The sequence below is a fragment of the Tachysurus fulvidraco genome, chromosome 19, assembly GCF_022655615.1.
Source record: "Tachysurus fulvidraco isolate hzauxx_2018 chromosome 19, HZAU_PFXX_2.0, whole genome shotgun sequence".
In the NCBI taxonomy this organism is placed as follows: Eukaryota; Metazoa; Chordata; class Actinopteri; order Siluriformes; family Bagridae; genus Tachysurus; species Tachysurus fulvidraco.
Genome location: NC_062536.1, coordinates 19,172,688 through 19,316,866, shown reverse-complemented (window position 1 = coordinate 19,316,866; position 144,179 = coordinate 19,172,688). Strand labels below are relative to the sequence as shown.

General features: G+C 39.9%; 2 protein-coding genes, 11 long non-coding RNA genes and 13 gene segments (V, D, J or C); 11 read left to right on the top strand and 15 right to left on the bottom strand.

The window, feature by feature from the left end:
• Positions 1-10,745: 10,745 nt before the first annotated feature.
• Positions 10,746-17,253, top strand: slc35e3 (solute carrier family 35 member E3). Of its 2 annotated transcripts, XM_027165168.2 has the most exons (5): positions 10,746-11,306; positions 12,137-12,247; positions 12,751-12,909; positions 16,157-16,239; positions 16,891-17,253. In XM_027165168.2, the coding sequence occupies exons 1-5, from the start codon at positions 10,905-10,907 to the stop codon at positions 17,075-17,077; spliced, it is 942 nt and encodes a 313-aa protein (XP_027020969.2). In that variant the 5' UTR covers positions 10,746-10,904; the 3' UTR covers positions 17,078-17,253. The 2 variants fall into 2 exon arrangements, with proteins under 2 accessions (XP_027020969.2, XP_047660355.1); XM_047804399.1 differs by lacking the exon at positions 12,751-12,909.
• A 5,437-nt stretch (positions 17,254-22,690) lies between these two features.
• Positions 22,691-33,119, top strand: mdm2 (MDM2 proto-oncogene). 3 transcript variants are annotated; one of them, XM_027166050.2, is made up of 11 exons: positions 22,691-22,782; positions 24,246-24,314; positions 24,402-24,476; positions 26,076-26,209; positions 26,543-26,592; positions 26,720-26,778; positions 27,217-27,292; positions 28,153-28,310; positions 29,506-29,649; positions 29,972-30,040; positions 30,528-33,119. In XM_027166050.2, the coding sequence occupies exons 2-11, from the start codon at positions 24,255-24,257 to the stop codon at positions 31,107-31,109; spliced, it is 1,407 nt and encodes a 468-aa protein (XP_027021851.1). In that variant the 5' UTR covers positions 22,691-22,782; positions 24,246-24,254; the 3' UTR covers positions 31,110-33,119. The 3 variants fall into 3 exon arrangements, with proteins under 3 accessions (XP_027021851.1, XP_027021857.1, XP_027021865.1); XM_027166056.2 differs by lacking the exon at positions 22,691-22,782 and adding an exon at positions 23,700-23,835; XM_027166064.2 differs by lacking the exon at positions 22,691-22,782 and adding an exon at positions 24,037-24,122.
• Positions 33,120-35,656: 2,537 nt separating this feature from the next.
• Positions 35,657-36,375, bottom strand: LOC113655567. The segment is given in 2 exon segments: positions 35,657-36,088; positions 36,187-36,375. Coding segments are annotated over 2 exon segments (417 nt in total).
• Positions 36,376-36,393: 18 nt separating this feature from the next.
• LOC113655616 lies at positions 36,394-38,452 on the top strand. 2 transcript variants are annotated; one of them, XR_007138610.1, is made up of 3 exons: positions 36,412-36,545; positions 37,323-38,405; positions 38,438-38,452. It is a non-coding gene; the product is annotated as an uncharacterized LOC113655616 (long non-coding RNA). The 2 variants fall into 2 exon arrangements; XR_003443755.2 differs by lacking the exon at positions 38,438-38,452 and having other exon boundaries at positions 36,394-36,545; positions 37,323-37,793.
• Positions 38,453-41,250: 2,798 nt separating this feature from the next.
• On the top strand, positions 41,251-43,937 carry LOC125139575. Its single transcript, XR_007138613.1, has 6 exons — positions 41,251-42,277; positions 42,447-42,763; positions 42,985-43,043; positions 43,138-43,206; positions 43,274-43,574; positions 43,834-43,937. It is a non-coding gene; the product is annotated as an uncharacterized LOC125139575 (long non-coding RNA).
• Positions 43,938-47,750: 3,813 nt separating this feature from the next.
• Positions 47,751-48,598, bottom strand: LOC125139571 (the record flags this gene model as incomplete). The annotated part of the segment is given in 2 exon segments: positions 47,751-48,445; positions 48,544-48,598. Coding segments are annotated over 2 exon segments (396 nt in total), but the record flags the coding sequence as incomplete, so codon positions are not given.
• A 7,149-nt stretch (positions 48,599-55,747) lies between these two features.
• On the bottom strand, positions 55,748-56,420 carry LOC125139570. The segment is given in 2 exon segments: positions 55,748-56,235; positions 56,334-56,420. Coding segments are annotated over 2 exon segments (378 nt in total).
• Positions 56,421-65,389: 8,969 nt separating this feature from the next.
• Positions 65,390-67,727, bottom strand: LOC125139574. Its single transcript, XR_007138612.1, has 3 exons — positions 67,335-67,727; positions 66,474-66,767; positions 65,390-66,124 (listed from the first exon to the last, which is right to left on the bottom strand). It is a non-coding gene; the product is annotated as an uncharacterized LOC125139574 (long non-coding RNA).
• A 76-nt stretch (positions 67,728-67,803) lies between these two features.
• On the bottom strand, positions 67,804-68,445 carry LOC113655504. The segment is given in 2 exon segments: positions 67,804-68,189; positions 68,288-68,445. Coding segments are annotated over 2 exon segments (420 nt in total).
• An 11-nt stretch (positions 68,446-68,456) lies between these two features.
• On the top strand, positions 68,457-69,828 carry LOC125139573. The gene is made up of 2 exons (XR_007138611.1): positions 68,457-68,610; positions 69,361-69,828. It is a non-coding gene; the product is annotated as an uncharacterized LOC125139573 (long non-coding RNA).
• A 3,338-nt stretch (positions 69,829-73,166) lies between these two features.
• On the bottom strand, positions 73,167-73,800 carry LOC113658682. The segment is given in 2 exon segments: positions 73,167-73,596; positions 73,695-73,800. Coding segments are annotated over 2 exon segments (420 nt in total).
• Positions 73,801-73,868: 68 nt separating this feature from the next.
• On the top strand, positions 73,869-75,214 carry LOC125139572. Its single transcript, XR_007138608.1, has 2 exons — positions 73,869-74,015; positions 74,744-75,214. It is a non-coding gene; the product is annotated as an uncharacterized LOC125139572 (long non-coding RNA).
• Positions 75,215-78,891: 3,677 nt separating this feature from the next.
• LOC125139632 lies at positions 78,892-81,553 on the bottom strand. Its single transcript, XR_007138688.1, has 2 exons — positions 80,262-81,553; positions 78,892-79,141 (listed from the first exon to the last, which is right to left on the bottom strand). It is a non-coding gene; the product is annotated as an uncharacterized LOC125139632 (long non-coding RNA).
• Positions 81,554-81,739: 186 nt separating this feature from the next.
• On the bottom strand, positions 81,740-82,336 carry LOC113658683. The segment is given in 2 exon segments: positions 81,740-82,176; positions 82,275-82,336. Coding segments are annotated over 2 exon segments (378 nt in total).
• LOC113655607 lies at positions 81,919-93,271 on the top strand. Its single transcript, XR_007138546.1, has 3 exons — positions 81,919-82,051; positions 91,549-92,080; positions 92,804-93,271. It is a non-coding gene; the product is annotated as an uncharacterized LOC113655607 (long non-coding RNA).
• LOC113658686 lies at positions 82,218-83,729 on the top strand. Its single transcript, XR_007138554.1, has 2 exons — positions 82,218-82,583; positions 83,262-83,729. It is a non-coding gene; the product is annotated as an uncharacterized LOC113658686 (long non-coding RNA).
• Positions 91,257-91,827, bottom strand: LOC113655530. The segment is given in 2 exon segments: positions 91,257-91,673; positions 91,772-91,827. Coding segments are annotated over 2 exon segments (378 nt in total).
• A 9,641-nt stretch (positions 93,272-102,912) lies between the features above and the next one.
• LOC125139522 lies at positions 102,913-103,501 on the bottom strand. The segment is given in 2 exon segments: positions 102,913-103,341; positions 103,440-103,501. Coding segments are annotated over 2 exon segments (378 nt in total).
• Positions 103,502-108,563: 5,062 nt separating this feature from the next.
• LOC125139534 lies at positions 108,564-109,922 on the top strand. Its single transcript, XR_007138559.1, has 2 exons — positions 108,564-108,739; positions 109,074-109,922. It is a non-coding gene; the product is annotated as an uncharacterized LOC125139534 (long non-coding RNA).
• A 766-nt stretch (positions 109,923-110,688) lies between these two features.
• LOC125139523 lies at positions 110,689-111,198 on the bottom strand. The segment is given in 2 exon segments: positions 110,689-111,038; positions 111,137-111,198. Coding segments are annotated over 2 exon segments (378 nt in total).
• LOC125139525 lies at positions 111,034-112,677 on the top strand. Its single transcript, XR_007138547.1, has 2 exons — positions 111,034-111,477; positions 112,207-112,677. It is a non-coding gene; the product is annotated as an uncharacterized LOC125139525 (long non-coding RNA).
• A 4,956-nt stretch (positions 112,678-117,633) lies between these two features.
• On the bottom strand, positions 117,634-118,266 carry LOC113655536. The segment is given in 2 exon segments: positions 117,634-118,062; positions 118,161-118,266. Coding segments are annotated over 2 exon segments (420 nt in total).
• Positions 118,267-118,325: 59 nt separating this feature from the next.
• Positions 118,326-121,561, top strand: LOC113655646. 2 transcript variants are annotated; one of them, XR_007138558.1, is made up of 6 exons: positions 118,326-119,411; positions 119,581-120,177; positions 120,273-120,341; positions 120,409-120,471; positions 120,558-120,709; positions 120,999-121,561. It is a non-coding gene; the product is annotated as an uncharacterized LOC113655646 (long non-coding RNA). The 2 variants fall into 2 exon arrangements; XR_003443767.2 differs by having other exon boundaries at positions 118,326-120,177.
• A 2,488-nt stretch (positions 121,562-124,049) lies between these two features.
• Positions 124,050-124,657, bottom strand: LOC125139504. The segment is given in 3 exon segments: positions 124,050-124,419; positions 124,518-124,579; positions 124,650-124,657. Coding segments are annotated over 3 exon segments (411 nt in total).
• Positions 124,658-130,627: 5,970 nt separating this feature from the next.
• Positions 130,628-131,242, bottom strand: LOC125139518. The segment is given in 2 exon segments: positions 130,628-131,057; positions 131,156-131,242. Coding segments are annotated over 2 exon segments (372 nt in total).
• Positions 131,243-142,667: 11,425 nt separating this feature from the next.
• On the bottom strand, positions 142,668-143,196 carry LOC125139521. The segment is given in 2 exon segments: positions 142,668-143,011; positions 143,110-143,196. Coding segments are annotated over 2 exon segments (378 nt in total).
• Positions 143,197-144,179: the final 983 nt, after the last annotated feature.

Sequence of the window (144,179 nt, the reverse complement as noted above, 5' to 3'; positions counted from 1 at the left end):
GACCTCGACCACGAAGGGCCTCCGGGGGTCTGGGTGACGCAAAACAGGAGCGCTCCAGAAGCGTTGGCGAAGCTCATGGAAGGCCTCCTGAGCCTCCCTGGTCCACCTCAGGGATCGGGCTTTACCCCTGAGGAGTGAAGTGAGGGGGGCGGTGATCTGGCTATAGCCCTGGATGAACCGGCGATGGAAATTCGCGAAACCCAGGAAACGCTGGAGCTCCTTGATCGACTCAGGAACGGGCCATTCTCTCATTGCTTTTACCTTTCCTTCGTCCATCTGGATCCCCTCTGCACTGATGATGTAGCTCAGGAAGGGGATAGTATGGCGGTGGAACTCGCACTTCGAGAGGTTCAGGTAGAGCCGGTGTGAGGGCAGAACCTCCAGGACGGCACGCACGTGTCTCAGGTGTTCCTCCCGATTCCGGAAGTAGATCAGGATGTCGTCTATATAGACCATGACGAACCTCTGGAGATAGGGCTGAAGTACCTCGTTCATGAACCCCTGGAAGACGGCTGGAGCGATGGATAAGCCATACGGCATGACCCGGTATTCATAGTGCCCCGAGGGTGTGATGAAGGCAGTCTTCCACTCGTCTCCCTTCCTTATGCGGATTAGGTTGTACGTGCTCTGGAGATCGAGCTTGCAAACCCTTGCATCCCGCAGGTCCTCCAGAGCAGCGGGCACGTGTCGGAGGGGGTACGGAAGAGAAGCGATTTGGGAGTTCAGCTGCCAGTAATCAATACAGGGGCGAAGACCTCCATCCTTCTTTCCCACGAAGAAGAAGCTGGATGCTGCTGGAGAGGATGAGTGCGTGATAAACCCCTGACGGAGAGCCTGCTGGACGTATTCCTCCATTGCTTTGTGTTCAGGAGTGGACAGCGGGTACACACGGCCCTTGGGTAGCTTAGCACCAGGGAGCAGGTCAATGCAGCAGTCCCAGGGTCAATGAGGGGGGAGATAGGTGGCGGCCTGGGCACTGAACACGTCCTCGAAGTCCCGGGATTCCTCGGGGATGTTCGGCTGAGTTGTAGTCGTAGCTTCCTCCACCCGGGTGGCGCCGATCATAGCCCCCTGAACTCGTGTCAGAAGCTGGGAGAGACAGTGCTCCTTACAGTGGAGACTCCACTCCAGGAAGTCACAGGGATCCCAGGAGCACCTCGGCGCGTGCTTTTGTAACCATGGTCTCCCCAGGATCACGCTGACGGTGGAACACTCCAGGACCAGAAACCTGATCTCCTCTCGATGGAATAGTCCCACTTGGAGTGTCACTACCGGTGTGCAGTACTTCACCCACCCCTTTCCCAGCGGGCGTCCCTGGATGGTTTGTACCTCTAAGTCCTGGGAGCCCCACTCTCGGGGGAGGCGTAAGCGGTCGAAGCAGGCCTGGGAGATGAAGTTCCCCACTGAGCCAGAGTCAACTAGGGCATGTACAGAGATAGATAGAGCGGGGCTTAGATGAGAAGAGGGTTGCAGCGCTCCTGGTTGAGTAGGAGTGGGAACAGGATGACAGGCTGCCAGGCGCTGAGAGAGCCCGATGGATTTCTGGAGTAAGCTCTCCAGCCCCACTGTATCCTCATGCACTGCCATGGCCTGCTTGATCTCAGGATTACTCGTTCCAGCCACTAGATGCCGCCAGGGTGCGGAAACGGAGGCTGTAATCCGAAATGCTGTCGTTCACCTGACGTAAGCTGAGCAGCCGCGGTGAGGACGCCGGAGGAGGCGCAAAACACTTCCAGGAAGTGCGCGGTGAACCCAGCATAAGACTGCGTAGCCGGGCTAGCCGCGTCCCACAGTAATTGTGCCCAAGCCAGCGCTCTCCCGGAGAGGAGGGAAATGAAGAACGCTACCTTGGATCGTTCGGTGGGGAATCGCTGTGGTTGCATCTCAATATATAGATTCACCTGGAGCTGGAAACCATGGCATTCGGAAGCTTCTCCGGAAAAGGCATCCGGAAGCGCCATGGGGCTGCCGGTGGAAGCGGGGGGTTTTGTTGAGCAGCGGAGGAAGGGAAAGTGGCTCGGAGCGTGGCAATGAGGTCCCGAACCGAATCGGAAGCTGTGCTGGGTTGTTGATCCATCGCGAGGTAAGAGCCTGGCGGATCATGTCCTTTGTCTTTCAGTCCGTTATTCTGTTAGGCAAAGTGAGGGAGGCGGAAGCCGAGGCACCAGCAAAACAGGGTTTAATGAAAAGAGCTTGCAGAGAAAACAGACTGGAAACAGTAAACAATAACGGACGCTGGAATGGAGCAAATGTGGTGCTTATATAGGCCAGTGTAATGAGGAGCAGGTGTGGTAATCAGTACGCTGGCGATGAGCTCCGAGCAGGAGGGGTGAGCACAGGAGAAGAAGCAGGGTGCTCGCTGACACAGAGAAAGCAGACACGTTAATTTTTCTTAAACCGTTATTAATATTATAAACCTTCCTATTATTAACCTTCCTATTGTCTCCTTGGGTCTTTTTGACCCGGACGGAAGATTTTAATGTGTCATAACTTGGGTTTTCTTCCACATATTTGCCTAAAATTTACCAGGATTGTTCCAAATTATGAACTTTGCAAGCAAAATTAATTTTGTCTATTTTTGTTGATCTATATATTCAGAACAATATATACTTTGCGTTTTGGAGCAGCTTGGGTCATTTTGACCCGGCCACATTTAGTGGGGCAATAGGTAACACTTTTGCCCTTTTGAACATGAACATACATACAGACATAAAAATGCACACATAAAATGTCCACTAACACACGCACCCAAAACACACACTTGCATTGGGCATTGCAATTCAGTTGGCATCCAGACAAAACAAAAGCTACACATTTGTAAACATTTCACACACACACACACACACACACACACACACACACACACACACACACACACACACACACACACACATATTGGGCATTGCATTTCACTAGGCCTCCAGGAAAAAAAAAGCTACACATTTGTAAATATTTCTCACTTTTGATATACCTTTGCCTAGCAGAGGGCAAAATATGATCTACCGAAATGATGCTACACACACACACACACACACACACACACACACACACACACACACACACACACACACACACACACACAAGCACTGGGCATAGCAATTCATTAGGCTTCCAGAAAAAACAAAAACAATCATTTGTAAATATTTCACACTTATTATATGCATTTGTCCAGCTGGGGACAATATCTTCACTTATCTTCTACCAACAATCTTTACACACACATACACACACACACACACACACACACACACACACACACACACACACACACACACACACACACGTTGTGTTTTCTTATTCAAATCATATTTGTTTCCTCTCTCTTATTTGTGAATTTAGTTGCATCAGTCAGCTTTGGCCTTGTCAGCGCACTCCTCCGAAGCTCACCTTCGCGGTGCACTCTTGTGACGTCATTCCCTGTCGCATGACTTTTATACTCAGCAGCACTATTTAAGCACGCTGTTCATGCTCGATTGTCGCCAGATGATCTCTCGTCACTACGTCGCTTTTGTGAGTCACTCCTGCCAGCCTCCGGTCCGAGTGTTATCTGTGCCTCGCTGTTTGTATTCCGTGTGGATTTTCCCGTCCTGGATTACCTTTTTTCCCCGGGATTACTTACGTGAGTTTTTTTTTTTATTCTCTGCTGCCGGGTTTTTTTTTCCGTTTTTTTGCGCTCCGGTTATTGACTGTTAGGATTACCCTTTTCCTGTGTGGATTACTTCCGTTTTCTGTTTGGATTATTTTTTGCCCATGCTTGGATTTCTTCCTTTTTTTCCCCTGTGTGGATTACTTTATTTCTCGTGCGATCTGTAGGATGTTCAGCCCAAGACTTTGCCCGGCTATATCCTCTGTGCATTTATGTGTTTATATATAGACATTTATTACTATCATTTATTTTAATAAATTCTCTTTTTTTGGACCCTGGCCTGCATTTGGGTTCTCCTTCCCAGCACCCTCATCTGTTTGCTGATAGTATCATCTGGCCAATAATGAACCCAGCAGGATCTCAGGAGATGCAGTCCCAGCTCGACTCCTTGTCCAAATCCTCTGCTGCGCATGAGCGCCAACTCAAGGAGATAGCCGCATCCACCAATGAGCTCATTCGGCGCATGAGCATGCTCACCACAACACAGGCCTCCTTGCCTTTTACGAGGCCACCTGCCCAGCCTCCCCAACCCGTGGTTGAGCAGAACATAAACCCCATTCGGGAGCCACATCTGCCCCATCCCGAGCGTTTTTCTGGTGAGGCGGGACTTTGCCGTGCATTTTTGATGCAGTGCTCAGTGATCACCGAGCTCCAACCCTCCTCCTTCCCTTCGGATCGGTCCAAGGTAGCATACGTTATCTCTTTGTTATCTGGGAACGGCAAGATCTGGGCAACAGCAGAGTGGGAACGTCAGTCAGTCATCTGCTTCTCGTTCGATGCCTTTTCGGCTGAGCTGCACAAGGTTTTCGACTCCACTCTGCCTAAGATGTACGCCACTCGAGCCTTGTTCGAATCATCTCAGGGGTCCAGCTCAGTGGCTGAGTGCGCTGTGGATTTCCGCATGGCAGCTGGGGACATTGGCTGGAACCCCACGGCGCTCTACGATGCATTCTACCGCGGCTTGTCCCCCCAGGTGAAGGATGAACTCGCGGCCCGAGAACTCCCTCACGAGCGTGACGACCTGGTTTGTCTGGCAACCAGGATCGATCGCAGTATCCAGGAACGAAGAGAGGAGGGACGCCCAACCCGTTCCTGGCCTCCCAGAACCCTGTATGCCAAGACCCCTGTCGAACCAGACAGGTCATATGGGCCTCCCAGAAACCCATATGTCAAGCCCCACTCAGAGTCTAACTGATCGCACTCGCCTCCACCTCCCCAGCCCATGGAGATAGGACGGTGTCTCCTGTCCTCAGCAGAGAAGGAGTGGTGCCGGGCCCATAACCTCTGTCTTTACTGTGGCAAGGCAGGACACTTTGCTTTCGCATGCCCAGCAAAAGACAGGGCTCACCGTTGAAGGAGGAGCCCGCAGCAAGCCTCTGGTGTCTAGCCTCCCCCAAGCCACTTCTCCGAGCCGGTTTCCAGATCAAGAGCCAAGAACATGATCTAGCGGTCTTCGTTGACTCTGGAGCTGACGCGGAGTTCCTTGATTAGGAGTTAGTGTGTCAGCTGGAGATCGAGACTGAACCTCTACTCACCAGTCTCCAGGTACGGGCCCTGAATGGCCATATCCTTCACCAAGCTCACTACCACTCCAAGCCCCTGCTGGTGTCCGTCACCAATGAACACACAGAGTGGATCTCCTTCCTCATTATCCCTTCGCCCCACGCACCAGTCATGTTTGGATTACCTTGGCTGCAGAAACATAACCCTCACCTGGATTGGTCCAGCGGCCGGGTCCTTGGTTGGGGGATCTACTGCCAGGCTCATTGCCTGACCACCTTGGCACCCCACTCGTTATCAGTCAAGGAGGACCTGTCCTCCGATCTCTCTCTGGTGCCTGCTGAATACCATGATCTGGGACAAGTATTCAGTAGAGCTCGTGCCACTTCCCTACCACCGCACAGACCTTATGACTGTGCTATCGACCTCCTGCCAGGCACTGCCCCTGTACCACCTATCCAAGCCTGAAAGGGAAGCCATGACCCAGTATATACAGGAGTCCTTGGAGTCAGGCATTATTCGCCCGTCTTCATCCCCAGCCGGTGCAGGTTTCTTCATTGTGGAGAAGAAGGATGGGACTCTACAACCCTGTATCGACTATCGGGGTCTTAATGCCATCACCATTAAGAATCGCTACCCGTTGTTTCTCATGGCCTCCGCTTTTGAGCTCCTCCAGTTGGCCACCATTTTCTCCAAGCTGGACCTTCGGAACACCTATAACCTAGTCCGCATCCGCGAGGGCTATGAATGGAAGAACGCATTCAACACTCCCACTGAGTACCGGGTGATGCCGTTCGGCCTCACTAATGCCTCAGCAGTTAACGACGTTTTACGGGACATGTTAAACCTATTTGTGTTTGTTTACCTGGACGACATCCTCTTTTTTTCTCCCGCACACATGAGGAACACACCCGTCTTTTTCAAGCTGCCCAGAGTGTTGTGCATCCACCCCACCTTTCACGTTTCCAGGCTGAAACCTGTCCAGGCCTGTGCACTGGTTCATGCTAGATTGACGCCAGATGATCTCTCGTCACTACGTCGCTTTTGTGAGTCACTCCTGCCAGCCTCCGGTCCGATTGTTATCTGTGCCTCGCTGTTTGTATTCCGTGTGGATTTTCCCGTCCCGGATTACCTTTTTTTACCCGGGATTCCTTACGTGAGTTTTTTTTTCATTCTCTGCTGCCGTTTTTTTTTCCGTTTTTTGCGCTCCGGTTATTGACTATTAGGATTACCCTTTTCCTGTGTGGATTACTTCCGTTTTCTGTTTGGATTATTTTTTGCCCATGCTTGGATTTCTTCCTTTTTTCCCCTGTGTGGATTACTTTATTTTTCGTCAATCGAACTTCCAGTTTCGAGACTGTTACGCCTGTGGCGTCAGACTAGTCCCTCTGCCGCTGCGATCTGTAGGAGGTTCAGCCCAAGACTTTGCCCGGCTACATCCTCTGTGCGTTTATGCGTTTATATATAGACATTTATTACTATCATTTATTTTAATAAATTCTCTTTTTTTGGACCCTGGCCTGCGTTTGGGTTCTCCTTCCCAGCACCCTCATCTGTTTGCTGATAGGCCTGGAGATATGCTGAGTAATTTTTGACATTTATCAGTCAGTGGTTATCCAAAATAATATTTAATAATTTCTGCTTATTTTACTCAAAACATGGCAAAGTTTCATAAGGTTTGTTGTTCATAAATTAAGTATAATAAATAAAAAAACAAAGAGGTAAACAAAGTTTTATTCACATGAAATTATGGCATGTTGAGTGTGTGTGTGTGTGTGTGTAGCCTGTTGTTGGTTGATCAGATGACATCAGGTGGGCAAAATACATATTACACACAGAATGGTGATAATTGTAGAATTTTTGATTTATAAGCATTCAAGTCAATTTGACCTGGAAAAAAACAGGTTTTATTATTTACTGACATTAAAAATGGTCAAAATGGTTTCAAATCAATCTTCTGGCTTTGAAATATTCCAGCCTGTAATTGTGCATCAATTTTTGTGCCTCTATAAAATAATTCAAAATTTCTGTTTTGTTTTGTTTTTTACTAAAAAATGAGGCATTTTTGTATATAAATAAGGTTTATTATACCAAATATATATATATATATATATATATATATATATATATATATATATATATATATATATATATATATATTGCAAAATATATGCTAATATGTTGGAAACAAGTTAGACTAAAAAAAAGGCTCTCATATTATACTTAATTTTTTATAAGCAGTCAAAACAGACATGGTCAAATTGGCTCAGCGATCCTAATTTGTATAGGAGGACAATAGGAGGGTTAATGGTTATAAACCGTTATTAAGTTATAAACCGTTATTAATGTGTCAATCCACTCATGACTGTAGCTCCATCATAGGTGTTATGAATGAAGCACCTGTCTCGCCTCCCGACCACCACCAGAGGGAACCTTCGCCCGAGTTCTAGTGACTTCGGAACTACATCTCCCACAATCCACCGCTCCTGTCATAATTACTCTACCAGCTGCTTTCAATCACCTGCTTCCTATATAAGCTGAACTTGAACCCCATTTCTGTACGAAGTCTCAATTTGCCTTTTGCTATTGGTCTTAGCATTTTCCTGTCTGTGTATTCCTGGTTTTTGACGATGTTTTGATTTAAAACCGTTCTATGATTGTTTGCCGCCTGCCCCGACCTCCTGCCTGTATTACTGTTTCTGGTTTTTGCTTCTTCTTCGATATTGTGTTTGCTTATTCTGACCTACATCTGTTGTACCCTGAGCTTGAATTAAAGAGCGTGCAAATGGATCCTCCGTCCCACGATCTGTCATTACAATAGGTTTGTTCCACACATCTTAAATGGCCTATTCATTTTTCTTGTAGTTCCTTCTCTATTGCAGCACTTATTGACACAGCATCAAAACTAGTCAGTTCTCTTAAGGCCAGGAGCCTTTCTTTTACAGTACCCTCAGTTGTCACATATCTGACACATATTGCCAATTGTTCAGATTTCCCTGTTACCTTTATTATCACTGTCTTCTTTTTCATCCATCCATCCATCCATCTTCTACCGCTTATACGGGCCGGGTCACGGGGGCAGCAGTCTAAGCAGGGATGCCCAAACTTCTTTCTCCCCAGACACTTCCTCCAGCTCTTCCGGGGGAATACCGAGGCGTTCCCAGGCCAGCCGAGAGACATGGTCCCTCCAGCTTGTCCTAGGTCTTCCCAGGGCCTCGTCCCAGTTGGACATGCCCGGAACACCTCCCCAGGGAGGCGTCCAGGAGGCATCCGAAACAGATGCCCGGGCCACCTCAGCTGACTCCTCTCGATGTGGAGGAGCAGCGGCTCTACTCTGAGCTCCTCCCGAGTGACCAAGTTCCTCATCCTATTCATTATCAGCCTAGGCAATTTAATATCCATTAAAAGTAAAAGCAAGAGTAGACACACACTTTCACGTACCCTGGGATGAGGGGATAAGTTTTGACACCCTAACACCTTTTATTATTTTGATTGATTATTTTATACATCAATCAAATGATAAAATAGCACAGATCAGTCAACCTGATTTCTCCAAATGTTACATAAATCATGCATAATCCCTTTAATTACTGTTCTATAAAATAATTTTGGGGTTAATTATGCTCTTAAATAAAATACCATGTCTATTAAATTGCCATATTTTCCCATTAAACAGAATAAAGAAAATATAACTAAATTAATGAAGACTACAGAATTGTGGGCACTTGGCAATGCACAACTAATAAGTGTTTTTGGCTGTAAGATGACTAGAAAATATTCAGTTTATTATTTCTTACCTGGATCTAACACTCTGCCTCCCTCAGTGTCTTTATCACTTTCTCCACCTTTCTTTCCTCCCTGTTCTTCAGCTTATATACATCTATAACAACAAGCATGTCTTTGAATGTCATTTGACTGATTTGTGTGTGTGCTATAATAAATTTGTAAGTGTGAGCACTAGTCGGAATTTTCCAAATGTAAACATTACAATCTTGAGTTAGAAATGTTTCATTTGTGAGTAAATACTCAATCGCTTCAGTTTGCAAAGAATAAGCAAACTAGCCAATGGAATTATGAACTATTGTATATGATGAACAAGAATTAATTTTGGTAGACTTTGATAATACTGAAAGCACTGCGACAGGGCAGGCTAACAAGGTAAAAATATTATAACCGTCTTTGCGGCTTTCCGTCGATTAACGTTATAGATAAACGCCTCCAGCTCTGACTGACTCGGGGTCAAATAAAGCAGACAGCTGAAGACACACTTTAGTAAGACTACAATGCACAGGCATAAAAGCAAAGTAAAACTATTCGCTCTTGGATCAAATTGATAAATAGTTTTCTTTCCCTTCAATGACATGCAGTTTAAAGTAATTTTTATTTTTTATTTTTGAAAGTAAAAATTATACTTATGGTTTTAAGGTGGCTGAGATCACAGACAGGGGGCTGGAGCCACCCTATCTGTATATTGTACACTGTATAATCACATTATTTAGTGTATAATCACTTTATTTAGTGTATAATCATGTTATGTAGTGTATAATGACTTTATTTAGTGTATAATCACATTATTTAGTGTATAATCACATTATTTAGTGTATAATCACTTTATTTAGTGTATTATTTAGTGTATAATCACGTTGTTTAGTGTATAATCACTTTATTTAGTGTATTATTTAGTGTATAATCACTTTATGTAGTGTACAATCATGTTATTTAGTGTATAATCACGTTATTTATTGTATAATCACGTTATATAGTGTATAATCAATTTATTTAGTATAATCACGTTATTTAGTGTATAATCACGTTATTTAGTGTATTATTTAGTGTATAATCACTTTATGTAGTGTATAATCACTTTATGTAGTGTGTAATTACTTTATTTAGTGTATAATCACGTTATTTAGTGTATAACCATGTTATTTAGTGTATAATCACTTTATTTAGTGTATTATTTAGTGTATAATCACTTTATGTAGTGTATAATCACTTTATGTAGTGTATAATCACGTTATTTAGTGTATAATCACTTTATTTAGTGTATTATTTAGTGTATAATCACTTTATATAGTGTATAATCACTTTATGTAGTGTATAATCACTTTATGTAGTGCATAATCACTTTATTTAGTGTATAATCGCTTTATGTAGTGTATATATACACACTATAATAATCAATTATAATCATGTTATGTAGTGTATAATCACTTTATGTAGTGCACAATCACTTTATTTATTGTATAATCACTTTATTTATTGTATAATCACTTTATTTATTGTATAATCACTTTATGTAGTGCACAATCACTTTATTTATTGTATAATCACTTTATTTAGTGTATAATCACTTTATTTAGTGTATAATCACTTTATGTAGTCTATAATCACTTTATTTAGTGTATAAGCACGTTATTTGGTGTATAATCACTTTATGTAGTGTATAATCACTTTATGTAGTGTATAATCACTTTATGTAGTGTATAATCACTTTATGTACTGTATAATCCCCCCTTAGTGCGCCAGGTTTGCTAGTTTGTTGTAGTTCACTTCGTGTGGATTGACACACAGCCATTGTTTACTCGGCGTCGCATTACAGTGACGTCACAGGCAGGCGTCCAGGAGGAGCAGAAGAAGCGTGAGAAAGGTTGGAGCAGTGAATGAGCTCCATTCCGTGTAGACATGCGTGTTGTCTCGGCTCTGTGTGTCCTCGGTGAGTTCGGGCAGCTTGAGTAGACCTTCACACACCTGCAGGATGTCTCCGGTTGTGTGGAAGCTGTTGTCTAACAGCAGGATCGTGTCAGGGCTGATGGTCAACCTGCTCTCCTCCATATGCATCGTCTTCATCAACAAATGGATCTACGTGCATTACGGCTTCCCCAACATGACCCTGACCCTGGTGCACTTCGTGGTCACATGGCTGGGGCTCTTCGTGTGCCAGAAGATGGACATTTTCTCCCCGAAGAGTCTGCGAGCTTCCAGCATCCTGCTCCTGGCGCTGAGCTTCTGCGGCTTCGTGGCTCTGACCAACTTGTCTCTGCAGAACAACAGCATCGGGACGTACCAGCTGGCCAAAGCCATGACCACCCCGGTCATCATCCTCATCCAGACCACCTACTACAGGAAGAGCTTCTCCACAAACATCAAACTCACGCTGGTGAGTCGCCACGTCGCGTGACGTCACAACACGGCAGGTCACGTGACGTCACAACACGGCATCATGACATAAAATGCCACATCCAACAAAAGGAAAAGTTTGTTGAGGGATGAATTGAAGCTCGTGTCCTCTCTCACATACAGTATATTCACTCAGCTGAGACACATTCACGCTTTTATACGCACTTCTTTAGTTTTATTGTCAATCCCCAAAGCTAATGTAGCTAACGTTATGGGATGTCTGTGGCGTCTGGTTTAGCATTACACATCACATCATGCATCACACTCACACATTACACATCACATCATGCATCACACTCACGCATCACATTACACATCACGCATCACACATCACATCATGCATCACACTCACGCATCACACTCACGCATCACACTCACGCATCACATTACACATCACACATCACATCATGCATCACACTCATGCATCACACTCATGCATCACACTCACGCATCACACTCACGCATCACATTACACATCACACATCACACTCATGCATCACACTCGCGCATCACACTCGCATCACACTCACGCATCACACACACATTACGCATCACACATCTTGCATCACACACATTACACATCACACTCACACATCACACACACATTACGCATCACACTCATGCATCACACTCATGCATCACACTCATGCATCACACTCGCGCATCACACACACTTACTCACTTACACTTACTGGGATTTTTAGACAATAAAACACACACTTGTTAATGCAGTATGTAAAAAAATGATTAATCGATCAGATGAGTTGTTGTTTTTTGTGTTAATGACGAAACAAATGTTTTATTTTAAAGGTGCCGATCACGTTAGGCGTGATCCTGAACTCTTACTACGATGTGAAGTTTAACTTGCTGGGGATCGTCTTCGCCACGCTGGGGGTCCTGGTCACCTCTCTGTACCAAGTGGTAAGAAGTTTCTTCTAAAGTCCTGGAGAGATTCAGAGCTTCTCATCCACGTGGACGAGCTTCAGGTTTATGTCTTTGATGACATCGTGTTTACTGACTTCGAAAGCTTTCCTATTATTAATGACGCATCATAAATATGCGCTGCTGAAGTCTGGATTCTGATTGGTCAGACAATGTTAATTCATTTTCTATCAATAAGTGCACGGCGCTCGTTCTAATACGAAATTATCGTTTCTATAGCAACAGCTCGTTCACAGGGACTCGTACAGCAAACGAAACAAACACATAAACACGTTGGCCTGATATTTAATGTTTAAGGAAGGAGTCTCCAGTGACAGCAGACAGGAAGTTGTTTATAAATGGATTAAAATCCCAACATTATTTATTTTGTAAATGTTTTTTAATCTTATAGAATGTAACTTTCTGTCTTACAATAAATCAGTAAGGGATGTGCATGGGTGTGTGTGTGTGTGTGTGTGTATTTGTGTGTGTGTGTTTTTCAGTGGGTTGGAGCGAAGCAGCATGAGCTGCAGGTGAACTCCATGCAGTTGTTGTACTACCAGGCCCCCATGTCCTCCGCTTTCCTCCTCACAATCGTCCCCTTCTTCGAGCCCCTCACCGGAGAGGGGGGCATTTTCGGCCCCTGGTCTCCACAGGCCCTGGTGAGTGTGTGTGTGTGTGTGTGAGAGAGAGAAGCTTCTGTTTCATTAGTCAGACACACCTCTCCCACAGAGCCACAGGAATTTCCTACACACACACACACACACACACTCTCTTTTTTTTTTTTACAGTGTATGCTAGAAAGTTTCACAAAGGGCAGTTTTGTTCAGGTGGTGTGTGTGTGCGTGTGTGTGTTTGTGTAACTAATTCCTCACCCTGTGAAATAAAACTACACAATTTCACACTAACAGAAGCTCTACAGAAAAGAAAACGTTGTTTGTTAATAATCCGAATTCAGGATGTTTAATAAAGATTACAGCAGACGTGACAGGTTTGTGTTACTGTGTCTTATACACTGTGGGACCTTTCTGTGTTTAACTCCTGGTACACATTAGAAACACTCACACTAACTCACACACTTACACACACACTAACTCACACTAACACACACACACTAACTCACACACACTAACACACACACTCACACTAACAATAACTCTCACACACACTAACTCTCACACACACTAACTCTCACACACTAACTCACACACTCACACTAACACACACACACACACTAACTCACACACACTAACTCACACACACTAACTCACACACACTAACTCACACACACTCACACTAACACACACTCACACTAACTCTCACACACACACAAACACACACTAACTCTCACACTAACTCTCACACTAACTCTCACACTAACTCTCACACTAACTCTCACACTAACTCACACTAACTCACACTAACTCACACTAACTCACACTAACTCACACTAACTCACACTAACTCACACACACTCACACACACTCACACACACTCGCACACACTCACACTAACTCACACTAACTCACACTAACTCACACACACTCACACTAACTCACACACACTCACACACACTCACACTAACTCACACTCACACTAACTCACACACACACTCACACTAACTCACACACACACTCACACTAACTCACACACACACTCACTAACTCACACACACACTCACACTAACTCACACACACTCACACTAACTCACACACACTCACACTAACTCACACTAACTCACACACACTCACACACTAACTCACACTAACTCACACACACTCACACTAACTCTCACACTCACACACACTAACTCTCACACTCACACTAACTCACACACTCACACTAACTCACACACTCACACTAACACACACTCACACTAACTCACACACACTCGCACTAACTCACACACACTAACTCACACGCACTAACTCACACACACACTCACACTAACTCACACACTCACACTAACTCTCACACACACACAAACACACACTCTCACACTCACACACACACACTAACTCACACACACTAACTCTCACACTCACACTAACTCACACACTCACACTAACACACACTCACACTAACTCACACTCACACTAACTCACACTAACTCACACTAACTCACACACTCACACTAACTCACACACTCACACTAACTCACACACTCACACTAACTCACACACTCACACTAACTCACACACTCACACTAACTCACACACTCACACTAACTCACACACACTCACACTAACTCACACTCATCTCACACTAACTCACACACACTCACACTAACTCACACACTCACACTAACTCACACACTCACACTAACTCACACAAACTCACACTCATCTCACACTCATCTCACACTCATCTCACACTCATCTCACACTCATCTCACTCACACTAACTCACACACTCACACTAACTCACACACTCACACTAACTCACACACTCACACTAACTCACACACACTCATCTCACAATTTAATTTTTCTAGACATTTTTCTTTCCTCCTTGTTCTCTTTTCTTTATTCTACACTTTCTTACATTTTTTCTATCCATTTTATTCTGGTATTTTTTTGCCTTCAATGTCTCTGCTTTACGTTTTATATTTAATGTTCTTGTCCCTTTTCTTTTATCAACTTTACTTGTTTTTCTTTATTTTCTTTCCTTGTCATCTTTTGCTTTTCTTACTATATTCTGTCCCTTGTTTTCTCTTCCCTTCTCTTTCTTATTCTTCTCCTATATTTTTCTCTTAAAATGTTTTTATTTCTTCTCCTTTTTTTCTTTTTTTCCCTGTCAGCTTTAAATGGAATTTTCTTACGTTCCTTTTTTGTTTGATCTTTCTTTCTTTCTTTCTTTCTTTCTTTCTTTCTGAATAATTTTATTTGTCTTCAGATTTCAAATTCCAGTTTAAGATGAAATTCCTTCGAAACCTTCGAACTTAGATGACTGTGGGCTTCGTCTCAGAGTTTTCTGAACGTCCCAAATTCAGACCTTTTTTTTTTTATTCAGTCAAAACGTCTTTGTGAGAATGAATGAATTTATTTCTAAAGATCTGGTGAACCTGTAGTACATGTCATTTCTGTAGTACATGTCATTTCTGTAGTACATGTCATTTCTGTACTACATGTCATTTCTGTACTACATGTCATTTCTGTACTACATGTCATTTCTGTAGTACATGTCATTTCTGTAGTACATGTCATTTCTGTACTACATGTCATTTCTGTACTACATGTCATTTCTGTAGTACATGTCATTTCTGTAGTACATGTCATTTCTGTACTACATGTCATTTCTGTACTACATGTCATTTCGTGTCGTGACTCCTTGGCTACCGGACCGTGTGCTCTGGTGTGGACGCTCTTCATCATTACTTATCTAACTGTGTCCTTTTGTCCTGTGGAGTCACTCAGGGTTCGATCCTGAGCCCGACACCAAACCCAACAGCTCAAAGGTCTCTCTGCTCTTTATCTGACTGCTTAAACGACGTCAGGTCCCAGGCGTGGCTTCCTTTCCTGCAGATAATAAAATGATGAAACAGAAATGTTTGTTATCGTTAACGGAGCGGAGAGAAAAGACGTGTCTCCACAGGCCACCTGTCCACTTTATTAGGAACACCTGTACTCCTTCATGCAGGTGTCTGATCAGCCAATCAGGTTGCAGTGTGTAAAATCGTCAGATGCAGAACTTCGAGAACTTCAGTTAATGTTCAGATCAAACTTCAGAATAAAGTCTGATGTCTGTGACTTTTACTGTGGCGTGGTTGGTGGAACACGTATAAAGAAATTATACTTATACAATTATAAAGAAATGAGAAATAACCAGAAATTCCATCTTATTGATTATCATAGAGTGAGTAATTAATTAATTTGTTTGTTTGTTTGTTTATTTATTTACTATTTGCAGGCGATGGTGTTCCTGTCCGGAATTATTGCCTTCCTGGTGAATCTGTCCATCTACTGGATCATCGGGAACACGTCTCCCGTCACGTATCCTTTCTCTCTGAGTCACGTGTGTAGAGTCTCTGAGCTTCAGCACTAGGTGGCGCTGTGACTTGAACATGAGCTCTGTGTGATGAATTTTATTCTTTTACTTCCTCTGGAATTCTTGGTTGCTTCTTTCTTGCCTCTGATCTATTCTATCTATTTTTTATTTTCTGTCTGTCTTTCTTTATTTATTTATTTCTCTTTTATTCCCCTTCTTTATTATTACTTTATTCCTTCCTTTTATTTTCCTCTCATTCTTTTATTTTTTTACACCTTTCTTCACTTATCACTTTTTCTTTTCTTCTCATTCTCTTTTCTTTATTCTACACTTTCCTTACATTTTTTTTCCTCTCTTTTCTTTCTTTATTATTTATTCCTCTTCATTTTATTCTTTTTTTTTAAATATTATTTTTCCTTTTCAAACTTTTTTCCCAAAATTTTTTTAACCCTTTATTTTTCTCTTAAAAAAAAAAATATCTCCCCTCTTTTTTCTTTTTCCTTCTTCCTTCTTTTCCCTACTGAGGTTTTTCTTTTGGTGTCTTTTATTTATTTATTTATTTTTTTCTGTCAGCTTTAAATGTAATTTTCTTACATTCTACTTTTATCTGATTTTAAGTGTGTGTGTTGTTGACCTTTAACCCCTGGGCCTTACAGCTACAACATGTTTGGTCACTTTAAGTTCTGCATCACGCTGCTCGGAGGTTACGTGCTGTTCCAGGAGCCGCTGTCTCTGCACCAGGGTCTGGGCATCGCCTGCACACTCGGCGGCATCCTGAGCTACACACACTTCAAACTGAGCGAGCAGGAGGAGGGGAAGGGCCGGCTCGCTCAGAGACCCTGAACACACACACACACACACACGCTGGAGCACAGACTCACTGACGCCACACAACACTGTACATGTCGGCGACTCAACACCGTCTGCCTCAGAACACATTCAGCTCCTCGTCCGTGTGGAATGAACTGTTTTTACACCATTTAGTGTTTTATTCAGAATTAATAAAGTACTGAAAATCAGCACTGCTCAGTTTTTACCCACAGGGTTACAGCTTCAGATGAAGTACAACATTCTGCAGTGTTCATGCTTCAGCTGCCAGATAAATCCATCTCTCTCTCTCTCTCTCTCTCTTTCTTTCTTTCCTTATTGATACATTTTCTTAATGACGTATTCAGCTTGTGTTTCTTTTTTTATTTCTTTTGTTTTCTCTTTCAGACTTTGTTTATTTTGTGGTTTACTGAAGCATCAGCTTACACTTCAACTGACTGCTCAATAAATCCCTTTCTTTCTTTTTCTTTTTATTCTTTTTCTTTCTTTCTCTTTCTTTCTTTCTTTTTATTTTTTCTTTCTGTTTTTCTTGTTTTCTTTCTTCTGTCTTTCTTTCATTCATTCTTTGTCTTTCTTTCATTCTTTCTGTCTGTCTGTCTTTCTTTCTTTCATTATTTATTTTTCTTTCATTCTTGTGCACATCTTGTGTTGAATATAAAAATGTAGGTTGGATTTTGTCGACTCTAATCTAATGTCAGAATAACACGTGTGTGTTTATACACACACACACACACACACACACACACACTATTATATTCAGTAAAATGTTTGCAGTCAGTTAAATATAAGAAACAGTTGGAGTTTAAAACACTGCACCGGATCGATGTGTTGTGTCGAGACAGACGTCTGTTTCATCACCGCTTCGTCTGAAGTCCCTCAGCTGCGTCTGCTCTCCTGCAGGAATTCGCTGTTTCCTGCCAAGTGGGCTGTGAACTTTAGCCCAGATTGTGCTTGCTCTTTGTCATTTAACCAGTCGGAGCATAAGCTCGCCGAGGCCGGTGTACGGTACAGAGATGAGAGAAGCAGAGCGTAATCCTGGCTGAGAGATTTCATACTGACACGTGAAATCTCACCTGAACACACACCTTTACAAACAGCCTGAAATAACAAAGATGTGGGGAATAATATCATATAAAACACAGGAGCCGAGAGAAAACAGCAAATAATCATCACTGTAGCAGCAATAAATGCTTTAACACCGGACACAAAAACACCATTAAAGAGTAAACCTGTGTGGTGATGATGCCCAGACATGACTGGAAGAAGGAACCCACACTGACACATGCCTGAGTCCTGACTACTCAGTCCTGAGTACTGACTACTGACTCCTGCTACTGAGTCCTGACTACTGACTCCTGACTACTGAGTCCTGACTACTGAGTCCTGAGTACTGACTCCTGCTACTGACTCCTGCTACTGAGTCCTGACTACTGACTCCTGACTACTGAGTCCTGACTACTGACTCCTGACTACTGAGTCCTGACTACTGACTCCTGAGTACTAAATACTGAGTACTGAGTCCTGAGTAGCTACTTAATCTATCAACACTTTGTGCAGTATAGAAAATAACGAGGAAAAAGGATTATGGACACACATGTTTACTTTAATATTTTAAAAGTAATCACATAAAAAACTGTAAGGAAGCAGTAAGTCCTCTTAGCCAATCTGTACAGAGACGGGATATTTTACTCAGCTACTATTAAACCTTAATGAATCTAAACAACCCCCAATAGCTGTCATAGGAACTGGAAGGAAAAATAGGAAATGTCTGAAAATGTCTGACTTTAATCTCTAAATTTGTGACGTATCTCTGATGTGCTGAAGTCTATCTTCTCTTTTGAGAGAGAGAGAGAGAGGAGATAGACAAAGAGAGAGAGAGAAAGAGAAGAAGGACAGACAAAGTGAGAAAAAAATAGACAGAGAGAGAAGAAAGATAGACAAGGAGATAGAGAGAGAGGAAAGATAGAGAGAGAGGAGAGAGAGAGAGAGAAGAAAGATACAGAGAGAGAAGAAAGACAGACAAAGAGATAGAGAGGAAAGTTAGACAGAGAGAGACAAGAAAGATAGACAGAGAGAAGAAAGGTAGATAAAGAGAAAGAGCAGAAGGACAGAGAGAGAGAGACTAAGAGAGAAAATAATAGACACAGAGAGAGAAGATAGACAAAGAGATAGAGACAAAGAGAGAGAGAGAAGAAAGATATAGACAAAGAGAGAAGAGAGATAGACAAAGAGAGAGAGAGAAGAAAGATAGAAAGAGAGAGGGAGAGAGAGCGAGATGTCATTTCATTTTCATGTCATTTTTACTAATAAATAACGCACTGTGGGTAAGTTACTGTAGTTTATGAGGCTTAGAACATGTTGGGACACGTCGTTAAAGGAAGTCATGAACTTCAGTGTGTCAAAGTGACTCCGCTGTTCATCATACTGTAAATATTAAACCAAACCTCATCATAAAGGAGCAGAAATTCATGGATTTAAAACACATTACATTACATACTTTTTTTATACCTTTCAAATCTGGTAAATAGAGCAGAAATTATATAAAGTATATAAATATAAAGTAAATGTGTCAAAATAAATCTAGAAATATTCCACACAGTTCTGCAGTAGAGCTCAAAACTGGAGTTCCATGTTTTTTTAGGACATTTTTAATCGTCTAGGAATTTTAGTCATTTCATTACTACAAGTCTGAACATGTTGAGTGTAAAGGAACATGTTGTTCTAAAATAAACTCTGAGTCGTTAGTAGACTTTTCAGGACAGGACATGGCAGTAGTGAGCTGCTCACGTGCCTCACGTCAATGAGCTGGATTACACAACGTAATCAGCCTTCTTTTTAGATGACTCAGTTTTCCTGAGGATTGTTTATACCGTTCCATGGACTTCTACACAAAGCTGAGAGTCTGAACTTTCAATGACAGAGTAAAGTCTTTTCATGTGACCACCAGGGTGTGTAGTTTACACAACAGTGACAACCTGTCTATAGACTATAGACCAGTGGTCCCCAACCTTTTTTTCGCCGCGGACCAGTCAATGTTTGATCATTTTACCGCGGCCCGCTCGGGGTGGGGGCTATACAATTAAATTAAAATTAATAATTTGAATTTATTTGTATTTAAACAAGGGGGGCACGGTGGCTTAGTGATTAGCACGTTCGCCTCACACCTCCAGGGTCGGGGTTTGATTCCCGCCTCCACCTTGTGTGTGCAGAGTTTGCATGTTCTCCCCGTGCCTCGGGGGTTTTCTCCGGGTACTCCGGTTTCCTCCCCCGGTCCAAAGACATGCATTGTAGGTTGATTGGCATCTCTGGAAAAATTGTCCATAGTGTGTGAGTGAATGAGAGTGTGTGTGTGCTTTGTGATGGGTTGGCACTCCGTCCAGGGTGTATCCTGCCATGACACCTGGGATAGGCACAGGCTCCCTGTGACCTGAGGTAGTTTGGATAAGCGGTAGAAAGTGAGTGAGTGAGTGTATTTAAACATGCGTTTTTAACTACAACACTAAATCAATGAGAACCCTGAGCTTGTTTCTTTACAACGAGACGGTTCCTTCTGGGGTAATAGGAGACAATGACACCCGAAGTGTGTCGCTTATGTCCAGTTTATTCCGTTGTTTTGTTTCGATTGCCGTCACTGCAGAAATCCCCGCTTCACACAGATAGCATGTCGGAAATGGCGATAGGGATGTAAGTGCTGTGGTGACAATCTCAGGGTATTCCACCATGACTTTAATCCAGAACACCGGCAGAGTTTCTAACTTTCTAACGACGTCTGTTTCGTGCTCATTTTTGCTAATTTGTGGGTTAAATTTGAGCAAACACGATATACACGTACACCAAGCACTGTTAAACATGACAAAGTACCGGTGAACAGAGAGAAGAGCGATACACACCTTCTCTCCACCAAAGCTACAACACCACTGCCGCTCGCAGCCGCTCAGCTCCAGACGTCACCCAAACCCAGCCCGATATCACGATATTTTGTGCATGCGCGGTATTGGTGCGTCTCTCAGCTCCCGGTTAACCTCTCCTCCATGAAAAGTCGCACAAACCCGAGAAACATACACCACAGTAAATAAAATGGAAATAATTTAATGTTCCTTGGGCGGCCCGGTAAAATTTGGTACTGGTCCGTGGCACGGGGGTTGGGGACCACTGCTGTAGAGTCCAGAACGTCTGGGGATTTATTCCTCATCGTGAGATTCCTTAGAAGTTGTAGACTCATTGAAATGTCCTTATTCTTATCGGCAGACATGTGTTGTCCTAAAACATTTTTGTCGAGCATGTGTTTCTAGATAGTTAAACGATATGTCAGTTGAATACAGACTAAATCTAAATAGAATAGAATGTAGAAAGAGCTTTGTGAGTCATTTATTCATCCTCATTAAACGCTTTATTCTGGTCAGGTTTGCAGAGACAATCTCAGTAAATATTATAATATTCATCCATTCATTCATTTTCTACCACTTAACCGAACTTCTCGGGTCACAGAGAGCCTGTGCTTATCTCAGGCGTCATCGGGCATCGAGGCAGGATACACCCTGGACAGAGTGCCAACCCATCACAGGGCACACACACACACTCTCATTCACTCACACACTCACACACTATGGACAATTTTCCAGAGATGCCAATCAACCTACCATACATGTCTTTGACCCAGGGGAGAAACCGGAGTACCCGGAGGAAACCCCCGAGGCACGGGGAGAACATGCAAACTCCACATACACAAGGCGGAGGTGGGAATCGAACCCCCAACCCTGGAGGTGTGAGGCGAACGTGCTAACCACTAATCCACTAACGTGCCCCCCTATTATAATAATATTATTATTATATTTTGACTCTCTACTGACTTCTGTATCGACTCTCAGATATATTTGACATACGGACTCAGACATACGGACATCTGTGCCTAGCCTTAGCCAAGAGTTTGTAAAACTATTGTAATTGTTAGACATTGTTTTTTTTTCGTGTAAAACTTTGAGATAATCACTGTCGCAATGGACGAATAAAGCCAAACGGTTGCAGTAGAGACATGTAGTGGGGAAGGATTTGGAAATGTGACTCCACCTTGACACCATTAAGACTCATTTTCACTAGTCCTGGTGTCTTGTACTCGACAATGGTGTTGTCTTGACCTGGACTCTACAGTCCCATAGCTCGTACCTGCACCACACGCACTTACATGTCCGTAAACCTACAGGCAGTAAATAGCTTCTCAGCGGTGGTCCATGAGGTGGTGATTAAAGTGTCACATGGGCTTCAGTCAACAGACCTAAAGTGCAGCTTTATGGCCAATTGATGCATGATGAAGGTCATTTTTTAGAGGTAATGAGTGATCTTTCATTTACACTCTCACAGATCTCTATAAAGCCTTTAATCAGTGTATAAACACCCTGCATCGCCTTTCAGATCTAATTAACACACCTTTAGATGATTTGTTTGAACACGATTCGATCAGAATATACGTTATAACCCGTTTAAAAACCTTTGCTTTAGAAACCTGAATGTTTTTATTAGGATTACATTAATAAAAACAACTATAGTATATATATGTATATATATATGCAACAGGGTATATACCTTGCGCGCGCTTTGTTGACAGCGCGCGTGCGAGCGACAAGTGCGCGCGAGCTGATTTCAAACATTCAAATTTTAACCGTCCACCATCAGAGGTCGCGCTCGCGCAGTCTCGCGGCGGAAGTTTGCTACGAAAGCGAAAGGTAGGACAGGTTTAGCTTTCGGCTAACTCTTAATTCGCGTTTTAATACGATTATAAATCATACGTGTTGTCGGAGGACGTGTCTGGGACGTTTAATATAAATGTAAACTATCGGTTTTATGTTCGCTAGCGTTTAAGCTAAAAGCTAAGCTAGTTAACGCGCGCTGACGTGTGGAGGCCCGAAAGCCTCGGGTTTTCCCGTGGAACTTATCCGGCTTTCCTGTGGAGGTTGTCGGCTTTCGTGTGGAACTTATCCGGCTTGTTACGTGTTAGCCGTGTTGAGAGTTTCTAACACTGACTGACTGACTGCTGCTGCTGTTAATAATAATAATAATATTATTATTATTATTATTATTATTATTAACACTTTAACACGCTTCAGATAGTTTATAGTCATCGTAGTTTATAGTTAATGCTTGTGTGATACAAGCATAAACAGCTAGCGAGATAACTGCTGCTATTGCTAACAAGCTTTGTATCACAGTTCATTTTATCGACAGTTATACTGGGACTTTATTTATAGTAGCGTTTGTTGACATACCCGTCAGAAAAGTAAATAAAACGTATTATTCTTCACGCAGAACGTTTTACTGGAAGGTGATAATGCGTTTATGGTGAATTAAAGTGCACATTAATATATAGGAGATAGATTTGTTTACTGAACCCCAAACACATGATGTAATGTATCTGTGGGCAATGCGAAGTGTTAATGTTTGAGCTGTTATGGCTGTGTTGTCATTACTCAACACCGGAGGTTGGCTTTAAACCCGCCCTATAACTGAGACATGTCCGGGCATGTAGCGTGTGACGCCGAGCAGCACCGAGGCTCATACTAGTGTGCTAAGCAGAACAGTGTGCTAAGCAGAACAGTGTGCTAAGCAGAACGCACAAAACTATTATTATTATTATTATTATTATTAGTAGTAGTATTATTAGTAGTAGTATCGATCTGGTTCTTTCATCATGGTCACTTCAACACTCCGTCTGAAACACCAGACTTCCACATGCTGCTCCATCCTGGTCGCTATGGTAATCTCATGATACTAGTTAGTAGGTAAGCTGAACAATCATGCTTGGACATGTTGAGTTTTTCACGACAATCTACAGTCTCCGCCCTCAAACACATCGGAGACTCTGTCATGCTAGTCCTGACATGTCTCTCTCTCTCTCTCTCTCTCTCTCTCTCTCTCTCTCTCTCTCTCTCTCTCTCTCTCTCTCTGCCCATTTAAATCCCTGTGTCCCACACTCAGACCTTCTCACTCAGAAGGCTGAGGCACTTTATGTACAGATGAAGAGTATATATTATATATATATATATAGCAGATTATTTATTTGATCCAGGTAAGGTGCTGTGTTTCGTGCCAGGGGTTTCGTGCTGTATAACAAGCTGTACTTATTTCTGAACTTATTGTTTCTTGTGTGTTTTTTAATAATAATTTTTTTTTCTCTCCTTCTAATCCACAGATACTCACCATGACTACAGAAAATTGTCTGAGCAGCGCACAGATCAACAAGATTGACAATGAAAAGTTGGTGAGTTTAACTAGCCTCCAGGAAGCTGTCTGAATCTTAAGAGCTGTGATGTCAAACTTTTATTAATTTCTGTTTCATTTTCTGCAGGTAAGACCTAAAGTGCAATTACAAACCCTGTTAAAAGATGCAGGGGCAGATAAGGACGTTTTCACCATGAAGGAGGTAGGAGAGTGGCATATGCTGGGAAAATGGTCTTTACCTGTCACTTTGTTAAACCTAATGTTAATTCTGTTCTGGCACAAGATTTTATCATAAGTAGTGTTGTGTGATACGATATCGCTGTTGTTGTAAACACTGCAAAGTGTTTATATATCATTTCCGCCAATAGGTGCTTGTGTGCACACTTTTGTAATAGTGCTTTATAAACATGACTCTTTGTTATGCATAAATATTGTAATGCATGGCATGTGAAGTAAAGTGTTTTAAGTTCAACTATTTTATTTAATATGTACAAAATAAGTCTGAGTTAAACAAGACTGTGTTCTCATACCCTTTAGACCTTATTTATGTTTACAGGTTTAAAACATTTTTAGCATGGTTCTGATCTTTTAGTTTAGAACTTGAATGATAAATTAAGTGCTAATAATATTTAATAATATAATAAACTTTACATAGCACCTTTTAATAAATTGTAGTATATATTACTTCTGGCCCTTCAAGGACAGGTGTTATGGAGTTCTTGTTGTTTATTGAAACACTTTATGCAGCCGGAACTTTACGGTCTGTCCTGGAAGATATAAATAATCAGCACTCTCGGGTTTCCGTTCACCGTCCGTCAGACTAGTTCAGTCAGCACTAACTACATCTTTAACTTCTCTTTTGTTGTTAGAACTGTAGCCTTGCTTTTTGCATTTTTTAGTGCTCGTGGGAACAAAATATTCTTATCAGTCTGTATAATGCAGTGTAATTGTATTATTTAGAAGATATTTTAATGTCTATTCAAATGGAGTGATTTGACTATAACTTTTTTTGCATAAGAAGTATTCTGATTGGCTGGCTCAGTATTTTTTTTAACCACATGCATGGTGTATGTGTCACTTAGTGTGGTCTTGTGGAATGAGTTAGTCATGAAGGTTAGTCACTAATGATTTTCTGTTTGAAACATGAAGGAAACCATATAGATGGGTCGATATACAAGTCTAAATAAAATGACTTGCCCATTTCTAGGAACATCTATTAATGGCTCACTTTAATGTAGACGACTTCTTTTCATGCATTTATTTTGCCATTTCTTTTCACTCTTCATCTGGAAAGGTTTTTTTAGTGCTTAAGAGTAGTCATGAAATGGTTTTCTCTTTTCAAAACAGGAACTAAGGCTGGGACGTTGTCAAATAACTTCCTTTATTTGTATTAAGATTAATTAACGTGCAGTGTATCCACGTATTGTACAAGTAGTGACAAATAATTTTAAGGTGTTTATGTAAACCAAAATACATAAATACTCAGGAAGGGTGATTCCAATCACCACGATAATTGAGGTCATTTCTAAGATGAAGGACACACATGAAGATCCGTTGGTTTTCTAATGATACACGACATGCATCACACAACCAAATATTAAGAAGTGGTGTAAAAAGTTTTCTGTTCTATATAAATGGCAGTGATATCTGAGAAATGTTCTTCCTGTCATAATTTACAACATTATCAATCTCGTAGTGTCGTATCATCCAGCCCTGCTACCCTGCATGGTGATATTACAGTAGTCACTTTAATCATGATGTATCTGTGGATCTCTATTAAAGTTGTGTCTGTGTGATTCAGGTTATGTTCTACCTGGGAAAGTACATCATGAGCAAGGAATTGTACGACAAGCAGCAGCAGCACATTGTGCACTGTGGAAACGACGCTCTCGGTGCTGTGCTCGGAGTGACCAGCTTCTCCGTCAAAGAACCACGGTGTGTATCTCATTAAAAACATCAGCAACTGCTGAACAGCTGAAACAGCCGTAGTGCTCGTGACTTCGGGGAATGTAGGGCAGGGTTAACAAAGTGACAGGTGGTGTGTTTTTTTGTTTGTTTGTTTTTTCTTTTCTTTTCTCGCTCTCTCTTTATCTGAAAACGAAACCTTTTCACAGAGTAACAAACCCACGTGTCTTTTAGTTACTGGTTTAAATTTCTATAAAGTGGCATTTTGCATTCAGAACATTCTCAAATAAATCTTTACAGGATGAGAGAATGTTTATTATTAAGTTGTACAGGATTTTATTTTTGAGTTCTTTGTCTTTCCAGAGCTTTGTTTGCAATGATTTCTAAAAATCTCATAGCAGTGAAAATTCCAGGTACAAACATTTTACCTTTTTATTGCTGACCTCTTTATAAAGATATTTATATGTTTAAACTGAAACCAGTTTTTACTAAAAAGTTTTACTAATTTTTTTAGCTGTCTGTTTTTTTATTCTTTCACAGAGTCTCAGTCAACATTTAGAGAACGTAGAGCTCTAGGCGAAGCTGACCGAGGGCCAGAGGTAAATACGACGAACACATTCTGTCTGACTGCTTAAAGGAATATAGTCTTTCGGAGTGAGAAGAGATTTCCTCTTTAAAATATATACGTTAAACTGCATATACACATTGCTATAGGTCTGCTGTTTTATCCAGATAAACCGGTATAGAGTTTTTTTTCCCAATTTCCTGAAATCCCAATATAGAATATTTGTCATCTTGGTAAATAGCTGGAAGTTGCAGAGATTGTTGCTGTCTCTTATCAGAATACGGTTAGCTCAGTTTGCTCATTTAATTTAAACCCAACGCTGTTCTGAAGCCGAGCACACAACTTTGTAGCTTTGATGATTTAAAGGTTTTACATTTACTTCCGTAGTTGGGAGAAATCGAACTAGACGAATGTGAATGTAAGGTTAGACTTAGCAGTGGGACGGAATCTAAATAATGTTTATGTGCCTTAGGAGACAAACCCGTTATCATCTACTTCCACACCACAGCAGCAACAACAGCGCAGGAGACGACGGAGCAGCGATCCTGGTAAGCACACACACACGAAGCACTAACACAGATAAGATACAGACATAGGACTGGGACGTGTGTGCGTCCTGAAGGTGTATCGAGTCAACGTCGATATCCTCAGGAGTTTGCAGGAATATTAATGTGTCAGCAAAGCAATAAAGTTGACATGTTCATCAGTCATGACATATCAGAGTCTGCTGTTCGGAAGAATGAAGTTTACTTCCATACTTTCACCGTTCACCCAAAAATTCCTTTGTTGCCGGTCTTTGATCATGAGTTGAACTCTGCAGGATTAAGAAAGTGGAGTTTGTCCAATCAATAACATGAAAAAAACAGATTAAGATCTACAGCTGATACAAATGCACAAGAGTGCGTGTGCATTTTTTTTGGACATGCCTGAGGTTGTGACATGTTTCCCAAATACGCTATAAAATGCTGACACTGTAGTTTAGGCGCGTCTAGAACCGAAACATGAGTCAAGCGAGTCGAGCGGACTCGTTAAACCGGACTCTGGACGCTCCTGTTTTCAGTTGTCTTATGAGCCTGCTGCTGTTGTGTGACAACTGTGTGGGCAGCATGTGGCAGTAACTCATGACTGCTGTCTTTATCCCCAAAGTCTGGAGGCAGTACAGAATGTGCTCAGATGACTGTTTTTCTTTTTTATTCAACGTTTTCGAAAGCTGTGAGACCCTCAGACAAAGACGGTCTGTTTCATCAGACTAGTTGAAAAAACATCTCGAGAATAGATCATCGCTCCAAGCGTTTTGCAGTCAAGCAGTTACCTGGATATAACAGATGTACAAGCTGCTCAGAGTAATCATTAATCTGGTAATTAAACTTATAAATTAATGTTGGTTTTTTTTTTGGTCGTCTTTCAGCAAACGTCTCCGCAGAGGAGGAATCCGGCGAACCACGGAAGAGGCACAAGTCAGACAGCATCTCCCTGACGTTTGACGACAGTCTGTCATGGTGTGTGATCGGAGGCCTGCGCAGAGAGAGTGGGAGCAGCGAGTCTTCAGTATCACACAGCAATTCGGTTAGTTCATCACACCCTCATCCTACATAAGCTTATAGAATACACAATGCTGATCAGTATGTAAGGAGTAAAACTCTTCAGCACATGTAGGTACAATTTTAACTGATTAAACAATGACATGTTCTACTTATTTTTCTGTTTATAGTAGCAAAATAAAACACTTGTGAAATAGATGGCTGGTGTTTATTAATTTTAACTCATGGCCAATTTTGGAATCAAAGGTGGGGTATCTGATGTTTGAAAGCCAATGTTGACCTTTGAAATCACCAAAACAAACACGCCCCTAAACCAAACGGGTCCCACCCCTGTATCGATAGCTCCGCCCACACATACATACGTAACCCAGGCAACTACTGGAAAGAAACGTGTCTTTATCATTGCTGAAGGGAAGAACAATACGATTGTAGATAAACAAACAAGCAAAAATGCCACACAAGCATAATCATGTAAAGGACAAAGGCATATATTAGTTCTGTGTAACAAAGCAAAACCAACGTTACTCACCTATCGAGAAGGAAAAAAGCGCCTCGGCGTCTTAAGTAAAGTCGGCCACGTATTCACAGGTCGGAGTTTCCCGAGTCGATAACTCCTGAGCTAAACGCTGTTACTACACAAAACGCGGTTGTAGCTGCCTCTCTACATTACTACGATAGAAAAGAGGTGTTATTTGTGTAGTAACAGCGTTTAGCTCAGGAGTTATTGACTCGGGAAACTCCAACCTGTGAATATGTGGCCGACTTCCTGCTCCTTCAGTTCTCTCCAGCGCTGGAAAGCTGATCCTATATTAACACGTCCTACTTCTTGCCTTATCGTAAGTCTTTCTTCTCTTTCTTTCTTTGTTTTTATCCTCCATATCGATGTTAAAACCACTTTCTGCTAATGTCACACATGCGCACCGAACACTCTCTCCGCCCATATCGACAAGACACGCCCCTTTCTGCTCATTGGCTACACGTTAGTTTTGTTTTTGTTTAGTTTGTCGTCCCGACTCAGTTTTCTGAAGCGTTTCTCAAACAACGGAGACCCCACCTTTTAAATAGCTGCGATCAGTCAGTACTGAGCAGCCTTAGTTCACAACCTCGAGGGTTCCTGATTTCCCTGCACACACTAAACTGGGGATTTAGAACTCGTTCACTTTACAGCATTCCTCCATTTTGGACCCTGTTCCTGACCGACTTGTCTGTCTGTTCCACAGGATGTAAGTAGATCTCTCGGTAGTGGGAGCGAGGAGAGTGACGATTCGGACTCCGATAACTTCAGTGTGGAGTTTGAAGTGGAGTCTATAGATTCAGATGCCTACAGCGAGAACGACGAAGACTCCATACCTGGAGAGGACGAGGTTTTAACTCTTCTCATGCATGTGTTAAAATAATCACCACTTTTAGCTTTATGCAAATAAACTCCTGCTTCTAGAACGTGTCTGAGCAAGGAACAGATAACAAAGCACACAGCTCCATCATGTGGTCGTTGGTTGTAAGTGCAAGCTGGACAGTGGGCTTCTAGTTAGTTATCTGTTTATAACAAGGCACACAGCTCCATCCTGTGGTCGTTGGTTGTAAGTGCAAGCTGGAACTGTGGGCTTCTAGTTAGTTATTTGTTTATTTTGAATATTTAGAAAGTTGATTTTGGCTTTTATTAATTCTTACTTTTTTTTTCAACAGGTCTATGAAGTTACAATCATTGCAGAGGATGAGGATTCATTTGATGAAGATACAGAGATCACTGAGGAGGTGTGATTTTTTTTTTTATTGATCATTTAAAAATTTTTTTAGTTAAACTGCATTTATAACATGTAGCCCCTTTAATCGTATAATATTTGACCGTCTTAAGCCACGCCCACTTCACATTCTCGTGTAATGTTTAGGGCAGCAGCTATTGATTGATTATTTTATCATTTTCCATGGAGTAATTGGATCAGAATTACTTTTTGTTACAGAGGATATGTTGCTATAATAATGTCATTTTTAATCAGCTTTATTAACATTTCTAAAGGAATCTTGTTTATTTCATTTATTAATAAGGTTTTTATTAAATATGCAAATTTACATAATGCAATTAATAAATAGTTTGTTGTTGAAATGTCTTATCTGGCAGAAATGACCAGGACTTTACTGTTGTAAATATAAATGAATGTTTGACTAGTTCCATGTGCATATTGTGTTTGGATGTGAATTTTGTGTGTGATGAAGATATGATCGTGTGTATGCACTGATTCAGGACTACTGGAAATGTGCTGAGTGTGAAGAGCTGAACCCTCCTCTCCCACGCCACTGCAAAAGCTGCTGGAAGGTTCGTCCAGGATGGCTTCCGGAGATTAGCTGTGCGTCTGAGAACCCTGGCAATGACATGCACGATGACGTGCAAACCGTCACCGCCTGTGTCAACACAGACCTTGAAGCCAAAGCACCGTGCGCCGAATCTCCTACTCAGACCATCGAGCCGGACGAAGGTATGGACGTCCCTGACGGCAAGAGCTTGCGTTCACAGAGCACCTCCTGCTCAGACTCACAGGGTTCGTCTGTCTGCTACTCACTACCATCCACCTCCTCCAGCCAGGAGGAAACCCCCGAGCTGGAGCGCACCACCAGTTTGAGCAGCACAGAGTCATGTCTGCCAACATCCTGTCTGGAGCCCTGCGTCATCTGCCAGAGCAGACCCAAGAACGGATGCATTGTCCACGGACGCACCGGACACCTCATGGCCTGCTACACCTGTGCCAAGAAGCTTAAAAAGCGCAACAAGCTTTGCCCCGTGTGCCGGGAGCCCATTCAGTCCGTCGTCCTTACTTACGTCAGCTGAGGGAGAAACTTACACGCACGCTGTTTATTTACCTCACTGACCTTTTAATGCTGCAGCATTCTACGCTTCTCACTAGCAAGAGACAAAGCGGCTGTTCGTTCTCATGCGTACTAGTACGTTCTAGTGTAAACACAGCTAGTATAATTAGTTTGCTTTGCTAAAGTGATCTAAATTTGTAGCTGGTGTGAAACAGAGGAACAGAGCAGATGTTAATCAAACAACAGGGAGCTTTAAAAGCTGGATTTGTTTCCTGCTAGCGTGAATGCTGGGTAACAGATTAAACACACGAGGCGTTAAAACAACTATTTCTTTGTTTACAAATGATCTATTTAAAAGTTGAACCCGAATTATACAGAGGTGCAATATAAATAGTCCTCTTATGATGCCTCATAGGCAAATTAAAGGAGCAGTGTTTAGGCGAGTAATCATAAGGGTGAGAGAGAAAAAAATCCCTCTTGGCTCAATCTGGTCAGCTGATATTAAAGCCGGTCATCTGCGAGAAATTAAAATGTATTAAATCAGCAGAAAAACATACTGCTGTACACCATATAACATTTATATGAAGTTTATTGTGTCCCTTGTTGCCAGGGCACTCGCTCTTTACTCTCCCACAGATTTCTCGCACATAAACCTGCTCTGGATTTGCTCTCAAATCTTCTGCGTTGTGTGTTTTTATTTAATTTTTATGATCAACGCCACGTTGATTTAAAAAGTAGGTTTTTTCAATAACAAATTACAAACACATTTAATCTATATGTAAATAGTATAATGTTCTCTCTCTTTTTTTTTTTTTTTTTAAATCAATATCTATTTATAAACTAAATATATAAATTATTTATGTTCATTTGAGTGAGGTGAGAAATGTTCTTATTTGGGGTGTTTGTTTAGATTAAGTTTGTGATGTAGTTTAATGTTCCACATAAACAGAGCTATATGAAGGCGTCAGTAACGGAGAGTTCACATCAACAAGTTCACGGGTCATGTTTGATCTTACAGACTGGATGTGGTTACTGACATGTTTATGTTTTAATTTATACTAGTTAAATATGGAGCAATGTTGGGTGTGTTATTTTGAACACTGGAATGTTTTGAAGTGTTCTTATTTTCACTAGGTTTGTGTGGAATAAATTTAGCTCTGTGCTGTCTGTTTATTAAGTAAAGGTTTGGTCTCACAGTAGCTTTACGGAGATTTTGAGTGGCTCATGAGACGTGTGGACTCGTCCCTCATGTGATTAACATCAGGAGGAAACCTGAAAAGGAACCAGGTTCAAAAAGGAACCCATTTTGTTCTGGGTCACACAGAGCATGTGATTATAAAGCAACGCTCTTCTACAGCTGTGTGTTAAGAGTTCAGCAGTGCTGTGGGTTTAGAACACAGAGTCTTAATACATACTTTATGATCCTGTTTCAAGACCTCACTCTCTTCTCTCTCTCTCTCTCTCTGATGGAGTCTCTCTCTCTCTTCTCATCTCTCTGATGGAGGGCTTCTCTCTCTCTCTGATGTAGTCTCTCTCTCTTCTCTATCTGTTGGAGTGTTTCGGTCGGTCTCTTTCACTCTCTTCTCTCTGGAGTGTTTCTCCTCTCTCACTGATGGTGTTTCTCTCTCTCTCTCTCTTCTCCTCTCTCTGATGGAGTGTTTGTTGCTCTCTCTTATCTTTCTGATGGAGTGTAGTGATGCAGTCAGTTCAGTTTTTTTTATTACACCAAAGCTCTACGACATGCATATACATATATTTTTCTTTCCAACAACAGGTTCCTTCTTTTTTTATCTAAAACTGATGGAAATAACAGAAGCAAATTCTGTGTTCATGTAAATCTAAAATATAAATATCTGCCACAGGGAAGTTTCATCAACTTGGACAGAAAATGTGCATCTTTAACTTAATAACCGACGTGTTCCCAACATCACTCACCATTCTGTTCTGTCTTTTACTGTATGTGTACTGTATGTTTAGAAGCTACCAGTGTTCTGCATATTATTTCTGCCATTTTTAAAAATGTGTTTGAGCAGTTTGGTGTGTGACTGTTTTGATTGGGTCGTCTGCTTCTCTGGGTTTACTAACTATACAGATAAACCCTTATCTTTTTATATATTGTACTACAATTTTCTCTTCTCCCTGGTGCCTTGACATCTTCACTTTATTGCGTCTACTTGTTAGCGACCTCTAGTGGACACCGCTGGACTAGTTGATAGAAATTCATCACTCTCCAGCAGGAATATTTCCATTGAATATTAAGTTAATCAGGATCGTCTTCACACATGAACACAACTTTTATAGATTCTGAAGCTTAAATACAGTCACCAGAAGTAAAAAGCTAACATTCTGAAGGCATCACAAGCACCAAGCTTGAAGTCTCATTGTTTATTTAAAATCATGTTCTCTGATAAGGAGCCTGTCAGAACACGAGGTGTTTTATGAGATAAGATACAGACCCATATACAGGAATAACATAGAGTTTTTTTTTAGATAAAAAATATAGAGTGGCGTATAACAGATTATTTCTATGTTGTCCAATAATACGTAATTCTGCACAAAGCCACTAGATGTAGCCACTAGAGATGGTTGTTAACTTCAGAAGAGCACAGAGCGACCACTCTCCGCTGAACATCGACAGATCATCCGTAGAGATCGTCAAGAGCACCAAATTTCTTTGTGTTCATCTAGCGGAGAACCTCACCTAGTCACTCAACACCAGCGTCATCACCAAGAAAGCCCAGCAGCGTCTCTACTTCCTACGAAGCCTGAGAAAGGCACATCTCCCTCCCCCCATCCTGACCATGTTCTCCAGAGTCACCATTGAGAGCATTCTGAGCAGCTGCATCACTGTCTGGTTTGGAAACTGTACGATCTCGGATCGCAAAACCCTGCAGCGGATAGTGAGGACAGCTGAGAAGATCGTTGGAGTCTCTCTTCCCTTTATCATGGACACTTACACCACACGCTGCATCCGCAAAGCCAACAGCATTGTGGATGACCCCACACACCCCTCACACACACTCTTCACATCACACACACTGTTTACCCCACACACCCCTCACAAACACTCTTCACCCTCCTGCCATCTGGAAAAAGGTCCCGAAGCATTCAGGCCCTCATGACCAGACTGTGTAATAGTTTCAACCCACAAGCCATCAGACTCCTTCATAACTGAACTGTACTGAGCACAACACACACACGCACATCATCTGTATGGACTGCACAGACCTACACCAAATACACACACTGACACATCAACACACACTGTTTACATGCTGCTTATGTCCATAAAACTCTTTACATGTTGTTTTGCACACGTTTTTGCTCTTTTGCACAAACTGTCCAACATTTCAGTCATTTTGCACATACTGTACAATATTTCAGCAGTTTGCTGTTTTTGCACAATTCTATATATTGTCCCAAGGACCTGCTGCTAAGAAACTGTTCATTCTAGTATCACTGCATGAAATATTGGTTGAACATTCAGTATTCCCACACAGTATTTACACTGGTTGGCGCTGTTTCTGTTTATCTTTTGTGTATTGTATTTTTTGTACATTTTTGTATTGTCTTATAACTTTTTGTCTTAGTCTTTTGTCCTGCACTGTCTTGTCTGTCTTTTTGTCTTGTCCTGCACTGTTTGCACCAGTTTGCACAGATGCACTTTATGTATCTAGGACTACTTACTAAGTCCTTATAGCTCTGTCTTTGTTTTATGTAGCACCATAATCCTGGAAAAACATCTCATTTCCCAGTGTACTGTAACAGCTACTGTATATATGGTTGAAATGACAATAAACGCTTCTTGACTCTTGACGTGACTCTTGACTTGAGATTTCTCACTTGGATCACGTTTCACTGATCGAAAAATATTTTGTATTATTAATAGAGAAAACAAATTAGTCAGTTGGGATTAGTCACACTATATACAAGACCTTTAGGTGTATAATGTTCATGGCTTATTAATAAGAAAATAAATGTTCAGTAAAATCTAAGCCTCGGCTCTATATTATTTAATTTAATACTAAGTTAGAATTAAAAATATGAAATGTTATGTGCCTCAAAACTATAATAAATACATCCTTAAGATAATTAATATACAGTTAATAAGAATAATCAGGAATTGTTTGTATGTTGGGGGGCACGGTGGCTTAGTGGTTAGCACGTTCGCCTCACACCTCCAGGGTTAGGGGTTCAATTCCCGCCTCCGCCTTGTGTATGTGGAGTTTGCATGTTCTCCCCGTGCCTCGCGGTTTCGTCCGGGTACTCCGGTTTCTCCCCCGGTCATGCATGGTAGGTTGATTGGCATCTCTGGAAAATTGTCCGTAGTGTGTGAGTGTGTGAGTGAATGAGAGTGTGTGTGCCCTGTGATGGGTTGGCACTCCGTACAGGGTGTATCCTGCCTTGATGCCCGATGACGCCTGAGATAGGCACAGGCTCCCCGTGACCCGAGAAGTTCAGATAAGCGGTAGAAAACAATGAATGAATGAATAAATATTTGTATGTCCAAAGGTGTATGTGTGTGCATTAGTGAGTTAGTGTGGTGTGTTTTCTCTGGTCCACAGTGTGTGTCATTGTGCTGTATCACATCCTCCCCCTCAGCACCTGCAGTCACTCCCAGCTGCAGCAGTGTTTCTCTGTGCAGTCTCACTGACCGAGGTTTTTGTACGACGCTCTAACACTGTGTGAACACATGGATACTGTTATAATGTTTACTCTGACAGTAGTAATCTCCTGTATCTTCAGTCTGGACTCCACTGATGGTCAGAGTGAAGTCAGTATTAGATCCATTGCCACCGAAACGATCTGGAATCCCTGACTGTCTGCTAGTAGCATAGTAGATCAGGGGTTTAGGAGCTTCTCCAGGTTTCTGCAGGTACCAGGCAAGCTCTTTACCATCATACACACTGCTACTGGTTTTACAGTTGAAGGTGACTGTGTTTCCTGGAGCAACAGTTTGCACTGAAGGAGTCTGAGTCACAGTCACCTGACCTCTGGATCCTGAAGAGAAACATAGATTGTGTTTCTGTGCTCTAAAGTGGTGTAGAATTAGTATGAAATGAAGTGTGTGAGGCTGTGAGTTGATGTTAAACTCTCACCTTGAGTCCAGAGGGCCAGTGTGCAGATGAAGACGCTGATCAAAGTCATGGTTGCTGTGGGTGAAGTTGCTGAGCAGCAGCTCTCAGTCATGAAGTGTTAAAGTCACAGGGCTATAAACACTCACAGAGCACTGAAGCATGGGCCACCAATGCAAAGTGTGTGTGTGTGCGTGTGTGTGTGTGTGTGTGTGTGTGTGTGTGTGTGTGTGTGTGTGTGTGTTTGTGTGTGTGTGTGTGTGTGTGTGTGTGTGTGTGTGTGTGTGTGCACTAGAGTGTGATGGAGGTTTTTGTACGATGGTTTCATTAGAATGTATCACTGTGGTACACTTTTGGTGGAGGCTCCAAACTCATTGTGAACAGTAAGTGTGTTTTCTTCTTTTTAAAACTAAACCAGTTTAGTTCATTACTAATTCCATGAAGAAATAAACTTAAACTAGATGATTTATGTTTAGAATGACATCATTGATGTTATTGTGTATTATTCTGCTGTGTTGAGGAAAACATTTCAGTATCAGAACAGATCCCATATAAATGTTCTTCAACATTCAACAAATACACAATAATTGATGTTAAATATGTAATAATGACACACTTGCTATATATTCAACATGCAATAACTCTGCAGTTACTCTATAATAAACATTTAATAAATATAGTGACTTTGTGCTGATGTCAAATCCAGATGAAAGCTGCTGTGTGTGTTTGTGTTAAACAATGAATATTTCTGTAATCAGCTCCATTTGGATTTGCTGCAGTTAAATATGCTGAAGGTTTGAACTATAAAGTAATAAGACTTGTTATGAGAAATGATTTTTCCAGATAAATGACAGTGTGGAACATGTTTGTTTTGTCTCTGCACTGAAACTGAGGTCCAATAATAATAAAGTACTCAATGAAACTCAGTCATGAAGTCAGACTTTATTAGACTTTATTACTCTGTAAGATCAGTCAGTTCCACAGAGTTACAGAAATATTTCAGAATCCTTTCTAACTGTGTGTGTGTGTGTGTGTGTGTGTGTGTGTGTGTGTGTGTGTGTGTGTGTGTGTGTGTGTGTGTGTGTGTGTGTGTGTGTGTGTGTGTGTGTGTGTGTGTGTGTGTGTGTGTTTGTGTGTGTGTGTGTGTTTCTCCTCTACAGCTGGTCCTGTGGTGAATCCCTCCGTGTCTCTGCTCCCTCCGTCCCTTCTGCAGACGTCTGATGGATCGTCATCGCTGCTCTGCCTGCTGTCTGGCTACTCTCCACAGGGGGCGCTGGTGAGCTGGACAGTGGACGGCTCCGAGGTGAAGAACGGGGTTCTGACCAGCGCAGAAGAAGAGAAGAACGGCCGTTACAGCCGCAGCAGCACCCTGACCCTCAGCAAAGACCTCTGGGAAAAGGGGGAGGAGTTCAGCTGTAAGGTCTCCCATAACAACGCCAATCATCCAGTCACGTTCAGAAAGAGTCAGTGTGAAGGCTAGTGGATCCAAGATAGAGTTTAACATAGAGCTGCTTATCATCCATCCTAAATAGAGTTTCAATTCTACACAATGCTGACATTTCTGTCTTTACTCTGTTCACTGTCCTGTTGCTCTTCCTGTAGTTTTTGCTGAAATAAAGCTGAGTTTTGGACGTTGTTTGTTCTTTTATTCCAGTTAATAGTGATGATCAGTGTGATGAGAGAGTGGGATTAGCTGTAGATTCAGTGCTGTGTGTTGTGCTTCAGTGAGTTTGACTGAAGGAAGTTGAACATCTGGTGAACTTTCTGCTCTATTCTGGGAGAAATGAAACTCTAAATGTAAATCTCACTTCCACCTCACTGCTCTCTCCTTAAGTGAGGTTTAATATGTAAGGTTTTATTTTTTTTTTCTTTCTATTGTTTAAAATTTCATTTTTATTCTCTATGATATCTTACATATTAAATGTTCTAACTGCAGTCTGCTGCATTGTTTATTTCCTGTAGGACTGAATCTGCCTCTCTAATAGCTCCTATAACACACCTCACACCTTCTGAACATCTGAATAAATAAACATTATAATTATTGTGACAGGACGGCTAATAGACACTAGAGAATGAGTGAAGGGGCAAACAGTGTTTATAGAAGTGAATAATAAGGTTGCAGGAACAGTGTGAGTGTTATTAGTGCACTTTCACTAGACAGACCTAAGTAAAGACCAAACCAGAAATCTCTGTGCTTCAAGACATGTGATCTACCTCCACACCACTGGGTGGAACAGATACAGGTGGAGCAGGAACACCTACAAACCAGTGCCAGGAAAAGGCAGGAAACCAAATGAAGGAGACACCAAACTGGATCACAAACAAAGGAATCTTTAATAAACTGGGACAAATTAAATATCAGAAGAGACAATAGACATGAGACACTTGGAACTCTTCAGAAAGGCTTGTTTTCTCCTGATAGCTATGAGATCGTTCTTGTGTTTTTTCTAACATATCTTTTCTTCTGATTTTTACTTTTTTTATTTCTTTTTGTTTATTCCCATTTACTCATGCAATGACTCAATTAGAACAATGCCTTCCAACACATCATGCATGATGTCAGTTGGATCCACATGAAAGTGATTGAGATTCTCAGTTAAAGGACAGGAACCTTTCACACCATAAGTTTGCCTAAATTCTCTGTCCTCTCTCACTACCTGCACGGGAGTCATGGGAGTCTTTGTCTCTGAATTGAAAGAAACCAGAATATACAACAGTGAAGCTCTCCAGGAATCCTGCAAGAGACTGAGCACCCAGATTAGCAGCAGCAACAAATAATACTGTACCTCTAACAGTTTTTACCTAGTTTCTCCTGGGAAACTCTGTTTTGCTCCAAAAGCTGTAGATCACAGATAAGAGGTTGCAGAAATGTTGCATAACCAAACTTTTTGACAGTGGAGGTATTGCATAGAAGAGCAAGCTGGACTGAGTTGAGGGTTGACCTACATTTTGCAGGTATGTTGGTAATGACCCAGTATACAGCACATATTTAGTGTGTCAGCTTTCATGTTCCTAGAGGATTTACAATTTGGAAATCATCAATGTAAAGTCCAAGAACTCATCCCTTGTAAGAAGAGAGTTTTCATTAAAGTACTGGCCATCTACACATGATCTGTATTCATGTAGCACATGGACTTCTTCTGACATAGCATGGTTTAATATGTCAGGTTGGTTAGGCAACTTCTGTATCATGGGAAGAACAGAGACATATTGTTGTAAGAATGGGACCTTTAGTATGATTAGGTAGAATGGATGATGAAGGAAATGAATGGTTAACGTCATGCTCAATAAAACAACCTTACCGATGCTATCCAACCTCAAACCCTTCTCTCATATTCCCATACAAAAAAAAGTACGATTCAGGCTACAAATACCAGGAAACGTAGAGCTAGGAGACAAAGACAAAGAGAAGCAAAAAAGAAGAGAATAGAACAAGCAGCAGCAGAAATAAAACAACTGGCGAACAAAATAAAGAATAAGAAGCTTGAAGAAATCAATGGATAAAACAGAATCTGACTCTGTACCGAGACGGAAATGAAGATTGGATCAAGATCAAGAATATTAAAGTGATTAAGTTTTCTTTCTTTTTTTTTTACTTTTCTTTTAAAATATGTACGAAATAATATTGCTTGTGTTCTTAAAAGATAAGATGTGCTCAGTATGCTATATGAAGGCTCTCTTAAAAAGTCAACCCTCAGTGCTCAGAGGATACCACTGACAATAACCCTTGAAGGAAACCACAACGTGCCTGGGGGAAGGACTTAGTTAGTAAGATGATATTGCAAGCTTGTGCTTTTTGAAAGGAAGTATAGCTCATAAGGAATACAACCGGTCGCTGACCACAGAGTTACCGACTTTGAGAGAAATGGTGGAGGATGTTGGTTTTGTGAGAGAGGAATGGAAAGGAATGTTGGTTTTAAAGTCTATAAGACTGCCGTATTGGTGAAAGGCTTGAAAATGTCTTGTCTTGAAGTACATTGTGTGTACTTTCTATTGTAGACAAGCTCAGTAAATGTAAACTCTGTGTATATCAAAAAACAAATGTGAGCTTACACTTGGAGAGTGTTTCTTGGTTTGTTATAATCTTTGGATTTTAATTACTTTTACTTTTCTAATACTGTTTGATTACGTATTTGAACAAGATTTTATTTGTAATTTTATTTTATTTTACTTTATATATATATTACACACATTTATGTGTATTACATTGCTTTTAATAAAAACAAGGCCTCCCATTGTGAGGACCCTGAAAAGACAAAAAGTTCTAAGTCTGTCTCCTTCATTTAAAGATTCAACAGGTAGAGAAATAGATTAGGTAGGGAAACTTGAAGAGGAACCTTTGTTAGAAGACCGAGGGACTTTGAAGGAAACCTGCGTTCAAGGTGAGACCAACTCTGATAGTCGATCTTGTGATTTCAAAACTAACCCGTGCAAACTAGGACACATTCCTTAGTGGGATTGAGGAAGGGTTTCCTACGCAATCCGAGGATCCATCTTTGGCAAAAAAAAGTCATGATGTTACTTTCTGATACAGCACTTGGAACATCTCTTACTCTGACTCTGACTGTGCAATAGTGGCTGTGATAGCTTATGAATTTGACAAAGTCATTAAGATTATTATTGCTAGGTTCATCACTCAGCTTCTTCTAACTCCTCTAAATCATCAGCATGTGATATTTTCTCTTAATCATCAGGGCTTATGAAATCTTGATCAACTATTTAAATCTCTGAGTTCTGTTCTTTGTGTACTTTACTCTTGTGGGCTCTGAAAGTGGAGTAGACAGCACTTCTCTGTAAGGACACATGACTTTATGATTTACTTTTAAATGTGCATTATGCAGGTGAGTGAAGTAATCAGCCTCAGAACAATACTCAGCAAACGCACATGACAAAAAGCTAAAGTTAACTGGTAAACACTCACAGAGCACTGAAGCATGGGCCACCAACTGCTATTCTGGGAAAAATGTACATGCAAATCTAACTTACACCTCACTGATCTCTCTCACTCTCTCTCTCTCTCTCTCTCTCTCTCTCTCTCTCTCTCTCTCTCTCTCTCTCTCTCTCTCTCTCTCCCGATTGTCTTCTGATTGTCGTCTGACAGTTATTCTGAATTAATAACCTTAATTCTAAAATCGTTCTGAATTAATAATCACACAGCAGGTCTTCAACACTACTCCTGAAAAACTGTCTGTAACTTTATAAGGAATCAGATTTACACTTAATTCATGTCATTTAGTCTGAGACAGAACAGCAGCAGTAGGAGGAGGACAATCCTACAGAGTACAGAGGATTCATAACTTTGTGAGATTTTACCAGAACAGATTAAACAAGTCCTGGATCCAGCTGCAATCATGAATCTGGTCTTTTATGAATTTCCAGCTGTTTAGCAGCTGCCTGATTTCAGCATTGAATGTATTTAAGGTGTCACACTGCACCCTGGTGGTTAAGATTCATGTAAATCTAGACACGTTTTTAACTTAATCTACATCCAACACAACTCCCATGATCCTCAGTGTGTAACTTCATCACATGATCTCCAGTCAAGCTGTTCACATTTACCTGATTACTAATGACACTCAGCTGTTTGTACTCACTCTACTCCCTTTAAATAAACATAGGATGTACCACAAAGCAGGATTTCAGGGTTAAACTCGTAACCCAAAGTGAAACAATACAGCTTTTAGGCTGGGCAGGTCACCATGGCAACATACTGTACACAGCTAACCTGTGGGGTATTCCAGAAAGTTTGGTTAACTTACCATTTGATAAATCATAACCTCTGGGTTGATTTACCCCAAACAGGCACACCATGAGTATGTCGGGTCCAAAACACCTGAGAAGAGTTAGTTTAATCAACCTCCAACTGGTTACCCAGAGTTTATGCGCGTGCACGGTGCATATATAAAGACATTTTCAAAGGATCGCCGATTTCACGAGTCACCATGGAAACTCAAAGCGAAAAAAAGAGAGCGGCGTATTTCACAGAGGCGGAGTTGGAGGTTTTAATGCACGCTTATGAGGAATATAAGCCAATAATATTAAAAAGAAGCGATACAGCTGCATCGGCTAAAGCAAGAGAGTTGGCTTGGCAAAATATAACGGACAGAGTAAATGCGTGAGTGTATTAAATTACAAATTTGGTATTGGCTCCTGTTTTATTATAATGCAAAATAATGAAGTATGACTTATACATCCTTTTGAATATATCACTATGAAAGCATTTACTTTTCCTGCCATTTATTTGTTCAGTTTAAAATAATAATGTATATTTCTTATTTAATAAGGTGTAATCCTTCAGGAGCCACAAGAACTTTAAGCCAAGTCAAAATGAAACAAAAACATTCTGCAAAAAGGTAATATTTGATTACACAATTACCGAACTATTATTATAACAGGATTTAGTATATTCATTGTCATGTAGCTAATGGAAAGAAGACTGAAGCCCGTCTAACTGGCGGGGGCCCACCACCACCTCCCCTCACCCCATCTGAGGATCTGGCTCTGTCCCTTATTAAAGGGCGACCAGTTGTTGCTGGCCTTCCAGGGGGCAGTTCCTCGCACACACCATGCACCACAAGTGATGGTGAAAAAATGGTGAAATGTAAGTTTACCTCTATGATTTGTTTTAATTTTTTTCTCCTAATAAATTACTATCTCTGTCACTTAAAGGCTTTTTAAACAAGATTAATTTTTACGTAGGCTTATTTTATTTAACTGCATATGATGTATAGGCTACTGTGATCTTAGTCTGACATGTTACTCTTTTCATGTATTATTTTCTTTGTTAATATTGAGAATTTAATGGGTTGTGTGTTCTTATAGATACTGATGGACGGATTGTATTATTGGACCCTCCAGAAAGAACACAGTCTGTCACAGTTGTAAGTGATTTGTTGTCAGGTACCTTTAGTTGCTTTTAGGGTTTTTTTTTTTGTTGTTTTTTTTTGCCAGATAATGTATACTTTTCTCCTGTAGGATGAAGATGACGATGAAGAGACTACATCTGCTGTGACAGAAGTGGACAATGCTGGTAGATCCACTGAGGTATGATGCACACCATTATAATGTATGGCCCCTTTTTGCATTACAAACTGTCATTGTCCTTTCACAGTACATACCTAGAGATTTGCCCACAGATGAGGGACCTTCAACCTCAGCACACAATCTAAGCAGGGTAAGAATTTGTGTCCAGGTGTCCATATTTGAATTTTATTGCCTGACCAAACAATCTCATTCATTACATTTTTTCCACCTTCCTAGTTGCCAGCAAAGGAGCTGTATAAAGTCCATCTTCAAAAACAAATAAGAAAAAGTGACATGGAGATGGACCTTATACAGCTTCAAATGGAAGAGAAAAGGCTCCGCATTAAAAAGCAGCACTTGAAATTGAATTACTGGAGCATCGCATTAAGGTGAGAACTTGTCTGAATATTAATCTGTTGCATGTTAAAAGTGTTTCGTGTGTGTGTGTGTGTGTGTGTGTGTGCGTGTGTGTGTGTGTGTGCGTGTGTGTGTGTGTGTGTGTGTGTGTGTGTGTGTGTGTGTGTGTGTGTGTGTGTGTGTATGTATATATTATTATGGCAGACCAGTGCAAAAAAATTAATAAAAGTAATTTTGACAGATCCTGTCTCTCAAAAGTCTTCCGTCTCTGTTGGCCTCTAAAATCTGTAGGTGTTCCTCTGGGCCATCTTCCTCAATACAAGGAGGGTGGCTCTCTCCTCTTGTGAAGCACAACACAAGCCACTAAAATGTCGCATGCCCTCTCTGGACTAACCCGAAGCCCATGCAGACACTGAAACCGAGATTTGAGGATCCCTATAGTCATCTCCACCTTGGCCCGTGTTCGGCTGTGAGCCAGGTTAAACCGTGTCTGTGGTCCAGGCTCAGGTTCAGGGTAGGGTGTCATTAAATAGGTCAGACAAGGGTATCCTCTGTCCCCCAGCAAGTAACCATTGTACTGTCCTGTAATGCAAATATAGTAAAAAGGAAAAAAAAAAACAATTGTATAAAGCAAAACATACCCTGCTGAAATGTCTGGCATAATGATGACTCGCGGAAAATTCTGGCATCATGCACAGATCCTGGCCATTTTGCCTAGACATTGGTAATGATTTGGGTTGCCTCACATATTACCTAGTGTCAGGACTCAATCCGGACTTTTGGCCACGTGCCTTTTTGTTTATCTTCCTCATCACGTGTCTGCCCCGCCTTCGTCTGCCCCTCCCTGTCTTCACACCTGATCCTTATTGTGTCATCGTGTCTTTTCATATTTAAGTGAGCCGCGTTGCCAAGTGCAGCGCAGAATCATTAGTTACGTTTACTCCTCGTCATGTCTAGTCTTTGTTTAGTGTCTTCATTTGTATTGCTTTTGTTATCATCTTATGTCGTTGTCTTTATCATTTATTAAACCCCTTTCATTTGAAGCTATCCTGCTTACGGGTCTGTCTCCTTCCTCTTCCGGTAGTGACACCTAGTTAGTGGAAAAAGTAATGACTTTAATGATTTTAAGAAGGGAAAAAATTAAGTTGTTACCTGCACATTGATACTATGAATAGATTTCCCATTAACATAGTCTCCCTCATTTATTGGTGGAGCTTTAATAGGAATGTGAGTGCCATCAATGCACCCAATTGCATTTGGAAACCCTGAAACAGAAAGTTATGGAAGTATGAAGTGTGTGTGCACATAATGAATACATGTATAGATATAAATAATATGACTAAATATTAAATATGCGTCATAGCTTTTACTACAAAGGACAAACCTGCCACTCTGTGGAATTCGTCTTTAATAAGCAGAGGTTTATGGCCAGGGAACTGCACAAACGTGGGTAAGAACTGTTTAAGTGCCAGACATACTGTACGAACGGCTCTACACACAGTTGCCTTTCCCACATGCTCTGAATCGCCCACACTGTACAAAAAATGGCCAGACGCAAAAAACCTAAGTGCTAAGCGCAGAACCGCGGTTTGTCACATTTGCGATATGCGGTTTTAAAAGACGTGTTAAATAAACTAACAAATCTTTTGAAAAATGATAACGCTCTTTCAAATATTCATTAGGGTATGCAAACACATCAATACGCGGTCTTATAACCCTCTCCCGGTGACAAAAAACTCGTATAATTTGTGCTACTGACGTAACTCCGAGCCGGTCTCCAAGTCGACACATCACAGGGTGAGCTCCACACTTAGACTTTTTGGTTACTAAAGACTGTTTTAGTTAGACTTAACTGTTAACTCTATAATTACTACAAAAATACTGAGAAAACTCCTCAGACCTGGATGAGAATGACTTCTTTATTGTGGTCAATCAGCCAACAAATTATAAGAGAAATTGCCAAATTAAAAGTAACAAATGAAAACCCCCCAAAAGAGCATGTCATGCAAAATCAATCAAGAAAAACAAGAACTCTCGCGACATCCTTGCAAAGATAAAAAACACCCACCTTGTCCCGCGGACACGGGCACGCACCTGGGCCCGTGCCCCCACGCACCCACGCGCACACACACCTTCGCCCCCGAAGAGACTGGAGCCTCAAATATCTTCTCAATATATGCCCTGGCGCTCCTAGGAGCCCAGGTGCCATATCACCTTATTTACCGGAATCATCTCCTATGTTTTCTAAATACACTGACCCAATTTCCCCTTATTTCCCATTACCTTTCACCCATATGCCCATTTATGGATTTTCCTCCCCTTATTTTTCATGACCTCAGACTAAACACCTGGGCCTTCTTCAGTCTGCACAACAAGTTTATGAGCACCACATGCCCATTTATGGATTTTCCTCCCTTTAGTTCTCAGGGCCTAGGTCTGTGAACCATGGTCTTTTTCATTCTACATAACATGTTATCACTATGGGCCAAGGTCTGAGAACCATGGTCTTCTTCATTTTCCATGACAATTTATGAGCTAAGGTCTGGGAACCAAGGTCTTTTCCCTTCTACATAACAAGTTGTTAGAGATTAAAGTAGATTAAAGCACATTTCAACATGACAAAACTACACTGATTATAAATCTGTTCAATTTACAGATTAATTTATTAAATTAAAATGATTAATAATGACTCATTATTTACTGCTAATCATTTCATTTCTTATTACATTAACATCAAGTGTCTTGTGAATTGAAATAAAATAAAGTTCCACATTTATAGTCAGCTGTTTTTTCACACTCACCCTGGCAGCAGTGACAGTACTGATTTTTGTCCTTATTGTTTATCTTGAATTCTTGTTCTTCTGCAGCAAAATGTACAGATTTAACACAATACATCTCCAGTTTGTCCAACAAGTATTAGAAGCAGTGTGAGATGTGTTCTTTTTAAAGTGAATGTACACAGGACCTGATGATGGAAGTCTGGATCACATTAACGAGTTGTTAACACACATCATGATACCAATGAACCCAGTTTATGAGTGTTTGTGAAGTGAAGTCGGCTCTCATACTGAGACCCCAAGTCTGCTGAGCTTGTTCTGTGGAACAGTCCTCAGGTGGGATTGGTCAAACTCTGAACAGGAGCAGGAGGTGATTGGTCAAACTGTCTGTAGAAAAGGCTGGGATTGGTCAAAGTTTCTGTAAGAGTGGGCAGAAGTGTTTAATTATTCTGCAGGAGCAGATGGGATTGGTCAAATGTTCTTCAAGAGAGGATGGGATTGATCAGACTTTATGCAGGAGTTGGTGTGGTGGGGTTTCTCAAAGGTTCTGCTTAAGTGGACAGGATTGGTCAGTTATTCTGTAGGTGACAGTAATATTGGTCAGCTTTCTTCAAGAGTGTGTGTGAAGGGTTAAACTTCATGTGTCAGTGGGTGAGAATGGAGATACTTTGAGCAGGAGAAGTTTGGGACTGGTCAGGAGCAGACAGGACTGGTCAGAGTTTCTGTGTGGTTCTTGTAGTGTTCAGGTTGGTGACTGTGCTGATGATGTTACAGTGTTTTTGTGAAATCTCTACAGAAAACCAGTTTTTTACATTTCACACTGAAATCATGTCAAAAACCTACAAATCACTGATGTTAATAATAATGTAGAAATACAACCCAGTGCCTTACAGAGTTTCTAATGAATGTCATCTAGTTACAGATAAAGAATCATTGTGATGTTTCACACAAACTGCTGTAGAACTCAAGGTCATCAGTGAAGATCTGAAATAAATGAAGAGATTTTAAAAAGATTTGTTTTGTCATGATTTTATATAATTCTCTGGTTTATACTGGTTAAAAATTTTATTTGTAGTTAATTATTGTCTAATAGTTTGTTAATAAACAAGAAATGTTCAGTTAATAAAGTCCTAATGTGGATTTTTAAGGTTAAATAATAAAATATAAAGTCTATATTAATAACACTAGGAACACTCACTCACTCATTTTCTATCGCTTTATTCGAACTACCTCGGGTCACGGTGAGCCTGTGCCTATCTCAGACGTCATCGGGCATCGAGGCAGGATACACCCTGGACAGAGTGCCAACCCATCGCAGGGCACACACACACTCTCATTCACTCACACACACACTACGGACAATTTTCCAGAGATGCCAATCAACCTGCCATGCATGTCTTTGGACAGGGGGAGGAAACCGGAGTACACGGAGGAAACCCCCGAGGCACGGGGAGAACATGCAAACTCCGCACACACAAGGCAGAAGCGGGAATCGAACCCCCAACCCTGGAGGTGTGAGGCGAACGTGCTACCCACTAAGCCACCGTGCCCCCACTAGGAACACTGTTATAATAATGTTGAATAACTTATACATATGGTTTGTGTGTATGTGTATGTGTGTGTGTGTGTGTGTGTGTGTGTGTGTGTGTGTGTGTGTGTGTGTGTGTGTTTTCTTGTTTCTTGTTCTTGCTGTATCACATCCTCCCCCTCAGCACCTGCAGTCACTCCCAGCTGCAGCAGTGTTTCTCTGTGCAGTCTCACTGACCGAGGTTTTTGTACGACGCTCTAACACTGTGTGAACACATAGCTACTACTGAACCAGTGACTGATCTCATGGTAACTCTGACAGTAGTAAACTCCTGTATCTTCAGTCTGGACTCCTCTGATGGTCAGAGTGAAGTCAGTATTAGATCCACTGCCACTGAAACGATCTGGAATCCCTGACTGTCTGCGAGTAGCATAGTAGATCAAGAGTTTAGGAGCTTCTCCAGGTTTCTGAAGGTACCAGTGTAGATTGTCACCATTATACACATCACTACTGGTTTTACAGTTGATGGTGACTGCGTTTCCTGGAGCAACAGTTTGCACTGAAGGAGTCTGAGTCACAGTCACCTGACCTCTGGATCCTGAAGAGAAACATAGATTGTGTTTCTGTGCTCTAAAGTGGTGTAGAATTAGTATGAAATGAAGTGTGTGAGGCTGTGAGTTGATGTTAAACTCTCACCTTGAGTCCAGAGGGCCAGTGTGCAGATGAAGACGCTGATCAAAGTCATGGTTGCTGTGGGTGAAGTTGCTGAGCAGCAGCTCTCAGTCATGAAGTGTTAAAGTCACAGGGCTATAAACACTCACAGAGCACTGAAGCATGGGCCACCAATGCAAAGTGTGTGTGTGTGTGTGTGTGTGTGTGTGTGTGTGTGTGTGTGTGTGTGTGTGTGTGTGTGTGTGTGTGTGTGTGCACTGTAGTGTGATGGAGGTTTTTGTACGATGGTTTCATTAGAATGTATCACTGTGGTACACTTTTGGTGGAGGCTCCAAACTCATTGTGAACAGTAAGTGTGTTTTCTTCTTTTTAAAACTAAACCAGTTTAGTTCATTACTAATTCCATGAAGAAATAAACTTAAACTAGATGATTTATGTTTAGAATGACATCATTGATGTTATTGTGTATTATTATGCTGTGTTGAGGAAAACATTTCAGTATCAGAACAGATCCCATATAAATGTTCTTCAACATTCAACAAATACACAATAATTGATGTTAAATATGTAATAATGACACACTTGCTATATATTCAACATGCAATAACTCTGCAGTTACTCTATAATAAACATTTAATAAATATAGTGACTTTGTGCTGATGTCAAATCCAGATGAAAGCTGCTGTGTGTGTTTGTGTTAAACAATGAATATTTCTGTAATCAGCTCCATTTGGATTTGCTGCAGTTAAATATGCTGAAGGTTTGAACTATAAAGTAATAAGACTTGTTATGAGAAATGATTTTTCCAGATAAATGACAGTGTGGAACATGTTTGTTTTGTCTCTGCACTGAAACTGAGGTCCAATAATAATAAAGTACTCAATGAAACTCAGTCATGAAGTCAGACTTTATTAGACTTTATTACTCTGTAAGATCAGTCAGTTCCACAAAGTTACAGAAATATTTCAGAATCCTTTCTAACTCTGTGTGTATGTGTGTGTGTGTGTGTGTGTGTGTGTGTGTGTGTGTGTGTGTGTGTGTGTGTGTGTGTGTGTGTGTTTGTGTGTGTGTGTGTGTGTGTGTGTGTATATGTGTGTGTGTGCTTCTCCACTCCAGCTGGTCCTGTGGTGAATCCCTCCGTGTCCCTGCTCCCTCCGTCCCCTCTGCAGCCGTGTGAAGGATCGTCATCGCTGCTCTGCCTGCTGTCTGGCTACTCTCCACAGGGGGCGCTGGTGAGCTGGACAGTGGACGGTGCCGAGGTGAAGAACGGGGTTCTGACCAGCGCGGAAGAAGAGAAGAACGGCCGTTACAGCCGCAGCAGCACCCTGACCCTCAGCAAAGACCTCTGGGAAAAGGGGCAGGAGTTCAGCTGTAAGGTCTCCCATAACAACGCCAATCATCCAGTCACGTTCAGAAAGAGTCAGTGTGAAGGCTAGTGGATCCAAGATAGAGTTTAACATAGAGCTGCTTATCATCCATCCTAAATAGAGTTTCAATTCTACACAATGCTGACATTTCTGTCTTTACTCTGTTCACTGTCCTGTTGCTCTTCCTGTAGTTTTTGCTGAAATAAAGCTGAGTTTTGGACGTTGTTTGTTCTTTTATTCCAGTTAATAGTGATGATCAGTGTGATGAGAGAGTGGGATTAGCTGTAGATTCAGTGCTGTGTGTTGTGCTTCAGTGAGTTTGACTGAAGGAAGTCGAACATCTGGTGAACTTTCTGCTCTATTCTGGGAGAAATGAAACTCTTCAGTCCTGTTCATGTAAATCTCACTTCCACCTCACTGCTCTCTCCATCTACCTCATTCTGACTTAACACTAACACTGACAGAATCAGTCATTAAATTTAACCTGATCGTGAGTTAATACTTGGTTTAAATTCAATTTATCTGAACCAGATTTTCCTTTCAGATGTTTTACAGGCTACAAACTAGTGTTCATCAAATACATTTAACTTCAGATTTACATGAAACACTGAACTCTTCATTATTAAATAGTGCATTATAAAACTATATATAGCTAATAATTGGCCCCAATATAGAGCTTTGTTACTTAACCATTTAGCATAGAAAACTGCCTCTTGTTTAAGTTTAATCTCTAGCACTAGCAAAGATCAATGAAATCTGTGTGTGTGTGTGTGTGTGTGTGTGTGTTTCATCAATTTTATTAGCTGATCTTGTGTTTAAAAGGATTTAATTCTGAAGTAACTCCCATAAGTAATATATGCTGCCCTGCGCTGCCCTGATACTGAAAACACAGCACAATTTCAACTCCCTGAATGTACTGGAAAGCCGAGGAGTGCAGAGCTGCATGGTGGAGCGGCCTAAACACATTAAAACTAAACAGAATTATAGCATTCACGCTGAAGTCTGCAGATGAAGTGTTTCAACCCTCATTGTGGCCAGACCCGACAGCGAAATACTAGTTGCAATAGCAATGTAACAAAGTGTATATAAGGAAATGTCATGAAATGTCATCTGGGTGTGAATTCACCTAGAGGCAAGCTTAGTATGTTATACTCAGTTATTGCTAATAGCGAGTGCATCATAAAACGAACGTAAGCTTACACTTGGAGAGTGTTTCTTGGTTTGTTAGTATCTTTGCATTTTAATTACTTTTACTTATTCTAATACTTTTTGATTATTTGAAGGAGATTTTATTTGTAATTTTCTTTTATTGTACTTTACATATATTACACACATTTATCTGTATTACGTTGCTTTTAATAAAAACAAGGCCTCCCATTGTGAGGACCCTGTAAAGACAAAAAAGTCTAAGTTTGTCTCCTTCATTTAAAGATTCAAACAATAGATTAAGTAGAAGAACTTGAAGAGGATCCTTTGTTAGAAGACCGAGGGACTTCGAAGGACACCTGCGTTCAAGGTAAGACCAACTCTGATAGCTGATCTTGTGTTTTCAAAAATAACCCGTGCAAACTAGGACACATTCCTTAGTGGGATTGTGGAAGGGTTTTCTACGCAATCCGAAAACATGTGTCACTAAAGGACACGTATGTCAGTATAAATTACTTAACATGTGATGTGATTTTGTAGCTATTTACGGCCTGTATGCCCTGCCTCACGTGTCTGGGGTCCTGAGTGTAAAAGAAGTGATTGTTAATTTTCTGTGCAAAATGGAGTTTTGCTTTCTTCATGGTTTTGGAAAGCCGAGCCCTTGATGACCTGAGAGTTTGACAGTTTGCACTTTCTGTACATAAAAACATCATCAAAATTAAATTAATTTAAAATATAATAAAATGTATAACAAGACCAGGATCAATAAGAGTACATAACAGAATCAGATGAAGCATCTACACCTTATCGCCAAGCCATTTAAAATCCCTTTAAAATCATATATAAACATAAGCTCCATAAATTTCAGGCAGCATGAACAGCACATTTAAATCCTTTTTTCCCAGTTCAGTGTGCACCAATGGAACAGACAGTAAGGACTATTCTTGTGATGGAAGGCTGTAGCTACCCACATGTTTCCTACAGATGTAGATCAGACACGGGATAGATTTATAAATGAGGACATGGCAGTGTTTTAGTCTGTGGATGGACAAGGCAGAGCATCAAAAACGAGAATACAACACACCATGATGAGCAATGGTCTTTTATGAAAGGTAGTGCCTCTATGAAAAAATGTAAAAGCTTGTAAACATTGAAAAGATGCATGCATATATATCACATCTCAATAATACAGCACAAGCAAAAGAAAGGCAGGACTTGTTTGTCATGGATGGTTTGGACTTTTCCCTGCCTGAACACCAGGGGGACATTCTGTCAGGCTTTGTTTATGTCTTGTGCCATGTGAGTGTGTTTATGTTTTGGAGGATGTCACCAGCCAAATCTACTTTTTTTGTTTCCTCTGTGACCTGTGGCATCACTCCTCACCTGTTTCTGAGGGGGTCGCTGCTTCACTTCCTGTATTTTCGTGGAAGACGCAGCCCCACTTCTTGCATGCCGGGGATGTTCCAGGCCTGATTTTTTTTCTTTTTTTTCCCTTTCCTTTTTTGTGGACATTTTAATGCTCCTGTGGGGTAGATGGCTTGGTAACAGCATTTAGCAGAGGATTTTGCCCTTCTGCTCAGCTGTGGACTTCGCATAGCCCTTCTGCTCGACTTTTGCTCCCCCAACTTGTCTCACTGTGTTCCTCGCTTCACCCTACATGCCTTGCTGTGTTCCTTGCTCTGTTCCTTGCACTGTTATGGACATCTTGGACTATTCCCTGCCTGAACACCAGGAGGACATTCTGTCAGGCTTTGTTTGTCTTTGTTTGTGTTTGTGTTTTTGGGTTGTATTTGTGCTCACGTGTTTGCCCTGCCCGATCCTTAATTTGTTCCCACCTCTGCACACCTGTTCCTTGTGTTTCTTTGTTTGTTTCCTCTATTTATATCCAGTTGTCTTGTTTGTGTTGCTTGCTGAGTCTAGATGTTTCTTGTATGTCATGTCTCCTGGTTTCTTTTTTATTCTTTGCCTTTTGTTTGTAGTTTTTGTTAATTTTCTTAATAATGCCCCTTTTTATGTTATCCCTGTATTTGTGTCCATGGAGATGCCTGTTTTTCTGACATTGGTTTTAAAATATAGTCCCAGATTAAATTCTTTTTTCCAGTTGCTGTACATGGGGCACAAAGCAGAGAGTGTGTTAAAGGACGCTGTGATGCCTTTGGCCCTGTGGCACACTTTTGGTTACACTGAGTGAACAGGAGGTAAGATCTGCTGACTGTAATCATTGAGTTCTGTTTGAGAGAGCAATAGTATGTTTAGACAGTCCAGTGCTGATGAGCTGATGGTATGATCTACAGTATTGATGCTTTGGACAGATCAAAGAACAAGGCTGCTCAGTGTTGCTTGTTGTCAACAGATTTGATTAAATCATTTAGTACTTCTAAAGCTGCAGTAATTTTTCTGTGCTGCGGTGTTTTCTGAAACCATAAAAAAATCAGACAGGATGTTATTAGCTGTCATGGATCAGCTCGGACTTCTGGCCATGTGCTATTGTTGTTGTCATGTGTCTACCCCGCCTTTGTCTGTTCCTCCCTGTCTCCACAACTGTCCCTGATTGTCTCTTGTATTTAAGTGTGTCGCGTTGCCGATGGAGGGCGAATCATTTGTGTGTGTGGTCACGTCTAGTCGTGTTAACCGTTGTTAAGTGTCGTCATTTGTGTTGTTTATTCCGCGTATTTTACCGTGTTGTCTTTATTGTTTATTAAACCCCTGTCATTTGAAACTATCCTGCGTATGGGTCTGTCTTCCTCCTACCCAGACTGTGACATTAGCAAAAATTAATTGATTGCTGACAAGTGATTTGAGAACTTTAACCAGGACAGACAGCTCAGAAATGGACAAGTAAATATTTAAGTCAGCATACCTGTGCTGCTAAAGAGACAACACTGTACTGTTAGCCTGGATAAGTTGAATTTACTTGGAGCAAACTTGTTGACCTAAAGAAATAAAGTAATGTGTAATTGATAACTTGAGAAAACGTAACTTAAAAATTCCAGCCCATCTAACAAAATCTGTGAAGAATACTCCTGAGAACATTTTCCCCATAAAACATGCTATATAAAGTCTATACTAATATAACATTAAAACTATAGTCTGCATTCATGCATTTGCATTCACCTGCATTCGTTCAAAAATAAAAGTTATTATCTTCAATTGAACATCGTAATTTTTACAATCCCAAGACTAACCTTCTTTTCTCTTTTTTCAAGGGACCTAATCTCTGAAATTGTTCTTCTTCTGCAGATATAGTCAGTGTAAGGAAACTTGTGCAGAAACGTGTTATTCTCAAAGTGAAACAATGCAAAGATTCTCAGATCAGGAGGAAGAACTATGGACCTACTGATCAAAATAAATAAAAACAAACCTTTGGTTTGACCAACCAAACTTTGAAATGACCATGTAATATCTTGTTGATGAAGCCACATTACACTGTAACTGCAAGCTGGTTTTTTAGAGATTGAATTTTAGATGTCAGCTCACCCTTTTCCCAGATTAAGAAATACATGCTGAATGAAGTGGAAAGTGTTTTTCATATACTTCAGATAGTCCAAGTGCAGGGCATAAGTGTTGCAGATTTCATGTAATTAATATAATAAAAAAAAATACAAATTAAAGTAACTTTAAACTTTTTACATGCCTCACTGCTCTAGACTGATATACCAGTGTGAGGGTTTTTTCACAAGAAATTCATAAAGGGGACAATTAGCTATAAATTTCAGGAACCCTGAATAAAAAATAAATCTGCAGATCTGGTGTAAATAATTTAAATAAAAAATATACAAATTAAAGTAACTTTAAACTATACCCATCTAATAATGAATTAAAAAAGTGTAGATGATAACGTCTTGGGGGTCACATGACATTCATAAAGGCCATTTGGGGTCAATTACCTATAAAGTTCAGGAACCCCTCAGGAACCCCTGTTCTATCTTCTCTTCAAACACAATCAGCTTTGCAGCTCATGTGCTAATGTGGTACATCAAAACAAGTACTTTCAAAATGCAGCATTATTTTGTGTTATAAAGTCTTTAGGTTAGAGAAAATACAGAGATCTTCCTTGTTTCCTACCAAGTTACAGTTCTGATTGTGTTTGTAGAAAAGTTTGATCATCAAATCATCAGAGTGATCATGTCATAAACAGCACAACCTTTAGACATGTATTTATCTGTGCTGAATTTGATGAAAAAAGAAGTAAAGCTATTTATTACATGTGAGTTATGTTGATGTAGTTTAGTGGTAGAGGTGGGTGTGGTTAAATTACATTAGTGTAGAATGGGACATACGGAGCAGTCAAGTGAAAGTTTGATACTTTGCTATGCAACATGTTCTTGTGCCAATACACTGATACTCAACATACAGAAGGTTCTGCAAATAAGTTGTATGGAAACGTTTGTTCTGTGAGACTGAGTGAAGTGGTATTCATCAGGAGCACAAGGGATTAATCACACTTTCTGTAAGACCTGGTGGGATTAGTCAAACTTTACATGTGGTTGTTATGTTCAGGTTGTTGACTGTGCTGCTGATTTTTTGTCTTTGATAACTTTATAAAGAAAATCATAATCGAATAGTTTATTAATAATAAACATGTTCAATTAATTGTCAGTGTCTTTATTTAATGAATGTTAATATTGTGTGCATTAGTGTCTGTGTGTGTGTGTGTGTGTGTGTGTGTGTGTGTGTGTGTGTGTGTGTGTGTGTGTGTGTGTGTGTGTGTGTGTGTGTGTGTGCATTAGTGAGTTAGTGTGGTGTGTTTTCTCTGGTCCACAGTGTGTGTCATTGTGCTGTATCACATCCTCCCCCTCAGCACCTGCAGTCACTCCCAGCTGCAGCAGTGTTTCTCTGTGCAGTCTCACTGACCGAGGTTTTTGTATGACGCTCTAACACTGTGTGAACACATAGCTACTACTGATCACATGGAAACTCTGACAGTAGTAATCTCCTGTATCTTCAGTCTGGACTCCACTGATGGTCAGAGTGAAGTCAGAATCAGATCCACTGCCACTGAAACGATCTGGAATCCCTGACTCTAATGTATCAGCATCGTAGATCAGGAGTTTAGGAGCTTCTCCAGGTTTCTGCAGGTACCAGGCGAGACGGTACCCATCATCCACATCGCTACTGGTTTTACAGTTGATGGTGACTGTGTTTCCTGGAGCAACAGTTTGCACTGAAGGAGTCTGAGTCACAGTCACCTGACCTCTGGATCCTGAAGAGAAACATAGATTGTGTTTCTGTGCTCTAAAGTGGTGTAGAATTAGTATGAAATGAAGTGTGTGAGGCTGTGAGTTGATGTTAAACTCTCACCTTGAGTCCAGAGGGCCAGTGTGCAGATGAAGACGCTGATCAAAGTCATGGTTGCTGTGGGTGAAGTTGCTGAGCAGCAGCTCTCAGTCATGAAGTGTTAAAGTCACAGGGCTATAAACACTCACAGAGCACTGAAGCATGGGCCACCAACTGCTATTCTGGGAAAAATGTTCATGCAAATCTCTCTTACACCTCACTGCTCTCTCTCTCTCTCTTCTCTCTCCTCTCTCTCTCTCTCTCTCTCTCTCTCTCTCTCTCTCTCTCTTGATTGTCTTCTCATCGTGGTCTGACACTTGTCATGATCCACATCATGAACCTTATTCTGAATTAATAATCACACAGCAGGTCTTCAACACTACTACTGAAAAACTGTCTGTAACTTTATAAGGAATCAGATTTACACTTAATTCATGTCATTTAGTCTGAGACAGAACAGCAGCAGTAGGAGGAGGACAATCCTACAGAGTACAGAGGATTCATAACTTTGTGAGATTTTACCAGAACAGTTTAAACAAGTCCTGGATCCAGCTGCAATCATGAATCTGGTCTTTTATGAATTTCCAGCTGTTTAGCAGCTGCCTGATTTCAGCATTGAATGTATTTAAGGTGTCACACTGCACCCTGGTGGTTAAGATTCATGTAAATCTAGACACGTTTTTAACTTAATCTACAACCAACACAACTCCCATGATCCTCAGTGTGTAACTTCGTCATATGATCTGACAGCCTGCTTCTCTTCCAAACCTGTGAGCTTTAGTTAGGGGCTCCTGTCTTTGCCCGTTTGTCACCTTCCCTGAACAAACAAAACGAACAAAGATGGAAGTGTCCAGACACCTGATGCATGCATAAGACGTATTCAGTTTAGAGCTAATGACTTGCAGAGTACACATCTCCATCTTGGAGCATGCAAAAATGAAAAGACGATTTAGGACAAGCCAAGCTCTGGATCATATCTTTGCTGAAAATGAGGCAGAGGACAGAGAACAGCATAGTGATATGGACAAGCAGGTTTCTGATGACAAAGATGATGTAAAGTATTAACAGAAGACACAGACACTTTTGAGTCTGATGAAGTGGTTGCCAGTGCTGAAGCTGCTCCTGCTCCTGCTGAAACATTCAGATCCAAAAAAGGTAACATCTATTGGAGCTCAGTACCTCCTGCCTTTCATGGCAGGGCAGCTGCTGCAAATGTCATCAAAATCTACAGATTTACACAGGAAAACTTGGGAGTGGCATCCCTGAGAAAAAACAAGGGAAACTTGTAATATTCAATATGACTACTGGACTGCAGGATCACAATATCACGTGTGACAATTTTTTTTACCAGCTATGACCTTGGACAAGAACTTCTTAGATGGAAACTTAGCATGGTGAGTAAAAAATAAAAATAAACCTGAATTGCCCATTGAAATTTTGCAGGTGAAGCACAGGGCTCCTCTTTCTTAAAAATTCATTTTTACAGACACCACCACTGTTGTTTCATATTGTCCATAAAAAACAACCGGAATGTCGTACTTATGTCCACTTATCACAAAGATGCAGCTGTGTCATCATGAAGTGACAAAAAGCCCATACTGATCCTGGACTATAATAAAAACAAAGGAGAGGTGGACAACCTGGACAAACTGACTGCCACACAGAATCACCAGCAAATGACCAGGAGATGGCCAATGGTTGTGTTTTATAACATGCTAGATGTTTCAGCATACAACACATTTATGTTTTGGACCCACATCCACCTAGGGTGGAACCAAAAAAAAACAAGCAAAGAATTTTTCTTGAGAACGTAGGAATTTCCATTGTCAAGTCACACATTGAGTGAAGGGAACGGCTGCCCGGAGACCGAGCCGCGCCGCCTTGGTCAGACAGCTACAGAGTTCACCTAGCACCACATCCATGCCATCAGCAACACAAAGACCATCACTGCCTGCCAGAGGTGGCAAAAGTACACACATCCTTTACTCAAATAGAAGTACAGATACTCGTTTTTTAAAAGACTCCAGTAAAAGTAGAAGTAGTGACGACACTCTTTTACTCGAGTTAAAGTAAAGAATTATTGGCTCTGACATACTCCGATACTACTACCTGTTTAGTGTCATGCTGGTAACTGGACGTCATGTTTTATATACACACACACACACATATATATATATATATATATATATATATATATATATATATATATATATATATATATAATTTTGTGCAGATGGATATTTGTGTTCATCAGCCACAAGAGTGTTAGGAAAGGCAGGCACTGATGTAGGTGAGGTAGGGTGGAGTCAGCGTTCACATTCATCCCAAAGGTGTTCAGTAGGGATGAGATCAGAAAACAACCATATATAGCAGGAAAGGTCAGGTGACCCAATACTTTTGGAAATATAATGTATACCAAGTGTATCACCAAGGCCATATCCCAAACTGTAGGGAGATTCCAACTCTTTCCTTGAAAACAACTCAAAATTATTGTGATGTTTTACAAATGACAAAAATAATGTTAATTAAATTAAGCACTTTGTGGTTTTTTTTTCAATGAGAAGAAATAATATTAAAACTAACAAGTCCGTATGGAAAATGTAAGAAGTAAAAAGTACAGACATTTGTGTAAAAATGTAATGAGTAAAAGTAAAAAGTTGTCCGAAAAATAAATAGTGGAGTAAAGTACTGATACCAGAAAAATGTACTTAAGTACAGTAAGGAAGTATTTTTACTCCGTTACTTCCCACCTCTGCTGCCTGCGTCCCCCTCCGCCAGCCCTGTATCAACCAGCACAGCCACAACCCACTGAGGACACCTGATTCTAAAAGAAAGCGGTGTCAGGTCTACCCTAGCAATAAGGACAGAAAGACAAATATATTGTGCTTTTACTGCAAAATATATCTCTGCAAAGAACACACTAAAAGTGTCATTTTTGCCACACATGCATCTAAACACTCAAACATACTCCTGCATATTTTTGCACATAAATGCTTTTTTGGATTTAGAAGTAATATGTAACCTCAGGCTTAGGTTAATGTAATTAATAACTAATTGAACCTTCCTATTGTCCCTGGGTCTTTTTGACCCGGATGGAAGATTTTAATGTGTCATAACTTGGGTTTTCTTCCACATATTTGCCTGAAATTTACCAGGATTGTCCCAAATTATGAACTTTGCAAGCAAAATTAATTGTCTATTTTCGTTGGTCTATGTATTCAGAACAATATATACTTTGCGCCTTGGATCTGCTTGGGTCATTTTGACCCGGCCACATTTAGTGGGGCAATAGGTCACACTTTTGCCCTTTTTAACCCGATAAACATACATACAGACACAAAAATACACACATAAAATGTCCACTAACACACGCACCCAAAACACACACTAACACCCTCCCCCCCACACACACGCAAGCACACACACACACACACACACACACAAACACACATTGCACACGCATTGCATTTCACACGCATTGCATTTCATTAGGCCTCCAGAAAAGAAAAAAAGGCAAATATTTGTAAATATTTGTAAATATGATCTACCGAAATGATGCTACACACACACACACACACACCCACGCACACATATGCACACACAAACACACACACACACACACACGTATTGGGCATTGCATTTCTTTAGGCCTCCAGAAAAAAAAAGCTAAACATTTGTAAATATTTCTCACTTTTGATGTACCTTTGCCTAGCAGAGGGCAAATATGTTCTACCGAAATGATGCTACACACACACACACACACACACACACACACACACACACACACACACACACACACACACACACACACACACACACACAAGCATTGGGCATTGTATGGAATAAAAACACTGTCAATAATAATCGTACGTAATACAAAACCATTTGTTCAAACCATTTGTGTGTAAATTTTTATTTAATTGTGCGTAATTTAAAACTATTGTACGTAATTATGTTTTTTACGGAGTTGGATCCCAAAACCTACGGCCACGACAGCTTACAGATACGAGATTTTGTGTGTTTGTTCAAATACAACTCCAAAATGTACGACTATGACAGTTTACACACACAACGCTTGTTTTCACAACACCTCTTTTTCACACACGAAAACGGTCTGCGAAACAACTGTCAAAAATACGTCATCACATTCACAGGCATTACTATCCGAGGGAAGATAAATCGATTCCACGAAGTGCGCATGTGCCCCGCCCTCTTCTAAAATACTGCCGCCGAAATGGTGTGTTAGTTATCATTAATAACAGAGAGAATTTTGTGCTAACACTTTAAAATAATGGTTTTTATTTTATTTCTTGACTTTTACAAGGCATTTGTTTCTGTTGAACATACTTTTTTATTTGAAATCTTAGATTTTTTAGGTTTTGGGAGTAATTTTTGTAAAATAATTAAGATGTTTTATACTGACATATAGTTCTGTGTCCCTGAATCCTAGTATAACTCCTAGGTTTGAAGTGCTCCGTATTAGGCAGGGATGCCTGATTTCTCCCAAACTGTTTTTTCTAGCCACTCAATCACTTATATTACTCATTAATCATAACGCCGATTTGCATGGGATCTCAATATTTGACAAGGAATTTAAAATTAGTCAATTTGCAGACGACACAGCAATCCTTTTAAAGAATAAATTCATGGTTGATGTTGCCCTAAATTCAGTCTCTATTTTCTCTAAAGCTTCAGGATTTACCCTTAATATTAAAAAATGTGAGCTACTTCCCATTCACTCATCAACGGACTCAATCATCTCTTCAATTGAGGTTAAAGACAAAGTGAAATATTTAGGAATAGTTTTGTCTAAAAATGCTATTAGAAGAGAAGACGTTAACTTTTCTAACCAGTTAATAGATACGAGGAAATCTTTGAGCCGCTGGAGTCACTCTGTCTAAATCGGATGGTATTTCCAAAATAATCTCTCCATGCCACTCCCTGTATGTTTCTACAGTTAATGTTAAGAAAGCTAATTCGATCGTTTTCCAATTTCTGTGGAAAAACAAAACTCATTACATTAAGAAATCACAGCTGGTTAAAGACTATGATGTGGGTGGTATTAAAGCATTGGATTTTGAAGCAATGTTTGGGACATTCGAGATTAACTGGTTGAAAACATATCTATCACAACCAGATTCTATGTGGTTTCACATACCTAGAAATCTATTTAAACAAGTAGGAGGGCTTGATTTTCTTTTGCATTGTGATTTTGAGGTGACCAAAATTCCAGTTATGTTGTCAAAATTCAACAAACAAGTTCTTCAATATTGGAAAATGATATTCACCCATAACTTTTCTCCTCATGGATCTACCTTATGGAACAATAGGGTCATTATAATCAATAGGAAATCACTGTTCAGGTATGATTGGTATGAAAAGGGACTTGTTTTTGTGAATGATAGATGACAAGGGTATCCTTTTGGATTACAAAGCCTTCCTAGACAAATAATATTTGAACTGTACATATAGAAAATACAATATGATATGTAAAGCAATACCTGCACCGTTATTACAGTTAATTCAAAACACATTGTTAAATGCAAGTACAAGACCCTTACCAACAATACCAAATTTAGTTATTAATGATTGCACTTTATTTCACAATAAATGTAATAATAAATGTATTAGTGATGCTTTGAAATCTATACAGTATTGTTATTTGGTTACAACAGAGGAGTGTGTATACAGATTCTAAACATGGATACATTGTCCATAAAAAAATCACATTTTAATATCATTAAATGGCCCATTTCCACAAAAATTAAAGAGACCCACTTTAAAATAATCTATAAGATATATCCAGTCGCTGACATTCTTAGAAGAAGATTTAAATTTGATGTAGACCCTTGTGTTTTTTGTGAGGTGGCTGATGAGACTCTGGAACACATGTTCTTTTTTTGCCCCGTATCTAACAGCTTCTGGTCTGAGATACACAATTGGCTGTCACTTAAGATGGATAATATCCCTACTTTCAACCTGTCACACATACTCTTTTATATGAACAATACAGATTCATCAGTATCTGATTTACTCAATATGATTATTATGATGGGTAAATATCATATTCATTGCAGTAAGTGGAGGTGTTCTAAGCCTTCGTTTGTTTGGTTTATGAATGACTTTAAACTGTTATTTTCCTCACTGAAAAAGATCAAATCTGCTAAAATTGCAAGGAAAATGCTCTCTCCTTGTTCTAGATATTTGCTTTCTACCTTCTTTAGCCGTTTTTGATTTGTGTATTTAAGCGCCCCCCCCCCCTATACTCTTTGTTCTTTTTTTAAGAGATTATTTTGTACAGTGACAACATTTGTATTGTATATACACATGTATATCCTGTTCCCTAACGAGAGTTTTGTATGTTGGTGCTTTTGGTTAATAAAAATAAATAAATAAATAAATAAATAAATAAATAAATAAATAAATAAATAAATAATGGTCTGTTGGTAACGAGTGACTATGCAGGAAGTAATAGGTAGTACTGCATTAGCACTGAGCTTAATACTACTAACTAATATGGAAGCAAGATGAACTGTTGTGATTAGTAATTAAGTGGTTCTTTATTACTTTATCATAAATAGCAAGTAGTTCTTAATCAGGATATTTTTATTTGGTAATTATTGAATACCAAATAAAGAATTACCTTTGTCCTAAATGTGCTATTACTTATACTGCTTAGTTCATCTTGCTTCCATATTAGTTAGTAGTATTAAGCTCAGTGTTACCTATTACTACCTATTACTTCCTGCATAGTCACTCGTTACCAACAGACCATTATTTTAAAGTGTTAGCACAAAATTCTCTCTGTTATTAGTGATAACTAACCCGCCATTTCGGAGACAGTGGTTTAGAAGAGGGCGGGGCACATGCGCACTTCGTGGAATCGATTTATCTTCCCTCGGATAGTAATGCCTGTGAATGTGATGACGTATTTTTGACAGTTGTTTCACAGACCGTTTTCGTGTGTGAAAAAGAGGTGTTGTGAAAGCAAGCGTTGTGTGTGTAAACTGTCATAGTCGTACATTTTGGAGTTGTATTTGAACAAACACACAAAATCTCGTATCTGTAAACTGTCGTGGCCGTAGGTTTTGGGATCCAACTCTGCAAAATTTAAATTTACACACAAATGCTTTGAATTAACTACGATTATTATTGACTTTTTTTTTTATTCTATACATTGCAATACATTCGATCTCCAAAAAAACAAAAACAATCATTTGTAAATATTTCACACTGTTATATACATTTGTCCAGCTGGGGACAATATCTTCTCTTTTCATCTACCAACAATCTTTACACACACACACACACACACACACACACACACACACACACACACACACACACACACACACACACACACACACACACACACACACACACATGTTGTGTTTTCTAATTCAAATCATATTTGTTTCCTGTCTCTTATTTATGAATTTAGTTGCATTAGTCAGCTTTGGCCTGGAGATATGCTGAGTAATGTTTGACATTTATCAGTCAGCGGTTATCCAAAATAATATGTAATAATTTCTGCTTATTTTACTCAAAACATGGCAAAATAAGGTTTATTGATCATAAATTAAGTATAATAAAAAAACATAAGTAGGTAAACAAAGTTTTATTCACATGAAAGTGATAATTGTAGAATTTTTGATTTATAAGCATTCAAGTCAATTCGGCCTGGAAAAAAACAGGTTTTATTATTTACTGACTTTAAAAATGGTCAAAATGGTTTCAAAACAATCTCCTTCCTTTGAAATATACCAGCTTGTAATTCAGCATCAACTTTTGTGCCTCTATCGTGAAAATAATTCAAAATTTCTGTTTTTTGTTGTTTTTTTTTACTAAAGAACGAGGTATTTTTGTATATAAATAAGGTTTATTATACAAAATATAATTTGGAAACAAGTTAGACTAAAAAGGTGAAGAAAAAAAAGGCTATCATATGTACATCATTTTTAATAAGAGTCAAAACAGACAAGGCCGAGTTGACTCAGTGCTCCTAATTTGTATAGGAGGACAATAGGAGGGTTAAGTATTAAGAAATTAAAGCTGGGCTAGTATCAGAAGCTCTAGATACGACAATGGAGCCTGAAATAGTAAACGGTCATCAGAGAACAGACAACACAAAACAGATAAATTTGAAAATTGTATTATACAAAATGAATGGCAATTATTTACATCCCCTGCCTTCCTAAGTCGGCTTCCTGAGTGCACAATAAAATCAAAATAAAACCTCAAGTAAAGAAAGATTCCATGGAAGTTCTTGATGTGTGTGTTTCCTAGAGTATGTTCTCTTCATTACCCGGGTAGGTTTACGTGTGTTCTTATCTGTATCACAAATGAAGGCACAGGATGATGCTGGTTCCAAAGATGCCACGGCTGGCCACACCGGGTTCTCGATCCGTTCACTTCTGCGGTTGGCTCGCCACTGACCGGCAGGGTCAGATTCAGATGGTCTATCCCTTTCTAAAAACCAATCAGAGGTATCTTGAGAAGCTCGCTGCCCCATGCGGCTTAACTCTCTCTCACACAGTCCTTGTTTGCTTTCTAGCAACATCTTTACTGGAGGAAAAGCGTGTTTGTTTTTACAGTAAGTGAACTCCCTGGGTGTATGTGCCACCTGCAGGCAGAGTAGAGAGTTGCACTCCAGTTACCTTGTGTGGGTTACAAATATATTTCTATTGGTTTGATTTGCTTAATTGTTTGTTTGACCTTGTAAATCTACATTTTGTATTATTAATTGTTCTGCTTTTCATTTTATATTTGTATTAATGTTCTAGTTTAAAAAAAAAAAAAGACTTTTTGTGAACTAAAAATATATGGGTCATAATTTACCCGTAACACCATAGATGCTAATTTAATTAAAATAAAATAATAAATATATATATATATATATATATATATATATATATATATATATATATATATATATATATATATATATATATATATATATATATATATATATACATATATAACAAATTTATTTAAGAGGTGTGTCCTACGGTAATACCTCTCAGTAATAGTCAGGAAACAAAACAACATTTCATTTATTTTTGTAATTCCTTTGAATTTTATCATTCACACCAAAATAGTAAAACCAATCTTTTTATGGATAAAGAAGCCTAACATGGTATCTAAGAGGTAAGAAACAAATCAGATGATAAATAATTGTTTTGAGGCTATTTTATGACTGATTTAGGACACAGTTCAAAACTGACCCGTTCACATAAGAGATAGTAACAAAGAGCTAACATAAGAGGAAGGTTAATAGAACATGAATATAAATCACAATCCTCCCTTTTTTCCTGTTCACACAAACTTGTGTTCAGTCCTGACTACCAGCATTAAGGCCAATGTCCTGAGTCAGGTCATGACCCATTTACTCAGAGAGTGTAGACTATATCACCATGTAGAGCTTGGAATGAACACTGACTCTCTTACTGTATGTATATGGGTTTGATTTAAACATTTTTCTTCAAATGTTCCTGTCCATTCTGCATCGTAGTTCAGTTCCATTGGGCTACCTGGAGACACCTGAGAGGGTTCACCTGCAAGAAGGTCCTGATGACTCCATTTCCTCTGCCACTGCTGGACCTCAGGGGTGATTTAAACAGATCAGGACAAGACTAGAATCAGGATAGAAATGAACTTTGGGATTCTCAAGACTCACTTCAGTAGTTTAAGGCTGTAAAGTGTCGACCCATCCAAGGCAGGTGACATGACAGTGGTGCACAGTAGAAGCAGGATTAGGAAGGAGAAACTCCCTGATGTGCTGCATCCTGTCACCGTGGACCAATCAGAGGGCAGGGCTGTGAGACAGAACTTTTACTGAACAATTCTTCTGTTACTTAATACATTTATGTTAGAGTTCAACATCACACATTAAACAGTGGAGACAGTCTTTATTTCACTAATTATAATTATATTTCAGAAAAAAGTCACATTAAGAAGTAGATTAAAGCACATTTCAACATGACAAAACTACACCGTTTATAAATCTGTTCAATTTACAGATTAATTTATTAAATTAAAATGATTAATAATGACTAATAATTTACTGCTGATTATTTCATTTCTTATTACATTAACGTCAAGTGTCTTGTGAATTGTAATAAAATAAAGTTCCACATTTATAGTCAGCTGCTTTTTCACACTCACCCTGGCAGCAGTGACAGTACTGATTTTTGTCCTTATTGTTTATCTTGAATTCTTGTTCTTCTGCAGCAAAATGTACAGATTTAACACAATACATCTCCAGTTTGTCCAACAAGTATTAGAAGCAGTGTGAGATGTGTTCTTTTTAAAGTGAATGTACACAGGACCTGATGATGGAAGTCTGGATCACATTAACGAGTTGTTAACACACATCATGATACCAATGAACCCAGTTTATGAGTGTTTGTGAAGTGAAGTCGGCTCTCATACTGAGACCCCAAGTCTGCTGAGCTTGTTCTGTGGAACAGTCCTCAGGTGGGATTGGTCAAACTCTGAACAGGAGCAGGAGGTGATTGGTCAAACTGTCTGTAGAAAAGGCTGGGATTGGTTTCTGTAAGAGTGGGCGGAATTGTTTAATTATTCTGCAGGAGCAGATGGGATTGGTCAAGTGTTCTTCAAGAGAGGATGGGATTGATCACACTTTATGCAGGAGTTGGTGTGGTGGGGTTTCTCAAAGGTTCTGCTTAAGTGGACAGGATTGGTCAGTTATTCTGTAGGTGACAGTAATATTGGTCAGCTTTCTTCAAGAGTGGGTGTGAAGGGTTAAACTTCATGTGTCAGTGGGTGAGAATGGAGATACTTTGAGCAGGAGAAGTTTGGGACTGGTCAGGAGCAGACAGGACTGGTCAGAGTTTCTGTGTGGTTCTTGTAGTGTTCAGGTTGGTGACTGTGCTGATGATGTTACAGTGTTTTTGTGAAATCTCTACAGAAAACCAGTTTTTTACATTTCACACTGAAATCATGTCAAAAACCTACAAATCACTGATGTTACTAATAATGTAGAAATACAACCCAGTGCCTTACAGAGTTTCTAATGAATGTCATCTAGTTACAGATAAAGAATCATTGTGATGTTTCACACAAACTGCTGTAGAACTCAAGGTCATCAGTGCAGATCTGAAATAAATGAATAGATTTTAAAAAGATTTGTTTTCTCATTATTTATATAATTCTCTGCTTTAAACTGCTTTTTAAAAAATGGTAATTGGAGTTAAATATTGTCTAATAGTTTGTTAATAAACACGAGATGTTTAGTTAATAAAGTCCTAATGTGGGTATTAAATAATTATAAAGTTTATACTAATAACACTAGGAACACTAGCAATAATAATAATGTGGAATAATTTGTACTTATGGTGTGTGTGTGTGTGTGTGTGTGTGTGTGTGTGTGTGTGTGTGTGTGTGTGTGTGTGTGTGTGTGTGTTTTCTCTGGTCCACAGTGTGTGTCATTGTGCTGTATCACATCCTCCCCCTCAGCACCTGCAGTCACTCCCAGCTGCAGCAGTGTTTCTCTGTGCAGTCTCACTGACCGAGGTTTTTGTACGACGCTCTAACACTGTGTGAACACCAAGTTACTACTGATCACATGGAAACTCTGACAGTAGTAATCTCCTGTATCTTCAGTCTGGACTCCTCTGATGGTCAGAGTGAAGTCAGTATTAGATCCACTGCCACTGAAACGATCTGGAATCCCTGACTGTCTGCTAGTAGCCAAGTAGATCAGGAGTTTAGGAGCTTCTCCAGGTTTCTGCAGGTACCAGGCGAGATAGCTACCACCATGCACACTGCTACTGGTTTTACAGTTGATGGTGACTGTGTTTCCTGGAGCAACAGTTTGCACTGAAGGAGTCTGAGTCACAGTCACCTGACCTCTGGATCCTGAAGAGAAACATAGATTGTGTTTCTGTGCTCTAAAGTGGTGTAGAATTAGTATGAAATGAAGTGTGTGAGGCTGTGAGTTGATGTTAAACTCTCACCTTGAGTCCAGAGGGCCAGGGTGCAGATGAAGACGCTGATCAAAGTCATGGTTGCTGTGGGTGAAGTTGCTGAGCAGCAGCTCTCAGTCATGAAGTGTTAAAGTCACAGGGCTATAAACACTCACAGAGCACTGAAGCATGGGCCACCAATGCAAAGTGTGTGTGTGTGTGTGTGTGTGTGTGTGTGTGTGTGTGTGTGTGTGTGTGTGTGTGTGTGTGTGTGTGTGTGCACTAGAGTGTGATGGAGGTTTTTGTACGATGGTTTCATTAGAATGTATCACTGTGGTACACTTTTGGTGGAGGCTCCAAACTCATTGTGAACAGTAAGTGTGTTTTCTTCTTTGTAAAACTAAACCAGTTTAGTTCATTACTAATTCCATGAAGAAATAAACTTAAACTAGATGATTTATGTTTAGAATGACATCATTGATGTTATTGTGTATTATTATGCTGTGTTGAGGAAAACATTTCAGTATCAGAACAGATCCCATATAAATGTTCTTCAACATTCAACAAATACACAATAATTGATGTTAAATATGTAATAATGACACACTTGCTATATATTCAACATGCAATAACTCTGCAGTTACTCTATAATAAACATTTAATAAATATAGTGACTTTGTGCTGATGTCAAATCCAGATGAAAGCTGCTGTGTGTGTTTGTGTTAAACAATGAATATTTCTGTAATCAGCTCCATTTGGATTTGCTGCAGTTAAATATGCTGAAGGTTTGAACTATAAAGTAATAAGACTTGTTATGAGAAATGATTTTTCCAGATAAATGACAGTGTGGAACATGTTTGTTTTGTCTCTGCACTGAAACTGAGGTCCAATAATAAAGTACTCAATGAAACTCAGTCATGAAGTCAGACTTTATTAGACTTTATTACTCTGTAAGATCAGTCAGTTCCACAAAGTTACAGAAATATTTCAGAATCCTTTCTAACTCTGTGTGTGTGTGTGTGTGTGTGTGTGTGTGTGTGTGTGTGTGTGTGTGTGTGTGTGTGTGTGTGTGTGTGTGTGTGTGTGTGTGTGTGTGTGTGTGTGTGTGTGTTTCTCCTCTCCAGCTGGTCCCACAGCTCCCTCCGTGTCTCTGCTCCCTCCGTCCCTTCTGCAGACGTCTGAAGGATCGTCATCGCTGCTCTGCCTGCTGTCTGGCTACTCTCCACAGGGGGCTCTGGTGAGCTGGACAGTGGACGGCTCCGAGGTGAAGAACGGGGTTCTGACCAGCGCTGAAGAAGAGAAGTACGGCCGTTACAGCCGCAGCAGCACCCTGACCCTCAGCAAAGACCTCTGGGAAAAGGGGGAGGAGTTCAGCTGTAAGGTCTCCCATAACGACGCCAATCATCCAGTCACGTTCAGAAAGAGTCAGTGTGAAGGCTAGTGGATCCAAGATAGAGTTTAACATAGAGCTGCTTATCATCCATCCTAAATAGAGTTTCAGTTCTACACAATGCTGACATTTCTGTCTTTACTCTGTTCACTGTCCTGTTGCTCTTCCTGTAGTTTTTGCTGAAATAAAGCTGAGTTTTGGACGTTGTTTGTTCTTTTATTCCAGTTAATAGTGATGATCAGTGTGATGAGAGAGTGGGATTAGCTGTAGATTCAGTGCTGTGTGTTGTGCTTCAGTGAGTTTGACTGAAGGAAGTTGAACATCTGGTGAACTTTCTGCTCTATTCTGGGAGAAATGAAACTCTTCAGTCCTGTTCATGTAAATCTCACTTCCACCTCACTGCTCTCTCCATCTACCTCATTCTGACTTAACACTAACACTGACAGAATCAGTCATTAAATTCTACCTGATCGTGATTTAATAGTTGGTTTATATTCTATTTATCTGAACCAGATTTTCCTTTCATGTGCAGATGGATTACAGGCTACAAACATGGTGTTCATGAAATACATATAACTTCAGATTTACATGAAATCACTGAACTTTTCATTAATAAATTGTGTATTATGAAACTTTATATAACTAAAATTTTCCCCGATATAGAGCTTTCCTACATAACCATTTAGCATAGAAAACTGCCTCTTGTTTAAGTTTAAACTCAAGCAATTTAATATGTAAAAGTCAGTGCAAAGATCAATTTAAGCTCTGTGTGTGTGTGTGTGTGTGTGTGTGTGTGTGTGTGTGTGTGTGTGTGTGTGTGTGTGTGTGTGTGTGTGTGTGTGTGTGTTTGTGTGTGTGTGTGTGTTTCATGTGTTTAATTAGCTGATCTTGTGTTTCAAAGTATTTAATTCTCATGTGACTCCCCCAAGTTACACACACTGCCCTGCGCTGCCCTGATACTGAAAAGACAGCACAATTTCATCTCCCTCAATGCTGTGGAAAGCCGAGGAGTGCAGAGCTGCATGGTGGAGCTGCCTAAACACGTAAAAACTACGGCAGCCAAACAGAGCGGCAGAGAGTGAAGTACATGTGGTGCAGCACTTCAGAGGAGGTAAAGGATTGTTCACCTCACATATATAGGATTCGAACAAAGACGTCGCTCCCTGATCATGCTGCACCCCACCAGCCTCCTGGGTCCTGCCTTGTCACACCGCGTCACCTCTGATCTCTGCATCTCACAGAGCACCATTACAACCAGATAAAGTTCTATTTTTGATTATCACCTCAACCAGAGGTGGCAAAAGTACACACATCCTTTACTCAAGTAGAAGTACAGATACTCATTTTTTAAAAGACTCAAGTAAAAGTAGTGACTACACTCTTTTACTCAAGTTAAAGTAAAGAAGTTTGGGCTCTGACATGTACTTAAGTAAAAAGTTGCCGTTACTACTACCTGTTTAGTGTCATGCTGGTAACTGGACGTCATGTTTCATTTATATATGTGTGTGTGTGTGTGTGTGTGTGTGTGTGTGTGTGTGTGTGTGTGTGTGTGTGTGTGTGTGTGTGTGAATATGTATATGAATATATAATTTTGGAGTGTGCTGATGGATATCTGTGTTCATCAACCACAAGAGTGTTACAAAAGGCAGGCACTGATGTAGGTGAGGTAGGGTGGAGTCAGCGTTCACATTCATCCCAAAGGTGTTCAGTAGGGATGAGATCAGAAAACAACCACATATAGCAGGAAAGGTCAGGTGACCCAATACTTTTGGAAATATAATGTATACCAAGTGTATCACCAAGGCCATATCCCAAACTGTAGGGAGATTCCAGCTCTGTCCTCGAAAACAACTCAAATTATTGTGATGTTTTACAAATGACAAAATTAATGTTAATTAAATTAAGCACTTCGTGTTTTTTGGGTTGACACCAGGGGCAGTTCTAGGGTTTCATCTTTAGGGGGTTTTTAGCCCTCAGTGAGAATTTAAAACAAGAAGAGTTCTATATTATATATTATATGACAACTATTGTAATAAGAATAGTGAAATTTCACTGCTTTTGGTTGCCGTCTTTGCGTCTTTCCGCCGATTAACGTTATAGATAAACGCCTCCAGCTCTGACTGCGCGTGCACGCTGTGCGTACCTGTGCTTTTCTGTTCTAATAAAGCAGACAGCTGAAGACGCACTTTTGAAAGACTACAACACACGCGTGTAAAAGCAAAGTAAAAAAAAAAATCGCTCTTGGATCAAACTGTTAATAATTTTCTTTCCCATCGACGACATGTCCTGTATTTTAACGTAATTTTTATTGTTTATTTATGAAGTAAAAATGATCCTTATAGTTTTAGGCTGGCTGAGATTACAGACAGGGGGCTGAAGCCACCCTAATAAAGGGCTAGAACCCCCCCTGGGTGACACAATTCGCAACGCATTCGCCAGGAATCCTTTTTGACGCCAATTATTTGAAACATCTCCCTCATATATGGCCATGTGTGTTTAGTAATGTCCTCGTTGTTAGTTATTTTAACATCGGTGACTCCCTCTGAATGAACATTAGCCATTCCTTTTGTAGGCGCTGCTCATTGTTAGCTCCGCTATCCTTAGTCTATGTCTGATAGCCAGTAAATAATACAGTACACCAGTCACATGGGGAAAAAGCCACACAATGATAGGATGATAGGCTGGAAACAGCTCAATGAGAAGAAATAATACTAAATGTAACGAGTCTGTTTTGAAAATGTAAGAAGTAAAAAGTACAGATATTTGTGTAAAAATGTAACGAGTAAAAGTAAAAAGTTGTCCGAAAAATGAATAGTGGAGTAAAGTACTGATACCAGAAAAATTTACTTAAGTACAGTAACAAAGTATTTTTACTCCGTTACTTCCCACCTCTGGGGACTGGTCAGGAGCAGACAGGACTGGTCAGAGTTTCTGTGTGGTTCTTGTAGTGTTCAGGTTGGTGACTGTGCTGATGATGTTACAGTGTTTTTGTGAAATCTCTACAGAAAACCAGTTTTTTACATTTCACACTGAAATCATGTCAAAAACCTACAAATCACTGATGTTACTAATAATGTAGAAATACAACCCAGTGCCTTACAGAGTTTCTAATGAATGTCATCTAGTTACAGATAAAGAATCATTGTGACGTTTCACACAAACTGCTGTAGAACTCAAGGTCATCAGTGCAGATCTGAAATAAATAAATATATTTGTTTTGTCATGACTTTATATAATTCTCTGGTTTATACTGCTTTTAAAAAATGTTATATGTAGTTAATTATTGTCTAATAGTTTGTTAATAAACAAGAGATGTTCAGTTAATAAAGTCCTAATGTGGGTATTAATTAAAGAATTATAAAATTTATATTAATAACACTAGGAACACTGTTATAATAATAATAATGAGGAATAATTTGTACTTGTGTGTGTGTCTGTGTGCGTGTGTGTGTGTGTGTGTGTGTGTTTGTGTGTGTGTGTGTGTGTGTGTACATTAGTGAGTTAGTGTGGTGTGTTTTCTCTGGTCCACAGTGTGTGTCATTGTGCTGTATCACATCCTCCCCCTCAGCACCTGCAGTCACTCCCAGCTGCAGCAGTGTTTCTCTGTGCAGTCTCACTGACCGAGGTTTTTGTACGACGCTCTAACACTGTGTGAACACCCAGTTACTACTGATCACATGGAAACTCTGACAGTAGTAATCTCCTTTATCTTCAGTCTGGACTTCTCTGATGGTCAGAGTGAAGTCAGTATTAGACCCACTGCCACTGAAACGATCTGGAATCCCTGACTGTCTGCTAGTAGCCAAGTAGATCAGGAGTTTAGGAGCTTCTCCAGGTTTCTGCAGGTACCAGGCGAGATAGCTACCACCATGCACACTGCTACTGGTTTTACAGTTGATGGTGACTGTGTTTCCTGGAGCAACAGTTTGCACTGAAGGAGTCTGAGTCACAGTCACCTGACCTCTGGATCCTGAAGAGAAACATAGATTGTGTTTCTGTGCTCTAAAGTGGTGTAGAATTAGTATGAAATGAAGTGTGTGAGGCTGTGAGTTGATGTTAAACTCTCACCTTGAGTCCAGAGGGCCAGTGTGCAGATGAAGACGCTGATCAAAGTCATGGTTGCTGTGGGTGAAGTTGCTGAGCAGCAGCTCTCAGTCATGAAGTGTTAAAGTCACAGGGCTATAAACACTCACAGAGCACTGAAGCATGGGCCACCAATGCAAAGTGTGTGTGTGTGTGTGTGTGTGTGTGTGTGTGTGTGTGTGTGTGTGTGTGTGTGTGTGTGTGTGTGTGTGCACTAGAGTGTGATGGAGGTTTTTGTACGATGGTTTCATTAGAATGTATCACTGTGGCGCACTTTTGGTGGAGGCTCCAAACTCATTGTGAACAGTAAGTGTGTTTTCTTCTTTTTAAAACTAAACCAGTTTAGTTCATTACTAATTCCATGAAGAAATAAACTTAAACTAGATGATTTATGTTTAGAATGACATCATTGATGTTATTATGTATTATTATGCTGTGTTGAGGAAAACATTTCAGTATCAGAACAGATCCCATATAAATGTTCTTCAACATTCAACAAATACACAATAATTGATGTTAAATATGTAATAATGACACACTTGCTATATATTCAACATGCAATAACTCTGCAGTTACTCTATAATAAACATTTAATAAATATAGTGACTTTGTGCTGATGTCAAATCCAGATGAAAGCTGCTGTGTGTGTTTGTGTTAAACAATGAATATTTCTGTAATCAGCTCCATTTGGATTTGCTGCAGTTAAATATGCTGAAGGTTTGAACTATAAAGTAATAAGACTTGTTATGAGAAATGATTTTTCCAGATAAATGACAGTGTGGAACATGTTTGTTTTGTCTCTGCACTGAAACTGAGGTCCAATAATAAAGTACTCAATGAAACTCAGTCATGAAGTCAGACTTTATTAGACTTTATTACTCTGTAAGATCAGTCAGTTCCACAAAGTTACAGAAATATTTCAGAATCCTTTCTAACTGTGTGTGTGTGTGTGTGTGTGTGTGTGTGTTTGTGTGTGTGTGTGTGTGTTTGTGTGTGTGTGTGTGTTTGTGTGTGTGTGTGTTTCTCCTCTACAGCTGGTCCTGTGGTGAATCCCTCCGTGTCTCTGCTCCCTCCGTCCCTTCTTCAGACGTCTGAAGGATCATCATCGCTGCTCTGCCTGCTGTCTGGCTACTCTCCACAGGGGGCGCTGGTGAGCTGGACAGTGGACGGCTCAGAGGTGAAGAACGGCGTTCTGACCAGCGCTGAAGAAGAGAAGAACGGTCGTTACAGCCGCAGCAGCACCCTGACCCTCAGCAAAGACCTCTGGGAAAAGGGGCAGGAGTTTAGCTGTAAGGTCTCCCATAACAACGCCAATCATCCAGTCACGTTCAGAAAGAGTCAGTGTGAAGGCTAGTGGATCCAAGATAGAGTTTAACATAGAGCTGCTTATCATCCATCCTAAATAGAGTTTCAGTTCTACACAATGCTGACATTTCTGTCTTTACTCTGTTCACTGTCCTGTTGCTCTTCCTGTAGTTTTTGCTGAAATAAAGCTGAGTTTTGGACGTTGTTTGTTCTTTTATTCCAGTTAATAGTGATGATCAGTGTGATGAGAGAGTGGGATTAGCTGTAGATTCAGTGCTGTGTGTTGTGCTTCAGTGAGTTTGACTGAAGGAAGTTGAACATCTGGTGAACTTTCTGCTCTATTCTGGGAGAAATGAAACTCTTCAGTCCTGTTCATGTAAATCTCACTTCCACCTCACTGCTCTCTCCATCTACCTCATTCTGACTTAACACTAACACTGACAGAATCAGTCATCAAGCTTCATTCATATATTTCTATTAATTTTCTTTGATATTTGTTAGTTAAAAACTTGTTTTAAAAGTAGAAAGCTATTTAACTTGTTCAACTGCACCATCATTATATCAGTTTTTCCCCTCTTTAAATAGTATTTCATTTCAAAATGAAGTCATATTTTTATCACTTACTGTATTTAAAAGTCATTTAATAGTCCAATCATCAGTCTAATCATCAGTCAGTTGTGGCTTAACATGTTTCTAAGGATAAAAAAACGTCTTCAACCTCTCCCTCAGTCAGAGCATCCTCCCCACCTGCTTTAAGTGCTTGTCACACTGCACCCTGGTGGTAAAGATTCATGTGAATCTAGACACTTTTTAAACTTGATCTGCAACGAAAACAACTCCCATGATGGTAAGTCTGTAACTTCAACACATGATCACTTTTTTTTGTATCCCTCCTGGCTGGCTCTTCAATGTAAAAAATAAAAAAAATGTGTGTAAAAATAAGACGATGATGGTGAAGATCTTAATGAAGAACAAGAAGTTTATTCCAGTATAGCAGCAGTGACAAAATAGATGAATTACTTTGAGTTCACCGGAGTCAGTACGAACCCCGAGCAAATCAATCTCAATCATTTTATACTGTTTTCGCATTTGGTAATTTAAATGAGGTTCTGTTTTGAATATGTATTGACCGTAAGAACTGAGTGTCTCCCAAATGGCTAGGCTGCACCTTGTTATCTAGCCAGATGTCTAGATGTTAGTCATAGTTACGTACACCTTGGCTTGGTATTGTTACAATTGTTCTCAACCAAATGGTCACTTTAAATGGTAATCTCGGTCATGTAGACCCTTTGTTCATGGCAATCCTTGATGTCCTGCTGCCGCTCCCATACTAACGATTGAATGAATTTTATACGGTTAGAGTCCTAAACATATTACCTTTTGATACTCAAACCTTTTTAGGAATGAGCTCTTTTAGATGTGTATCTTGGAGTGGAATTTGGGTGCAGTTATCTGTAATTTCTTACAACATCCAGAGTAAAATACATTTCCTTATCAGGGCTTCAAGACACAGGGTCGATGCTTTAAGACTCAATTAGAGCAATGACTTCCAACACATCATGCATGATGTCAGGGGGATAGCAAGTGACCACATGAAAGTGATTGAGATTCCCAGTTAAAGGACATGAACCTTTCGCACTATAATTTTGCCTAAATTCTGGGTCCTTTCTCACTCCCTGCACCTGCCTATCATTGGAGTATTTATCTCTGAATTGAAAGAAACCAGAATATACCTCATGCTGCTGAGTATCACCGCTGCTTGCCAAACAGAATCTGCAGAACTTTTTAACCGTAAAGCTCTCCAGGAATCCTGCAAGAAATTGAGCACTCAGATTATCAGCAGCAACAAATAATACTGTACCTCTAACAGTTTTTACCTAGTTTCTCCAGGAAAACTCTGTTTTGGCCCAAAAGCTTTAGATCACAGATAAGAGAACTGTTGCATAACCAGAGATTTTGACAGTGGAGGTATTGCATAGTAGAGAAATCTGGATTGAGTTGAGGGTTGACCTACATTTTGCAGGTATGTTGGTAATGACTCAGTATACAGCACACATTTTGTGTTTCAGCTTACGATTTGGAAATCATCAATGTAAAGTCCAAGAACAACTGTGAACTCATCGCTTGTAAGAAGAGAGTTTTCATTAAAGTACTGGCCATCTACAGATGATCTGTATTCATGTAGCACATGGACTTCTTCTGACATAGCATGGTTTAACACATCAGTTTTGTTAAGCAACTTCTGTATCATGGGAAGAACAGAGACATATTGTTGTAAGAATGGGACCTTTAGTAGGAGTAGGTACAACACACGTGAGGAAGGACTTAGTAAGATGACATTGCAAGCTTGAGCTTTTTGAAAGGAAGTATACCTTATAAGGAATACAGCCGGTTGCTGACCACAGGGTCACTGACTTTGAGAGAAATGGTGGAGGACGGTTTTTGAGAGATGAATGGAAAGGAATGTTGGTTTTAAAGTCAGTAAGAATGGCATATTCTGCACTCTGCCTTACCGAAACTTGGATTAAACCAAATGAATAAGTCAGTCTAAATGAGTCTACACCATCAGGATATATCTATAAGCACGAGCCTCGTCAGACTGGTCGTGGAGGTGGTGTCGTCACTATCTTTAGTGATTTCCTTACTGTTACCCAGAGAACACAGCATAGATTCAACTCTTTTGAAGTGCTTTGACATACGGCTAAGTACAGTGACCCATACTCAGAATTCGTTCTCTGCATTTGACCCATCCAAAGTGCACACACACACACCGTGAACACACACCAGGAGCAGTGGGCAGCCGTTTATGCTGCGGCACCCAGGAGCAGTTGGGGGGATTCGGTGCCTTGCTCAAGGGCACCTCAGTCATGGCCGGCCCGAGACTCGAACCCACAACCTTCGGGTTACAAGTCAGACTCTCTCACCATTAGGCCACGACTGCCCCAATGTTAATGTTACACTATTGCACATGCACTCGAAAAAATCCCTGATGTTTCTTGCTCTAGCGACCGTGTTCAGACCCCCAGGGCCCTACACAGTTTTTCTTAGAGAATTCACAGATTTTCTCTCAGACATATTGCACTCTAAAAAATAAAACGCTGGCTCAACTTAAAAAAATTAAGGTAACAATTTGCATGCATCTTTTTAAGTAGCTTCAACTCAGTCATTATTAAGTAGATTTCATGTACCTATTATAGTTAGACTAACCCAATGTGTTTAGTACAACCAACATGATTTGACTTAACCTCTAAGAGCTTAATTAAGTTGAAACAACTTAATTTTAATTTCAAAGGTTTGGTGATATTAAGTGGTCAAATTACATAATTTAAGCTATCCTAACTTCTTTATTTTGATTCCATTCTACTTAGATATGTCCATGCAAATTGTTACCTTAATTTTTTTGAGTACAAGTAACTTATTTCACTTCAGTCAGGAGAAATAACACAGCAATTCCAGTTTTATGATGAAACTGGTTTATTATAAAACCAATGTCAACTTATGTACAAGAAGAGTGCTTTGACAAAACAATGCTTTGTCAAAAAGATAATTATCCAGGACTAAAGTATTTTTTTCAAGTAAAGTCAAGTAAAGAATTAAGTATTTTTCTGGTAGGTACATATCAGAATAAAATAAAATAATAACAATAAATCACAGGGAACGTGGAAAATGAATTCCTACAACAGACACAATTGCCAGCTTATTGGGTCCACCTAGCTGAAACTAAAAGTTTTCTTACTTTTTTTTATTTTACCTTCATCACATAAACTACAGCCGCCATAAAGTCTCAAACAAATACAACACTGTAACCTTCATGTAAAAAATTGTCAAAATTACAGCTTCTGTATGCGTATGCACAACAAAACTTTTACATGTAACATTTCAGGAATACAACAGTTTATTGTTTAAAGACATTACCTTCGGCCTAGCTTTCAGACCATCCAGCTCAAGAATTATTTTCTGAAACACCTCAAAAGTATTTTTTAGTTCCTTTGGGTAGCTGAGGTTGAGAGCATATACCAGCCCTAGCAGGGCACAGGCACTGGATACATCCAGGTCTTGCAGGACTTCTGTTCCCTCAATAATAATACTAGCGTTGGCTGGGTCAAAATTTGTGGCACCTCATCATCCTAAGTAGATCAAAATCAATGTCAGTGTTTTAAGACAAGGAAAGGAACAGGACATTAGGCACATGAGTTAAATCTTAGGAGTTAAAACTTACTACACATGAAAAATTGCAAACTTAAAGAAATGTCAGCTGCCTAACCATCAAACATAATGCTGCAGATTGTATATGAAAGAAAAATAAAAACTCAAATGTTGTAATAGCAAATTTACAAAAAGCTCAAGGTTTACAAGGTTACAAGATGGATCAACTGTGAAAACGTCACAGCAGATAAAGATGGCGTGCACACACATTGTCATGTTAGGTATTGTGCTTAAATTAACTTGCTTATTAGTTAACTATTTAACTTGTTACAGGTTTATGTATATATGTATGTGTGTATGTAGGTATGTATATGTATGTATACATACTGTATACGTGTGTGTGTGTGTGTGTGTGTGTGTACGTATGTATGTATGTATGCAGGTATGTATATGCATGTATGCATATATGTGTGTGTGTATGTATGTATGTATGTATGCAGGCATGTATATGCATGTATGCATATTTGTGTGTGTGTGTGTGTGTGTGTGTGTGTGTGTGTGTGTGTGTGTGTGTGTGTGTGTGTGTGTGTGTGTGTGTGTGTGTGTGTGTGTGTGTGTGTGAGTCTTAATCAACCCAGTGTAAACTTTAAATTCGGACGACACTAAACATGTTCGATATCAATTAACATCATTTAGCTGCCACTGTAAAACAAAACATAATGCCTATTTTGAACACACTAGCTAGCTAAACGTCTATAAACTTTAGAATCGATGAATTAGCTTAGCTCAAACTGTCTTTTCAGTTTAGTGTGTGACAACAACGATTTACTTAAGTAAAGTTTGCCGCATTCATTTTGTTTCATATTTAGGTTTATATGTATTTTGTCCACCGTGGAGGAAAGCTGATTTTGAGGAAAACGCGGTTGTAGCCGCCTCACTACATTACTACGAGAGAAAAGAGGTGTAGCGTTTAGCTCAGGAGTTATTGACTCGGGAAAATCGAATCTGTGAATCTGCGGACAACTTTACTTAAGTCAACAATTTTTTGTGCATACAGTTGGTAGCTGCTGAGATTAAAACAAAGCAAAAATATTAACTTACCTATATAGCCTTGATTCTCCTGTTTCTCCGGCTCCTAGTAGTCCTTCTCTGGCAAAAAAACACGTACAGGCAAATTCCGATGCTCACTAGATATACAAGTTTCACTAACTTAATATTTTTCTGTTGTTACGAGAATGTAAAAGTGTGTGTTCAAAATTGATATATAATTAAGTTAAGACAGTATCCTTTATTTTACTTTTGAAAGACTTATTAAAATGAGTTATCAACTCACCAATACGAGTACATATTACAAACTTAATTATTTTATGCTGAAAATATTGTTTATTTTAAGTTTTACAAACTAACCCCATGAATCATTTTTTAGAGTGTGTAGAACTGGCATAAGTTTGCACTTGAAAAGGATGGCTCAGATCTGGTTGGGCCAGAACAGGGGCTTTCTGTAGGGCTACCTTCAGGCCTCTCCATACTCTCCTGATATTTTTCTGTCCATTCCCACCTGAAACCGATGTAACTGATACAATGGGGCAGCAAGCTCTGCAAAATGTGGGATGAATTTGTGGTACCAGACTATCATGCCTACAAACCTCTGTAATAAATGAATGTCATGAATTTGTCAAATGTTCTTCAAGAGAGGATGGGATTGATCAGACTTTATGCAGGAGTTGGTGTGGTGGGGTTTCTCAAAGGTTCTGCTTAAGTGGACAGGATTGGTCAGTTATTCTGTAGGTGACAGTAATATTGGTCAGCTTTCTTCAAGAGTGTGTGTGAAGGGTTAAACTTCATGTGTCAGTGGGTGAGAATGGAGATACTTTGAGCAGGAGAAGTTTGGGACTGGTCAGGAGCAGACAGGACTGGTCAGAGTTTCTGTGTGGTTCTTGTAGTGTTCAGGTTGGTGACTGTGCTGATGATGTTACAGTGTTTTTGTGAAATCTCTACAGAAAACCAGTTTTTTACATTTCACACTGAAATCATGTCAAAAACCTACAAATCACTGATGTTAATAATAATGTAGAAATACAACCCAGTGCCTTACAGAGTTTCTAATGAATGTCATCTAGTTACAGATAAAGAATCATTGTGATGTTTCAAACAAACTGCTGTAGAACTCAAGGTCATCAGTGCAGATCTGAAATAAATGAAGAGATTTTAAAAAGGTTTGTTTTGTCATGATTTTATATAAGTCTCTGGTTTAAACTAGTTTAAAACATGTTAGTTGGAGTTATTTATTTTCCAATAGTTTGTTAATAAACAAGAAATGTTCAGTATAAATTCCTAATGTGGGTATTAAAGAATTATAAAGTTTATATAAATAATACTAGGAACACTGTTATAATAATAATAATAATAATAATAATAATAATAATAATAATAATAATAATAATAATGTGGAATACTTTGTACTTATGGTGTGTGTGTGTGTGTGTGTGTGTGTGTGTGTGTGTGTGTGTGTGTGTGTGTGTGTGTGTGTGTGTGTGCATTAGTGAGTTAGTGTGGTGTGTTTTCTCTGGTCCACAGTGTGTGTCATTGTGCTGTATCACATCCTCCCCCTCAGCACCTGCAGTCACTCCCAGCTGCAGCAGTGTTTCTCTGTGCAGTCTCACTGACCGAGGTTTTTGTACGACGCTCTAACACTGTGTGAACACATAGTTACTACTGATCACATGTGCACTCTGACAGTAGTAATCTCCTGTATCTTCAGTCTGGACTCGACTGATGGTCAGAGTGAAGTCAGTATTAGATCCACTGCCACTGAAACGATCTGGAATCCCTGACTGTCTGCGAGTAGCATAGTAGATCAGGAGTTTAGGAGCTTCTCCAGGTTTCTGCAGGTACCAGTGTAGATCATCACCATCATACACATCACTACTGGTTTTACAGTTGATGGTGACTGTGTTTCCTGGAGCAACAGTTTGCACTGAAGGAGTCTGAGTCACAGTCACCTGACCTCTGGATCCTGAAGAGAAACATAGATTGTGTTTCTGTGCTGTAAAGTGGTGTAGAATTAGTATGAAATGAAGTGTGTGAGGCTGTGAGTTGATGTTAAACTCTCACCTTGAGTCCAGAGGGCCAGTGTGCAGATGAAGACGCTGATCAAAGTCATGGTTGCTGTGGGTGAAGTTGCTGAGCAGCAGCTCTCAGTCATGAAGTGTTAAAGTCACAGGGCTATAAACACTCACAGAGCACTGAAGCATGGGCCACCAATGCAAAGTGTGTGTGTGTGTGTGTGTGTGTGTGTGTGTGTGTGTGTGTGTGTGTGTGTGTGTGTGCACTGTAGTGTGATGGAGGTTTTTGTACGATGGTTTCATTAGAATGTATCACTGTGGCGCACTTTTGGTGGAGGCTCCAAACTCATTGTGAACAGTAAGTGTGTTTTCTTCTTTTTAAAACTAAACCAGTTTAGTTCATTACTAATTCCATGAAGAAATAAACTTAAACTAGATGATTTATGTTTAGAATGACATCATTGATGTTATTGTGTATTATTATGCTGTGTTGAGGAAAACATTTCAGTATCAGAACAGATCCCATATAAATGTTCTTCAACATTCAACAAATACACAATAATTGATGTTAAATATGTAATAATGACACACTTGCTATATATTCAACATGCAATAACTCTGCAGTTACTCTATAATAAACATTTAATAAATATAGTGACTTTGTGCTGATGTCAAATCCAGATGAAAGCTGCTGTGTGTGTTTGTGTTAAACAATGAATATTTCTGTAATCAGCTCCATTTGGATTTGCTGCAGTTAAATATGCTGAAGGTTTGAACTATAAAGTAATAAGACTTGTTATGAGAAATGATTTTTCCAGATAAATGACAGTGTGGAACATGTTTGTTTTGTCTCTGCACTGAAACTCAGGTCCAATAATAATAAAGTACTCAATGAAACTCAGTCATGAAGTCAGACTTTATTAGACTTTATTACTCTGTAAGATCAGTCAGTTCCACAAAGTAGAAATATTTCTTCCTTCTAACTGTGTGTGTGTGTGTGTGTGTGTGTGTGTGTGTGTGTGTTTCTCCTCTGCAGCTGGTCTCACAGCTCCCTCCGTGTCTCTGCTCCCTCCGTCCCCTCTGCAGGTGTCTGAAGGATCGTCATCGCTGCTCTGCCTGCTGTCTGGCTACTCTCCACAGGGGGCGCTGGTGAGCTGGACAGTGGACGGCTCCGAGGTGAAGAACGGGGTTCTGACCAGCGCTGAAGAAGAGAAGTACGGCCGTTACAGCCGCAGCAGCACCCTGACCCTCAGCAAAGACCTCTGGGAAAAGGGGGAGGAGTTCAGCTGTAAGGTCTCCCATAACAACGCCAATCATCCAGTCACGTTCAGAAAGAGTCAGTGTGAAGGCTAGTGGATCCAAGATAGAGTTTAACATAGAGCTGCTTATCATCCATCCTAAATAGAGTTTCAATTCTACACAATGCTGACATTTCTGTCTTTACTCTGTTCACTGTCCTGTTGCTCTTCCTGTAGTTTTTGCTGAAATAAAGCTGAGTTTTGGACGTTGTTTGTTCTTTTATTCCAGTTAATAGTGATGATCAGTGTGATGAGAGAGTGGGATTAGCTGTAGATTCAGTGCTGTGTGTTGTGCTTCAGTGAGTTTGACTGAAGGAAGTTGAACATCTGGTGAACTTTCTGCTCTATTCTAGGAGAAATGAAACTCTTCAGTCCTGTTCATGTAAATCTCACTTCCACCTCACTGCTCTCTCCATCTACCTCATTCTGACTTAACACTAACACTGACAGAATCAGTCATGAAGCTTCTTTCATATATAACTATTACTTTTCTTTGATATTTGTTTGTTAAAAACATGTTTAAAAGTTGAAAACTGTTTAACTTGTTCAACTGCACCATCATTATTTCAGTGTTTCCTTCTTTAAAATGTATTTCATTTCAAAATGAAGTCATATTTTTATCACTTACTGTATTTAAAAGTCAGTGTAATCATCAGTTAATCGTCAGTTGTGGCTCAACATGTTCCTAAGGATAAAAAAACGTTTCAGTAAATCCGTAAAATGGTTTACAATTTATTGTGTGCTGCTGCGCAACAGGACCCAACACTCGTGTAGCATGAGAGAAAATGGGCCCCGATAATATGTTACACTGAGTTTTTATAAACATGATTCAAACACAGGATCTGAAGAAAGGAAAACATCATCTACCATTGGCTAGACAACACCTGATTACCTTATGATCAGGATAATCTTACCAAGGTCTGCCTAGAGTTATTTATGAGCTAACTTGGCTCCAACTTATTGTGACCCTCTAATAAGTTTCAACAAACAATCTCTGCTAATCACAATCCCTAGTCACATCCAATGTCTAGTCTTGTACACAGAAGGTCAGAACATCACAAACAGCTTCTTTGTAAAAATTTGTAAGTATGGTTGGTGGCAGGCTGTGGGAAGTAAAGATGTTGCTGTGTCCTCTCTACTGTGAGGTATTAATAATCCAGATAAATTTATCAGAAATGTCTACCCCAAGAAAGCTGGCACTACTGACTCTCTAGTTAGTAACCCTTCAACTCCAGCGTTAGAGCCCTCACAGTGGGGCGAATGGGTGACGACTCGGTGGCATAGTCGCAAAGCCAAAGCTAACGCATTAGCTTGCCCATGGGAGCACCACTCCTCTCCTCTTCACATGTCTAACAGGTTTGCTCTCCTCAGTGAAGCACCTGCTGAGAAACCTAATAGAGCTCTGGTTATAGAAGACTTCATCTTAAGGCATGTGAAATTAGCTAGGCCTTTAGGGCTTCAGCAGCACTGGTTAGGTGTGTTCTGGGAGCCAGGGCAAAAGACATAGCAGGTAATGTTGGGGTCTTAGACAAGCATAAGTACTCGAAGGTAGTTTTTTCACATAGGAGCTAACGGTATACGCCTTTGTCTATGGGTGGCTATGTTTTTTTTCAGTTTTTACAAAGACTTTCTGCCCCCACAGTGCAAGGTGCTACAACTGACAAAACACATTAACATTCAAAAATAACAGAACACACAATGACGTAAAACAGAGGCAAGAAAACACAGTTAAATATCAGAATCTAAATGTTTCATACAGATGTAGGTCTGAAGATATGAAGGAAAAATATCCAGGATGAGGACATGCCAGTGTTTTGGGGACATGCCAGTGGCAGACAATCAAATATGAGAATACAACACATAATAATGAGTGTGGGTTTTAATATTTGTTATGGGCTTCAGTGCTCTATGGAAAAAAGTGTGTAAAGCACTTGATAATACAGCTTTTAAGCTGGGCAGATCGCCATGGCAACATATACTGTACACAGCTAACCTGGTCTGAAGCAGCATCAATTCAAGACACACTGAGGAATTACAAATACTGAGCTTTAATAGAACATGAATATAAAGCTCAATCCTCCCTTTTTTCCTGTTCACACAAACCTGTGTTCAGTCCTGACTACCAGCATTAAGGCCAATGTCCTGAGTCAGGTCATGACCCATTTACTCAGAGAGTGTAGACTATATCACCATGTAGAGCTTGGAATGAACACTGACTCTCTTACTGTATGTATATGGGTTTGATTTAAACATTTTTCTTCAAATGTTCCTGTCCATTCTGCATCGTAGTTCAGTTCCATTGGGCTACCTGGAGACACCTGAGAGGATTCACCTGCAAGAAGGTCCTGAAGGTCCTTGCTGGTTTTTCTTTATTTTTTCTATATTTTATGTTTTTTCTGCCGTGCACAAAAGCGGTGCACTGATTACGTACAACAGCAGGCATTACTGGACATCGCCAATTCGTCCAACCACCACAAATTTACTGATTTTATTCCTCCGGAGCTACAACACATCAGTCCCTCCCAGAACCACCACCACCATCATCAGGAAGGCAGCGAGTTCGAGTGTGATAGCTGACCCGAGGAGAGCGCTCTGGAGACGTTGACGCAAACAAGGCAAGAGGGGAGGGCTTCATGCTCACCTAAAAGCTTATGTTAGCCGACCACCGTTACCAAGCCTGTTGTTAGCCAATGTGCGATCTCTGGAAAACAAACTGGATGAGCTGAGAGCTAGGACTATCACAGTGGGAAATACGAGAGTGCTGTGCTCTAATTTTTAACGAGACCTGGCTTTCAGATAAAGCTGCAGCGTCCGGCTAGGCCAAAGGGGGTGGTGTGTGTGTTTATTAACAAGTGGTGTGAGGACATACAAACTGGTTTTAGGCATTGCTCGCCTGATGTGGAGTTTTTATTGCTGAAATGCCATCCTATTATTTACCGAGGAAATTCAACACTGTTTTTATAGCCGATGTTTACATCCCCCCACAAGCTAACACCACAGTAGCGCTAGGCAAGCTCCACGATGTACTAAACGCACTAGAGACGTCTCACCCTGATGCTGTCTTTATTGCACCTGGCAACTTTAATCAGTCTAAACTACAGACTGGTCTTCCCAAATATCATCATCATGTGGACAGTCCAACCCGTAAAAACACATTGAACAATGTTTATAGCAAGATATTGGCTGCAAACAGGGCTGCACACCGCCCCCACTTTGGACACTCAGATGACATACCTCTGTTTATATACCGGGTCTACAGACATAGACTTATTAAGCAAACAAACCCTGTTAACAAACAGGTTAAGCTTTGGACCCCACAAACTGAGGGCATCTTGCAGGACTGCTTTTCTCTGACAGACTGGGATGTGTTTAAAACTGTAGCCACTTTGGAGGACTCTTCTGTCAGTATACAGGATTACGCTGAGTATGTGAACGGGTACATTAGCACGGGTGTTGATAAAACTGTACCCACCATACAAATCAGGAAGTTCCCCAACGAGAAGCCCTGGATAAACAGTCAGGTACAACACATGCTTGATCACTTGCATTTACATCAGGCAACGAGACAGAGTACAAAGCTGCAAAAAGTACGGTCTGAGAAAAGCAGCCAAGTGTGGACTGATTACAGTGGCCAAGAGACGGTACAGAGAGAAGCTGGACAGTTTCTACTCTAATGCTGAGGCCGGGCGCATGTGGCAAGGCATGCAGCACATCACAGACTACAGGACCACTGCAAGCACTAATTTCAACTCCTCAGACAGCCTACCGGATGACCTCAACACCTTTTATGCCCGCTTCGAAACCTCCAACACCAACACAGAGATGAGGCACACACACTCAGTCCACCCAACCCCCCCTCCCTGCCCCCTACTGTCTCATCAGCTGAGGTACACAAAGCATTAAGGAAAATCATCCCCGCAAAGCAGCAGGACCAGACAACATCCCTGGGCAGGTCCTCAGAGCTTGTGCTACGGAGCTGACTGATGTATTCACTTACTTCCGTTTCAACCTCTCCCTCAGTCAGAGCATCGTCCCCACCTGCTTTAAAGGACAGGAACCTTTCGCACTATAATTTTGCCTAAATTCTGGGTCCTTTCTCACTCCCTGCACCTGCCTATCATTGGAGTCTTTATCTCTGAATTGAAAGAAACCAGAATATACCTCATGCTGCTGAGTATCACCGCTGCTTGCCAAACAGAATCTGCAGAACTTTTTAACCGTAAAGCTCTCCAGGAATCCTGCAAGAAATTGAGCACTCAGATTATCAGCAGCAACAAATAATACTGTCTAGTTTCTCCAGGGAAACTCTGTTTTGGTCCAAAAGCTTTAGATCACAGATAAGAGAACTGTTGCATAACCAGAGATTTTGACAGTGGAAGTATTGCATAGTAGAGAAATCTGGATTGAGTTGAGGGTTGACCTACATTTTGCAGGTATGTTGGTAATGACTCAGTATACAGCACACATTTTGTGTTTCAGCTTTGATGCTCCTAGAGGATTTACGATTTGGAAATCATCAATGTAAAGTCCAAGAACAACTGTGAACTCATCGCTTGTAAGAAGAGAGTTTTCATTAAAGTACTACAGATGATCTGTATTCATGTAGCACATGGACTTCTTCTGACATAGCATGGTTTAACACGTCAGTTTCGTTAAGCAACTTCTGTATCATGGGAAGAACAGAGACATATTGTTGTAAGAATGGGACCTTTAGTAGGAGTAGGTACAACACACATGAGGAAGGACTTAGTAAGATGGTATTGCAAGCTTGAGCTTTTTGAAAGGACGTATACCTTATAAGGAATACAGCCGGTTGCTGACCACAGGGTCACTGACTTTGAGAGAAATGGTGGAGAATGTTAATTTTGTGAGAGAGGAGTGGAAAGGAATGTTGGTTTTAAAGTCAGTAAGAATGGCATATTGGTGAAAGGCTTGAAAATGTATAAAAGCTTATCTTGAAGTACATTGTGTGTGCATTCTAGTGTAAACAAGCTCAGTACATGCTATACTCTGTGTGCATCAGAGAACAAACGCAAGCTTACACTTATTTATTAGGATATTACTAATATATTGTTATAATCTTTGCATTTTAATTACTTTTACTTAATACTGTTTGATTATTGAAGATTTTATTTGTAATTTTCTTTTATTTTACTTTACATATATTACACACATTTATCTGTATTTTGTTGCTTTTAATTAAAACAAGGTCTCCCGTTGTGAGGACCCTGAAAAGACAAAAAGGTCTAAGTTTGTCTCCTTCATTTAAAGATTCAAACAATAGATTAGGGAGAAGAACTTGAACCTTTGTTAGAAGACCGAGGGACTATGAAGGACACCTGCGTTCAAGGTGAGACCAACTCTGATAGTCGATCTTGTGTTTTCAAAACTAACCCGTGCAAACTAGGACACATTCCTTAGTGGGATTGTGGACTGGTTTCCTATCCAATAAAAAAACAAGTGTCACTATTGGACAAGTACGTCAGTATAAATTACTTCAATATGAAAACATTAGAAAAAGTTTCCACAAAACATTCAATGGGGTTTACCAGTGGAAACTCTCTGAGTACACCGGCTGCTCTCTTTTTAGCAGTTACTAAGGATCCATCTTTGGCAAAAAATGTCATGATATTACTTTCTGACACAGCACTTGTAACAGCTCTTACAATGGTTTGATCCATGTCTGTATGTATACTTAACACGGTCCTGACTCTGACTGTGCAATAGTGGCTGTGATAGCTTATGAATTTGACAAAGTCATTAAGATCATTATGGCTAGGTTCATCACTCAGCTCTTCTAAATCCTCTAAATCATCAGCATGTGATATTTGCTCTTAATCATCAGGGCTTATAAAATCTTGACAAACAATTTAAATCTCTGAGTTCTGTTCTTTGTGTACTTTACTCTTGTGGGCTCTGAAAGTGGAGTAGACAGCACTTGTCTGTAAGGACACATGACTTTATGATTTACTTTTAAATGTGCATTATGCAGGTGAGTGAAGTAATCAGCCTCAGTACAATACTCAGCAAACCCACATGACAAACTGATAAAGTTAACTGGCACATCTGCACTTGGCTGTTGATGTGATGATTTGGTGTGAAAGAAGGATAAATGCACTTTTAAGGCATCGAATGATTTAAAAGTACACAGAAATTCCTGATGCAAACAAGGAAATGGTTCTGTTCTAGCATAAGTTTGAGTCTATAATGTTTAAATAGCTAGAATGGGATCGCCGTAAAAACACGTGAAAAACTACCTGATTAAAGCATATTTTCTGTCCTCACAAACAGCCCCCAATAAAAAACCCTAAAAACAATAAACAAACGAACAAATGACTGAGGAACTGGACTGGGGAGCGAGTGGGATCGTGTCTGCCGCACACGAGTGAAAACAAACTTGTTAACTAAAAGGTTAAATGTTTTTCACTGCTCACAAACATGACTTTAATGGGGAGATAAAGAAAAAACAATGAACAGAAAAAAAAATATTTCTGCCAAATTCAGATGCAGATCTGGTGTAATTAATTTAAATAAAAAAAAAATACACAAATTAAAGTAACGTTAAACTTTTTACATATCTCACTGCTCTAAACTGATAAACCAGTGTGAGGGTTTTTTTTTTTTAAGAAATTCATAAAGGGGTCAATTACCTATAAAGTTCAGGAACCTTGAATAAAAAATAAATCTGCAGATCTGGTGTAAATAATTTAAATAAAAAATATACAAATTAAAGTAACTTTAAACTTTACCCATCTAATAATGAAATAAGAAAGTGTAGATGATAACGTCTTGGGGGTCACAGGACATTGATAAAGGCCATTTGGGGTCAATTACCTATAAAGTTCAGGAACCCCTCAGGAACCCCTGTTCTATCTTCTCTTCAAACACAATCAGCTTTGCAGCTCATGTGCTAATGTGGTACATCAAAACAAGTACTTTCAAAATGCAGCATTATTTTGTGTTATAAAGTCTTTAGGTTAGAGAAAATACAGAGATCTTCCTTGTTTCCTACCAAGTTACAGTTCTGATTGTGTTTGTAGAAAAGTTTGATCATCAAATCATCAGAGTGATGATGTCATAAACAGCACAACCTTTAGACATGTATTTATCTGTGCTGAATTTGATGAAAAAAGAAGTAAAGCTATTTATTACATGTGAGTTATGTTGATGTAGTTTAGTGGTAGAGGTGGGTGTGGTTAAATTACTTTAGTGTAGAATGGGACATACGGAGCAGTCAAGTGAAAGTTTGATACTTTGCTATGCAACATGTTCTTGTGCCAATACACTGATACTCAACATACAGAAGGTTCTGCAAATAAGTTGTATGGAAACGTTTGTTCTGTGAGACTGAGTGAAGTGGGATTCATCAGGAGCACAAGGGATTAATCACACTTTCTGTAAGACCTGGTGGGATTAGTCAAACTTTACATGTGGTTGTTATGTTCAGGTTGTTGACTGTGCTGCTGATTTTTTGTCTTTGATAACTTTATAAAGAAAATCATAATCTAATAGTTTATTAATGATAAAAATGTTCTGTCAGTGTCTTTAATTAATGAATGTTAATGTTATGTGCATTAGTCAGTTTGTGTGTGTGTTTGTGTGTGTGTGTGTGTGTGTGTGTGTGTGTGTGTGTGTGTGTGTGTGTGTGTGTGTGTGTGTGTGTGTGTGTGCATTAGTGAGTTAGTGTGTGTGTGTTTTCTCTGGTCCACAGTGTGTGTCATTGTGCTGTATCACATCCTCCCCCTCAGCACCTGCAGTCACTCCCAGCTGCAGCAGTGTTTCTCTGTGCAGTCTCACTGACCGAGGTTTTTGTACGACGCTCTAACACTGTGTGAACACTGATTTACTACTGATCTCATGGTAACTCTGACAGTAGTAATCTCCTGTATCTTCAGTCTGGACTCCTCTGATGGTCAGAGTGAAGTCAGTATTAGATCCACTCCCACTGAAACGATCTGGAATCCCTGACTGTCTGCGAGTAGCAGCGTAGATCAGGAGTTTAGGAGCTTCTCCAGGTTTCTGCAGGTACCAGGCGAGACGGTTACCACTATACACTCCGCTACTGGTTTTACAGTTGAAGGTGACTGTGTTTCCTGGAGCAACAGTTTGCACTGAAGGAGTCTGAGTCACAGTCACCTGACCTCTGGATCCTGAAGAGAAACATAGATTGTGTTTCTGTGCTCTAAAGTGGTGTAGAATTAGTATGAAATGAAGTGTGTGAGGCTGTGAGTTGATGTTAAACTCTCACCTTGAGTCCAGAGGGCCAGTGTGCAGATGAAGACGCTGATCAAAGTCATGGTTGCTGTGGGTGAAGTTGCTGAGCAGCAGCTCTCAGTCATGAAGTGTTAAAGTCACAGGGCTATAAACACTCACAGAGCACTGAAGCATGGGCCACCAATGCAAAGTGTGTGTGTGTGTGTGTGTGTGTGTGTGTGTGTGTGTGTGTGTGTGTGTGTGTGTGTGCACTGTAGTGTGATGGAGGTTTTTGTACGATGGTTTCATTAGAATGTATCACTGTGGCGCACTTTTGGTGGAGGCTCCAAACTCATTGTGAACAGTAAGTGTGTTTTCTTCTTTTTAAAATTAAACCAGTTTAGTTCATTACTAATTCCATGAAGAAGAAATAAACTTAAACTAGATGATTTATGTTTAGAATGACATCATTGATGTTATTGTGTATTATTATGCTGTGTTGAGGAAAACATTTCAGTATCAGAACAGATCCCATATAAATGTTCTTCAACATTCAACAAATACACAATAATTGATGTTAAATATGTAATAATGACACACTTGCTATATATTCAACATGCAATAACTCTGCAGTTACTCTATAATAAACATTTAATAAATATAGTGACTTTGTGCTGATGTCAAATCCAGATGAAAGCTGCTGTGTGTGTTTGTGTTAAACAATGAATATTTCTGTAATCAGCTCCATTTGGATTTGCTGCAGTTAAATCTGCTGAAGGTTTGAACTATAAAGTAATAAGACTTGTTATGAGAAATGATTTTTCCAGATAAATGACAGTGTGGAACATGTTTGTTTTGTCTCTGCACTGAAACTGAGGTCCAATAATAAAGTACTCAATGAAACTCAGTCATGAAGTCAGACTTTATTAGACTTTATTACTCTATAAGATCAGTCAGTTCCACAAAGTTACAGAAATATTTCAGAATGCTTTCTAACTCTGTGTGTGTGTGTGTGTGTGTGTGTGTGTGTGTGTGTGTGTGTGTGTGTGTGTGTGTGTGTGTGTGTGTGTGTGTTTCTCCTCTGCAGCTGGTCCCACAGCTCCCTCCGTGTCTCTGCTCCCTCCGTCCCCTCTGCAGACGTCTGAAGGATCGTCATCGCTGCTCTGCCTGCTGTCTGGCTACTCTCCACAGGGGGCGCTGGTGAGCTGGACAGTGGACGGCTCCGAGGTGAAGAACGGGGTTCTGACCAGCGCTGAAGAAGAGAAGTACGGCCGTTACAGCCGCAGCAGCACCCTGACCCTCAGCAAAGACCTCTGGGAAAAGGGGCAGGAGTTCAGCTGTAAGGTCTCCCATAACAACGCCAATCATCCAGTCACGTTCAGAAAGAGTCAGTGTGAAGGCTAGTGGATCCAAGATAGAGTTTAACATAGAGCTGCTTATCATCCATCCTAAATAGAGTTTCAGTTCTACACAATGCTGACATTTCTGTCTTTACTCTGTTCACTGTCCTGTTGCTCTTCCTGTAGTTTTTGCTGAAATAAAGCTGAGTTTTGGACGTTGTTTGTTCTTTTATTCCAGTTAATAGTGATGATCAGTGTGATGAGAGAGTGGGATTAGCTGTAGATTCAGTGCTGTGTGTTGTGCTTCAGTGAGTTTGACTGAAGGAAGTTGAACATCTGGTGAACTTTCTGCTCTATTCTGGGAGAAATGAAACTCTTCAGTCCTGTTCATGTAAATCTCACTTCCACCTCACTGCTCTTTCCATCTACCTCATTCTGACTTAACACTAACACTGACAGAATCAGTCATTAAATTCTACCTTACCGTGAGTTAATAGTTGGTTTAAATTCAATTTATTTGAACCAGATTTTCCTTTCATGTGCAGATGGATTACAGGCTACAAACATGGTGTTCATGAAATACTTTTGTAATCAATTGATTTTTCATTATTAAATAGTGTATTGTGAAATAATATATAACTAAAAATTGGCTCCAATATAGAGCTTCTTCTGGGTTCCACTGTAGAAGGTGGTAAGGATGAGTGGTGGGAGGCTGGCTCTCTAGTCTTCGCACAAAATAAATGTGCCCTCTTTACTGTGAAGTTGGTAATCCAGGTGATGTCATCAGGAATGCTTACCTCAAGAAACTTCTGACTCTCTCAACTATGGAGCCCCCAATGATCAGGGGAGGTAGGTCAGCTTACCTTCTCCAAAAGTGTTGTGACATTGATTCACCAGTCTTTCTACCTCCTCTCTGTATGGTGTTTCAGTATGGTCTTGTTTCTGATGAGTCCTACTACTGACGTGTCATCAGGAAACTTGTCGATTAGGTTGGATTCTGACTTTGCAGCACAGTTAGGACTCTGTGGGGCACCTGTGCTCAATGTGATGGTGCCTGACGTTCTGCTGCCAATGTGCGCTGCCTGCGGTCTCTCAGTCAGGAAGTCTAAAATCCAGTTAGAGAGTGGAGTCTCAAGGCCCAGTAGAGAGAGTTTCCTCACCAGTTGCTGGGAGATTATCGTATTGAACGCTGAGCTGAAGTCAATGAACAGCATTCTGACATATGTGTCCTTTGTGTCCAGATGAGAGTGGACAGAGTGTAAGTTGTGGGAGACAGCATCATCAGCATTAATGCAAATTGCAGTGGGTCCAGTGAGGTGGGAAAAGTTGAGTGAATGTGTCTCTTGACAAGACGCTCAAAGCACTTCATCATGATGGATGTAAGTACTACTGGGCGGTAATCATTAAGACACCTCACTGATGACTTCGTCGGCACTTGGATGATGGTGGTCTTTTTGAAGCTCACAGGGCCGACCGACCTGACTCAAGGAGATATTAAAATGTCTGTGAGGACACCTGCCAGCTGGTCAGCACTGTCCATGAGCACTGTCCCTGGTATGGTATTCGGGCCAGCAGCTTTTCATGGGTTGACTCCAGATCGTGTCCTCCTCACGTCGAATGTGGTCAGGCAGAGCACCTGATCCTCATGTGCCTGGGGTCCTGAGTATAAAAAAAGTGATTGTTAATTTTCTGTGCATATCGGCGTTTTGCTTTCTTCATGGTTTTGGAAAGCCGAGCCCTTGATGACCTGAGAGGCCCGTATTCTCCCAACTTGAAGACAACACAGTTTGCACTTTCTGTTCATACAAACATCATACAAATGAAATCAAATTAGAATAAAATAAAATGTATAACAAGAAGAGGATGAATAAGAATAATCAAATCAAATTCAAATTTTATTTTATTTGTCGCATACACATACATACAGTACGACATGCAGTGAAATGCTTTTTACGTCTGTCTGGTATTCAAGCATATAAAGGAATGGAATTAAGGATAAATATAAAACCAAAATGAGGTAGATAAATAAAACTATAAACTATATAAAATATATGAAAATATATGTGAAAGGTTATTGGCAGTACAAAATTAAAAATGATTTTGTAATTGTCCTTAAAGTGTCCATGTGCAGGATGGTGTGTATAAAGTGGCACTGTGCTGTGCAAGTCCAGAGTTAAAGTGACAGTGCATAGTTAAAGTGTCATAGTGGGAAAAAAAAAACCTAAAAAATTGTCCTAAACTAGATCCTGGGTGTTTCCTGGTTTAAACTCCGATAGGCCTGTGGGAAGAAGCTTCTCCTCATTCTCTCTGTGTTTGCTTTCAAGGAGCATTTTTGGGATGGCGGAGGTCTTTTACAATCTTCCTGGCCCTGGTCCATCACCACGTGCTGTAGATGTCCTGCAGGTCAGGGAGCTTGCTGTGGATGGTAAGTTCATCTGAACGCAACACCCTCAGGAGGGCTCGCCTGTCCTGCATGTTGCTGTTCTCTAACCAGGAAGTGATGCTACCCGTCAGGAGGCTCTCAATGGTGCAGGTGTAGAAAGTCTTTAGGGCCTGAGAGGGTAGTTTGAAGTCCCTTAAGCATCTCAGATGGTACAGATGCTTCTTGGCCTTCTTCACCAGGGTGTTCATGTGACAGGACCAAGTCAGGTCCTGTGTGATGTGAACACCTAGGTACCGGAAACTGTCCACTCTCTACAATGTGGTCCCGTTGATGTTTAGCGTTTGGTATGACCACTCCTGCTTTGTGCTGAAGTCCACTATCAACTGCTTAGTCTTGCTGACATTTAGGAGAAGATTGTTCTCCTGGCACCATCTCTCCAGGTTTTTAGTCTACTCTATGGCGCATTTGGTCTACTCTATGGCGTCTTTGGCGCATTTTTTCCTCTTCAACGTGAAATCCACTTTAAATACTCTGTCATTCATAATCATACACGTACATGTAATACATCATTCGAAACTGTGAAGTGTCTACTTTTATTTGACTGCCTTCATAATAACAACAAAACGCTGTTCTTTTGGCAAATAAAGAAAATAACCAGGGTGTGCATTCAGACATCTCTGTCTCCTTGACCATCTTCCTGAAACACGTTACAAACATGAACTGATAACTCCGCCAATACTTATCACACGAACATGATACATATGTCTAATGAAAGCCTGAAATGTCCACTTTTAAATCATTAGCACTAATGTGATCCCACCTACCGCGTATGGAAATTACCCGACGCGGGCTATGCAAACAAGATCAACGCCCCCAAACAATGGTATAAGAAGCACCAAGTTTTAACAGATTCGATTAAAGATTAAAAAAGATTCCATTAAAGATTTTAACAGAGCCATATTGTATTGGTCATATACAATATTGTTACTTTTATACATATTGTTACTTTATTATTTATTTTAAGCATCTGTCTTGTAGTAGTGTCTGTTTGCTCGGTCTCTTGTCTGGCACAGTTTACACTAGGTTGTACACATGCACTTTATGTGGATTTTAGGATTTTTTTAGTATTTATCTTGTCTGGCACTGTTTGCACTAGTTAAACATTCTAAATAAACTACAAACACAAAATGTACACATTTATTTTGTCCTCACATTCTTTCTTGTAACTGCTCTCTCAGTCACACACTTACCTGAAAGGCTCATTATGCAGCTCATTATGCGGACCTTTGTCTTCTCAGGTGTGAATTACATTAATATGCATGATAGTTGACGCCTACTTGCATATGCCCTTTTCAAACAAAAGGTGTCTTAGAAATTTTAAATCAATATATTGTTTTCTGTGAGCGAGTAAACAAGATGATTTTCACATAATTTTGAAGCAAAAACTCTAGGCTACAAGATCCAGTTCTCAAAAGTCCTGTGAACCGACGTTCTGTATGTGTTTTATGTCCTTATTCAAGTGATTTATAATGTTTCATTTTTCACTTACCATGCATAAACATTGTTTTCTCAAAAACACAATCATGTACATACATGCTGCTCACATATTATTGTAGTCCAGTTTGTGCTGATTACAGTGATATTAGACTTTAGCCATTTATATCTTCATAAGCAACTGAAAAAAGCACAAATGTCAGGGTATGTCAAAACTTCTCCAGGCCCAAAAATACCCTTAGACCCCAGAGGGGTCTACGCTGAACTGTAGACCACAAACAGCATTTTCGCATAATTCCCTTTTTCTGCAGTCCTGATGGTTCATTGTAGTGTGGCGAAGATGAGCAATGGCATCCTCAGTAGATCGGTTCTGGTACGTGAACTGTAGTGGATCCAGTGTTTCTGGTAGTGATGCAGTGTTGAAGTCTCTGACCAGTCTTTCGAAGCACTTCATCACTACTGAGGTCAGAGCTACAGGGCGGTAATCGTTGAGGCAGGCGGACTGGGGTTTCTTCGGGACAGGAACAATAGTGGACAGTTTGAAGCATGAGGGGACAATAGACTGTGCCAGTGAGAGGTTGAATGTCTCAGTGAACACCGGTGCAAGGTCAGCACAGGCTTTCAGAACCCGATCTGTGATGCCATCTGGTCCTGCTGCCTTCCTGGTATTCACTCTCCTGAATGCCCTCAGAACGTCATGCTCTGAGATGGTGAACGTGTTTACCTCTCCAGCTCTCTCAGCACGCATGCTGTTTGTGCTGCTAGCATCGCTAGCGTGGTTAGCTGCAGCCTTGAAGCAAGCGTAAAAGGTGTTTAGCTCGTCTGCCAGAGAAGCGTCTGCATTCCTCATTCTAGAAGCTGGTGTTCTATAGTCCGTAATGTACCTTAGTCCCTGCCACAGGCTCCTAGAGCTACCGTGTTGGAACTGTGACTCTAGTTTCCTTGAGTAGCGCCGCTTTGCTTCCTTCACCACACTGCACACACTGTAAGAGCAGCCTTGTACTCGTCCATGTCCCCGGTGGCGAGCCCCGTGTTGTAGGCAGCGGATAGTTCTATCCACCCACGGCTTCTGGTTGGGAAACGTTCTTATGGTGGTTTTCTGCACCGTATCATCTGCTAGTTTCCCGATGAATCCCACAACCGCTTCCATAAACATGTTGACGTCATCAGAGCTGCACCTGAACATGTCTGTATCATCTAAAGCGTCCTGCAGAGCAGCCACCGATTGGTCAGTCCAGCGCGTGACCTCCCTCTGAACTGGTGCTTCCTGTTTCAGCATTTGTTTGTATACAGGCATGAGGAAGATGGCGGCATGGTCCTAAACAGTGGACGTGATTGTGCCTTGTAGCTGTTCTTGAATGGTGTGTAGCAGTGATCCAGTGTCCTTTCGCCCCTGGTGGGGCAGGTGATGTGCTGCTGAAAGTTCAGTAGTGCCCGCTTGAGATTGGCACTCTTAAAGTCTCCCACCACAATTAGCGCAGCGTCCCGATTCTGTGATTGGTGTAGTTTTAATGTCTCATGTAAGTCCCATGCCGCAGTGTCCGTGTCTGCTTAAGGTGGAATATAAATGCCACTGACTATGACCAAGCTGAATTCCCGAGGTAGGAAATTCACAAGTCAATACCAATCTTCAATCATTGGAACTTAAATTTTCCAGATCTAAGTGTTGCTTAGCTGCCAAGTCACATTCACTACAGTTCTGCTACCGTCAGTAAAATGAATTTACAGTTTAGCTCTCATTAAATTAATTCATAGGAAATTTATAGGAAATTGTCCTTTAAACTCAAAAGACATTGGTAAAAGTTTTTACTTTCAGTTGAACCTTAACGACCTTGTTCATCCAAAAATAAAATTTCTTTCATTTATTACTTACCCTCATGTCATTTCTTTTGGACTTCATGAACGAAAATGAAGATTGTTTGAATTAAATCTTGAGTTTTAATAATAATAATAAAATTTATAAAAAATATATATTTTTAATGCACATTACAAAAGCACAATGATACATGATTAAACCACTGGAGTTACATGGATTAGTTTAATGATGTCTTCCAATGACTTGCAAGTGTTAGTTGTGTAGCTGTCAATGGAGGGACAGACAGGAAGCATCAGATTTCATTAAATTCATTTGTGTTTGGATTATTAACCAAAAGTCTTACAGGGTTTGAAGGACATGAGGATGAGTAACTGATGACAGGAATTACATTTTTGGGTGATTTAATCCTTTAGATCCTATTTTACTTTTGTAGACAAATATTTTTATTTTTTCATATCATTAGCCAGTATAACAAATATTACAAAATGTTAAAAATACTGAATATAAAAGTCTGGGAGATGCTGATTAAATGATTCTGAAAATTAGTAGCACACAGTCTTTGTTAATGGGTAAAATGTTATTTTGTACGTGTGACATTTAAAACCTTACAGATAACAAAATAACTTACAGAGCAGGTCTTAAAGAATGCAGTAGGGTCATCCCCCAAAATGACCAGCAAACCACGAAGGCAAAGAGACATAACATCTGTTGTCTCAGTGGAAGATATTTCAGATATTATATACCTTCCCCTTAAAGTGCAACCTTCACACAGAAGGCCAAATTTCTTTATTTGCTGAGGGTCATGTTCCATATAGTGATGTTTCAGCTTTAAATTAAAATCTGGATAATGTTGACTGCAACAGCTGTCTGTGCTCTGATATTTTACATTCCAGGTAATGCAGTGTCTCTTCAGCATGCCTTGGTGCCACAGCTAGCTCAATTATGTCTTTGAGAAGTTACCAATCAGAAATAGTAGGAGCTGTATGAGACACCAATTCTCATGGGTGTTTCCACCTATGGTCCCTTTGATGTAAAATCCCTACCCAATCACCTGTGGTCTGTCCATTTTGTGCGTAAAGGTGTAATTAAAGTACTTGATGGCAGGATTTAACACATTTATAGTAAAATAAGTTTTGCCTATCAGGAATTTAAGACACAGGGATGATGCTTTAAGACTAAGAATCAGAGCAATGCCTTCTAACACGTCGTGCATGATGTCAGGAGGATAACTAGTGACCACATGAAAGTGATTGAGATTCTCAGTTAAAGGACAGGAACCTTTTATACCATAAGTTTGCCTAAATTCTGCTTCCTTTCTCACTTCGTGCATGGGAGTCATGGGAGTCTTTGTCTCTGAATTGAAATCAGAATATACCTCTTGCTGACAAGCTATATTTTGCAGGTATGTTGGTAATGACTCAGTTTACAGCACACAATTTGTGTTCCAGCTTTTATGTTCCTAGAGGATTTGCAATTTGGAAATCATCAATGTAAAGTCCAAGAACAACTGTGAACTCATCGCTTGTAAGAAGAGAGTTTTCATTAAAGTACTGGCCATCTACACATGATCTATATTCATGTAGCACATGGACTTCTTCTGACACAGCATGGTTTAACACAATGGTGTCCAATCTTATCCAGAAACGGCTGGTATGGGTGCAGGTTTTCATTCCAACCAAGCAGAAGCCACACCAGAGTCTACTAAAAGCCAAGAACAACTGATTAAACAGGTGGAATCAGGTGTGGCTTCTTCTTGGTTGGAATGAAAACCTGCACCCACACCTGCCCTTTGTGGATAAGATTGAAAACCACTGGTTTAACACGTCAGTTTTGTTAAGCAACTTCTGTATCATGGGAAGAACAGAGAAATATGCAAGCTTCCACAACATATTAAATGGGGTTTACCAGTGGAACTTATCTGAGTACACAGGCTGCTATCTTTTTAACAGTTCCTAAGGATCCATCTTTGGCAAAAATGTCATGATGTTACATTCTGATACAGCACTTATAACATCTCTTACAATGGTTTGATCCAAATGGTTTGATACTTAACACGGTCCTGACTCTATTGTTGTGCAATAGTGGCTGTAATAGCTTATGAATTTGACAAAGTCATTAAGATCATTATGGCTAGGTTCATCACTCAGCTCCTCTAACTCCTCTAAATGTGATATTTAACTCCTATATATAACTCCACATCAGCATGTGATATTTGCTCTTAATCATCAGGGCTTATGAAATCTTGACCAATGATTTCTAATTTAAATCTCTGAGTTCTGTTCTTTGTGTACTTTACTCTTGTGGGCTCTGAAAGTGGAGTAGACAGCACTTCTCTGTAAGGACACATGACTTTATGATTTACTTTTAAATGTGCATTATGCAGGTGAGTGAAGTAATCAGCCTCAGTATAATACTCAGCAAACCCACATGGCTGTTGATGTGATGATTTCGTATGAAAGAAAAATAAATGCACTTTTATGGCATCGAATAATTTAAAAGTAGACAGAGATTCCTAATGTAAACAAGGAAATGTCTCAGTTCTAGCATAAGTTTGAACTATTATGTTTAAAAAGCTGTGATCTTTTTCACAGTTAAAGGGACAATGCTTACACTTCTAAAGCATTTCTTTTAAAAAAAAAACTAACCAGATTTAGGAACCTGTGGTCGTCCTGTCTTACCCCAACTGAAAACCTTGTTGTATGTGTGTTGAACATACAGGGGTTAGAATGTGATCGCTGTGTTCGAGTAAAAAAACACCTAGTTAACATGTGAAAAACTATCTGTTTAAAGCATATTTTCTGTCCTCACAAACAGCCCTCAATAAAAAACCCCAAGAACAATAAACAAACGAACAAATGACTGATGAACTGTACTGGGGAGCGAGTGGGATCGTGTCAGCCACAAGCGAGTGAAAACAGACTTGTTAACTAAAAGGTTAAATGTTTTTCATGCCAAATTCAGAAGCAGATCTGGTGTAATTAATTTAAATAAAAAATATTCAAATGAAAGTAACTTTAAACTTTTTACTTATCTCACTGCTCTAGACTGATAAACCAGTGTGAGGGTTTTTTCCCAGAAGAAATACATAAAGGGGACAATTACCTATTAAGTTCAGGAACCCTGAATAAAAAATAAACCTGCAGATCTGGTGTAATTAATTTAAATAAAAAATATACAAATTAAAGTAACTTTAAACTTTACCCATTTGATCATGAAATAAAAAAGTGTAGATGATAACGTCTTGGGGGTCACAGGACATTCATAAAGGCCATTTGGGGTCAATTACCTATAAAGTTCAGGAACCCCTCAGGAACCCCTGTTCTATCTTCTCTTCAAACACAATCAGCTTTGCAGCTCATGTGCTAATGTGGTACATCAAAACAAGTACTTTCAAAATGCAGCATTATTTTGTGTTATAAAGTCTTTAGGTTAGAGAAAATACAGAGATCTTCCTTGTTTCCTACCAAGTTACAGTTCTGATTGTGTTTGTAGAAAAGTTTGATCATCAAATCATCAGAGTGATCATGTCATAAACAGCACAACCTTTAGACATGTATTTATCTGTGCTGAATTTGATGAAAAAAGAAGTAAAGCTATTTATTACATGTGAGTTATGTTGATGTAGTTTAGTGGTAGAGGTGGGTGTGGTTAAATTACATTAGTGTAGAATGGGACATACGGAGCAGTCAAGTGAAAGTTTGATACTTTGCTATGCAACATGTTCTTGTGCCAATACACTGATACTCAACATACAGAAGGTTCTGCAAATAAGTTGTATGGAAACGTTTGTTCTGTGAGACTGAGTGAAGTGGGATTCATCAGGAGCACAAGGGATTAATCACACTTTCTGTAAGACCTGGTGGGATTAGTCAAACTTTACATGTGGTTGTTATGTTCAGGTTGTTGACTGTGCTGCTGATTTTTTGTCTTTGATAACTTTATAAAGAAAATCATAATCTAATAGTTTATTAATAATAAAAATGTTCACTTAATTGTCAGTGTCTTTATTTAATGAATGTTAATATTGTGTGCATTAGTGTCTGTGTGTGTGTGTCTGTGTGTGTGTGTGTGTGTGTGTGTGTGTGTGTATGTGTGTGTGTGTGTGTGTGTGTACATTAGTGAGTTAGTGTGGTGTGTTTTCTCTGGTCCACAGTGTGTGTCATTGTGCTGTATCACATCCTCCCCCTCAGCACCTGCAGTCACTCCCAGCTGCAGCAGTGTTTCTCTGTGCAGTCTCACTGACCGAGGTTTTTGTACGACGCTCTAACACTGTGTGAACACCCAGTTACTACTGATCCAATGTGCACTCTGACAGTAGTAATCTCCTGTATCTTCAGTCTGGACTCCTCTGATGGTCAGAGTGAAGTCAGTATTAGATCCACTGCCACTGAAACGATCTGGAATCCCTGACTGTCTGCTAGTAGCCAAGTAGATCAGGAGTTTAGGAGCTTCTCCAGGTTTCTGCAGGTACCAGTGTAGATAGCTACCACCATGCACACTGCTACTGGTTTTACAGTTGATGGTGACTGTGTTTCCTGGAGCAACAGTTTGCACTGAAGGAGTCTGAGTCACAGTCACCTGACCTCTGGATCCTGAAGAGAAACATAGATTGTGTTTCTGTGCTCTAAAGTGGTGTAGAATTAGTATGAAATGAAGTGTGTGAGGCTGTGAGTTGATGTTAAACTCTCACCTTGAGTCCAGAGGGCCAGTGTGCAGATGAAGACGCTGATCAAAGTCATGGTTGCTGTGGGTGAAGTTGCTGAGCAGCAGCTATCAGTCATGAAGTGTTAAAGTCACAGGGCTATAAACACTCACAGAGCACTGAAGCATGGGCCACCAACTGCTATTCTGGGAAAAATGTTCATGCAAATCTCTCTTACACCTCACTGCTCTCTCTCTCTCTCTCTCTCTCTCTCTCTCTCTCTCTCTCTCTCTCTCTCTCTCTCTCTCTCTCTCTCTCTCTCTCTCTCTCTCTCGATTGTCTTCTGATCGTCGTCTGACAATTATTCTGAATTAATAACCTTAATTCTAACCTTGTTCTGAATTAATAATCACACAGCAGGTCTTCAACACTACTACTGAAAACCTGTCTGTAACTTTATAAGGAATCAGATTTACACTTAATTCATGTCATTTAGTCTGAGACAGAACAGCAGCAGTAGGAGGAGGACAATCCTACAGAGTACAGGGGATTCATAACTTTGTGAGATTTTACCAGAACAGATTAAACAAGTCCTGGATCCAGCTGCAATCATGAATCTGGTCTTTTATGAATTTCCAGCTGTTTAGCAGCTGCCTGATTTCAGCATTGAATGTATTTAAGGTGTCACACTGCACCCTGGTGGTTAAGATTCATGTAAATCTAGACACGTTTTTAACTTAATCTACATCCAACACAACTCCCATGATCCTCAGTGTGTAACTTCATCACATGATCTCCAGTCAAGCTGTTCACATTTACCTGATTACTAATGACACTCAGCTGTTTGTACTCACTCTACTCCCTTTAAATAAACATAGGATGTACCACAAAGCAGGATTTCAGGGTTAAACTCATAACCCAAAGTGAAACAATACAGCTTTTAGGCTGGGCAGGTCGCCATGGCAACATACTGTACACAGCTAACCTGTGGGGTATTCCAGAAAGTTTGGTTAACTTACCATTTGATAAATCATAACCTCTGGGTTGATTTACCCCAAACAGGCACACCATGAGTATGTCGGGTCCAAAACACCTGAGAAGAGTTAGTTTAATCAACCTCCAACTGGTTACCCAGAGTTTATGCGCGTGCACGGTGCATATATAAAGACATTTTCAAAGGATCGCCGATTTCACGAGTCACCATGGAAACTCAAAGCGATAAAAAGAGAGCGGCGTATTTCATAGAGGCGGAGTTGGAGGCTTTAATGCATGCTTATGAGGAATATAAGACAATAATATTAAAAAGAAGCGATACAGCTGCATCGGCTAAAGCAAGAGAGTTGGCTTGGCAAAATATAACGGACAGAGTAAATGCGTGAGTGTATTAAATTACAAATTTGGTATTGGCTCCTGTTTTATTATAATGCAAAATAATGAAGTATGACTTATACATCCTTTTGAATATATCACTATGAAAGCATTTACTTTTCCTGCCATTTATTTCTTCAGTTTAAAATAATAATGTATATTTCTTATTTAATAAGGTGTAATCCTTCAGGAGCCACAAGAACTTTAAGCCAAGTCAAAATGAAACAAAAACATTCTGCAAAAAGGTAATATTTGATTACACAATTACTGAACTATTATTCTAACAGGATTTAGTATATTCATTGTCATGTAGCTAATGGAAAGAAGACTGAAACCCGTCTAACTGGCGGGGGCCCACCACCACCTCCCCTCACCCCATCTGAGTATCTGGCTCTGTCCCTTATTAAAGGGCGACCAGTTGTTGCTGGCCTTCCAGGGGGCAGTTCCTCGCACACACCATGCACCACAAGTGATGGTGAAAAAATGGTGAAATGTAAGTTTACCTCTATGATTTGTTTAAATTTTTTTGTCCTAATAAATTACTATCTCTGTCACTTAAAGGCTTTTTATACAAGATTAATTTTTACGTAGGCTTATTTTATTTAACTGCATATGATGTATAGGCTACTGTGATCTTAGTCTGACATGTTACTCTTTTCATGTATTATTTTCTTTGATAATATTGAGAATTTAATGGGTTGTGTTTCCTTATAGATACTGATGGACGGATTGTATTATTGGACCCTCCAGAAAGAACACAGTCAGTCACAGTTGTAAGTGATTTGTTGTCAGGTACCTTTAGTTGCTTTTAGGTTTTTTTTTTTTGTTTTGTTTTTTTTTGCCAGATAATGTATACTTTTCTCCTGTAGGATGAAGATGACGATGAAGAGACTACATCTGCTGTGACAGAAGTGGACAATGCTGGTAGATCCACTGAGGTATGATGCATACCATTATAATGTATGGCCCCTTTTTGCATTACAAACTGTCATTGTCCTTTCACAGTACATACCTAGAGATTTGCCCACAGATGAGGGTCCTTCAACCTCAGCACACAATCTAAGCAGGGTAAGAATTTGTGTCCAGGTGTCCATATTTGAATTTTATTGCCTGACCAAACAATCTCATTCATTACATTTTTTCCACCTTCCTAGTTGCCAGCAAAGGAGCTGTATAAGGTCCATCTGCAAAAACAAATAAGAAAAAGTGACATGGAGATGGACCTTATACAGCTTCAAATGGAAGAGAAAAGGCTCCGCATTAAAAAGCAGCACTTGAAATTGAATTACTGGAGCATCGCATTAAGGTGAGAACTTGTCTGAATATTAATCTGTTGCATGTTAAAAGTGTTGTGTGTGTGTGTGTGTGTGTGTGTGTGTGTGTGTGTGTGTGTGTGTGTGTGTGTGTGTGTGTGTGTGTGTGTGTGTGCGTTTGTATGTATATATTATTATGGCAGACCAGTGCAAAAAAATTAATAAAAGTAATTTTGTAATTAAAGTAATAATAATAAAGTAATAATAATATTAATAATATTAATAATAGTATTAATAAAAAGTAATAATAAAGTAATTAAAAAAAAAGTCTTCCGTCTCTGTTGGCCTCTAAAATCTGTAGGTGTTCCTCTGGGCCATCTTCCTCAATACAAGGAGGGTGGCTCTCTCCTCTTGTGAAGCACAACACAAGCCACTAAAATGTCGCATGCCCTCTCTGGACTAACCCGGAGCCCACGCAGACACTGAAACCGAGATTTGAGGATCCCTATAGTCATCTCCACCTTGGCCCGTGTTCGGCTGTGAGCCAGGTTAAACCGTGTCTGTGGTCCAGGCTCAGGTTCAGGGTAGGGTGTCATTAAATAGGTCAGACAAGGGTATCCTCTGTCCCCCAGCAAGTAACCATTGTACTGTCTTGTAATGATTGAAGTGTACAACACAAATAGAATGTAAAAAGGAAAAAAAAAACAATTGTATAAAGCAAAACACACCCTGCTGAAATGTCTGGCATAATGATGACTCGCGGAAAATTCTGGCATCATGCACAGATCCTGGCCATTTTGCCTCGACATTGGTAGTGATTTGGGTTGCCTCACATATTACCTAGTTAGTGGAAAAAGTAATGACTTTAATGATTTTAAGAAGGGAAAAAATTAAGTTGTTACCTGCACATTGATACTATGAATAGATTTCCCATTAACATAGTCTCCCTCATTTATTGGTGGAGCTTTAATAGGAATGTGAGTGCCATAAATGCACACAATTACATTTGGAAACCATGAAACAGAAAGTTATGGAAGTATGAAGTGTGTGTGCACATAATGAATACATGTATAGATATAAATAATATGACTAAATATTAAATATATGTCATAGCTTTTACTACAAAGGACAAACCTGCCACTCTGTGGAATTCGTCTTTAATAATAAGCAGAGGTTTATGGCCAGGGAACTGCACAAACGTGGGAAAGAACTGTTTAAGTGCCAGACATACTGTACGAACAGCTCTACACACAGTTGCCTTTCCCACATGCTCTGAATCGCCCACACTGTACAAAAAAATGGCCAGACGCAAAAAACCTAATTGTTAAGCGCAGAACCGCGGTTTGTCACATTTGCGATATGCGGTTTTAAAAGACGTGTTAAATAAACTAACAAATCTTTTGAAAAATGATAACGCTCTCTCAAATATTCATTAGGGTATGCAAACACATCAGTCATATAACCCTCTCCCGGTGAAAAAAAACTCGTATAATTTGTGCTACTGTCGTACCTCCGAGCCGGTCTCCAAGTCGACACATCACAGGGTGAGCTCCACACTTAGACTTTTTGGTTACTAAAGACTGTTTTAGTTAGACTTAACTGTTAACTCTATAATTACTACAAAAATACTGAGAAAACTCCTCAGACCTGGATGAGAATGACTTCTTTATTGTGGTCAATCAGCCAACAAATTATAAGAGAAATTGCCAAATTAAAAGTAACAAATGAAAACCCCCCAAAAGAGCATGTCATGCAAAATCAATCAAGAAAAACAAGAACTCTCGCGACGTCCTTGCAAAGATAAAAAACACCCACCTTGTCCCGCGGACACGGGCACGCACCTGGGCCCGTGCCCCCAAGCACCCACGCGCACACACACCTTCGCCCCCGAAGAGACTGGAGCCTCAAATATCTTCTCAATATATACCCTGGCGCTCCTAGGAGCCCAGGTGCCATATCACCTTATTTACCGGAATCATCTCCTATGTTTTCTAAATACACTGACCCAATTTCCCCTTATTTCCCATTACCTTTCACCCATATGCCCATTTATGGATTTTCCTCCCCTTATTTTTCATGACCTCAGACTAAACACCTGGGCCTTCTTCAGTCTGCACAACAAGTTTATGAGCACCACATGCCCATTTATGGATTTTCCTCCCCTTAGTTCTCAGTGCCTAGGTCTGTGAACCAATGTCTTTTTCATTCTACATAACATGTTATCACTATGGGCCAAGGTCTGAGAACCATGGTCTTCTTCATTTTCCATAACAATTTATGAGCTAAGGTCTGGGAACCAAGGTCTTTTCCCTTCTACATAACAAGTTGTTATTACAAATGTGCTCAGACTGACCAGGCCTGACAGCCCCGAATTTGGTTACAATAAACATCTTTGGCCTACAAAATCGCTTACATATGTCTTATGACAGCAATTGTAATATTTTGCAAGGCCTAATACTTTACTTTGGTTATAGTATTGTAAGGAATAATATTTTAATTATTTCTACTAAGATTTTTTACAACACTATGTCGACAGGATCCTTATCAAAAGGGCACGCCATGCTCAGCAACCTTCTGCAACGAAGTTACACTGAAACATAACCTGCTCCCGAGCAGGTTATCTTCAGAGAGTCAGTTGCTATGGTTACATACATACCCAGAACGTTACCTCCGTTTTTGGAACCGAAAGTTGAGGTTATCCACGAACTTACCCTTAAACATACCCAGGTATGTCACATAACCTGCTTTCTGGAATACCCCCCTGGTCTGGAGCAGGATCAATTCAAGATAACCACACTGAGGAATTACAAATACTGAGCTTTAATAGAACATGAATATAAATCACAATCCTCCCTTTTTTCCTGTTCACACAAACCTGTGTTCAGTCCTGACTACCAGCATTAAGGCCAATGTCCTGAGTCAGGTCATGACCCATTTACTCAGAGAGTGTAGACTATATCACCATGTAGAGCTTGGAATGAACACTGACTCTCTTACTGTATGTATATGGATTTGATTTAAACATTTTTCTTCAAATGTTCCTGTCCATTCTGCATCGTAGTTCAGTTCCATTGGGCTACCTGGAGACACCTGAGAGGGTTCACCTGCAAGAAGGTCCTGATGACTCCATTTCCTCTGCCACTGCTGGACCTCAGGGGTGATTTAAACAGATCAGGACAAGACTAGAATCAGGATAGAAATGAACTTTGGGATTCTCAAGACACACTTCAATAGTTTAAGGCTGTAAAGTGTCGACCCATCCAAGGCAGGTGACATGACAGTGGTGCATTTTTGTCCTTATTGTTTATCTTGAATTCTTGTTCTTCTGCAGCAAAATGTACAGATTTAACACAATACATCTCCAGTTTGTCCAACAAGTATTAGAAGCAGTGTGAGATGTGTTCTTTTTAAAGTGAATGTACACAGGACCTGATGATGGAAGTCTGGATCACATTAACGAGTTGTTAACACACATCATGATACCAATGAACCCAGTTTATGAGTGTTTGTGAAGTGAAGTCGGCTCTCATACTGAGACCCCAAGTCTGCTGAGCTTGTTCTGTGGAACAGTCCTCAGGTGGGATTGGTCAAACTCTGAACAGGAGCAGGAGCTGATTGGTCAAACTGTCTGTAGAAAAGGCTGGGATTGGTCAAAGTTTCTGCAAGAGTGGGCAGAAGTGTTTAATTATTCTGCAGGAGCAGATGGGATTGGTCAAATGTTCTTCAAGAGAGGATGGGATTGATCACACTTTATGCAGGAGTTGGTGTGGTGGGGTTTCTCAAAGGTTCTGCTTAAGTGGACAGGATTGGTCAGTTATTCTGTAGGTGACAGTAATATTGGTCAGCTTTCTTCAAGAGTGGGTGTGAAGGGTTAAACTTCATGTGTCAGTGGGTGAGAATGGAGATACTTTGAGCAGGAGAAGTTTGGGACTGGTCAGGAGCAGACAGGACTGGTCAGAGTTCCTGTGTGGTTCTTGTAGTGTTCAGGTTGGTGACTGTGCTGATGATGTTACAGTGTTTTTGTGAAATCTCTACAGAAAACCAGTTTTTTACATTTCACACTGAAATCATGTCAAAAACCTACAAATCACTGATGTGAATAATAATGTAGAAATACAACCCAGTGCCTTACAGAGTTTCTAATGAATGTCATCTAGTTACAGATAAAGAATCATTGTGATGTTTCACACAAACTGCTGTAGAACTCAAGGTCATCAGTGCAGATCTGAAATAAATGTATAGATTTTAAAAAGATTTGTTTTGTCATGAATTTATATAATTCTCTCGTTTTTACTGGTTTAAAAATGTTATTTGACGTTAATTATTGTCTAATAGTTTGTTAATAAACAGGAAATGTTCAGTTAATAAAGTTCTAATGTGGTTATTAAAGTTAAGTAATAAAATATAAAGTCTATATTAATAACACTAGGAACACTGTTATCATAATAATGTTGAATAATTTATACTTATGGTTTTTGTGTGTGTGTGTGTGTGTGTGTGTGTGTGTGTGTGTGTGTGTGTGTGTGTGTGTGTGTGTGTGTGTGTGTGCATTAGAGAGTTAGTGTGTGTGTTTTCTCTGGTCCACAGTGTGTGTCATTGTGCTGTATCACATCCTCCCCCTCAGCACCTGCAGTCACTCCCAGCTGCAGCAGTGTTTCTCTGTGCAGTCTCACTGACCGAGGTTTTTGTACGACGCTCTAACACTGTGTGAACACCCAGTTAGGACTGATATAATGTGCACTCTGACAGTAGTAATCTCCTGTATCTTCAGTCTGGACTCCACTGATGGTCAGAGTGAAGTCAGTATTAGATCCACTGCCACTGAAACGATCTGGAATCCCTGACTGTCTGCTAGTAGCAGCGTAGATCAGGAGTTTAGGAGCTTCTCCAGGTTTCTGCAGGTACCAGTGTAGATAGTTACCACCATTCACTCCGCTACTGGTTTTACAGTTGATGGTGACTGTGTTTCCTGGAGCAACAGTTTGCACTGAAGGAGTCTGAGTCACAGTCACCTGACCTCTGGATCCTGAAGAGAAACATAGATTGTGTTTCTGTGCTCTAAAGTGGTGTAGAATTAGTATGAAATGAAGTGTGTGAGGCTGTGAGTTGATGTTAAACTCTCACCTTGAGTCCAGAGGGCCAGTGTGCAGATGAAGACGCTGATCAAAGTCATGGTTGCTGTGGGTGAAGTTGCTGAGCAGCAGCTCTCAGTCATGAAGTGTTAAAGTCACAGGGCTATAAACACTCACAGAGCACTGAAGCATGGGCCACCAATGCAAAGTGTGTGTGTGTGTGTGTGTGTGTGTGTGTGTGTGTGTGTGTGTGTGTGTGTGTGTGTGTGTGTGTGTGTGTGTGTGTGTGTGTGTGTGTGCACTGTAGTGTGATGGAGGTTTTTGTACGATGGTTTCATTAGAATGTATCACTGTGGTACACTTTTGGTGGAGGCTCCAAACTCATTGTGAACAGTAAGTGTGTTTTCTTCTTTTTAAAACTAAACCAGTTTAGTTCATTACTAATTCCATGAAGAAATAAACTTAAACTAGATGATTTATGTTTAGAATGACATCATTGATGTTATTGTGTATTATTATGCTGTGTTGAGGAAAACATTTCAGTATCAGAACAGATCCCATATAAATGTTCTTCAACATTCAACAAATACACAATAATTGATGTTAAATATGTAATAATGACACACTTGCTATATATTCAACATGCAATAACTCTGCAGTTACTCTATAATAAACATTTAATAAATATAGTGACTTTGTGCTGATGTCAAATCCAGATGAAAGCTGCTGTGTGTGTTTGTGTTAAACAATGAATATTTCTGTAATCAGCTCCATTTGGATTTGCTGCAGTTAAATATGCTGAAGGTTTGAACTATAAAGTAATAAGACTTGTTATGAGAAATGATTTTTCCAGATAAATGACAGTGTGGAACATGTTTGTTTTGTCTCTGCACTGAAGCTGAGGTCCAATAATAAAGTACTCAATGAAACTCAGTCATGAAGTCAGACTTTATTAGACTTTATTACTCTGTAAGATCAGTCAGTTCCACAAAGTAGAAATATTTCAGAATCCTTTCTAACTGTGTGTGTGTGTGTTTGTGTGTGTGTGTGTGTGTGTGTGTGTGTGTGTGTGTGTGTTTGTGTGTGTGTGTGTTTGTGTGTGTGTGTGTTTCTCCTCTACAGCTGGTCCTGTGGTGAATCCCTCCGTGTCTCTGCTCCCTCCGTCCCTTCTTCAGACGTCTGAAGGATCATCATCGCTGCTCTGCCTGCTGTCTGGCTACTCTCCACAGGGGGCGCTGGTGAGCTGGACAGTGGACGGCTCAGAGGTGAAGAACGGCGTTCTGACCAGCGCTGAAGAAGAGAAGAACGGCCGTTACAGCCGCAGCAGCACCCTGACCCTCAGCAAAGACCTCTGGGAAAAGGGGGTGGAGTTCAGCTGTAAGGTCTCCCATAACAACGCCAATCATCCAGTCACGTTCAGAAAGAGTCAGTGTGAAGGCTAGTGGATCCAAGATAGAGTTTAACATAGAGCTGCTTATCATCCATCCTAAATAGAGTTTCAATTCTACACAATGCTGACATTTCTGTCTTTACTCTGTTCACTGTCCTGTTGCTCTTCCTGTAGTTTTTGCTGAAATAAAGCTGAGTTTTGGACGTTGTTTGTTCTTTTATTCCAGTTAATAGTGATGATCAGTGTGATGAGAGAGTGGGATTAGCTGTAGATTCAGTGCTGTGTGTTGTGCTTCAGTGAGTTTGACTGAAGGAAGTTGAACATCTGGTGAACTTTCTTCTCTATTCTGGGAGAAATGAAACTCTTCAGTCCTGTTCATGTAAATCTCACTTCCACCTCACTGCTCTCTCCATCTACCTCATTCTGACTTCACACTAACACTGACAGAATCAGTCATCAAGCTTCATTCATATATTTCTATTAATTTTCTTTGATATTTGTTAGTTAAAAACTTGTTTTAAAAGTAGAAAGCTATTTAACTTGTTCAACTGCACCATCATTATATCAGTTTTTCCCCTCTTTAAATAGTATTTCATTTCAAAATGAAGTCATACTTTTTATCACTTACTGTATTTAAAAGTCATTTAATAGTCCAATCATCAGTCTAATCATCAGTCAGTTGTGGCTTAACATGTTTCTAAGGATAAAAAAACGTCTTCAACCTCTCCCTCAGTCAGAGCATCCTCCCCACCTGCTTTAAGGTGTCACACTGCACCCTGGTTGTAAAGATTCATGTGAATCTAGACACTTTTTAAACTTGATCTGCAACGAAATCAACTCCCATGATGCTCAGTCTGTAACTTCAACACATGATCACTTTTTTTTGTATCCCTCCTGGCTGGCTCTTCAATGTAAAAAATAAAAAAAATGTGTGTAAAAATAAGACGATGATGGTGAAGATCTTAATGAAGAACAAGAAGTTTATTCCAGTATAGCAGCAGTGACAAAATAGATGAATTACTTTGAGTTCACCGGAGTCAGTACGAACCCCGAGCAAATCAATCTCAATCATTTTATACTGTTTTCGCATTTGGTATTTTAAATGAGGTTCTGTTTTGAATATGTATTGACCGTAAGAACTGAGTGTCTCCCAAATGGCTAGGCTGCACCTTGTTATCTAGCCAGATGTCTTTAAATGTTAATCATGGTTACGTACACCTTGGCTTGGTATTGTTACAATTGTTCTCAACCAAATAGTCACTTTAAATGGTAATCTCGGTCATGTAGACCCTTTGTTCATGGCAATCCTTGATGTCCTGCTGCCGCTCCCATACTAACGATTGAATGAATTTTATACGGTTAGAGTCCTAAACATATTACCTTTTGATACTCAAACCTTTTTAGGAATGAGCTCTTTTAGATGTGTATCTTGGAGTGGAATTTGGGTGCAGTTATCTGTAATTTCTTACAACATCCAGAGTAAAATACATTTCCTTATCAGGGCTTCAAGACACAGGGTCGATGCTTTAAGACTCAATTAGAGCAATGACTTCCAACACATCATGCATGATGTCAGGGGGATAGCAAGTGACCACATGAAAGTGATTGAGATTCCCAGTTAAAGGACATGAACCTTTCGCACTATAATTTTGCCTAAATTCTGGGTCCTTTCTCACTCCCTGCACCTGCCTAACATTGGAGTATTTATCTCTGAATTGAAAGAAACCAGAATATACCTCATGCTGCTGAGTATCACCGCTGCTTGCCAAACAGAATCTGCAGAACTTTTTAACCGTAAAGCTCTCCAGGAATCCTGCAAGAAATTGAGCACTCAGATTATCAGCAGCAACAAATAATACTGTACCTCTAACAGTTTTTACCTAGTTTCTCCAGGAAAACTCTGTTTTGGCCCAAAAGCTTTAGATGACAGATAAGAGAACTGTTGCATAACCAGAGATTTTGACAGTGGAGGTATTGCATAGTAGAGAAATCTGGATTGAGTTGAGGGTTGACCTACATTTTGCAGGTATGTTGGTAATGACTCAGTATACAGCACACATTTTGTGTTTCAGCTTTGATGCTCCTAGAGGATTTACGATTTGGAAATCATCAATGTAAAGTCCAAGAACAACTGTGAACTCATCGCTTGTAAGAAGAGAGTTTTCATTAAAGTACTGGCCATCTACAGATGATCTGTATTCATGTAGCACATGGACTTCTTCTGACATAGCATGGTTTAACACATCAGTTTTGTTAAGCAACTTCTGTATCATGGGAAGAACAGAGACATATTGTTGTAAGAATGGGACCTTTAGTAGGAGTAGGTACAACACACATGAGGAAGGACTTAGTAAGATGACATTGCAAGCTTGAGCTTTTTGAAAGGACTTATACCTTATAAGGAATACAGCCGGTTGCTGACCACAGGGTCACTGACTTTGAGAGAAATGGTGGAGAATGTTAATTTTGTGAGAGAGGAATGGAAAGGAATGTTGGTTTTAAAGTCAGTAAGAATGGCATATTGGTGAAAGGCTTGAAAATGTATAAAAGCTTATCTTGAAGTACATTGTGTGTGCATTCTAGTGTAAACAAGCTCAGTACATGCTATACTCTGTGTGCATCAGAGAACAAACGCAAGCTTACACTTATTTATTAGGATATTACTAATATATTGTTATAATCTTTGCATTTTAATTACTTTTACTTAATACTGTTTGATTATTGAAGATTTTATTTGTAATTTGCTTTTATTTTACTTTACATATATTACACACATTTATCTGTATTTTGTTGCTTTTAATTAAAACAAGGCCTCCCGTTGTGAGGACCCTGAAAAGACAAAAAGGTCTAAGTTTGTCTCCTTCATTTAAAGATTCAAACAATAGATTAGGGAGAAGAACTTGAACCTTTGTTAGAAGACCGAGGGACTATGAAGGACACCTGCGTTCAAGGTGAGACCAACTCTGATAGTCGATCTTGTGTTTTCAAAACTAACCCGTGCAAACTAGGACACATCCCTTAGTGGGATTGTGGACGGGTTTCCTATCCAATAAAAAAACAAGTGTCACTATTGGACAAGTACGTCAGTATAAATTACTTCAATATGAAAACATTAGAAAAAGTTTCCACAAAACATTCAATGGGGTTTACCAGTGGAAACTCTCTGAGTACACCGGCTGCTCGCTTTTTAGCAGTTACTAAGGATCCATCTTTGGCAAAAAATGTCATGATATTACTTTCTGACACAGCACTTGTAACAGCTCTTACAATGGTTTGATCCATGTCTGTATGTATACTTAACACGGTCCTGACTCTGTTGTGCAATAGTGGCTGTAATAGCTTATGAATTTGACAAAGTCATTAAGATTATTATGGCTAGGTTCATCACTCAGCTCTTCTAAATCCTCTAACTCATCAGCATGTGATATTTGCTCTTAATCATCAGGGCTTATAAAATCTTGACAAACAATTTAAATCTCTGAGTTCTGTTCTTTGTGTACTTTACGCTTGTGAGCTCTGAAAGTGGAGTAGACAGCACTTGTCTGTAAGGACACATGACTTTATGATTTACTTTATAATGTGCATTATGCAGGTGAGTGAAGTAATCAGCCTCAGAACAATACTCAGCAAACCCACATGACAAACTGATAAAGTTAACTGGTACATCTGCTCTTGGCTGTTGATGTGATGATTTGGTATGAAAGAAGGATAAATGCACTTTTCTGTCCTCACAAACAGCCCCCAATAAAAAACCCTAAAAACAATGAACAAATGACTGAGGAACTGGATTGGGGAGCGAGTGGGATCGTGTCTGCCGCACACGAGTGAAAACAAACTTGTTAACTAAAAGGTTAAATGTTTTTCACTGCTCACAAACATGACTTTAATGGGGAGATAAAGAAAAAACAATGAACAGAAAAAAAAAAATATTTCTGCCAAATTCAGATGCAGATCTGGTGTAATTAATTTAAATTAAAAAAAAAATACACAAATTAAAGTAACTTTAAACTTTTTACATATCTCACTGCTCTAAACTGATAAACCAGTGTGAGGGTTTTTTTTTTTTTAAAGAAATTCATAAAGGGGTCAATTACCTATAAAGTTCAGGAACCTTGAATAAAAAAATAAATCTGCAGATCTAGTGTAAATAATTTAAATAAAAAATATACAAATTAAAGTAACTTTAAACTTTACCCATCTAATAATGAATTAAAAAAGTGTAGATGATAACGTCTTGAGGGTCACAGGACATTGATAAAGGCCATTTGGGGTCAATTACCTATAAAGTTCAGGAACCCCTCAGGAACCCCTGTTCTATCTTCTCTTCAAACACAATCAGCTTTGCAGCTCATGTGCTAATGTGGTACATCAAAACAAGTACTTTCAAAATGCAGCATTATTTTGTGTTATAAAGTCTTTAGGTTAGAGAAAATACAGAGATCTTCCTTGTTTCCTACCAAGTTACAGTTCTGATTGTGTTTGTAGAAAAGTTTGATCATCAAATCATCAGAGTGATCATGTCATAAACAGCACAACCTTTAGACATGTATTTATCTGTGCTGAATTTGATGAAAAAAGAAGTAAAGCTATTTATTACATGTGAGTTATGTTGATGTAGTTTAGTGGTAGAGGTGGGTGTGGTTAAATTACATTAGTGTAGAATGGGACATACGGAGCAGTCAAGTGAAAGTTTGATACTTTGCTATGCAACATGTTCTTGTGCCAATACACTGATACTCAACATACAGAAGGTTCTGCAAATAAGTTGTATGGAAACGTTTGTTCTGTGAGACTGAGTGAAGTGGGATTCATCAGGAGCACAAGGGATTAATCACACTTTCTGTAAGACCTGGTGGGATTAGTCAAACTTTACATGTGGTTGTTATGTTCAGGTTGTTGACTGTGCTGCTGATTTTTTGTCTTTGATAACTTTATAAAGAAAATCATAATCTAATAGTTTATTAATAATAAACATGTTGTCAGTGTCTTTAATTAATGCATGTTAATGTTATGTGCATTAGTCAGTTAGTGTGTGTGTGTGTGTTTGTGTGTGTGTGTGTGTGTGTGTGTGTGTGTGTGTGTGTGTGTGTGTGTGTGTGTGTGTGTGTGCATTAGTGAGTTAGTGTGGTGTGTTTTCTCTGGTCCACAGTGTGTGTCATTGTGCTGTATCACATCCTCCCCCTCAGCACCTGCAGTCACTCCCAGCTGCAGCAGTGTTTCTCTGTGCAGTCTCACTGACCGAGGTTTTTGTACGACGCTCTAACACTGTGTGAACACCCGGCTACTACTGATCCAATGTGCACTCTGACAGGAGTAATCTCCTGTATCTTCAGTCTGGACTCCACTGATGGTCAGAGTGAAGTCAGTATCAGATCCACTGCCACTGAAACGATCTGGAATCCCTGACTGTCTCTTAGTAGCTTCATAGATCAGGCGTTTAGGAGCTTCTCCAGGTTTCTGCAGGTACCAGGCAAGATGGTAACCATATTCCACTCTGCTACTGGTTTTACAGTTGATGGTGACTGTGTTTCCTGGAGCAACAGTTTGCACTGAAGGAGTCTGAGTCACAGTCACCTGACCTCTGGATCCTGAAGAGAAACATAGATTGTGTTTCTGTGCTCTAAAGTGGTGTAGAATTAGTATGAAATGAAGTGTGTGAGGCTGTGAGTTGATGTTAAACTCTCACCTTGAGTCCAGAGGGCCAGTGTGCAGATGAAGACGCTGATCAAAGTCATGGTTGCTGTGGGTGAAGTTGCTGAGCAGCAGCTCTCAGTCATGAAGTGTTAAAGTCACAGGGCTATAAACACTCACAGAGCACTGAAGCATGGGCCACCAACTGCTATTCTGGGAAAAATGTTCATGCAAATCTCACTTACACCTCACTGCTCTCTCTTTCGATTGTGTTCTGATCGTCGTCTGACAGTTATTCTGAAATAATAACCTTAATTCTAACCTTGTTCTGAATTAATAATCACACAGCAGGTCTTCAACACTACTACTGAAAACCTGTCTGTAACTTTATAAGGAATCAGATTTACACTTAATTCATGTCATTTAGTCTGAGACAGAACAGCAGCAGTAGGAGGAGGACAATCCTACAGAGTACAGAGGATTCATAACTTTGTGAGATTTTACCAGAACAGATTAAACAAGTCCTGGATCCAGCTGCAATCATGAATCTGGTCTTTTATGAATTTCCAGCTGTTTAGCAGCTGCCTGATTTCAGCATTGAATGTATTTAAGGTGTCACACTGCACCCTGGTGGTTAAGATTCATGTAAATCTAGACATGTTTTTAACTTAATCTACAACCAACACAACTCCCATGATCCTCAGTGTGTAACTTCATCACATGATCTCCAGTCAAGCTGTTCACATTTACCTGATTACTAATGACACTCAGCTGTTTGTACTCACTCTACTCCCTTTAAATAAACATAGGATGTACCACAAAGCAGGATTTCAGGGTTAAACTCATAACCCAGAGTGAAACAATACAGCTTTTAGGCTTGGCAGGTCACCATGGCAACATACTGTACACAGCTAACCTGTGGGGTATTCCAGAAAGTTTGGTTAACTTACCATTTGATAAATCATAACCTCTGGGTTGATTTACCCCAAACAGGCACACCATGAGTATGTCGGGTCCAAAACACCTGAGAAGAGTTAGTTTAATCAACCTCCAACTGGTTACCCAGAGTTTATGCGCGTGCACGGTGCATATATAAAGACATTTTCAAAGGATCGCCGATTTCACGAGTCACCATGGAAACTCAAAGCGATAAAAAGAGAGCGGCGTATTTCACAGAGGCGGAGTTGGAGGTTTTAATGCACGCTTATGAGGAATATAAGCCAATAATATTAAAAAGAAGCGATACAGCTGCATCGGCTAAAGCAAGAGAGTTGGCTTGGCAAAATATAACGGACAGAGTAAATGCGTGAGTGTATTAAATTACAAATTTGGTATTGGCTCCTGTTTTATTATAATGCAAAATAATGAAGTATGACTTATACATCCTTTTGAATATATCACTATGAAAGCATTTACTTTTCCTGCCATTTATTTCTTCAGTTTAAAATAATAATGTATATTTCTTATTTAATAAGGTGTAATCCTTCAGGAGCCACAAGAACTTTAAGCCAAGTCAAAATGAAACAAAAACATTCTGCAAAAAGGTAATATTTGATTACACAATTACCGAACTATTATTATAACAGGATTTAGTATATTCATTGTCATGTAGCTAATGGAAAGAAGACTGAAGCCCGTCTAACTGGCGGGGGCCCACCACCACCTCCCCTCACCCCATCTGAGGAGCTGGCTCTGTCCCTTATTAAAGGGCGACCAGTTGTTGCTGGCCTTCCAGGGGGCAGTTCCTCGCACACACCATGCACCACAAGTGATGGTGAAAAAATGGTGAAATGTAAGTTTACCTCTATGATTTGTTTTAATTTTTTTCTCCTAATAAATTACTATCTCTGTCACTTAAAGGCTTTTTAAACAAGATTAATTTTTACGTAGGCTTATTTTATTTAACTGCATATGATGTATAGGCTACTGTGATCTTAGTCTGACATGTTACTCTTTTCATGTATTATTTTCTTTGTTAATATTGAGAATTTAATGGGTTGTGTTTTCTTATAGAAACTGATGGACAGATTGTATTATTGGACCCTCCAGAAAGAACACAGTCTGTCACAGTTGTAAGTGATTTGTTGTCAGGTACCTTTAGTTGCTTTTAGGGTTTTTTTTTTTGTTGTTTTTTTTTTGCCAGATAATGTATACTTTTCTCCTGTAGGATGAAGATGACGATGAAGAGACTACATCTGCTGTGACAGAAGTGGACAATGCTGGTAGATCCACTGAGGTATGATGCATACCATTATAATGTATGGCCCCTTTTTGCATTACAAACTCTCATTGTCCTTTCACAGTACATACCTAGAGATTTGCCCACAGATGAGGGACCTTCAACCTCAGCACACAATCTAAGCAGGGTAAGAATTTGTGTCCAGGTGTCCATATTTGAATTTTATTTCCTGACCAAACAATCTCATTCATTACATTTTTTCCACCTTCCTAGTTGCCAGCAAAGGAGCTGTATAAGGTCCATCTGCAAAAACGAATAAGAAAAAGTGACATGGAGATGGACCTTATACAGCTTCAAATGGAAGAGAAAAGGCTCCGCATTAAAAAGCAGCACTTGAAATTGAATTACTGGAGCATCGCATTAAGGTGAGAACTTGTCTGAATATTAATCTGTTGCATGTTAAAAGTGTGTGTGTTGTGTGTGTGTGTGTGTGTGTGTGTGTGTGTGTGTGTGTGTGTGTGTGTGTGTGTGTGTGTATATATTATTATGGCAGACCAGTGCAAAAAAATTAATAAAAGTAATTTTGTAATTAAAGTAATAATAATAAAGTAATAATAATATTAATAATATTAATAATAATAATATTAATAATAAGTAATAATAAAGTAATTTAAAAAAAAGTCTTCCGTCTCTGTTGGCCTCTAAAATCTGTAGGTGTTCCTCTGGGCCATCTTCCTCAATACAAGGAGGGTGGCTCTCTCCTCTTGTGAAGCACAACACAAGCCACTAAAATGTCGCATGCCCTCTCTGGACTAACCCGAAGCCCACGCAGACACTGAAACTGAGATTTGAGGATCCCTATAGTCATCTCCACCTTGGCCCGTGTTCGGCTGTGAGCCAGGTTAAACCGTGTCTGTGGTCCAGGCTCAGGTTCAGGGTAGGGTGTCATTAAATAGGTCAGACAAGGGTATCCTCTGTCCCCCAGCAAGTAACCATTGTACTGTCTTGTAATGATTGAAGTGTACAACACAAATAGAATGTAAAAAGGAAAAAAAAACAATTGTATAAACAAAACATACCCTGCTGAAATGTCTGGCATAATGATGACTCGCGGAAAATTCTGGCATCATGCACAGATCCTGGCCATTTTGCCTAGACATTGGTAATGATTTGGGTTGCCTCACATATTACCTAGTGTCAGGACTCAACCCGGACTTTTGGCCACGTGTCTTTTTGTTTATCTTCCTCATCACGTGTCTGCCCCGCCTTCGTCTGCCCCTCCCTGTCTTCACACCTGATCCTTATTGTGTCATCGTGTCTTTTCATATTTAAGTGAGCCGCGTTGCCGAGTGCAGCGCAGAATCATTAGTTACGTTTACTCCTCGTCATGTCTAGTCTTTGTTTAGTGTCTTCATTTGTATTGCTTTTGTTATCATCGTATGTCGTTGTCTTTATCATTTATTAAACCCCTTTCATTTGAAGCTATCCTGCTTACGGGTCTGTCTCCTTCCTCTTCCGGTAGTGACACCTAGTTAGTGGAAAATGTAATGACTTTAATGATTTTAAGAAGGGAAAAAATTAAGTTGTTACCTGCACATTGATACTATGAATAGATTTCCCATTAACATAGTCTCCCTCATTTATTGGTGGAGCTTTAATAGGAATGTGAGTGCCATCAATGCACACAATTACATTTGGAAACCCTGAAACAGAAAGTTATGGAAGTATGAAGTGTGTGTGCACATAATGAATACATGTATAGATATAAATAATATGACTAAATATTAAATATATGTCATAGCTTTTACTACAAAGGACAAACCTGCCACTCTGTGGAATTCGTCTTTAATAATAAGCAGAGGTTTATGGCCAGGGAACTGCACAAACGTGGGTAAGAACTGTTTAAGTGCCAGACATACTGTACGAACGGCTCTACACACAGTTGCCTTTCCCACATGCTCTGAATCGCCCACACTGTACAAAAAAATGGCCAGACGCAAAAAACCTAAGTGCTAAGCGCAGAACCGCGGTTTGTCACATTTGCGATATGCGGTTTTAAAAGACGTGTTAAATAAACTAACAAATCTTTTGAAAAATGATAACGCTCTTTCAAATATTCATTAGGGTATGCAAACACATCAGTCATATAACCCTCTCCTGGTGAAAAAAAACTCGTATAATTTGTGCTACTGTCGTAACTCCGAGCCGGTCTCCAAGTCGACACATCACAGGGTGAGCTCCACACTTAGACTTTTTGGTTACTAAAGACTGTTTTAGTTAGACTTAACTGTTAACTCTATAATTACTACAAAAATACTGAGAAAACTCCTCAGACCTGGATGAGAATGACTTCTTTATTGTGGTCAATCAGCCAACAAATTATAAGAGAAATTGCCAAATTAAAAGTAACAAATGAAAACCCCCCAAAAGAGCATGTCATGCAAAATCAATCAAGAAAAACAAGAACTCTCGCGACGTCCTTGCAAAGATAAAAAACACCCACCTTGTCCCGCGGACACGGGCACGCACCTGGGCCCGTGCCCCCACGCACCCACGCGCACACACACCTTCGCCCCCGAAGAGACTGGAGCCTCAAATATCTTCTCAATATATGCCCTGGCGCTCCTAGGAGCCCAGGTGCCATATCACCTTATTTACCGGAATCATCTCCTATGTTTTCTAAATACACTGACCCAATTTCCCCTTATTTCCCATTACCTTTCACCCATATGCCCATTTATGGATTTTCCTCCCCTTATTTTTCATGACCTCAGACTAAACACCTGGGCCTTCTTCAGTCTGCACAACAAGTTTATGAGCACCACATGCCCATTTATGGATTTTCCTCCCTTTAGTTCTCAGGGCCTAGGTCTGAGAACCATGGTCTTCTTCATTTTCCATGACAATTTATGAGCTAAGGTCTGGGAACCAAGGTCTTTTCCCTTCTACATAACAAGTTGTTAGAGATTAAAGTAGATTAAAGCACATTTCAACATGACAAAACTAAATATATGAAGAGAATAATGAAATAAATGAAGAGATTTTAAAAAGATTTGTTTTGTCATGATTTTATATAATTCTCTGGTTTATACTGGTTAAAAATTTTATTTGTAGTTAATTATTGTCTAATAGTTTGTTAATAAACAAGAAATGTTCAGTTAATAAAGTCCTAATGTGGATTTTTAAGGTTAAATAATAAAATATAAAGTCTATATTAATAACACTAGGAACACTCACTCACTCATTTTCTATCGCTTTATTCGAACTACCTCGGGTCACGGTGAGCCTGTGCCTATCTCAGACGTCATCGGGCATCGAGGCAGGATACACCCTGGACAGAGTGCCAACCCATCGCAGGGCACACACACACTCTCATTCACTCACACACACACTACGGACAATTTTCCAGAGATGCCAATCAACCTGCCATGCATGTCTTTGGACAGGGGGAGGAAACCGGAGTACACGGAGGAAACCCCCGAGGCACGGGGAGAACATGCGGGAATCGAACCCCGACCCTGGAGGTGTGAGGCGAACGTGCTACCCACTAAGCCACCGTGCCCCCACTAGGAACACTGTTATAATAATAATGTTGAATAATTTATACATATGGTTTGTGTGTGTGTGTGTGTGTGTGTGTGTGTGTGTGTGTGTGTGTGTGTGTGTGTGTTTTCTTGTCCACAGTGTGTGTCATTGTGCTGTATCACATCCTCCCCCTCAGCACCTGCAGTCACTCCCAGCTGCAGCAGTGTTTCTCTGTGCAGTCTCACTGACTGAGGTTTTTGTACGACGCTCTAACACTGTGTGAACACATAGCTACTACTGAACCAGTGACTGATCTCATGGTAACTCTGACAGTAGTAAACTCCTGTATCTTCAGTCTGGACTCCTCTGATGGTCAGAGTGAAGTCAGTATTAGATCCACTGCCACTGAAACGAGCTTTAATTCCTGACTGTCTGCTAGTAGCCCAGTAGATCAGGAGTTTAGGAGCTTCTCCAGGTTTCTGCAGGTACCAGGCGAGACGGTCACCATTAAACACTCCGCTACTGGTTTTACAGTTGATGGTGACTGTGTTTCCTGGAGCAACAGTTTGCACTGAAGGAGTCTGAGTCACAGTCACCTGACCTCTGGATCCTGAAGAGAAACATAGATTGTGTTTCTGTGCTCTAAAGTGGTGTAGAATTAGTATGAAATGAAGTGTGTGAGGCTGTGAGTTGATGTTAAACTCTCACCTTGAGTCCAGAGGGCCAGTGTGCAGATGAAGACGCTGATCAAAGTCATGGTTGCTGTGGGTGAAGTTGCTGAGCAGCAGCTCTCAGTCATGAAGTGTTAAAGTCACAGGGCTATAAACACTCACAGAGCACTGAAGCATGGGCCACCAATGCAAAGTGTGTGTGTGTGTGTGTGTGTGTGTGTGTGTGTGTGTGTGTGTGTGTGTGTGTGTGTGTGTGTGTGTGTGTGTGTGTGTGTGTGCACTAGAGTGTGATGGAGGTTTTTGTATGATGGTTTCATTAGAATGTATCACTGTGGTGGACTTTTGGTGGAGGCTCCAAACTCATTGTGAACAGTAAGTGTGTTTTCTTCTTTTTAAAACTAAACCAGTTTAGTTCATTACTAATTCCATGAAGAAATAAACTTAAACTAGATGATTTATGTTTAGAATGACATCATTGATGTTATTGTGTATTATTATGCTGTGTTGAGGAAAACATTTCAGTATCAGAACAGATCCCATATAAATGTTCTTCAACATTCAACAAATACACAATAATTGATGTTAAATATGTAATAATGACACACTTGCTATATATTCAACATGCAATAACTCTGCAGTTACTCTATAATAAACATTTAATAAATATAGTGACTTTGTGCTGATGTCAAATCCAGATGAAAGCTGCTGTGTGTGTTTGTGTTAAACAATGAATATTTCTGTAATCAGCTCCATTTGGATTTGCTGCAGTTAAATATGCTGAAGGTTTGAACTATAAAGTAATAAGACTTGTTATGAGAAATGATTTTTCCAGATAAATGACAGTGTGGAACATGTTTGTTTTGTCTCTGCACTGAAACTGAGGTCCAATAATAATAAAGTACTCAATGAAACTCAGTCATGAAGTCAGACTTTATTAGACTTTATTACTCTGTAAGATCAGTCAGTTCCACAAAGTTACAGAAATATTTCAGAATCGATTCTAACTGTGTTTGTGTGTGTGTGTGTGTGTGTGTGTGTGTGTGTGTGTGTGTGTGTGTGTGTGTGTGTGTGTGTGTGTGTGTATGTGTGTGTGTGCTTCTCCACTCCAGCTAGTCCTGTGGTGAATCCCTCCGTGTCTCTGCTCCCTCCGTCCCCTCTGCAGCCATGTGAAGGATCGTCATCGCTGCTCTGCCTGCTGTCTGGCTACTCTCCACAGGGGGCGCTGGTGAGCTGGACAGTGGACGGCTCCGAGATAAAGAACGGGGTTCTGACCAGCGCTGAAGAAGAGAAGAACGGCCGTTACAGTCGCAGCAGCACCCTGACCCTCAGCAAAGACCACTGGGAAAAGGGGGAGGAGTTCAGCTGTAAGGTCTCCCATAACAACGCCAATCATCCAGTCACGTTCAGAAAGAGTCAGTGTGAAGGCTAGTGGATCCAAGATAGAGTTTAACATAGAGCTGCTTATCATCCATCCTAAATAGAGTTTCAATTCTACACAATGCTGACATTTCTGTCTTTACTCTGTTCACTGTCCTGTTGCTCTTCCTGTAGTTTTTGCTGAAATAAAGCTGAGTTTTGGACGTTGTTTGTTCTTTTATTCCAGTTAATAGTGATGATCAGTGTGATGAGAGAGTGGGATTAGCTGTAGATTCAGTGCTGTGTGTTGTGCTTCAGTGAGTTTGACTGAAGGAAGTTGAACATCTGGTGAACTTTCTGCTCTATTCTGGGAGAAATGAAACTCTTCAGTCCTGGTCATGTAAATCTCACTTCCACCTCACTGCTCTCTCCATCTACCTCATTCTGACTTAACACTAACACTGACAGAATCAGTCATTAAATTCTACCTGATCGTGATTTAATAGTTGGTTTATATTCTATTTATTTGAACCAGATTTTCCTTTCATGTTCAGATGGATTACAGGCTACAAACGCGGTGTTCATGAAATACATATAACTTCAGATTTACATGAAATCACTGAACTTTATATATAACTCCCAGATATACAGCTTTCCTACATAACCATTTAGCATAGAAAACTACGGCAGCCAAAGAGAGTAGCGGAGAGTGAAGCACATGGATTCAGACAAAGACGACGCTCCCTGATCGCGCTGCACCCCACCAACCTCCTGGGTCCTGCCTTGTCACAACCGCCTCACCTCTGATCTCTGCATCTCACAGAGCACCATGACAGCCAGATAAAGTTCTATTTTTGATTATCACCTCAACTCAAGCTTTATTATCATTCTCCCACATACACAGTATACAAAAGCACGAAATGTGCATAGGTAGTGAAGTAGGAAATTAAGCAATAAACAGTAAACAATAAACATAAATTTCCAGTAAACATTTAACATCATAAAGCTATGGTGTGTTAAGTATGAGGTATGCTTGAGGTATGAGGTCAAATGTTGAAAAAAATGTAGATTAAAGAGGTGAGTGGCACCAGGGTGTTCAGTTCTCTGGAAGCCTGAGGTTAAAAGCCTGATGTCCCGATGGCATAGGCTCGAACAGATGTGGGAGATGTACAGTAGGAGAGATCCTTCATAATGGCTGAGGTTTTGTGTATGCAGCATGCCTGGAAGATGTCCTGGAAAGAAGGAAGGGAGACCCCTATTATTCTCTCATGTCCTAAAGGTTTTGCGATTTCCAAACCACACAGTGATGCAGCTGGCCAGGACGATTTCAAGAGTTCCTCTGTAGAAGGTGGTACGGATGGGTGGTGGGAGGCTGGCTCTCTAGTCTTCACACAAAATTCATACAAATTACAATAAAATAACATGTATAAAAGAAGAGAATCAATAAGAATCAGGTAAAGCATCTACACCTTATCGCCAAGCCATTTAAAATCACTTTAAAAGCATATATAAACATAAGCTCCATAAGTTTCAGCTCATTTTACAAATTACAGAATAGATTCATAAATGAGGACATGCCAGAGTTTTAGTCTGTGGATGGACAAGACAGAGCATCAAATATGAGAATACAACACACAATGATGAACGATGGTCTTTAATATTTGGTACGAACGTCAGTGTCTCTTGGAGAAAATGTAAAAGCATGTAAACACTGAGAAGATGCATGCATATATATCACATCTATATATATATATCACTTCTCAATAATCCAGCACAGACAAAAGAAAGGCAGGACTTGAGTGTCATGGACAGCTTGGACTTTTCCCTGCCTGAACACCAGGGGGACATTCTGGCAGTCTTTGTTTATGTCTTGTGCCATGTGTCTGTGTCTGTGTTTACTGCTTACATGTGTTTGCCATGCCTAATACTTAATCCCTTCCTGCCTCTGCACACCTGTTCCTAGTGTTGTTACTGATTATTCCCCCTATTCATACCTGTTATCTTGTGTGTGTTGTTCACTGTGGTATCATCTGCAAATTTAATAATGGAGTTGGTTGGATGGGTGGGAGTACAGTCATATGTATACAGGGAGTAGAGTAGAGGGCTCAATACACAGCCTTGTGGAGACGGTAGGGGAGAGGTGCGAGCCGAGCTTAAGATGTTGTGGGTGATCTGTGAGGAAGTCCTTTATCCATATGCAGATGGGGGGGGGAGAGTCATAGTGCAGATAATTTACTGATTAGAGTCTCTGTGATGATTGTGTTAAACGCTGAACTGTACTCGATGAAGAGCATTCTTGCACAGTTTCCCTGCCGTTCAAGGTGGTTGAGTGCAGTGTGAAGGGCTATGAAGCAAGCTGGTTTCCACAGGCTTTTAGTACTTTGCCAGTTAGTCCATCCGGACCAGCGGCCTTCCTTGTATTTACAGTTTTAAGTACTCTTCTCACCTCAGGTTCCTGTAGGGTGAGATGGTAGATGCCAGAGGTTGGTGAATGTGTGAATTTGTTGTTGGTTGCTTAACCTCAAAGCGGGCAAAGAAATGGTTTAGTTCCTCGGCCAGTGAGGCATCAGCGGTAATGGTGCTGTGGTTATTGTTTTTGTAATTGGTAATGCATTGAATGGCCGGCCACTCTCTTCTTGGATTTTTGTCTGTGAGGTGGTCCTCAATTTTCTTTTTATGGTCTTATTTGGCGAGTTTAATGAATCTTTTTAAGTTGTATATAGCGGTGCTGTACAAGGCTTTGTCACCAGACCTTAAAGCAGAGTAACGTTGTTTAAGTAATGACTGCACTTCACATGTCATCCAGGGTTTTTGGTTGGGAAACACCCGAATCTTTTTATTGACCGTGACAATTTCTGTGCAGTTTTTAATGTATAACAAAACAGATTCTGTGTATTGTTCCAGGTCCCGATGTTCAAAAACCTCCCAGTCTGTTTGTTCAAAGCAGTCCTGCAGCTAAGAGAGAGATTCCTCAGGCCAAGTTTTGATGATCTTTGTGACCGGTTTTGTTTTCCTCGTCAATGGGGTGTATTCTGGGAGAAGAAGCAGTGAACAGTGGTCTGACTGTTTAAGGTGGAGAAGGGGGGAATCTCTGAAGGCATTCTTAATGTTGGAGTACACATGATCCAGTGTATTTATCCCTCTGGTCGCACATTAAACATACTGGGTGAATTTAGGTAGAACTGTTTTTAGACATGTCTGATAAAAACCACCTGCTATGATGTGCACTCCATCTGGGTGGTTCCCTTGGTGTTTATCTGTAGTGCTATGTAGTTGAGTGAGAGCTGCGCTAGCGTTAGCATCTGGTGGGATGAAAACGGCATTCACAATTACTGCTGTTAGCTCTCTCGGTAGGTAGAACGGTCTACACATAACAAACATCGCTTCTAAGACCAATTACCCTTACACCAATTGCTGTAAACAAAGATACAAAGTCCTGCTCCTCTGCTCTTACCCGTGTCTTTGATTCAGTCCTGCCGGTGGATTGTGCGTCGTTTCGGTTATTATCATCACACAACAGTCCAGAACAAGGCGATTTGTTCCTAGCTGTAACTCCAACTCATCCATTTTCTGAGTTATTGATCTGGCGTTGGTGAGAAAGATACTTGGAAGCGATGGTTTAAATGCGTGTTTATGTAGCCGAACAAGTAGGCCTGCCGACATCCTCGCTTTTGCTTTCTCTCTCCGCCACCTGCATCGTCTGCTGGGTTTGATAACAATCCACAAGGATACTGGTGCTCTTGCTATGTCCTCTGGAATGTTGCGAGTCCACTGGAAATCACTTGTAACAGTTAGTTTGCACTGAAATCCATACTGGATTAAGTTCTGACGTTCGTAGCATTGTAAGCATTGCATATTCCGACTAACAGGTTTGAAAACAAATATAAAACCACATAAACTATACACCATACAGGAGAGCTAAGAGCCGCTGTGTCTGTGCACGCCGCCATCAAATCCACATTGATTTATAGCTGATGGTATGATCCACAGTATTGATGCTTTGGACAGTAGTGATGGCCAGTACGTGAACAAATCGTTCTTTTGAACCAGTTCTTTTTAGTGAACTGGATGAACCGGTTCACCAAATCGGATTCGTTCTAAACAGTTCGCGTCTTAAGTCAGCGCTGATCCACAAGTTACTAAAGTTACTCACTTTCGGTCATGCCTGACAGTCGGTCCGACTCTAAATAAACTAATATCCGGGAGTATATGTAACTCCTGTACACTGAACTGAGACATGTTGTGCTGAGAGAACTGTGAGCTCGAGTTGTTGATACTGCGCATGTGTGAATTACTGAACCGATACAGCGAATCATCAGTACACTTACGGAGCAGTCAAGTGAAAGTTTGATACTTTGCTATGCAACATGTTCTTGTGCCAATACACTGATACTCAACATACAGAAGGTTCTGCAAATAAGTTGTATGGAAACGTTTGTTCTGTGAGACTGAGTGAAGTGGGATTCATCAGGAGCACAAGGGATTAATCACACTTTCTGTAAGACCTGGTGGGATTAGTCAAACTTTACATGTGGTTGTTATGTTCAGGTTGTTGACTGTGCTGCTGATTTTTTGTATTTGATAACTTTATAAAGAAAATCATAATCTAATAGTTTATTAATAATAAAAATGTTCAATTAATTGTCAGTGTCTTTATTTAATGAATGTTAATATTGTGTGCATTAGTGTGTGTGTGTGTGTGTGTGTGTGTGTGTGTGTGTGTGTGTGTGTGTGTGTGTGTGTGTGTGCATTAGTGAGTTAGTGTGGTGTGTTTTCTCTGGTCCACAGTGTGTGTCATTGTGCTGTATCACATCCTCCCCCTCAGCACCTGCAGTCACTCCCAGCTGCAGCAGTGTTTCTCTGTGCAGTCTCACTGACCGAGGTTTTTGTACGACGCTCTAACACTGTGTGAACACATAGTTACTACTGATATAATGGTAACTCTGACAGTAGTAATCTCCTGTATCTTCAGTCTGGACTCCTCTGATGGTCAGAGTGAAGTCAGTATTAGATCCACTGCCACTGAAACGATCTGGAATCCCTGACTGTCTGCTAGTAGCAGCGTAGATCAGGAGTTTAGGAGCTTCTCCAGGTTTCTGCAGGTACCAGTGTAGGTTGCTACCACTAGCCACACTGGTTTTACAGTTGATGGTGACTGTGTTTCCTGGAGCAACAGTTTGCACTGAAGGAGTCTGAGTCACAGTCACCTGACCTCTGGATCCTGAAGAGAAACATAGATTGTGTTTCTGTGCTCTAAAGTGGTGTAGAATTAGTATGAAATGAAGTGTGTGAGGCTGTGAGTTGATGTTAAACTCTCACCTTGAGTCCAGAGGGCCAGTGTGCAGATGAAGACGCTGATCAAAGTCATGGTTGCTGTGGGTGAAGTTGCTGAGCAGCAGCTCTCAGTCATGAAGTGTTAAAGTCACAGGGCTATAAACACTCACAGAGCACTGAAGCATGGGCCACCAACTGCTATTCTGGGAAAAATGTTCATGCAAATCTCTCTTACACCTCACTGCTCTCTCTCTCTCTCTCTCTCTCCTCTCCTCTCTCTCTCTCTCTCTCTCTCTCTCTCTCTTGATTGTCTTCTCATCGTGGTCTGACACTTGTCATGATCCACATCATGAACCTTATTCTGAATTAATAATCACACAGCAGGTCTTCAACACTACTACTGAAAAACTGTCTGTAACTTTATAAGGAATCAGATTTACACTTAATTCATGTCATTTAGTCTGAGACAGAACAGCAGCAGTAGGAGGAGGACAATCCTACAGAGTACAGAGGATTCATAACTTTGTGAGATTTTACCAGAACAGTTTAAACAAGTCCTGGATCCAGCTGCAATCATGAATCTGGTCTTTTATGAATTTCCAGCTGTTTAGCAGCTGCCTGATTTCAGCATTGAATGTATTTAAGGTGTCACACTGCACCCTGGTGGTTAAGATTCATGTAAATCTAGACACGTTTTTAACTTAATCTACAACCAACACAACTCCCATGATCCTCAGTGTGTAACTTCATCACATGATCTGACAGCCTGCTTCTCTTCCAAACCTGTGAGCTTTAGTTAGGGGCTCCTGTCTTTGCCCGTTTGTCACCTTCCCTGAACAAACAAAACGAACAAAGATGGAAGTGTCCAGACACCTGATGCATGCATAAGACGAATTCAGTTTAGAGTTAATGACTTGCAGAGTACACATCTCCATCTTGGAGCATGCAAAAATGAAAAGACGATTTAGGACAAGCCAAGCTCTGGATCATATCTTTGCTGAAAATGAGGCAGAGGACAGAGAACAGCATAGTGATATGGACAAGCAGGTTTCTGTTGACAAAGATGATGTAAAGTATTAACAGAAGACACAGACACTTTTGAGTCTGATGAAGTGGTTGCCAGTGCTGAAGCTGCTCCTGCTCCTGCTGAAACATTCAGATCCAAAAGTGGTAACATCTATTGGAGCTCAGTACCTCCTGCCTTTCATGGCAGGGCAGCTGCTGCAAATGTCATCAAAATCTACAGATTTACACAGGAAAACTTGGGAGTGGCATCCCTGAGAAAAAACAAGGGAAACTTGTAATACTCAATATGACTACTGGACTGCAGGATCACAATATCACGTGTGACAATTTTTTTTACCAGCTATGACCTTGGACAAGAACTTCTTAGAAGGAAACTTACCATGGTGAGTAAAAAATAAAAATAAACCTGAGTTGCCCATTGAAATTTTGCAGGTGAAGCACAGGGCTCCTCTTTCTTAAAAATTCATTTTTACAGACACCACCACTGTTGTTTCATATTGTCCATAAAAAACAACCGGAATGTCGTACTTATGTCCACTTATCACAAAGATGCAGCTGTGTCATCATGAAGTGACAAAAAGCCCATACTGATCCTGGACTATAATAAAAACAAAGGAGAGGTGGACAACCTGGACAAACTGACTGCCACACAGAATCAACAGCAAATGACCAGGAGATGGCCAATGGTTGTGTTTTATAACATGCTAGATGTTTCAGCATACAACACATTTATGTTTTGGACCCACATCCACCTAGGGTGGAACCAAAAAAAAAAACAAGCAAAGAATTTTTCTTGAGAACGTAGGAATTTCCATTGTCAAGTCACACATTGAGTGAAGGGAACGGCTGCCCCGAGACCCAGCCGCGCGGCCTTGGTCAGACAGCTACAGAGTTCACCTAGCACCACATCCATGCCATCAGCAACACAAAGAGCATCACTGCCTGCCAGAGGTGGCAAAAGTACACACATCCTTTACTCAAGTAGAAGTACAGATACTCATTTTTTAAAAGACTCCAGTAAAAGTAGAAGTAGTGACTACACTCTTACTCAAGTTAAAGTAAAGAATTATGGGCTCTGACATACTCCGATACTACTACCTGTTTAGTGTCATGCTGGTAACTGGACGTCATGTTTTATATATACACACACACATATAATTATTCATTCATTCATTCATTCATTTTCTACCGCTTTATCCGAACTACTTCGGGTCACAGGGAGCCTGTGCCTATCTCAGGCGTCATCGGGCATCAAGGCAGGATACACCCTGGATGGAGTGCCAACCCATCGCAGGGCACACACACTCTCATTCACTCACGCAATCACACACTACGGACAATTTTCCAGAGATGCCAATCAACCTACCATGCATGTCTTTGGACCGGGGGGAGGAAACCGGAGTACCCGGAGGAAACCCCCGAGGCACGGGGAGAACATGCAAACTCCGCACACACAAGGCGGAGGCGGGAATCGAACCCCGACCCTGGAGGTGTGAGGCGAACGTGCTACCCACTAAGCCACCGTGCCCCCCACATATAATTATATATATATAATTTTGTGCAGATGGATATTTGTGTTCATCAGCCACAAGAGTGTTACAAAACGCAGGCACTGATGTAGGTGAGGTAGGGTGGAGTCAGCGTTCACATTCATCTCAAAGGTGTTCAGTAGGGATGAGATCAGAAAACAACCACATATAGCAGGAAACGTCAGGTGACCCAATACTTTTGGAAATATAATGTATACCAAGTGTATCACCAAGGCCATATCCCAAACTGTAGGGAGATTCCAGATCTGTCCTTGAAAACAACTCAAAATTATTGTGATGTTTTACAAATGACAAAATTAATGTTCATTAAATTAAGCACTTTGTGGTTTTTTTTTCAATGAGAAGAAATAATATTAAAACTAACAAGTCCGTATGGAAAATGTAAGAAGTAAAAAGTACAGACATTTGTGTAAAAATGTAACGAGTAAAAGTAAAAAGTTGTCCGAAAAATAAATAGTGGAGTAAAGTACTGATACCAGAAAAATGTACTTAAGTACAGTAAGGAAGTATTTTTACTCCGTTACTTCCCACCTCTGCTGCCTGCGTCCCCCTCCACCAGCCCTGTATCAACCAGCACAGCCACAACCCACTGAGGACACCTGATTCTAAAAGAAAGCAGTGTCAGGTCTACCCTAGCAATAAGGACAGAAAAACAAATATATTGTGCTTCTACTGCAAAATATATCTCTGCAAAGAACACACTAAAAGTGTCATTTTTGCCACACATGCATCTAAACACTCAAACATACTCCTGCATATTTTTGCACACAAAGGCTTTTTTGGATTTAGAAGTAATATGTAACCTCAGGCTTAGGTTAATGTAATTAATAACTAATTGAACCTTCCTATTGTCCCTGGGTCTTTTTGACCCGGATGGAAGATTTTAATGTGTCATAACGGGTTTTCTTCCACATATTTGCCTGAAATTTACCAGGATTGTCCCAAATTATGAACTTTGCAAGCAAAATTAATTGTCTATTTTCGTTGATCTATGTATTCAGAACAATATATACTTTGCGCCTTGGATCTGCTTGGGTCATTTTGACCCGGCCACATTTAGTGGGGCAATAGGTCACACTTTTGCCCTTTTTAACCCGATAAACATACATACAGACACAAAAATACACACATAAAATGTCCACTAACACACGCACCCAAAACACACACTAACACCCTCCCCCCCACACACACGCAAGCACACACACACACACACACACACACACAAACACACATTGCACACGCATTGCATTTCACACGCATTGCATTTCATTAGGCCTCCAGAAAAGAAAAAAAGGCAAATATTTGTAAATATTTGTAAATATGATCTACCGAAATGATGCTACACACACACACACACCCACGCACACACACGCGCACACATATGCACACACAAACACACACACACACACACACGTATTGGGCATTGCATTTCTTTAGGCCTCCAGAAAAAAAAAGCTAAACATTTGTAAATATTTCTCACTTTTGATGTACCTTTGCCTAGCAGAGGGCAAATATGTTCTACCGAAATGATGCTACACACACACACACACACACACACACACACACACACACACACACACACACACACACACACACACACAAGCATTGGGCATTGTATGGAATAAAAACACTGTCAATAATAATCGTACGTAATACAAAACCATTTGTTCAAACCATTTGCGTGTAAATTTTTATTTAATTGTGCGTAATTTAAAACTATTGTACGTAATTATGTTTTTTACGGAGTTGGATCCCAAAACCTACGGCCACGACAGCTTACAGATACGAGATTTTGTGTGTTTGTTCAAATACGACTCCAAAATGTACGACTATGACAGTTTACACACACAACGCTTGTTTTCACAACACCTCTTTTTCACACACGAAAACGGTCTGCGAAACAACTGTCAGAAATACGTCATCACGTTCACAGGCATTACTATCCGAGGGAAGATAAATCGATTCCACGAAGTGCACATGCGCCCCGCCCTCTTCTAAAATACTGCCGCCGAAATGGTGTGTTAGTTATCATTAATAACAGAGAGAATTTTGTGCTAACACTTTAAAATAATGGTTTTTATTTTATTTCTTGACTTTTACAAGGCATTTGTTTCTGTTGAACATACTTTTTTATTTGAAATCTTAGATTTTTTAGGTTTTGGGAGTAATTTTTGTAAAATAATTAAGATGTTTTATACTGACATATAGTTCTGTGTCCCTGAATCCTAGTATAACTCCTAGGTTTGAAGTGCTACGTATTAGGCAGGGATGCCTGATTTCTCCCAAACTGTTTATTCTGGCCACTCAATCACTTATATTACTCATTAATCATAACGCCGATTTGCATGGGATCTCAATATTTGACAAGGAATTTAAAATTAGTCAATTTGCAGACGACACAGCAATCCTTTTAAAGAATAAATTCATGGTTGATGTTGCCCTAAATTCAGTCTCTATTTTCTCTAAAGCTTCAGGATTTACCCTTAATATTAAAAAATGTGAGCTACTTCCCATTCACTCATCAACGACTCTATCATCTCTTCAATTGAGGTTAAAGGCGGAGTGAAATATTTAGGAATAGTTTTGTCTAAAAATGCTATTAGAAGAGAAGACATTAACTTTTCTAACCAGTTAATAGATACGAGGAAATCTTTGAGCCGCTGGAGTCACTCTGTCTAAATCGGATGGTATTTCCAAAATAATCTCTCCATGCCACTCCCTGTATGTTTCTACAGTTAATGTTAAGAAAGCTAATTCGATCGTTTTCCAATTTCTGTGGAAAAACAAAACTCATTACATTAAGAAATCACAGCTGGTTAAAGACTATGATGTGGGTGGTATTAAAGCATTGGATTTTGAAGCAATGTTTGGGACATTCGAGATTAACTGGTTGAAAACATATCTATCACAACCAGATTCTATGTGGTTTCACATACCTAGAAATCTATTTAAACAAGTAGGAGGGCTTGATTTTCTTTTGCATTGTGATTTTGAGGTGACCAAAATTCCAGTTATGTTGTCAAAATTCAACAAACAAGTTCTTCAATATTGGAAAATGATATTCACCCATAACTTTTCTCCTCATGGATCTACCTTATGGAACAATAGGGTCATTATAATCAATAGGAAATCACTGTTCAGGTATGATTGGTATGAAAAGGGATTTGTTTTTGTGAATGATAGATGACAAGGGTATCCTTTTGGATTACAAAGCCTTCCTAGACAAATATAATTTGAACAGTACATATAGAAAATACAATATGATATGTAAAGCAATACCTGCACCGTTATTACAGTTAATTCAAAACACATTGTTAAATGCAAGTACAAGACCCTTACCAACACAACCAAATTTAGTTATTAATGATTGCACTTTATTTCACAATAAATGTAATAATAAATGTATTAGTGATGCTTTGAAATCTATACAGTATTGTTATTTGGTTACAACAGAGGAGTGTGTATACAGATTCTAAACATGGATACATTGTCCATAAAAAAATCACATTTTAATATCATTAAATGGCCCATTTCCACAAAAATTAAAGAGACCCACTTTAAAATAATCTATAAGATATATCCAGTCGCTGACATTCTTAGAAGAAGATTTAAATTTGATGTAGACCCTTGTGTTTTTTGTGAGGTGGCTGATGAGACTCTGGAACACATGTTCTTTTTTTGCCCCGTATCTAACAGCTTCTGGTCTGAGATACACAATTGGCTGTCACTTAAGATGGATAATATCCCTACTTTCAACCTGTCACACATACTCTTTTATATGAACAATACAGATTCATCAGTATCTGATTTACTCAATATGATTATTATGATGGGTAAATATCATATTCATTGCAGTAAGTAGAGGTGTTCTAAGCCTTCGTTTGTTTGGTTTATGAATGACTTTAAACTGTTATTTTCCTCACTGAAAAAGATCAAATCTGCTAAAATTGCAAGGAAAATGCTCTCTCCTTGTTCTAGATATTTGCTTTCTACCTTCTTTAGCCGTTTTTGATTTGTGTATTTAAGCGCCCCCCCCCCCTATACTCTTTGTTCTTTTTTTAAAGAGATTATTTTGTACAGTGACAACATTTGTATTGTATATACACATGTATATCCTGTTCCCTAACGAGAGTTTTGTATGTTGGTGCTTTTGGTTAATAAAAATAAATAAATAAATAAATAAATAAATAAATAATGGTCTGTTGGTAACGAGTGACTATGCAGGAAGTAATAGGTAGTACTGCATTAGCACTGAGCTTAATACTACTAACTAATATGGAAGCAAGATGAACTGTTGTGATTAGTAATTAAGTGGTTCTTTATTACTTTATCATAAATAGCAAGTAGTTCTTAATCAGGATATTTTTATTTGGTAATTATTGAATACCAAATAAAGAATTACCTTTGTCCTAAATGTGCTATTACTTATACTGCTTAGTTCATCTTGCTTCCATATTAGTTAGTAGTATTAAGCTCAGTGTTACCTATTACTACCTATTACTTCCTGCATAGTCACTCGTTACCAACAGACCATTATTTTAAAGTGTTAGCACAAAATTCTCTCTGTTATTAGTGATAACTAACCCGCCATTTCGGAGACAGTGGTTTAGAAGAGGGCGGGGCACATGCGCACTTCGTGGAATCGATTTATCTTCCCTCGGATAGTAATGCCTGTGAATGTGATGACGTATTTTTGACAGTTGTTTCACAGACCGTTTTCATGTGTGAAAAAGAGGTGTTGTGAAAGCAAGCGTTGTGTGTGTAAACTGTCATAGTCGTACATTTTGGAGTTGTATTTGAACAAACACACAAAATCTCGTATCTGTAAACTGTCGTGGCCGTAGGTTTTGGGATCCAACTCTGCAAAATTTAAATTTACACACAAATGCTTTGAATTAACTACGATTATTATTGACTTTTTTTTTTATTCTATACATTGCAATACATTCGATCTCCAAAAAAACAAAAACAATCATTTGTAAATATTTCACACTGTTATATACATTTGTCCAGCTGGGGACAATATCTTCTCTTTTCATCTACCAACAATCTTTACACACACACACACACACACACACACACACACACACACACACACACACACACACACATGTTGTGTTTTCTAATTCAAATCATATTTGTTTCCTGTCTCTTATTTATGAATTTAGTTGCATCAGTCAGCTTTGGCCTGGAGATATGCTGAGTAATGTTTGACATTTATCAGTCAGCGGTTATCCAAAATAATATGTAATAATTTCTGCTTATTTTACTCAAAACATGGCAAAATAAGGTTTATTGATCATAAATTAAGTATAATAAAAAACATAAGTAGGTAAACAAAGTTTTATTCACATGAAAGTGATAATTGTAGAATTTTTGATTTATAAGCATTCAAGTCAATTCGGCCTGGAAAAAAACAGGTTTTATTATTTACTGACTTTAAAAATGGTCAAAATGGTTTCAAAACAATCTCCTTCCTTTGAAATATACCAGCTTGTAATTCAGCATCAACTTTTGTGCCTCTATCGTGAAAATAATTCAAAATTTCTGTTTTTTTTTTTTTTTTTTACTAAAGAACGAGGTATTTTTGTATATAAATAAGGTTTATTATACCAAATATAATTTGGAAACAAGTTAGACTAAAAAGGTGAAGAAAAAAAAGGCTATCATATGTACATCATTTTTTATAAGAGTCAAAACAGACAAGGCCGAGTTGACTCAGTGCTCCTAATTTGTATAGGAGGACAATAGGAGGGTTAAGTATTAAGAAATTAAAGCTGGGCTAGTATCAGAAGCTCTAGATACGACAATGGAGCCTGAAATAGTAATTTGTCATCAGAGAACAGACAACACAAAACAGATAAATTTGAAAATTGTATTATACAAAATGAATGGCAATTATTTACATCCCCTGCCTTCCTAAGTCGGCTTCCTGAGTGCACAATAAAATCAAAATAAAACCTCAAGTAAAGAAAGATTCCATGGAAGTTCTTGATGTGTGTGTGTGTTTCCTAGAGTAAGTTCTCTTCATTACCCGGGTAGGTTTACGTGTGTTCTTATCTGTATCACAAATGAAGGCACAGGATGATGCTAGTTCCAAAGATGCCACGGCTGGCCACACCGGGTTCTCGATCCGTTCACTTCTGCGGTTGGCTCGCCACTGACCGCCAGGGTCAGATTCAGATGGTCTATCCCTTTCTAAAAACCAATCAGAGGTATCTTGAGAAGCTCGCTGCCCCATGCGGCTTAACTCTCTCTCACACAGTCCTTGTTTGCTTTCTAGCAACATCTTTACTGGAGGAAAAGCGTGTTTGTTTTTACAGTAAGTGAACTCCCTGGGTGTATGTGCCACCTGCAGGCAGAGTAGAGAGTTGCACTCCAGTTACCTTGTGTGGGTTACAAATAGATTTCTATTGGTTTGATTTGCTTGATTGTTTGTTTGACCTTGCAAATCTACATCTAATCTAATTTATCTTTGTATTATTAATTGTTCTGCTTTTCATTTTATATTTGTATTAATGTTTTAGTTTAAAAAAAAAAAGACTTTTTGTGAACTAAAAATACATGGGTCAAATTTACCCGCAACACCATAGATGCTACTATAGTTAATAAAATTAAAATAATAAAAAAATATATATAACAAATTTATTTAAGAGGTGTGTCCTACGGTAATACCTCTCAGTAATAGTCAGGAAACAAAACAACATTTCATTTATTTTTGTAATTCCTTTGAGGTTAATTTTATCATTCACACCAAAATAGTAAAACCAATCTTTTTATGGATAAGGAAGCCTAACATGGTATCTAAGAGGTAAGAAACAAATCATATGATAAATAATTGTTTTGATGCTATTTTATGACTGATTTATGACACGGTTCAAAACCGACCCGTTAACATAAGAGATAGTGACAAAGAGCTAACATAAGAGGAAGGTTAATAGGACATGAATATAAAGCTCAATCCTCCCTTTTTTCCTGTTCACACAAACCTGTGTTCAGTCCTGACTACCAGCATTAAGGCCAATGTCCTGAGTCAGGTCATGACCCATTTACTCAGAGAGTGTAGACTATATCACCATGTAGAGCTTGGAATGAACACTGACTCTCTTACTGTATGTATATGGATTTGATTTAAACATTTTTCTTCAAATGTTCCTGTCCATTCTGCATCGTAGTTCAGTTCCATTGGGCTACCTGGAGACACCTGAGAGGGTTCACCTGCAAGAAGGTCCTGATGACTCCATTTCCTCTGCCACTGCTGGACCTCAGGGGTGATTTAAACAGATCAGGACAAGACTAGAATCAGGATAGAAATAAACTTTGGGATTCTCAAGACACACTTCACTAGTTTAAGGCTGTAAAGTGTCGACCCATCCAAGGCAGGTGACATGACAGTGGTGCACAGTAGAAGCAGGATTAGGAAGGAGAAACTCCCTGATGTGCTGCATCCTTTCACCGTGGACCAATCAGAGGGCAGGGCTGTGAGACAGACTTTTACTGAACAATTCTTCTGTTACTTAATACATTTATGTTAGAGTTCAACATCACACATTAAACAGCGGAGACAGTCTTTATTTCACTAATTATAATTTTATTTCAGAAAAAAGTCACATTAAGAAGAAGATTAAAGCACATTTCAACATGACAAAACTACACTGTTTATAAATCTGTTCAATTTACAGATTAATTTATTAAATTAAAATGATTAATAATGACTAATAATTTACTGCTAATTATTTCACTTCTTATTACATTAACTTCAAGTGTCTTGTGAATTGAAATAAAATAAAGTTCCACATTTACAGTCAGCTGTTTTTTCACACTCACCCTGGCAGCAGTGACAGTACTTGTTGCGGATTGCCCGCTGTTACTGGTGATTGTGTTATTGACCGCCGCAGAACTCTGGTCAGGGAGTTTGAGTCATCAGATAGAGTTTAACCATTTATTACGCAAGAATACCATTACACACAGGGTCATGTGTGCGAGGTAGTTTCTAGGAATGAAATAAAGAAACAACTGCTTAACACATAATAATCATAACATGACATGTCTAGCACAAACATTAGCCAACTGGTACAACAGACACCGTACAGAATCATTAGTCTTACCTCCCAATACGTAACTGAAACAACATACTGCATAGTGCACTGAATTATTAAGAAACAGATGCTTAATACAATCAATAATTAACCATCACAGTAGTTACTGAACACCATTGTACAAATATTACTGATGGGAAGAAACTAGTGGCATTCAGATTATATATATTTAACATCCTGTAGTCTTCTTTAACAATCTCTACGACTACAGAGGAACAGTGGAGCACACGTACAGCTCCACAAACTTTTTCCTGCACTCTAACACGGCATCACCTGTAATGCATCGAGAGTACCACTGCGTCTCGACTGCGCAATTTGTGCGCCGATGCCTACGCTCAGTGCGCCCGTGTCTGAGAAGACGCGCTCGAGATGCTGCGCATGTGCAACTTGTGCCGAAAAGAAGAGAATTCAGAGCTTGTTCTGTGGAACAGTCCTCAGGTGGGATTGGTCAAACTCTGAACTGGAGCAGGAGGTGATTGGTCAAATTCTCTGGTTTACACTGGTTAAAAAATTTTATATAGAGTTAATTATTCTTCAATAGTTTGTTAATGAATAACAAAAGTTAACTTAATAAAGTCCTAATGTGGGTATTAAAGAATCACAAAGTTTATATTGATAACACTATGAACACTGTTATAATAATAATAATGTGGAAAAATTTGTACTTATGGTATGTGTATGTGTTTGTGTGTGTGTGTGTGTGTGTGTGTGTGTGTGTGTGTGTGTGTGTGTGTGTGTGTGTGTGTGCATTAGAGAGTTAGTGTAGTGTGTTTTCTCTGGTCCACAGTGTGTGTCATTGTGCTGTATCACATCCTCCCCCTCAGCACCTGCAGTCACTCCCAGCTGCAGCAGTGTTTCTCTGTGCAGTCTCACTGACTGAGGTTTTTGTACGACGCTCTAACACTGTGTGAACACCCAGTTACTACTGATCACATGTGCACTCTGACAGTAGTAATCTCCTGTATCTTCAGTCTGGACTCCACTGATGGTCAGAGTGAAGTCAGTATTAGATCCGCTGCCACTGAAACGATCTGGAATCCCTGACTGTCTGCGAGTAGCTCTGTAGATCAGGAGTTTAGGAGCTTCTCCAGGTTTCTGCAGGTACCAGTGTAGATAGTCACCATCATACACTCTGCTACTGGTTTTACAGTTGATGGTGACTGTGTTTCCTGGAGCAACAGTTTGCACTGAAGGAGTCTGAGTCACAGTCACCTGACCTCTGGATCCTGAAGAGAAACATAGATTGTGTTTCTGTGCTCTAAAGTGGTGTAGAATTAGTATGAAATGAAGTGTGTGAGGCTGTGAGTTGATGTTAAACTCTCACCTTGAGTCCAGAGGGCCAGTGTGCAGATGAAGACGCTGATCAAAGTCATGGTTGCTGTGGGTGAAGTTGCTCTCAGTCATGAAGTGTTAAAGTCACAGGGCTATAAACACTCACAGAGCACTGAAGCATGGGCCACCAATGCAAAGTGTGTGTGTGTGTGAGTGTGTGAGTGTGTGTGTGTGTGTGTGTGTGTGTGTGTGTGTGTGTGTGTGTGTGTGTGTGTGTGTGTGTGTGTGTGTGTGCACTAGAGTGTGATGGAGGTTTTTGTACGATGGTTTCATTAGAATGTATCACTGTGGTTGACTTTTGGTGGAGGATCCAAACTCATTGTGAACAGTAAGTGTGTTTTCTTCTTTTTAAAACTAAACCAGTTTAGTCCATTACTAATTCCATGAAGAAATAAACTTAAACTAGATGATTTATGTTTAGAATGACATCATTGATGTTATTGTGTATTATTATGCTGTGTTGAGGAAAACATTTCAGTATCAGAACAGATCCCATATAAATGTTCTTCAACATTCAACAAATACACAATAATTGATGTTAAATATGTAATAATGACACACTTGCTATATATTCAACATGCAATAACTCTGCAGTTACTCTATAATAAACATTTAATAAATATAGTGACTTTGTGCTGATGTCAAATCCAGATGAAAGCTGCTGTGTGTGTTTGTGTTAAACAATGAATATTTCTGTAATCAGCTCCATTTGGATTTGCTGCAGTTAAATATGCTGAAGGTTTGAACTATAAAGTAATAAGACTTGTTATGAGAAATGATTTTTCCAGATAAATGACAGTGTGGAACATGTTTGTTTTGTCTCTGCACTGAAACTGAGGTCCAATAATAATAAAGTACTCAATGAAACTCAGTCATGAAGTCAGACTTTATTAGACTTTATTACTCTGTAAGATCAGTCAGTTCCACAAAGTTACAGAAATATTTCAGAATCCTATATAACTCTGTGTGTGTGTGTGTGTGTGTGTGTGTGTGTGTGTGTGTGTGTGTGTGTTTCTCCTCTCCAGCTGGTCCCACAGCTCCCTCCGTGTCTCTGCTCCCTCC

Coding starts and splice junctions, on each gene's coding strand:
- slc35e3 (XM_027165168.2), top strand. CDS start 10,905: ATGTCTCCGGTTGTGTGGAAGCTGTTGTCTAACAGCAGGATCGTGTCA. Junction 11,307..12,136: donor CAAACATCAAACTCACGCTG/GTGAGTCGCCAC, acceptor TTTATTTTAAAG/GTGCCGATCACGTTAGGCGT. Junction 12,248..12,750: donor TCACCTCTCTGTACCAAGTG/GTAAGAAGTTTC, acceptor TGTGTTTTTCAG/TGGGTTGGAGCGAAGCAGCA.
- mdm2 (XM_027166050.2), top strand. CDS start 24,255: ATGACTACAGAAAATTGTCTGAGCAGCGCACAGATCAACAAGATTGAC. Junction 24,315..24,401: donor AGATTGACAATGAAAAGTTG/GTGAGTTTAACT, acceptor CATTTTCTGCAG/GTAAGACCTAAAGTGCAATT. Junction 29,650..29,971: donor CCATACCTGGAGAGGACGAG/GTTTTAACTCTT, acceptor TTTTTTCAACAG/GTCTATGAAGTTACAATCAT.